This window comes from Seriola lalandi, unplaced genomic scaffold, assembly GCF_002814215.2.
Source record: "Seriola lalandi dorsalis isolate HSWRI2012SDOR001 ecotype SW California unplaced genomic scaffold, Sedor1 jcf7180002054685, whole genome shotgun sequence".
Classification (NCBI taxonomy): domain Eukaryota; kingdom Metazoa; phylum Chordata; class Actinopteri; order Carangiformes; family Carangidae; genus Seriola; species Seriola lalandi.
In genome coordinates, this window is record NW_019525238.1 from 467781 (window position 1) to 605509 (window position 137729).

The following is a 137729-nucleotide window of genomic DNA, read 5'->3' on the forward strand; positions in this document are numbered from 1 at the left end:
AATTAAGCACATACACACCCCCTCTCCTACACACATATATACACACACACATATATATATATATATATATATATATATATATATATATATATATACACACACTCACACACAGCCGCCACAGATATAAAGGTACTGCTTTTAGCTTGCTCTGTGCATGTTCACCACTTAACAGCGGCCGTCTTATTGCTGCCTGCCATGAGCCCTGCAATCAGAGTGGCAGGGGTGGAGAGGAAAAAACAACAATCACAGAGAGGTACACCATAAAGCTCTGGACCGGTCCTCTGCCTTCTTCTTCTATAATTACCTCCATAACCAGCCACACCCAGCGCTGCTTTCATGGTCTTCCCAACTCTAAACCCTCTCAGAGAGCCCAGGGAGCATGGAGAAAGCAGACAGGAGCCCTGAATGAGACAACAATTTACTGCAAATCTCTTTTTCTCAATCGCTATCATGTAAGATCAACAGAAAGCGGCAAGAAAGGCATGAAAAATTAAACATTTAATCGATTAGCTGAATAGTTGGCTTTTTTTTTTTCAATGGATAAACCGATTGATTGTTACAGCTCTGATATACACAATACCAGTATATCTGCAATAAGCATATCTGTGTATCTGATTTATAAGTCTACCTCAACTGAGAATTACATATCAACAGCAACATTTGTAATACAAAAAGTTACCACATTCACAATTTTCTCCTTAAAACATTCATGCTTTCTTATTGTTTTGTCCTCTGACTGTTGGACAAGTCTCATGATAGCTCTGCTGTTGCCATGTGTGACACATTAAACACATTCCAGCATTCGTTAACACTGAAAGGATCCCGAAGGGTTGTATTAGGACTTAGTTTCATTATTGATTAATCTGTCAGTTCTTTCCTCTGTTAATATGCTTTAAAAACTCCATAAAAGATGAACTGATTATCAGTTGTTGATTAATTTCCTCTCAACTGACTCATCAGTTAATGGACTAGACGTTTTTTTTAGCTGCAGAGTGAATCATTTTGTAGACAGGATGTCGCACAGATTTTTAAAAGAGAACACCTCTTGATCAGCTGACGACGAACAAACAAGACAATCTGGTTTCAACTACTGAACATACAAAAATGTATGGATGGTTTATGTTCTGACCCACTTCTCCAGTGCTGTGCTGCTGAGTCAGGGTCAGCAGTGCATGATGGGAGAACTGGTTTGAAGGAAGAGTCACAGACAAAGACACACACACACACACACACACACACACACACACACACACACACACACACACACACACACACAGGCACACACACTGAGCCGAGCAGAGGCGGTATGTTCCGCTCCAGTGCGCTGCATCTGTTCATTGCTAAATATAACCAGAGGAACCGAGGCCTACCGCTCCCTCTGCTCTGTGCTACTAGCTGAGTAGGCCAAAGGATGGAGGAAGAAAAAAGGAGCCACGGAGAAGAAAGAGGAGAAAGAAAGGTTGATGTGATTGTAAAGACTTAAAGAAAAGAGTAAAAGCTTGAAGGAGAGGGTTGGGAGGAGGGTCAGTTTTGAATGATGTGGACACCATCCCACCATCCTGCCTGCACCCAAAAATATTTCAACACAGACTAAACACGGACTGCTATTCCTGTCAAATAGTGGGATACCAAACTCAACACACTCCAGATGGCAGGATCTCTATTCTTATCCACTGGGTTCATTTTTAAGAAAAGGAAAAACACTTCTTTGCGCCATGTTTCTAGAAAATGCACACAAAGCAGCTATTTTAATGTGTCCATTGTATCTTCTTTCCTCCCGTGGGCAACACGTGTAAAAACAGCGAAGCTTCGAGCAGTCTGAATCCTCCCTGTCGCTGATAGAAAGCATCAAGCTGCAGTCGGTATGTGAACATGCCATCAGTTCTAACTGGCTGATTCTGTTAAATGTCATTGCCTGCCTCGCCGTTACACACAAAGGGCCCTTCTGTCATTAAAGTCCCCTCTTTCACAGGAGCCGATGACCACAGGCAATGAGACGGAGATGAGATACACATCCCCAGTCCTTCCCTCCCTCCTTCCCTCCCTCCCTCACTCCCTCCCTCGACTGCTGCCTCAGACTGAAACACATCACACCACAGAGACGAGTGTGTCATCACCAGTCACCTAATATGATGAAACTCACAATAAAACACAAGACAAGAAATTACCACATTAGGCTTGAATTATAGTTTATAGGCATCTGGATGAAGGAGTGGAAAAGGAGAAGCCTTTCCAGTGGGTGTAATAACCACTAATTTGTACCTTGAGGTCTGTAATTGAAGGGGCTTCTTGTGCAGTTGATGTGGCACACAAACAAACCGGCAGAGCTGGTGGAGAGTAGGAGACGGGACATCCAGTGACCTATATATCTGATTTCTCTGCTAATATTAATTAACATACATATGGAACACCCACTTTCACAAAAATAGCTGCTCTAACCAAGGGGCTATCCATCAGATATACAGAGTTGTATGTGGGGAGATATCTGACAGACAGGAGGCCCCACAGGGAGATTCATTATATTAATCTGTCATGTGAATTTCCTCAGTTAGTTGCTATACCAGAATTTTGTGCTGAGAAGAAGAACTATTTCAGAAACGCCAGTCGGGCAAGTTTGTCAGAGGATTTAGCTAATATGCTAAAAATAAATAAATAAAACCTTAAACCAGAAAGTGAGGCAACATTGCAAAGAATTACAGACGGTGGGGGGATAAAAAAAAAAAAAGCAAGAGCGGGGCACACGTCTCAGTCTCTATCAAAACCGTCTGAGAGCAGAGATAACACCCAGCAGACTGACAGCTGGGGATCAACAGCTGAGATAAGATTAAAGAGAGGCCTTAGATCTCAGCCGCCGGCCTTGTTGTTATGATGCTGCAAACCTTCATAGGTGACTATCAGTCCTGCCTCTTCAAACATAATAATCCTCAATGTACATACACATGTTCTGTTTCCTTTTCTTTTCTTTTTTTTAAATTGACAGAATGAGAGACAAAGAAACAGAAAAGAGCAACAGAGAAACCATGAAAGTGACATTGCAAATCATTAAGTGAAAACATTTTTAAAGTTTCAAGTAAAAAGGAGTGTTTTTTAATAAAACCTTTAAATAACACTAAAAGCAGTGAAAACTGATGTCATCTATTTCCTAAATTCCATGCCATGTACGGCCTCCAGCTGTTGGTGATGCAACACGATTGATTCGTCAGGTAAATCTACCAGGTATCCTCATGGGTGACGACATGACAGATGGTGTGGAGAACAGGGGAGTCTGTCCATTTCTGTGAGAGCCGTGCGTAAACAGACACTTGTGCAAATGGACAAACCTCAACCTAAAAAGATAAAAATGGATCTGTAACCAACCAGAGGCACAATGATGAAGATGAAATACAAAACGATCATGACGTTTCCTGCAAAATGTTCACTGTGCCATTAAAAAGACATTTCAAGTGACACAAACCATGTCAAGTGTCTCAGCTCTCCTCGTTGTGCTCAGTGAAGAGACGAAACTAAAGCATCCATTAAACCACTGACATGGCCCGTCTCTGCCTTCAGCGGTCGAACTGCCTCAGATTAAAGGCGAATATGCGTCCGTGTGCGACGTAGGACTGCAGTCACACTTTGTGCTTCCTTTATAAACCGCTCTCAAACCATCAAATATCTGACCTTCAGGCTGTGAGAAATCGCAGATTCTCCTTCACAGCTGGATAGCACCGAACACGGAGATGATTGCGAGACATTTGAGATGGAAGTACAAAAAGGAGATAACCAACAGGTGATGGAGACACAGAAAGAGGGAAAAAGGGGGAAAGAACTGCATGTGAGGCCTTTGAAATAAATGGAGAGATGAAGCGTGGCAGGGAGCTGTGTCATTACGCTGCTGAGCAAAGTGAGTGACGATGAGGATCAGCGATTCTACAAGAAGGAAAGACATTTGAAACTTCTGTGCTTCAACCAAAATGATTTAAACTTTAGTTTCACCATTAGAAGAATTATTAAACGTAGATCTGAAAGGATTAAATTATTTATAGATTGACAGAAAATTTATCAGCAACTAAATCTTAAAAGCAGCTTTTTGAGCGTGAATATGTTAAGCTGTTTGGTTCATAAAAACTCTATTGTGTTTTAAAGTTGAAACAATTACTCGATTAATGGATTAGTTAATTGACAAAAATTAAATCAGTAACTTTTTTGACAATCAATTAAATGTTTCAGTCATTTTTTAAGCAAAAATGCCAGGCATTTTCTGAATTGTGAGAGTAGTTTGTGTTTTGGATCGATGGTCAGATAAAACAAGGAATTTTAAAGATGGCACCATGTGTTCAGCAAAATTATAGACAGTGTTTCACTATTTCTTTACATTTTAACGACCAAACATTTAATTGGGAGTACACTCGTTAGATGAGATGATAATGAGAATAACCATAATAATCATTTATTATAACCCTAGTCTGTTTGCCAATTTAGTTTGGTCCGGTTAGTCTGGTGTGAAAGCTGTCACCTGAACTCTGGTGTGGTCTAATAGATCAGATTGAGTCCACCTGAAAAGTGTGTCAGTCCGCTGAGTTGCAGTCTCAGCTGGCGGTGCTCGTAATCACTTATTTTTCATGAGCTCTTTGTGACAAAGAACATAAATAAACACAAAAGGCAGAGTAAAGAACAAAACGTCACAGTGAATAGTATCTTTTGATTTTTTTGACTTTTGATCAGAAAAAACATGCTATTTGAAGAACGTCTGGTTGGGCCCTGGGAAATCTTGATGGGCATTTTTCACCATCTTCTGATATTGTGAGGACCAAACAAATCATTAAATGATCAAAAAATGAAATGCTAAATAAAATGATTAAAAAAAAGAAAAAGAAAGAAGAAAAGAGAGAAAGAGAGAATGACACAGAAATATCTGGAGTTTTCTGATCAAAGCTGGAAGCTTGTTATCTCCGTACCTCAGTTTCCTCTTCTGCACTGAATATGAAGCACTCAGACAAAATCTTCCATTATGGCTCCTGAGGCACAAGCTGTACCTTTGAAATATGAAGAGACACTGGCAACCATTCCTGCTGACTGTTTGACGAGTATGAAGATGGACAGAAACGTGTTGACAGTTTAAAAATAGATACAATAAAATAAACAGTTGTCTGAATCAGACATGATTACATAATCACGGTTAATATTGATATGTTGAGATCACCAAAATGAGATTAGGCGCTGCTTCCCACTCGTTGCAATTCTGTGTAGTGTTTAATTGTGGTTGCTGTGAGTGCTTTAATGAGGCACTCATTCATTGTGTTTGATGTAACATAATATGTCAAGTCCTTGTCCTCTGAGCTCTCTCATAATGAGGGCCTGTTGTCACCCAGAATCGGCGATCATATATCAGGATACAAGATATCACCCAGAATTAGGATGATTTATAAAGGGATCTGATGGAGCAACATAAACAGTCATCTGGGCCTGTTTAAGGTTTTAAAATGAGGCTGATTTCTCATTTAACACATCCTCTTTTGTTCCTTCTCTGGCCCGCGTGGTATCATCACTCCATTGAAGGCTATTGTCATATGAATGCTAAAACCCGATTAGTAATTCCTTCCTTCCCACGTCCTTCATACTAATGACAAGAAATCCACAAGCGCTGGAGAGACAATAGGACTGGACAATTTCCAGTGCTTACCCAGGCACATTCAAGCCAGTGATGAGTTCAAGGTCTACGAGAAGGAAGGATGTGTATTAATTGTAGCCAAACATAGTGAAGACCTTGTGCCTTTTTAAAAGCATTTCCTGCAAGACAGCCAGTCTGAAAGGTACGATCCACATGGCAGCTTAAATCTGGTAATGGGGTTTTCTTATTTGCACATGACAATACTGACAAGCCTGTAGGGCCGGATAATACATTCATTGTTAGTCAAAGGTGAATGTTTACAGGTTATCTTGGTCTTCTGAATATCTTTTGGTTTTGGACTGTTGAGCAGACAAAACTGGCAGCATCTTTCACTATTTCTGACGTGTTTTAGACCAAATGATGAATCAACTAATCAAGAAAATTATACTAAAAATGTTTCATGAGATGCAACGCTACAATATTCATTTGGCAAAATGTATTATTTATCCAATTTATTTGTGACCAAACTATCCTGTCTCTCTCTCGCTGCTACTCTAATAAAAGCATAGAAAAGCCCCAAAAAGATTTATAAGCAGTGTGCAAACAATTAATCCGTGGTTTATTAGACACTCTTATGTAGTTGCAAATATAGATTAGAACATTTGTTTATTCATGTATTTGTCAACTACAGTAACTCTTCTTGTGAAGCATTCATACTGTATGTGTATGAATAACAGACGATATAATATTACAGTTTTAATAATATATATACATATATATATACATAATATATATTTATGTTGTAATTTACCACTTAAGTAACCACTAACTTTTGATTATTTAACATTAAGAAGAGGAAGATTAAACCGCATGGCTAAATGCCACAAGCGGTAAGTGAGAAAATATCTTATTTCATTTTATTTAGGTGAACCAACCATTTAAAAGCTGTTCAGTCTATAACATTGGAAATCACCAGGATTCAGTTACAAACAGATGCAGTCTTTGGAAACTTTCTTTAAAATTTAAAACTTTGTTTGCAAAGTCAAGGATGCTCCAAGCCTCTGACATTCAATATTTGAGAGTTGGCTGCCAAGAAGCATCGCAGCCATGAAGTATGGCTTCACAAATCAAAAGGCAAACAGTTACCAAACATAGTTTCCTTGAACACGCCGATGTGGAGTGTTTTCAGAGCAGTCCCTGGCTGCAAATGCATCAGAGGGTGATGACAACTTCAGGGAGGACTAAATGCTCTGAGCCAGTGTTGCATCTCTGCTGGGAATCAATCTTTCCAAAACATTTGGAGGTCATGTAAAATACACACTTTGTTGTTCATAGACTAAAAATGCCAAATCACCAATAACATTTGCTTTAGCTTTTCTCAGTGTATTAAACTGTCATCCAGTCTCCTGTTGTTTCATCCTAACAAATGACAAATGTTCATATTACAGCCAAACCACAGTCCTGCCCTTTATCTCACCCTGCCTGACCTGCTCAGCACAAAGTATTTCTCCTCTCTCTGCACTCCCCCACTACCACCACCACCACCACCACACCTCAACACTCGCACAGCCAGACGCTGCCAACTTCTGATCAACAGCTGCATCCCAAGGTCACTCCCTCCCTGGGACAGACAGAAGCTTGCAAACAGTCCCAGACGGTAACAGAACAAATCTCAGCTGCGTTTGAGTTGGAGGATACCATGTATATGTGTTTCAGCGTTGAGGACCAGCAGAAACGGATACTTACCTTTTATCATCTTGTTGAGGAGCGTTTTAAAAATACGCCTCTGTCTCTGCTCCTCATTTTAAAAAACTTATCTGAAGACATTGCAGTTAGATTATGGCATTTGCAGTGACGGTTTACTGATTAAACAGGCTCAGCTACCATATATAACCTCACGCTGAAGCTCTATATTGAGAACAAAGACAAACATCAAAGAATAAAACATTGTTTTCCTTTCGGAGAGCTCAATGAGATTTGAGTCAGCTTCAGGTCAAGTTTACAAAAGGCAGCATAGCACAAGATAAGATGGAGAGAGAGTTACACAAGTTAAGTGTTCAAAGTAAATTTAGCTGACACCAATGGCTCAAGAAAAATGTTTCCATCATTATCTCACTTTGTCAAAGAGTCTAAATTTACTCAGTGATTCAGAGCCACAGCTGGAAGAAAAACAGCTTGTGATTTGATAGGCGGAGGCATGTGTCAGATTGTGGTAGATTTGTATGTAAAAGCCAGAGGACCGAAGGAAAATGCTGGTTTTTGAGAAGGCTCATGTAATGTGTTTACTCGCTGGTCACGACCACAGAGCCAGACATGACTTTTGTAGAGCAGGACGGCAGAGACATTAAACAAATAGGAAGAGTTTCTATATGTCTGTAAGAGGATAGGATCTGTGCAGGTTTTTAATTAGAGGAGAAATTGTGTCAATTAATATGTCAACATTAGCAATTTTGATAATCAATTAGTCTCTTAAACCTGCCATAACTGATTTGGTTGGCCACTTGGGGGCAGCAGAAAAAAGTTGTGAATAAGTTGTGAATCTCCTGTAAAAACTGACGCTGTGCGTCATCTGAACAAGGACTTTATTACAGCCTGTGTTTACGTTTTATTGTTAGGCGACCTCTAGCAGCTGTAGTAATTATGACTGGAGCAAAGGAGGAATATCAGGACGTAGTAGAAAGAGCGACAAAGTTCACATTATCTGGAGTAGCTTGGGTCAGTGACAAAACACAGGACTTTGACACGAGTGTTCACCAACTTTAACTGTAGTGGTATTTTTTGTAACCATGACAACCAAGTTCTGCTACATGAGATGTAGTAGGGGCAGGAGCGGCTCCTATATGGACACACACAACTTTAAAAATTGGTGGATTTGCTGGTGTGAATACAACAATGACATACGATCACCTTTTACGATGACACGGTGAACTTGTGTGTATCAAGTCATTTAATAAGAAAAACTGCCAAACATCAAATGGATCCTCCACCAGTTTTACATATGAAGTTGAGTTTACTTGTCATGATGAGTTCCCCTCAGTTTTTAATGCTATTGAGTTGCATTATGGGAAATGGAGGATCCATGGAGCAAAATAGAGTATAAAAGTCAGGATGTCTTGGCCCCTGCTGCTTTGATTTTGACCAGTCTTTTTTAAAATTTGTCTGACAATATTATGGAAGTGCAATGTTAAATCACAGCAATCCAGCTTCTCACATGTGAGGATAAATCATAAAATACTTAAAGAAAGTATTATCTTCTTTAAAAGATAAAGATGTTTTCAGGTTGGTGTAGGATTATTAGATTATCTGGTTAGTGTTGGAGTCTAAACAAAAAAAAAAATCAATTAATCAAATCTGAAACAGCGACTGTAATAAAAAATTAAAAAATTTAAAAAAAGAGCTGTTACGGGTTTTAAATCTCACACTGAATTTCTGCTCTGCATGACAGTGTAGCAGTGTAGTTAAACACTAACTCCCTCACAACATAGAACAAATCCAAGACATTTGATTTCCTTACCGGTATACGTCAACATTGTTCTGTTAAGTGAGCAATTTCACTGTACGATGAGGAAAAAACAATTGTGGTGCATAGCATGTATAGAGCAAAAGCCACATCATTTCAGAGAAAAACAACTATAACACAGTGGCAGGTTGGGGATTGATCAGCCCGTAGTGCCAGTCAACAGAGAGATGTCTTATGGGTGTTATGCAGATGAGTTCCAGCTGTGCACACAGCTGTTTACATGCAACACATCAATCACGCAGTGTGAAGCTGCTAAACACGTACACTCTGAAGTGGCGTTGATTTTTCTATATTAAAGCTTTGTCAATTTTTCAAAAATAGTAGCTGCAACCTTTTCTGTCATTATTGTGGTGGTTTGATTTGTGCACCTTCAAGAAGCTGAAGGGCACTACGACTTCCCCTATGACACTAATCACCTTCATTGTTGGAATTTTTTTCTTTGCTACTGTGACTAACTTAAACCACCACAACCGGAACAGTCTTCAAGCTTCTTGACAGTAATGAGAACATCAGATGGAGGAAGCCAGTTCCTGTAAAGCTGCTTTGATTTAGATAAGACGTCCTTCCACCTGCCACAAGTTGCAGATGTATGATTGTGAATGCATGAGATACTGTGGATGCTGCGACACACACACACACACACACACACACACACACAAACACACACACACACACACACACACACACAAACACCAGAGCTCATAAAGGAACCTCAGAGGCTCCTCTCCACCTGTTTGAAGTTGTCAGTCCTCTGGTGTGATTTAACTTTTTCACCTTTTCACTCTGGGAACAAGATCATGGGAAAACTAGTCAGGTTCCTCTAAAGCTCAAAGATCAAAGCCAGCTCTGTTTGCTGACTCTAGTCTCTGTGTATATGGTTGTGATTAGGTGTTACATCTCTGTGAACCGCAACAGCTGAAGGAAGATAATGATATATCAATATGACCAAAAAAAAAAACACAGTCACACATAATGTTTTGTACTCACAAACACTCCAATATGTTATCTGATGAAGGCCCTGTTGCGTAGAGGAGGCTTGAAATCCTGATCAAACTGAACGTCAAATTTTACTCGCCAAGGCGCTGCAGTTTACAGAGAACAAAGTAAATAAACAGACTTTAACACCTGAAATCTCACATTCACATAACATCACTAACGCTAGCGGGTCACTTCCTTGCAACTTCAAAATAAAAACATCTCTGAATGTAAATCATGAAACTACACCAAAGTGCCGGTTAAGACCACAAGCGTGTGGCAGTTTATCAGATAACTTTGATCGAACATATAACAAGTTAAAGAAAGCTTTGGCATCCTCTGTGCTTTCTGCGCTAGAGGACGTTCAACTTTCCCAAGAAACATCCTCTGCAACACAGGAAGTGATCCATTTTAAAAGATTTGTGAGGACACAATGGTGCTATGTTTGGGGAAAACATAAGAAAGTCTACTAGAATAAACAAAGAAACGTCAGTCTGCACTGAATCTTTATATATATATATATATATATATATATATATACAGTATGTTCCTGGCAAAAGCTCCTTCCACATTTTAATGCTGCTGAGTCAACACAGTATGCCTAAATCTGACAAAAAATAAAACTTATGTATGTAAATTGTCCATGTAAATGTAAACACTGTTCTCCACAAAAATACTACAGTGATGGATACATTTTAAAATACTGCAAAAACAGTGTTTTACAATTGAGCTTTTAGAGCATAATGAAAATCAAAGCTACGGAGAGTGGACTTTAGTAGGGCTGTAATTAAGATTAATTTTCATTACTGATTATTTTAGCAATGTATCATTTCATCTGCGTAAAATTTTAAAATTGTGAGAGATGGCCATCACAGTTTTCAAAATCCCAAAGTAACATCTTCAAATTCCTTGTTTTGTCCCAGTAACAGTTTAACTTTTTTCTTGAATATTAACTCAAATTATTACATTTTACAGTATAAATAATTACATTATTGTTAAATGAACACAGTTGGAAGCAGAAATAGTTAAAACATAGTGTACTTTTTGTATTCAAATAAATAATTTTGCTTTTAAATGTCTCCTCGTATCCTTTTATTAAGGAAAAACACATAATTTGATAATTTTTCATTGCAACCCTAAAGTTCTTTATATGCTCCTAAATTTTTCATTTTAGCAAACGTTCCTCCGGAAAAAGTGTGTGTCAACCACTGAGGCTGCATGCCTTCTAAACCAAACACAACTGGACACATCTGGACTTTGTTTACTGGAGCAGATATGATAGCTGATTTCTCTGAGGATATTCCAGGATAGTATTTAATGTGAAAACTTCTCACATAATGAATGAATTGAAGAAATGCTGATTCCTTGCCAATTTGTTGGTTAAAGATGTATTGTATTAAGGATGAAAGTGCCCAGAATCATGTTCATTTTTCAGTCATTTTTCTCTTGTCATCTTCTTCCTCGTTGTTCTGTTGTTTCAGTCTTTGGCAGAAGCCATTTCCAAGTCTGAGCGAGTTAACCTCATACAACTTAGATCACCAACCCTTTAAGTTGCCCCACCCATGTCAGAGGATGGAACGTGGGTAAAACTAAAAAAGCAAAGTACACGTCAAATAAATATGGTTTCTTTCTTTTTTGGTAGTTCTTATCACGCTGATGTTCTATTATTTGTTCAAGTTTGGTTCTAATTAGTTATTTGATGCTATAATAATGGGGTGTGACATCAAGATTGACAAGTGTGATTGACTCAGGCTCATGTATGGGCGGGACCTCGATACGCATCTCCACTACTGCGTAGTCATCAATAGTGCAAGATGGCAGCGCCCGTATCCAGGATATTTCGGCTTCACTTTTGTACAGTGGGGGGGGAGTGGCGATGCGTCCTGCATCTCCATATACACTCACTGATATTAACTAGTAGTTGCGCTGCCAATAGAAATCCTTCACAGCATCACATCCTTCTTACAGTGCTGGTGCAGTTATCGCTGCAGCACCACAAAGGTAAAACTAAGGATAAGGTTACTCATAAACCGCATTTAGTTTTTCTCTACTTATTTGGCTTTTGTGATGCCTTAGAAATGATTACTGGCCGTCGGAAGTTGAGTTGCAGGATAACATGTTTCAGATTAAACAGCAGTGTTAACATTAGTGTCAGGATATCAGATGATAGTGCATAAAGCGTTTTATACACTGGTAAACCGAGCAGGGTCGGGTCAGCCTCTCAAGAGCTTATGAGCAACCTGAATCTCTGGAGATTGACAGACTAGGAGGAGGGGAAGGATAGAGAGATCAGCAGCATGAAAAATCCTTTAAGGATCATCTGCAAACCTTCCACCTTGGCTAAACAACACACCAAGGTTCATATGATAAGAATAATGTCACAAGAGCGGCGGCATTTTATTTTACATGAGTACAGATGATTCCTTTATAGGCTAGAAATATTTTAAATCCTTCTCCAGATTGTGAAAACTATCTTGATGACAGAGGAGCTTTGGGAAAAGTAGAACGTTTCTCACACTATATGTTATTTGCATCTGACAGAAGGTGTAATTACCAAGCCAAGAACCACAACAAAACCAAAGAAGCAGGCTAAAAGTAGAACTATGATGTGTATAAAACAGAGTCTGTAATGGTGCGTAATCCCTTCCAGATGTGTGAATCTAGGAGGAGCACAGCTTAAATGTCAATTTATCTCCACTATATGAGAATCCCTTGCAGTAAGCATGTGTGTGTGCCTCTGTGTGTGTGTGTGTGTGTGTGTGTGTGTGTGTGTGTGTGTGGTTGATTGACTCAGTAGCATGTGTTAGTGTGTAGGTCACTGCACGTGCATGTTAGTGAGGCAGAGAGAGAGAGTGACTGAGCGAGAGAAGCGTACGATAAGCTCTTAAAGCTGTATACCAGTATTTTTTGCTTTCCTGGATCACCTGATTGAAAGCATCATATTCTTGCAGGCAGGGAGGAGACAGTCAAGAGCACAGAGAGGAGAAGAGAAAAAACAACACTGAAGCTTTCATGCTGACGAGCTGTGCTTACAGCAAGGGAACCTCACCTGTGGGAGGTGGAGCAGAAGCACCTTAGCCACAGTACTGCATATGTCGCAAAAGCTTTCAGCCATTCAGTCAACTGTGGGTTTACATTTTGATCAGCTTAAAGAGACATTCTTGCCTTGACTAACCTAATCTAAAATTTCAGCCACACTAGCAGCATGACTTCAGTCAGTCCACCACTTTGGTTCACACTGAAATAACCTGATGATGGATTGCCATGAGTTTTCTCCCAGTGACATCATCATGTCACATTTTGAATGTGTCTAATACTTTAGTTTATGACCTAATAACAGCTCTATCTTTTGTTAGTTCCTGAAATGTTGTTTTTGACCTGAACGTTGTTGTTCATGCCGCAGATTTTGATTAAACTCCCTGTCACAACTCACATACTGGATACATGCATAAACAGATGCAAATACATCGAGGCAGGGAAAATTTACAGTGTACATTTCTCCCTGTTTTTGTTTGTTATTATAATTACTCATTGTAATTGACCTATTTGGGAAAACTGCTCAGACAAGCTCGGAAACCATCTGTCGACATGGAGAGCGGCAAAAGCCTTGTAATGAGTTCACTAACATTTTATTTTTCAAAAGCCTTATTTAAGAAGGAGGGGTACACAAACAGGTGATACACTGAAAATGGACAAAGAGAGGAAAAGAAACTTTGGCTATAATGGCAGCCTAGCACACACCAACAGGGAACGTATGCTCCAAATAAACTTCCACAGATTATTTAAGACACGTTTAAAGCTGATCAATTAACTGTTACATCATTTTGATTTAGTGTTTTTATGGCAGAATTATCATTTAAATACAAGCAGATGCTTATGTAGATTAAATAAGAGATTTCTTTTAAATAAGAACAGTTTTGCATCTCTAGTTGTTTCTTCTTTTGTGTCTCTTGGACTTTTCAAAAGAAATGTAAACAGTCACTTCAAACTTGAAAGAGGCTCTGACACATGGGCTCCCATCCATGCGCCTCATAAGCCCATTCAGTAATCCTTCCATGTATGTATTTCATATTCATACATAATGGAGAATTGGCAATAGGACAATATTTCCATTAGGGTTAGATGATAAGTGATTGTCTTGATACAGTCCAACCCAAATATCACAATATACAATATTTATTTGTCACATGCAAAGGTAATGTACAGTAAGCAAAGTGACATGAGGGTCAGACTTGGCATTTCCATTTAACTTTTATTTCACACTTATAATGGGTTTAGATGATAACTACATCTGGTGACTAGCAACATGTTCAGGCTGCTAACAAGAACAGTGAGTTCAGTTTATCAGTTTATTCCTGGCGTCCATCACTTACACTCTGCAGTGACGTCACCATTTGAGCCGTTTTGAGCTGGAACACAACTGTAGGCAGCCAAAACATTCAGGTGTAAATATTTCTGAAATCATCCAGTTGAGTTTCACTTCAATCTCCACCACAGACAAACATACAGTACTTTAGAAACCAAGAGGGCTCTCCATGTTTGTTACCGATACTGACATGCGGTGGAGGAGTATCTTTTCATGAACCTACTGTACAAACATGGACTTCTTTATCAGCTGGAGCATTCCTTTCAAGCTGAGGTCATTATTGAAATTTAAGCTTCTTCTTTACATATGAGCACCGCTGAGAAATTCACAATCTGAACACACTCTGACGCTACCTGAAACACAGCTGAATTATTCTCTAAATGAAACAACATCTGGGTGTGTATGTATGGACACACAGGGTCAGACGAGACTTCCTGCTTCCCTGTGGGGTAACACCTGTTTTCTGCACTATTAAAATGATGCATGTCTCCATCCAGCTTTCAGTGAAACACACACACACACACACACACATACACACACACACACACACGCACACACACTAAACTTCCAGTTCATATTAACTTAGACAAACACCTGGGAGTTACTTGAAGTCCTCCCAGATCATATTCTTCATTAATTTATAATTTTGTCTTCCTGATTGTTCAGACTCTAAATCTACTGTGTCATTCTCGCTCTCTTGTACTGGGAGAGGGATCCCTCCTTTTTCCTTGTCATACTGCTGTACAGATTATGAAGCCCCTTGAGGCAAATTTGTGATTTTTGATATCTGATATCTGGCTATATAAATAAAATTTGACTTGGCCTTAAAAAGGACTTTACTCAGCTAAAATTCAGTCTATACCTGGCAAAATGTTTGATTTAAATCAGGAACTATGTGATTAAAGTAAATAAACATTTGGTTTGATGCCCAGTCTAAACACACTATTATAAAAATTTGTAAAAATGCATATTGTAAGACACTGCACAAAAAAAAAATACACGGCTACAGCTAAGTAAATGGAAAATACAAGAATGAGTTCCTCTGCCTGTCTGTGTTTCATTCCAGCCTCATTGTTACAACACCTGAGGCAAAGCGTTTGAATTACACAGCCGTTTGTTCAAGCTTAAATGACACAAGCTGCTTGTGTGTGGGGGTACTGCCTCTGCACTGGTATGCTGCCATTGTTAGCAGCGATAGGGAGTCACTTCATAAAGGCACTAAAAGCGTCTAAATAGCTGTATTCACATTTACCCATGTGAATATGGCTATTTGAACATTTTCTTATAACGTCAATCTCTCGGTCAGTGAGACAGTTTGAGCGCAAGAAAGGGTGAAAGAGGGAAAGATAACAACACACGGAACGTCTGAGAGGCCTCAGAGCTGGCTAAAAGACAGTGCACATAAAGCAACAGTGGTTGAGGCTGGAAAAGGAAAAGCAGAGGGTACAGAGAGGAGGAGGAGAGATAGCCTCAGGATTCATGTCACAAGCCTATGACAAACCTTCCAGGGATATACTCATGCAGGCGGATACACTTAATCAAGACTGACAAAGTCCTCATACTTAAGAAAGTGTAAGGGACTTGCATTCTGGGACAAGCACATCACCAAAGAGATGTGTGTCTGCAAAGCCCTCACATCCTCTGGATGAGTGTAAGCCTTCTTAACCACACACAAAAGTCACAGACATAATTTCAGTGACACAAATTAGTGCAATCTTTACATAACAGATTCAGTTTTAAGATGCACAAAAATCAAAGAGCCCGAAATGAAAAGTTTGACTGAAATTGAAATTGACTTTTGCTTAGAAATCGCTACATACATCATCAGGGTTTTTGCACTTACATGGTCAAAACTGTAATTAACAAAAACAAGACATTTTGAATTTTTTTAATTCTTCTGCAGCTTCCTACTGGACATTTGTGTTGTCCACAGAGTGGAATACAAGCTTAACAGCACAATGGGCGGGTCCTAGCAGACATTAGGAGTACAGGGCTACGACATGCTCCACATAAATGATAGAGCACCACAGTAGGTGACACTACATCGGCAACTCTAAAATATCGGTCAGCTGTTTCCATGGGAAATGCACACCCAGATGCTCAAAGCTTGGACTGTTTCCACAAATATTTCCAAAAAGAGGTTTGAAAAATGGAAAAATATCAGTTCAGCGTCAAAGAACAGAAAAATATTTGTCTTAATTTCCCTTTTTCCTTGTGTACAGGATAACAGGAAACAGTTCAGTACCACGTTGATTTGCTTTTTGCCTTGCTGCCTATTCTAAAGCCACAGTGTAGCGTAAGCAATAGTGACCCTTGAAGTTGGTACACTCTCTGTGAGTTTGGTTCAAGAACACTTAAGCAGGACAGATGCTTACTATCCTGAAGGTTTGAATGATTAAACAGATGGTCTTCCATTTCACTATACCACCCTGTCTCCAAGGATTGAGCAAGGGTGACAGGAGAAAGGAGAACTCTGGGCATAAAAGTCTGACTGCTTCATCGGGCCAATTGTCCCGGAGCTCAGACTGACACGTGGCCAAACCCAGCCATGATCAGAGCATCATAAACCTTCAGACCATTTAGGCGCTGGAGGGGTTTGTGAGTCACTTAAAAAGATAAAAAACTCAAGTGGAAAGAAGAATGTCCAAGTTGTAAAACAAAGCAACTAAAACAGCATTATTCTCACCTGTATTGATTTCCTATCATCAGTGTACAGAATATTTCAGCCTCAAAAGCATATACCGTCTACTCGTTACAACTGTCAGTCTAATAACATTATATAACCTTCTGCACAACCTTTGCACCTTCACGGACACACCACTGTTATCAGGTGCTCAATAAATACAGAAAGGACAAGAGAATGACGACAAAACCTTTCAACTCGGGGCTGGGTTCAGCTGCTGTGAAAATATAAGTGCTACACAGGTGGATCAAAGTTTTAATAAGTCTGAAAGTGTGACCTCTGTGTACTTTGACCTCAACATCATGCCATACTATAAATCTAGTCATCATTCACCTGGGCCTCTGTAAACAAAGTCTGATTGTTGTTATATATATATATATATGAAGTAACCACAGCCCATTGGAAAAAGGAAAATATGTTGCACAGTCACTGAGCGTATTTGTCTTTAATGTGTGCTTTGTGAGTATGTATCAGCCAGAGCTTTTCTAACTGTTAATGGGGGTTACTGTGGGAGAGACATTAAGCAAAGACGTTACATGAGGTCAAAAGGAAAGGTGCATGCCATTGTTCTAAAAACAACAGGAAGTCAGTTATTGTAATTTTGCCCCCTTACCGACACGTTTATTCCGCAGTTGAAGTTGCATGTGACTCCACTGTACTGCATGTGACACACATACAGTAACTCCTGGAGGCAAGTAAAGTACTTTAAAAACCCTTCATGCCCCACTCTGAATCAAAATTCATCCGCTACTACGTCTCAGACTCAGTCAAATCTGAACAGAAGGACATGGCAAATGGACTGAACTTTTCTAGTCTTATAAACCACTCAAAACACTTTGCAATACTTGCCACATTCACCCATTCACACATCACATCCATACACACTGATGATGATACACTGATGGAACAGCCATCAAAGGCAATTTGAGGTTCAGTATCTTGCCCATTGACACTTTGACACCAGGTATCGAACCACCGACTTTCTGATTAGTGCCAACAGGAACTGCTAATAGCTAATTCAGCATACTTTTAACGGTGCACTATACACACTAGGTCTATGAGATTAAAAGACAAACACGTACAGTCATAAATCTACCATAGAAACATTTCAATCATGCATTTGTTGTATAAATAAGAAGCTCTCTCACATCGCTTTCATTCTATCCCAATCTGAAGTGTTTACAGAGATTAATAAAAAGTCCTGAGTCAAAACCACAGGAGTGTAATATTCCACCTTCTCCACAGGAATGCTCAGAACCTCAGGTGGCTTTTCTTTCTGCATTCCTCAGTGGGAGAAACACACCTGTGGGCGCTGTAGTACACCACAGCAGAGGCCCGGCTACCTGCACACACTGATAGGGTTTCCACGTGCAGTGCAGAGGTGATGTGGGCTCCTGTAATAAGAGCCCCAGCTCTCTACAGAGAAGAGAGATCCAATCTATCCCGCCAGCCTGTCTTCTGGTCTGGGACAGCTTGGATCGCCGTCCCAGGCCGGCTCTGCATGGGAGCCCAGCAGCACAATGGAGGTCTTGTGAGCTGCTCAGATAGTTGAAGAATATCCTTCTCTTTTAATTAAAAACGAGGACAATCTGCTGACTCAAGCTAGAAACTAATGACAAAGCCATGAAGACGGCTCAGGATATCTTTAATGCATACGGTCAGAGGGTTGCAGCAGGGTTTAAAAGTACAAACTGTTCAGAATAATTACAAAACTGTGGACATTAAAGATGTCCCATGGTGCAAGCCTGGTCTGATTATGTCTAACAAACGGCTGTTCTGCAAACACAAAGCAGCATTAGTGCTGAGCTCTTGTCCCAGGGGTCGAGACTTCAGCTTCAGAGGTCAAGCGTCGATTGTGCAGCCACTAATGGACGAACAGTACACTAGAAAGGCCGTGATGCTACACTGAAACTAAACCGTGTGTTATATAACGCTGTTAATGATTTTCCCCTGAGAAGAGGCAAGCCTTGTCAAATGTTGTGTAAGTGTGTGAGTGAGGGAATGAAACAGACACGTGACGTGAAACATACAAACGTCTGACTAAAAATTCAAATTCAACAGTATACATGCAATATTCACACCGGCATCACAGAACATCCAGATTTGGCCGGCATGGCAAACAACAAAAGCCACGCACAGTACACCGGAGACGGAAAGAGAGGAAAGTTTGAGTCTGCGGCTGTGTCCTGCTCCCTCTGGTTCTCTCTCAGACAGATGCAGACGCAGCAGACCGTGGGCAATGGGTCAAGCTCATCTAACACACAGGGAGCACTTCCAGAAATAACCCCATCTGCCCATGAGTGGCGTCTCGCTCGCTCAAACAATGGCCTCTCCTTCGGTTTACATAAACACTACATTAATTTACAGAGAGAAGTAGGGCTGGAACGATTAGCTGAGTGATCAATTTTCTTTTACAACACCTGTTGTTTTCTCAAGCAAAAAATTGTTTTGTCTTATGTAACAGTAAACTGGGTTAACGGGTAAAAGGGTTTTTGGCTGTTGGTGGCAAAAACAGGACGTCCGAGGACATCCCTTTGGATTCTGACAAATTGAGATTTGGCATTTATTCATCTGTTTTTTTTGACATTTCATAAACCAAACAATTTCTCCATAAAGTGAAAAAATTCTCAACCGATTAACTGACGATGAAAATTAAAGTTACTAAAAAAGAAGCACTGTGAGAATTTATGGGAGACCCTCAGCAGCGAAAATACCAACCCACATAAAGTGACACAGGCCTTCAAACCTTAGGCTGAGAGAGTATGAATCAAAAGTGAGGATGTAATTACGATTATTTCCATTATCAGTTAATCTGCTGATTGTTTTCTCGATTCATTGATAACTCCATAAAATAGACTGAAAATAAAGAGCAATATCCACCCCACTTCCTCAGAGTCCAAGGTGCTTTATTTGTCTTGTTTTGTCTGACCAACAGCGTAAAACCCAAAGATATTCAGTTTACTATGAAATAAAACAGAATTTTATGGGGCATTTTTGCTTGGAGAATTACTTAAACACTTAATTGATTATTTTTCTGACAGCTTGATAACTAATCATTGCAGCTCTAATCAAAAGTTTGGGCTTTTGCTTCATTCACATGTCAGATAAGGAGCATGGCAGTAGACGCTGTGTGCTATAGATGAAGCTCTGGAGCAGCACTCACTGTAGGTGGCCTAATCTGTGACCCTGTAGGTCCGACCCAGAGTGGCTTTAGCCATGTTAGACAAATGAGGGCAGGAGAACTGTCAGGGCAGCTTCATGTCAAAGCCTGTGAAAACTCCAGGCTGCTGTGGGGAGAATCTGAGCAGCAGCAGCAGCAGCAGCAGCATTGCTCCGCTGCCCTACTTCACACAAATCACACAAATTGTTATGTGCTTATAATGCTGTGCCACATGGCAATTATGAAACATCTTCCACTGGGATTTCTAAACTCTTTTGTGTTTGTTTGTTAATATCCCACTTACACTTTCTTTCTTTCTTTCTGCCACACACACACACACACACACACACACACACACACACACACACACACACACACACACACACATGCTGGTGACATTATTTGGGGGCCTGAGTCATGGTTCTCTTACCTTGACGCACAGTTTTCAACCTGACAGGACCTTTGCAGCACTTCATCAAAGTTAAAATATCATAAAGGGGTAATCCAGACACAGACAGCCCCTCAACCTCCAGGAGCAGCTCCCCCTCGCAGAGTTTACCGTCCTGGTAAACCACAGCATCCTCTCTAAGTTGCCCAATGTATGGAAACTCTCCATTCTCCGCTCCGCCGCGCAGCTCCACATTCAGCTCCCCACACGCGTCCCGGACAACCGCGCTCTCGTTCACTTTGGTAATCCAGTGGTTCTTCTTCTGAATGACTTTTGACATGATGACTCAGGTCCAACCAAACCCGTTAGTTCCGCGGAATGGTGTCAAAATCAGCCGATGCCATAGCACTGAGGTAGTCCCCACAGTAAGTCAGTAAACTTCAGGGTGTCTCTCTAAGTTGGAACATTTTCATCCTCCTCCTGAACCAAGGCATGCTGCTCCCTCCGCGTGCAAATATCCCGGTGGATCAAAATGCAGGTTGTTGTTGTTTCTGATGTTGTTTCCGCATCTTCAACAACAACACACGCGCTGACTCCTCGCTGTGGGATCTAATCCGCTCTCTGATTGCCCGCTTTACATTCAAACACCCTTCTCCTCATTAATCTTCTAGTTGTGCTTCATCTTCTGTCGATGGTTCCTCCCCAACTCTGTTTTTTTTTAACTTTCCAGGAGACGAAAAGTGTTACTGTTCACGTAGCCCGTGAGCAGGTTGGGCTGTTCACACACGGCCAGCGGCTCCTTTAAGCAGGTAACGCGACAAGTTCATCCTATTTGCTCCTGCGCTCGGGATGGAGAAATAGTGGGAGGGGGGCGCATGCGTCCAGCTGCTACTCCACGAGGGAGAATCCTACCCTTGCCCACACCTACCGGGTCCTAAGGCTCCTCCCCACCCGCCGGCCTGCACGCGTTTCCAAACGGATTACAGCGGTCTCTGCGTTTAATCCCCCAGGAGCCGCAGCCAGTAGCAATTCTTTATTCATAAATAATAAAAACACACCGCAGGGACCCGGTTTTTTCTTAGAGCTGCAGGTTTATTAAGGTTGTTGGCCCAGACTCCAAACAGCGGGTGACTCCTGAGGAGCGCTTAACTGATTGGTTAATTGTATTCAGTCACACTTTATTTGTGTTTTTACAGGAAATTGAAATTCAGCTTCACATTTAGCGTCTGCATTTGCATTAATTTGTTCAACAGCATATAAACACACATTATACAATCCCTAGCACAGACTAAAGAAAAACTTAACTTCACTGTTTGCAGTGGGACAGAACAGCCGCCGGGTTGGTCTGACCCACGTGCTGAGTTGTTCATTTGACCCAACCATGCTGAGTTAGATATTAACCATATGCTGGGTTATTTCCTGTCTCATTGCCTTGATACTTTATATTTAATAATAACAGTAGCCTATGATATATACCAATTATTAAATGTACGTTTCGCAATTTTCCTGCCAAAACAAGTTATTATGCATGAACACAAATGTAGATAATATACAGTACAACACACTGCATGCTAGAGAAACTCCCAGGTGGGGAGGCACTGCTTAGTGTAAATAGTAGCTTGGACTGAAAATTGTATAATTTTTAATATTAATATATTATTGATGTAATTGACATTAAAACACACAAGCCCAAGCTCCCACACAGCTATGTTGCACACACCTGATTTTACAGGCGTAGTGTTTAGTGAATACATGATATTGATTGGAAGCTCATATTAATAAATACACCATATTACTATGGTGAACATCCGTGGTGCTAATTAGAGGGGCTGTAGATAAAACACCAGACCGATTTAGCCATCAGCAACTTCAGTCATGCCCCTGTGTTTAAGAGCATTAGGCAGTGTTGTCATAAAAATCAGCCCCATATGAAATAGCTGGCAACTGAACTATCTCTGAAGGTAATTTAGGGCCAGAATGTTTGAAAGCAAAACATAAACTGAATGAAAAGCAAAACAAAACTCCTGAGTGGTGGGTCTGAAGACTTATCCCCCTCTATTGTAGATGGATGTGGGAAGCAGAGTTAATACGACCTTCAGTGCTCTCTCACCTTTAACAACTACACAACTTGAGCATAATACATAGTGTTGCATTAACATTTAAATAGTACGCTCTATATGACAAATTATTCCTGGTGTTGATTGGTGCCTATAAGTGTATTTACTGTATAGTCTACATAATGACAAGAATTTTTTGTAACATCTTACAATGGATCGCAGACGCAGAGGGAAGCAGAGGAGACATAACCTACTGTTAACACGGAGCTCACTGGAGTAAAGACGTGATGTTGTGAGTCCAAAAATGGCTAAAATGCTGCAAGTAGGTCTTTCTCGGCTCTAAGGCAAACAGCATAGTTGTATTTACCAACTGATACTGTTTAACAAAAGTCTGAAATACAGTCTATTTTCAAAAATAAACTTCTTTCAATTGTATTTTTTTTTGGATTATGACATATTACTATAAGAAATAACTTAGCTGGTGACCTGTCATCCAACACTAAGTGTAGTTTCCCTCTCGCTGCATACACTGTACGTAAGTATTCTGTCACAGATAGCAGCCCAGTTTGCAACACGTTTTCCCCCCTGCCTCAGGATAAAACTGCTGGAAGTCTTATGACATCTGATAAACTCTGAAAACATGGAAAACAAATGTAACAAAAACAAATGTGTCTGAAGAAATGATATGGGCTTGCAGGAAGCACCTGTCAGGAAAGAATACTTTGAGTTGCTGCAACTTAAGAAAACACACGCAAAAAGACAAAACACAAACAAATTCAGAAAACATCTTGATCAATCTGACAACACACGTGCTGCAAATACTCACAACACAACCAAAAAGCCAAATACGCATCAAATACAGACAGATTATCTTTCTTTTTTTCAGGCTTTTGCCTTTATTTCAGTCATAGTGAAAGAAAGATGTGAAAAAGGGGAGAGAGAGACACAGAGAGAGAGAGAGAGAGAGAAAGAGTCTACACTACCTACAATACCACACCTACTTTGAGTTCATTAAAGTGATTCATGATAGGCGGAAGAGTGTAGCTGGCGGGAATGATTCTACCTGTGGCAGATGTCCCTTGGTCACCTTTCCATTGACAAATTAAAACATGAATTTGAAGTAGTAATTTAATGAACAGCCTTTAAATATAATCACAGACAAAAAGCAATGTGACTGTGGGAACATCAATGATCGATCTGAGCAAATCACATGAGTTGGCTCGACTGAGAGTGGGCAGATTACAGTGTTTGACTTATCCACTTCCCACACAAACAGAGACACACACTACCCTTCCCAGAACAAGTGATGTATGTTTCTCAATGCACTTGTTGTTTAGTCTTTTTTTTTTGACAAGCTCAGGGATAACTTTGTGGTAATTATTGTTTGAGTTAAGCATGAAATTTCCCATTATATATCTGCATTTTATAAATTTGTCGCACTGAAGTAAAAATACAATGCTGTTTTTTTTTTAAGCTGCTGAAAAGTTCACACTTTGTAGGTCAAACTGATTTCCCTTTGATATCCCTAAAAAGAAGCAAAACCAATTAGATCTTAGACGAAGAAAGGAGTCTTTGTCAAAGTTCAACAGCAACATTATCTACAATGATGCAAATAAATGGGGCATCTGCAGTTTGGAAAGAGCGAGGAGGGATCAGGTGAGAAACACATGGCATTGCAGGGGGAAAACAGGCTCTTTGTGTTTCCTGCCTGTTCAGATAAAGTACAGTAACTGGCACTCTACCACAGGCTGCGAGGGCACTGGCCTGGATAGCAGAGCATGAAAGGCAGCTTTCCATCCCATTTCATCTCAGTGTTGAGTGCTGGGAGTGTTCATGTTGACTCAACTGTGTCACCTTTACCCCTCCTACTCATCCTACTCAGTCATGTAGAAAGAATTTGCCAAAGAATATGGCTGCCTCTCTCTATATTAACTTGAGTCATATGGACCTGTGTGTGTGTGTGTGTGTGTGTGTGTGTGTGTGTGTGTGTGTGTGTGTGTGCGTGTCCATGGTGAAGACAACATACATGACACTATCATTTACTCTACTCTGTCACATGTCACATGATATTCTCAGTGGGGGAGAGGTAATGGCTGCCGGCCACTGAACGTGACACACATCTAGGGCGCTGACGTGCCTTGACTGGTGAGGTGGACATTGTTTCTACCATACAGCCCTGAGATCAAATGACCATCTGAAACCAACTCGTAAATCTGTAATGATAAAAGGTAAATGGATGTCAAAGAAAGAAAATGGCTGACAGTATGGCTTCTCTTATAAACAGGGACTTGAAAATGACAGCCCATCACTGAAGTGACTGGTCAAATCCCAAATAGTCCAGGAGTTCCAGTTAAGAGAAAAACCTTATTACTGAACAAACGGCTCAACAGGATGTCCAGCAAAGCAACTTTGTCAGCAGTTTGAATTTGGGTTTGTGTGTGGGAGGGGGGTTACTGAGAATAAGAAACTAAGTAAGAAAAAGAAAATACAAACGATTAAACCTATGATTCTAAGGATTAAATGACAAGCAGGTCCACAGTGCCCACAATAAACATATCCCATTTTAGGAATAGCTGACCGCTGACCACAAAGCAATCAATCATTTATCAAAGCAGACAGCAATTAACAATAAAAAAAAAAAAAACCTGCATATTGATCAAAAATGATTCAGTGCGAATGCTGTTTGTACAAAACAGAAAGGAATGCATGTGAATGCAATGACTATTATTATACAAGCCTATTTCCCGATTGTGCTGTACCAACTGACTACAGATTAAACATGAACTCCAACAGGCAGCAGGCTTGCAAATACGACACGATGGAAAAAATATTCAAGTTGAATGCAATGATATTAAGCACATACTCAGGTGGAAGCTAAAACTACACACATTCAGTTGCTCTTAATTGGGTTTAATTGGAATGACCAGCAGTTTCACACATGAAAAGCAAGCAGAAGGGATGAATATATATCAGTGAAGATTAACAGTGAAGTGTTTGATAACAAGCTGCATAACTGACCATTTACACTCAACTGCTGTTGTTATCCCACTAGTCATGCTAGCTGCGCACACTATTTCCTGTTCCGCCTGCTTTTTGCCACAAAAAGTCCAGTCTGAAAGCACCTTAGGGAGATGGTATAGACAGATACCATAATTGGGGCCCTTATTAACCAGCAATCAACAAGAAAATTGAAGCTCTACTCCACTCTTCAGTCTGGTAACTTTAAACATTAAAAACTTGAACAAGTTTCTTTTACGAGAACAGAAATTTAACTAACACATAGTTTACCTAATCATTTAATTATTAAGACAAATGAGAAAAGCCTGACTTTGAGTGGTACATAAAGGTGAGCCTGTGGCAACAACTGGTGAAATAAAAATTGCAAAGCCTCCAGCATTGTGTAACTCAGACCGTGTTTATTTTTATGAGTGACAGTAATTGGCCGTCCAAACCTCGGGAATGCCCCGAATCAATTCACAGTGATTAAATATTAACCACTAAGTCAAACATGGTATTGATCTGTTGTGGCGGTCAGAGAATAAAAGAGAGACCGTGCTGGGATAACTGAAGGTGTTTTATTGAATCCCAGCCCCCACAAAATATGTGCTTACACACAATGATTTATGAATTGTCTTTCTGAATTTATTCATGCTTTGTTTTAATGTTTTAAAATTGTTTTAATTTACCAGTTTCTTTGCTGCTTTTACAGTGAAGATTTTCTCTCCATGTATATGGACAACTAATGAAATATTTACCCAAATTCAAACTGATTCTGTAAGAAACAATTTATTATTCTTCACTGAACTCCTCTTACAAACAATTAAAACGTGTGACAGTGAAAAGGATGTTCTACCTTTTAAAACCTCAATTGATTAATGAAGTTTGGAACGATGGTAAACTTTTCTCAAAATACAGATCATCAAGTGGAGTATTACAGAGGATATTATACTCTCGGATTTTATACCAATGAAGTTGTTGGCATCTCCACAGTGTGAGTTCTGCTGCAGTGGTTCTATTATCTCATCGTTTGGGAATGCCAAAAAGTGAATGGTTGTCTGTCTCTATGTGTTTGCCCTGCGATGGACTTGCGACCTGTCCGGGGTGTACCCCGCCTCTCGCCCGAAAAGATGCTGGGATAGGCTCCAGCCCCCCTGTGACCCTTCAAGAGGATAAGCGGAAGAAAATGGATGGATGGATGGTTGAATATCATTTATCCAAAACATGGGGCAAAGGCACGAGCTGTGAACACAACATTGTCATATCATCATCTTTTAAGTTGCTTATATACACATCCAGCAAATATGGAGCAAGTTTTTTATTCATTTTGAGTTGGCACATTCACTCTCTTTTAGCTCTGTTTTTGGTCTCTACTGCTGAGGGAACTATCTGGCTGCTAAATGCTCCACTGTGTTCACTTGTCCACTGTCTGCTGCTTGATGTTAAGTACGGAGTGTACAGTGAATTTTCAGTGCTCTTTCACCGAAAAACAGCTGCCTGCTGCAATCATTGCTATGAGCGGTGAGAGTCAAACATTTATGGACCAGACAGCTAAACAATCAGCAGAAAGACACTGCAAAGCTGCATAAAGTCGAGGAGAGCTGTAGATGCAGGTGATACTTTTCCAGAGGTTCATCACTATGAGCAAACCATTTCACATTGCTGTTTGATAAATTTTTATTATTAAATTCAAGACTGTCCTATAAAAACAACCGCATAGGTTGTCTGAGCAAGCAGCTTTTTATGACCCGTAGTTACGTTTTATTGCTAGACCTCTACCACCATTGCTGTTGTGAAGGGAGCAAAGGAGGAGGTCAGGTGACGTAGTGCAACAGTCCATGTTACAGAGATGGGAGAGTTGACTAAATATAGGACTTTAGGACGACAGGAGACATCTGTTTGTTTCCTGTTTCAAACTGATGGTAAGTGCTGTTTCTATTCCACGACCCTAACCAAGTGTTTACTATTGTCACCATGACGATAAAGGTCCTCTAACCTTCAGGAAGTACTTTTTTTTTACTTTTCCTAAATCTTACCAAGTAGTCTTTGTCCCTAAAGGAAACAGAACTGTGACTGTTTGACAACCTTTAGTGTGTTATTTGTTATTATTGTTACCGTGATGATGAAGGTCCAGTACGCTGCTGCTGGTACTCTCCTACTTGTTGTATCCGAAAGGTAGGGACATACAATTTATATGGTGGTTTAGGTTGGGGTACTTGACTTAAGTAAATGTTACTGTTGAGTCCAGTCAGCCTGCGGTGTTTATACCAGGCAGGCTGATGCTTTCAGTTACCTTCTAGTACATGTGAGAGAGATTAGTGCAGCACAGTCGAACAGCTGGTCACTGGAGTTTAGAAAGATCTATATCTGTACCTCATGCAAAAAATGCCCACAAGCCCTGACTTTGCAATGTACACACTGTGCCCCGCATCATGCTTGGCCATGCTGCTGTACATAAGATGATTTACATCAGATCAAGTGTATTGAAAAGCAGTGTTTTAATCTCATGAAAAGTATTTGTTCATTGCGGGACAACCAGCTACAAGCAGTGGAACACAAAGCATATTGACACAAAGATGAATTGAGTGGCTATTTGTAATTCAGAGAAACATCTGAGGGGCACAGTGTTTGTGCGCTGTGGAATCATGAGAAACAGACTCATGTACACCTGTGAAGGATCAGATTGCTGGAGGGTTTGTTAAATAATGCACAAGTTAACAGGCAAATTCTCATATTCCAGATGTCTCACAGGATACAAGGTTCAAATCTTCTCTTTTAGACAAACCTGTAATAGATGCAGCAAGCCGCAGTTATATTTTAATGAGGACGTGTGTATATTGTGTATACACAAACATCATTTGCTCATGTAAAATGTTAATGTAGCAAAATTGTATGATGGAAAAACATGGCTGCTATAAAGCGCTACTTAAGAAGTCTAAAATGGTAATCATGATTGTCCTGTCAAAATGTCTGCCTGTTAAAGAAGACCAAGGAGAGTGTGGGGGTGGGGACGAAAGAGACAGAGATAAAGAGCTGAAGGCAGATGCAGGAACACAGAGTGACTCAAAGACTCAGCCTCAGAACGACAACACAATGACAGAAAATGACATATCACAACAGAGAACTGTTTATAACAATGATTTTGACTGCTCATTAAAAATTAGGGCATTAGTGAGGCTGTAACACATAGAAAGTGAGAGCGGGGACGGGACAGACACATGATGACAAAGCGACAGGAGTTTTCATGCAGAGGATGTTGTACTCTGGCTATTCAACCCCCCCTCCCTTACATAAGACACACGCTTGGCTGCAGGCGTAGAAAACAAGGCCTGTCCCCATGCATTGAGCCTTCCCCTTCACTGGTTCTTAACCATGCAGCACACAACAGGAGCAGACAGTGAGCAATATTGAATTATTCAGGCGCAGAGAACATTGCAGCAATGGAGGGAAAGGGGCTGTGTTGACTTCAGTCTGGAAAGCAAAGCATTGAGAATTCAGAAAGGCAAAGTTGGTTATTCATGCAAATTCCCAATGTTTCCCAGTGTGTTGTTTGTTATGAAAATGTTCATTATGTATGTGTGCACACCAGTGATAAGGTAACTGTATTTATTCAAGTACTATATGAAAGTACATGTTTTAGGTAGTTTAATTAAAGCTGTCATAATCAAATTTTTATATTAACAATTGATCAAAAAACACACAATACAACACAAATAATTATCAACTGACTCCCCTTCAGTTGTCACACCAACCAATTAGTCTTCATCTTTGAAATCTTTACTCTTGTATACTTCAAATAAAGCATAAATCTCACCTTTGTGTCACTTGTCTAGTGCAGCATCCTCTTTGTCTCATTGTGGTACACTAAGCCTTGAGGGTGGTAAATACCCACTGGTACTTTACAGTCAGTGAGACGGGAACACACTTGCTGTGTTGCGTGTGCGTGGCGGCTGCGAAATGTCTTGATTTTCATTTTGGCGCCCATGTTAATGTTTTAGACACAATTTATAATGAAAAGAAATCCAACATTCGAGTATCCTGTAAACTCTACGTAGAGAGATAGAGCTGGCAGTAGCAGTGACGCAGCAGGCACGCACATGCGACACAGGTAGCAACACAAAGTGAGATTTATCCTTTATCATTTTTTAACGGTATTTTTCACTTTTACTAGCATAGAGGGAATAAAGATTAACTGTATGGTTTTGCATATGTATGTCTGGGTGACCGCTCCACCTCAGTTAAAGCTGCTTATCTGAACTTTTCTGTGGAACCTTGTAGCGATGTTTCCCATGCAGTGGATGAGACAGAATCAAAACTATAAATTAATACTTACCTGCCGCAGGTGTAAATAAGTACCAGATAAAGTGATGCATTATCGATTATTCTGCTCAACAGTGTGTAAGTGGACCTGTCATTACATTTACAAGTACACTTTATGTACCTCCCACCTACTTTTACTTCTGGGTACTTTTTCCACCAGTGGTCTTCACACAGACACATTCCCTGCTGCCAGGCTGACACACAAGAGCAGATCTTGCCCCTGATGTATTTTATTAACAGCCACGAGATTCACATCACCAACAGACCTATAAATATATTTCCCCAACAAGATAATATAACTTTTGCCAACCTCTACGCATTATTAGCTCACAGTTTAAACAGGAGACAGTTCAACTCCACCAGTGAAGTCGATGTAACATTTGATCTCAAATTATGAGTTATTGTCTTAAGAAGGACTGGCTGAAGAGACTTTGATGCAATGGTGTGCAGCGACTTTTACAGATAGGCAAGCAGAGCCGAAGAACCAACTACACCAATTTCATTTTTACTTTATTTTATAATGTGTATGTGCAGTTTTTCCACATGCATCTGCACATTTTTATTAACATTCCTCTCAGAACAATAGTGGGTGAGTCAAGGGGAGCTTGATAAACACACTTGTCTATAGCTAGCCATAGTTATTCACCCGTCTAACATCGCAGGATTATCCAGTGGCTAGTAGTCAAGCTAGATCCCAGAGAGAATTGCCTGCTCCCACCACAAGAGGGCAGTAAATTACAAGATAAAAGCAAACAGGCAACAGACTCTTTATGGGACAGAATGCTGTTGTGAGATGTAAGGAGAGATATTGCTTCCAATTCAGATTCGTTCTATGATGTCTATTTTTAGTTTTAACTGGTCAAGCACAGATTGCCTTCCTTTCCTGATGAACAGCTTGCAAGGGCACACCTGGACAACAGAGAACTACCCAGTGTCTAACTCTGCTATTTTTTTCAACACAAATAAAATCCTATTGTGCAATTCTGTTTCTTGAGATTCTTTTTTTTTTTTTTTTTTTAAAAAGCATCTATATATGCTCTGTGTATGTCTGATATGTTACGGTTATTTGCCTTCTTATGGACACATTCAGATCTTCTTTGAAAACCACGGTCAACCAAACCCTCAGTTCTGCAGGATATTAATGTATGCTAATGAGCAGTATGTCCAGTAAACCACACTCCCATATTTTCTATTTTAATCTCCTATCCAGGGGGACATTTCTGCCTTTGAGGCATCCTCAATCTACCTGATGAGGACTGACAGAGGAGTTATCTTGTAAATAGGGCAAGAATGTATAAGATGGAGTTTATATTTAGAAAATACAAAAAGTAAAAAGAATAACTGGAGCAGTTGATCTGTAATATCAAGGTACAACTGACTTGCAACTTTTTAAGGCTACTGAATCTCATGAAGAAATGACACAACAGGCATGAAAAAGGTATTTCATTTGTACTGAGATGCTGCCATAATCTCCCATCACACATCACATACAGTAACCACATAAACTTCACATAACTTGTTGATACAGTAATTAGAGAGTTTGAAACAAAATTAACATGAGAAATATACTGTGTGCAGAAAAATCTAAAGAGAAATAAATTCTAACACTCAGCAAACCTGCTGAAAAGCAAACTGTCTTTGAGCTAAAAGTAGAGTAAACATTGACATGTGTTTTGTAAGAGAAAATGCACTCAAAGAGCAGGACTGATATTGCTTATCTACTGGGATTTTCATGCACAACCATCTCTAGGGGTTATAGTCGGAAAAAGACACACCGGGTGCCACTCCTGTCAGCTAAGAACAGGAAACAGGCTACAATTCACACAGGCTCGTCAGAATTGGACAATAGAAGATTGGTAAAACGTTGCCTGGTCTGATGAGTCTAGATTTCTGCTGCGACATTCGGATGGTAGGGTCTGAATTTGGCGTAAACAACATGAAAGCATGGATCCATCCTGCCTTGTATCAATGGTTCAGGCTGGTGGTGGTGGTGTAATGGTGTGGGGGATATTTTCTTGGCACACTTTTGGCCCCTTAGTACCAATTGAGCATCATTTAAATGCCACCCATCCTCTGATGGCTACTTCCAGCAGGATAATGTACCATGTCACAAAGTTCAAATCATCTCAAACTGGTTTCTTGAACATGACAATGAGTTCACTGTACTCAAATGGCCTCCAGTCACCAGATCTCAATCCAATAGAGCACCTTTGGGATGTGGCGGTATGGGAGATTCACATCGTGGATGTGCAGCTAACAAATCTGCAGCAACTGTGTGATGCTATCATGTCAATGTGGACCAAAGCCTCTGAGGAATTTTTCCAGCACCTTGTTGAATCTATGCCACGAAGAAGTGAAACAGTTCTGAAGGCAAAAGGGGGTCCAACCTGGTACTAGCAAGGATCCCTAATAAAGTGGCCGGTGTGTCTCTTTTAACAAAAATGTTCATTCACAAAAATGTAGGACTTAAATCTGCAGGAAGATGGGAGCTAGCTGTTCCTTTATGCGATGTTAAGCTAACTGGCTACTGGGTGTCATATCACATTTAGGAGAGTGGTATCAATATTCTCATCTAACTTTCAGCAGCTTCATCAGCTTTTCTGAAGTGCTTAACTATAACGTTAGGTTATCAATATGCAGTGGTAAGGATCTAAGATTAACAAAGCTGTTTTGTCCTTTTCATTCATCCAGCAGTTTTATTGTTTGTGGTGTGTAATGATCACTACAGCCTCACAGAACTGCTATCGCTGCTGCACCTTTTAGAGCAGTGCATGATTGTTAGGTTGAGGCTTTGGGGAATACTGGCAACATAATTCAAGACAGATTGCTGCGAAATGCAGTGCAAAGCACCAAAGTTCTTATTACTAAAATAAAGAAAAAACAAGGACTTACAGACGACAGACATCACAACAATAGAACTGATACAATGAGAGATTTCCATTGTTTGCCTTCATAGATGAATCAGCCCATTATTGTGAACAACACACAGAGGATGTTTGGTGGGTGTGAGGATATGGGCGCTTGTTGTCCAGGAAGCCACAAAGCTAGGCAATTAGAGGAGGGATGCCCTTTTTTTTAATGAGGATATCCTTTTGAGCACAATCCTGTCATGTGATCGAGGTAACCACAACAACTTTGAGAGAGCTGACTCTTTAGATTTAATGGAGTTGACAGATTGCCTTTGCTGTTCACTGACACACATTATGGACATTATTAGATTAGTGATTAGTGCATAAAATTAATTTATTTCAAATGAGGGAAAGGATGAAAAAAACAACGAATCCTGCGATTAAATTTTAGAATGCAGACTGATAAACTCCTTGTAACTTTAAGGAAATAATTTGACATTGTGGGAGATACTTATTCACTTTCTGGTGAGACATTGAGTTTCAAGATCAATTTCTGTTAAATAGGTAACATCCAGAAGCCAGTTACAGCAGTGTAGCTTAGCACTGTTACAGTGGGGTATGTGCCTGACTATTTCCTGGCTGGGATCAGCTGTTTCTGTTTCTGCTCCTGGCCAAGAAATAGTCTGGGACGTGATCCACTCATAAATTGCCAAATTGACCTTTTATACTTTGGTTGTTGTACAGATTAAACAAATAAAATGCAACATGTTGATTAATGAGCCATAGAAGTTTCTGGAAGAATTTCATATTTTTACACAGAGCCACAGATCTGTTTCTATCTGTTTTAAGTCTAAGTCTTTGTGCTTAGCTAAGCTAACTGTCTTCTGTCTTCTGAATATGAATAAGGCAACAGGTGCTCCAATGTAAACAGCCATATAGATTTTTTGTGAGCTATAGCATTTCCTGAACCAGCATCCCAACAGACAGGAAAATCAGGGAGAGAGAGTGAGGGGATGACATGCAGCAAATGGCTGTGGGTTAGTTTCAAACCCATGGCCACTGAAGTTAGGACTAAGTCCATGTAGTGACTCTACCAGGCGAGCCACCAAGGCACCCAACAAGATCAAGATTTGGTTTAAAATAAATACATCATTAAGATTAGAGGATATACTCTAACAAAGTTAGCTGTCTGTCTGGATTGGGAAACAAACAGTGGTCTTCAGTATTTTGTCTCCCCGACCTATTTACCCAGACATGGAGCATCATTGTCTTTCATTTGGTGGTGTGTTTCTGTGCAGTGGGCAACTGAGCCAAATATTCTCCCTTCTTTTAGCTATGGTTTGGTCTCCACCAACTCCTGAAGGGACTATCTGGCGCTTTAGCTACTGAATTTGCTGAACTGGAAGTGCACAGTGGGATTATCAGAGTTTTTATCTCTGAAAGCAGCAGCCAACAGTGAGGTACAAGAAGCTATGAAGCTGGAGACCTGCAGAGTTGGGTGGCAATTGATGGTTGGTTCATCAATAGTTAGTGTATAGTTTATCCATTGTTAATATAAAAATATTTACCAGTGCAGCTTTAAACACATAGCTCTCTGATGTGAGTGCTCTCATATCAGAGATGTGACATGTTATATAGATATCAAAGAAACAAAATTACTTCAACTTATTACACGGAGCATTCAAGACATACAGTTCCAAAACTGGCCTACAGAGGGCTTCAACAATGCAAAATATATAAAATAAAAAACAGCAGGCTCTGAGATCGAGGCCCATGTTTGTCAAACTTAAGAACAAGAATGATAAAGAATGCTCTAAAGTACCAACTGAGGTATCAAGTGACGTATTCCTACCTACAGCAAAGTTTGAAAGTAACTTTGAAAAGTGATCTCATGATTGGTCAGTTGTATGCTTGGAGACAGAATAGGCAGTCAGAATAGCCATTTCATTTTATTTGAGTGAAATCTCTGGGAATAATTAACATGTAAACTTAACAACAATCTAAGTTGTTTATAATGCATAAATGATGATGGATATAATTGTTTGTTTGTACCCCTGATGAATGCCAAAAAAAGAAACTAAAGTTTTATAGCATCCTATCAAATCTTGAAAAGCAAATAATAGATTAAAACTACCCTATTTAATTATGCAACTTCATTTTATGTGTTATTGAAATGTTAATGTTGCTAAAATTGCATATAGTTGACAGGATGAATCAATTTAAACAAAGCAACAAGCTTTTAATTGCTGGATCTTTCTATAAGCCATATGTTCTGACTGCCCGCAGCCTGACTGGCCTTGTTTTTGATATTAGTGAGACTTTGAAGTACAAAACAGTTGGCTTCACAAAGCATCCTACTCTGGCTTTGCTCTCTCATTTATTGAATCATTTTGGCTCCACTGCTGCCACTGCTGGGTGTCTTTTTATATCAGCTGGCTGCAGTTTGTATCTTCATCTTTTGATGCTGTGCACGGAGCCGTAAAGGCGAACACACACACACACACACACACACACACACACACACACACACACACACACACACACACACAGGCTATTTACAGTGGGGGAAATAAGTATTCAACACGTCTTTTTATTTTTATTAAACCCAGTTCCAATGCAACACATGGTATTAAGTCCAGATTCTCATAGACAAAGAAATCTTAACATTACAATCGATAAAAAAAGTTATGTTTAATAAAGGAAAAAAAGTAGATTGATTTCACTGAGTTCTCCTATTGTGCAAATTCAGCTGGGTTAGTGCAAGTTGATTGGTTAGAAAAAGGCTTATATTTTCCTCCTTCCAGGGGAAGAGGAATGGAACGGCCCAGTCAGTCACCAGACTTAAACCCAACAGAACATTTGTGTAAAGAACTGGAAATAAAGATTCACAAGAATCTTTAAGATTTAAAGACAGTAAACTTTTTGAGTTTACTCACATTTATACATAAATACAAAAATAGTTTTGACAGTGTGTGCTAACTTGTTGAATAATTATTTCCCCCCATGTAACACACACATTAAGAAAAGTTTAGTTTTTTTTTCTTCAGTTAAAACAAAATATAATTTGCACATATATAATCTGTTTACAGTAATGTGTTATTACCTCAGCTGTATTTGCAGAGTGCCTTGTGTGTAACTGCACTGGCGAATGGTATAAATGAATAAGAAATGAAGTAGCTTGTCAACAAGATGTATGAAGGAAACAAGTACCAATCAGAGCTACTTAAAAATAATAAGGCAATCCACATGTTCATTACTGTGTGACTGCGAGGCTGCTGCTATTAAATATTCATGGGTCCAGGTGATGGATTGGCACACTTTGTTGTGTTGCAACACTGAGGAGCAAAACAAGCGCAGTTGCCATGGTTTCTCGTGTGCTCTCCAGATGTTTTCTGTCTTTGTAGACCACCTGTTTCCTGAGAGAGCTCGAGCTGGGAATCGAAGTGCATCTTCACAGGACACAAACCAGATACTTTCACATGTTATCTCTCACAGATAAGCCACAGATAACACATATACACTCACCATGTTGTGTAATGTGACTAAGAGTAAACATGAGGCTGAGTCACCAGGAACAGATCAGAGGTTAGTTAGTTTTACCTTATTTTATGCACACAAGTGCAGTGTTTTTTTTTTTTTTTAATTTATTTTGCCTTTATTTGTCTTTATTCAGGATATATAGGCTACAGGCTTTATTTACTATCCATTTATTAAATAATTTAATTTGACCTAATTTGATGTAATTTAATTCAATTTCAGTTCATTCATATTCATTCAATTTTTATCTTTTATAATTTGGTATTGTTACTAACACTGGTTAAATTCCAATTTGCTGCTTCAGATTCAGGGTGCTGATTCCATTAAAATGCAAAGCAGGCAATACATATACTCACCAAACACTTTATTAGGAACACAATACTAAAATAGGGTAGTTCCTCCCTTTGCTCTCAAAACAGCCTCAGTTTTTCATGACATGGATTCAACAAGATGTTGGAAACATCCCTTTGAGATTCTGCTCCATGTTGACATGGTAACATCACATCATTTCTACAGATCTGTGTGCTGCACATTCATGCTGTGAATCTCCTGTTCTACCATTTCACAAAGGTCTTCTACCGGATTCAGATCTGGTGACTGAGGAGGCCACTGAAGTTCACTGAACCCGTTGTCAGTTGTCAGTTTGAGACGACTTTTGCTTTGTGACGATGAAGATGGTAAAATGTGGCCGTAAACCAACACACATGGTCAGCAACAAATAGTCACGTAGGCTCGAAACCATGATTGATTGGTATTAAGGGGCCCATCTTGTTCAAAGAGAACATTCCCCACACCATGACACCATGAAGGCCTCAGCAGGAATCGGGGCTCATCAGACAAGGCTAGATTTCAACTCAACAGTGTTGGTGACCCTGTGCTCACTGCAGCCTCAGATTTCTGTTCTTGGCAGACAGAAGGGAACTTGATGTGGTTTTCTGATTTGGTAGGTTCAATGTGTTATGAGATGCTGCTCACCACGGTTTTAAAAAGTGGTCATCTGAGTTACCGTAGCCTTTCTGTCAGCCCCAACCAGTCTGAGCATTCTCCTCTCTCATCAACAATGTGTTTCCGTCTGCAGAACTGCCACTCACTGGATGTTTTTTGTTTTGTTTTTGGCACCATTCTGAGTAAAAACTCTAGAGACTATTGTGTGTGAAATTCTTGAATTGGCACCAACAATGATGCCTTGGTTATATTTTCAGACTTTCCAAAGCCTCTAAGACCATTCATGCCTATGGAATACATTAATCTTTAAAACAGTCCATAAATATATGGAGGTAGACAATTTTCTAAAATGCCTGTTCTGTAGTTTTTAGCAAACATCTCTCAAACAGGAGTAAATAGCATATTGACTCAAAACAAACTGCTACACTCATCCTCATCCTTACTGAGGGATAATGTCACCCACTGCATCATCATGGCTCACAGGACGACATTGATGAATGTCCGTAGTGCAGAGGAATAAACTATGTTAGGCTTTGGTTATACAAACAATACTTGTTCACAGAAAGAAAAATATAGTATATCACCAGACTTATCCACCAGACTATGAATGTAGATACAGAAAATTACAATTTTAAAAGATTACTTTCTTGCTTTTATGAGAACCTGTTTACAGCTGTCTAAGACAGAGGGTGAAGGAATGGACAGCACAGGAGAAACAGTGTGTTTTATGAATACTTAATCATGCAAATACTCGACAATAGACAACCAAAATGTAAATATATGATCCTGAAAATGTGTTTATGTCTCTTTCAAAATCTGCCAGGCTGAATTGCTGCATGGACAAGGAAAACTAAACAGGATTTATTCTTCTGCCACATGGTTTTCTGACCCTATAGCTATATCTGATAGCATTTAAGTCTGCATAGAAATATACAGAAGATACACACACACACACACACACACACACACACACACACACACACACACACACACACACAGTAACTCCCTTCAACTCCCTCAGTTGTAATCTATTTTGTTCCCTGGTCTGTCCAGATGCATTTTTAAATCCAATGCTGCTCCCTGCTGGCCAGGAGTTATACAGCATGTTTATGCCCCCAATAAGGTCTACAAAGACACAACCATGAGAAAAAATAAAACACTTATTTATTATGATAAATCAATCTAAGAAAAAATAAATAAAGAATCTCAAAAACTCACAGTGCTCTTGGGGATGAATATCATGCTGTTTCACATAAAATATGCTTTTACTACCTCTTTTGGACTCAAATTCTACATTTTTTACCTCCTGTTGCGAAGACTGTCCCACATATTTTCGTACATATTGTCTCCAGATGGAATCGCAGTCTCTTCCTTTCTAATTTGGTGTTCATTGTCTTCAGATTTAAAAATACTACTAAGCATAAAATTAGTGAAACCAAATTACTCCTCTCTGCTTTTTGGGCACTTAATAGTATGAAGCAATTACTTAAAAGAGGTAATTAAGCACGGAGTGAGCCACAAACATCCAAACATTTTTCATTTAGTACCAGCTGTTCGGGATTTTGATCTTTTGAGGCTTTGGGAGTCAGAATTGTTTGTTTGAGTGATAACTTCCCTCAAGTCTCATTTCCTGCAAACACCCACTGCTCTGCTTCATATCTTTCCTATCATGATAGATAGCTCACAACCCTACAAGATCCTCTTACGTGAATTCTGCCTCTGATGTGCGTCAGTCAGTGGAACCTCATTTGAGGTTAAGTCTGTTGAATCTTTTTCAACAGCCTCATCTGTCATGGACACGTTTCTTTTGCTTCACTTTCTTTTGTAAACCAGAGAGTTTTATAATTGCCAAAGGCTTCTGAGGATTTCTGTACAGTCGATGACTGAGTACTAAGTTGATGTGTGGGCCTCCAAGGGAATATGAATTACACTAAAAAAACATTCAAACAAAGTTCAAATAAGTCGTCTTGCAGGAGACAGCTTTACATTTCCCATGCCCACTAGTTGAGTGGACTTGCTGGAGAGGTGGGAGGCCAGGCAGGAGTGACGCATGGGTCTCTCTAGGCAGTGTGGGAAAGAGACTTGTGGGTATCCATTTAGCCAGGCAGGTCAGGAGTCAGATGTCTGTGAGATTGTCCCCAAAATGTCCTGTCAAGACCAGCCTGGAAGGGATAATTGAAGGACAGATAAGACAGGTATAGTGGCCTCTTATTATATAAAATGTGCAATCTTAAAGCTGCGCTGATCAATCTTTTTATACTGACAATGGATTAAATGACTATGTCATGTGAAAGGCGTCGCTTGTACTGATCAACCCTCATATAATTATCATCCAAAAGCTTTTTAGCAACTTTCTAGTAGCTCATTGTTTTTGTTTTCCAGTCCGCAACTTTACTGTTTCATTTCCCTGGCACTGCTATTACTGCTTTAAACTTGTAATAATCCTTTTTTTGGCCTCTTGGGGGCAGCAAAAACATGCTGTTAACACAATATTGACATAATATCACCTTTTTAAGTTGATATGGTTAAATTATTAGCAAAAATTTACTCGTTTAGTAAATACAGAAAACATTACATTCAGTGAAAACATTATCATTCATATGGAGTTGCTGGTTTTTAGAGGTTTTTCTGCTGACAACAGCTGCGTGCTGCGACCGACAACGACGCTATGAGAGCGATGAGAGTCAACCACAGTAGTAAAGTCGCAGGCCAATAAGTAAAGCCCTGTAAAAGCTGTGGGAGCTGCAGATTCAAGTGATAATTCTCTGTAGGTTCATCACTATGAGCAACCCCTTTTATTTCATTTTTAAAAAATCGATTAGAAATGTTAGGGTTCCTGTTCCTGTTTCTATATTCACAAGTTGTACACGAGAAAACAATAGCTACTGCTTCTAGACCATAAATTACTAGTCAATCTTGCTGCAATACAGCGTTGTCTCTATAAGCCGTGTGAATCCACGCTATCTTTTTCTGGAAGCTCTACCTACCGGGAGTATCTTAGTGGCTGACCTCTGATCTCTGCGAAGGCTGTCCGAGCTTGTGCCTGATGGGAGCCCCCACATATCTCCTAGCTCAACTGGGTGGTCGGTACAGTACCAACACACGACCCTATCCTGACAGGCCAGATACTGCGGGAATCCTCCCTGTGTTAAAACCCAGTTAGAACTAGCACACAATGATTAGGTATTAAGCCTTGTCGAGTCTGAGCATCGCAGCGAGAGGTACAGTGCGAAAACACAGGATACTGCCAATCTCCTGCAACACGTAATACACTCAATATGGGCCCGGTCTCCTGCCAGTGATCTCTATCTAAGACCTTGAACTGAGCTTACAGATGTGCTGTCCTTCCGTCTTTCCGTGTTTACGTGAAAATCAATACTAAAGTGGTGCAAAGGCTACAGACTTTGCTTTTACTTTTGCTTTGCATGAGGAGAGAAATCTCCAGTAGAGGGTAAACAGAGAGTTATAAAACCTGTCTTGCTGTACAGATAAGAAAATTGATGGCTGTGGGGGAAAAGACACAAGACAAGCCAAATGTTATCAACTTTAGCAAAAACGACTATCAACATTTTGACCTGATCGTCAATTCAAACATTTTCACCAAATCAGCCATTTTGTAAAACTAGCTAGGTCCACAGCAGCGGAGATTTAAAATGACGTCTAATTTGCCCCGACAGCTCGGAGCATCAGTCAGTCCCTCCAAAGCTCTCACAGGCCTGCAGACAAGGTGTCCAGCCTACAAACGTCAGCAATCTCAGGAGCTCTGCACCCCTGCTTTCTGTCTTCAGTGTTTTTTAAGGGGTCAGAGTTCAGACCTCTCACTGGGACCTGTTTATCACAGGAGGGGTTGTGTGACCAAGGCAGAGGGGTAAGATGTGGTGGGTGGGTGGGTTGGGGGGAGGGAAGCAGAGGTTGTTTTCAAGTGGTCACCTCCAGGAAAGGTCCCAGCCGCAGTCAGTGGCCCATGGGTGAGAGCATGGTGAAGAGGACATGGTATAAAAAGAGCTGAGGGACCAGACAGCGCAGAGGGAGAGAGGGAGAGAGAGAGAGAGAGAGAGAGTGGCAGCTTTCACCAATTCAGATTCAATAAACGTGGAATATTCACAAGACTTTGCATATACAGCCTTCGTTTTTTATTTTTTTAGCCCGCCTTCAGAGAAGTCACCATGGCACTACTGATGAATTGTTTGATGTGTGTGGTTGCTCTATCATTGACGGTGACCATGAGCCATGCTTTGAGAAGGTAAGAAAGATCATTCCTTAATTTACCTGATTTCCATAGAGATGGGAAAATGCCAGTAAGGAACTTATTGTTTAATTAGAGAAAATGTGCCACAGCAAAGCAGTGACAGCAAACAACAAAACAAATAAGGACAGGAAAACAAATGTGTTTTATTGATTCATTATAAAAGTTAATGTTTTCAGCATGGGCTTAACATGTGTTTTTGATTATTTTTCTGGCTAGGCGCTGAGAGCTAAGCTGTCTGTACTTTATTAAAGCTCACTGTTTTACTGAGATGATGACCAGGCACATCTATCCAACATAAAGCATGGAGAATGTACTTCAGAAACCTCACAGATGCCTTCAAGTTATCGCGAGCACTGTTCCTCTGTGCATTCATGTTTCTGTCAGCTGAGGATTTGTTTCCCTGCTCGTATGTCTCCAGAGTCACCCTGAAGAAGATGCCATCTATCAGAGAGACACTGCAGGAGATGGGTGTTTCTGCAGAGCAGGTGTTGACTGAGCTGGCCCAGAAGAGGACAGCCGACAACAACAACAACAACGGGACTGTTCCTACACCTCTAACCAACTACTTGGATGTGAGATACTTTTTGGTATTTTTACACTGTACCATGTATTTAACAGCACGATTTAAAAAAAAAAAAGCTTGTAGTGAACCTCTTTGAGTGGTAGAGAGGATTCTGAGTCATGCAGATGATAAGAATCAAAAGCAACTGGATTTGGTTTTACTCTTGAAGACAAAAACAGACTTTGGCCTTGAAGGTTAAAGCGGCCACTCATCCAAGAGGCCTCATCAGTTCTGTTGGATGACTGTCATGACATCTTAAAGAGTAAAACAGCAGATCCATTTCCCTTTGAATTCGAATTAGCACTTCAGCTCTTCCTTGTGTATGAGTCATGCTCTCACTCTCACTGTCACATTTCATATTCTCAAATTACATTTATTCCTTATTGTAAAGACGACAATGGACAACAGATTTTAAAGAAACATTCAAACAACATCAAACGTACATGAGAATTCACTAGTTTAGCAAAGTCTGAAATTGTATCACAAATTTACATTGTTCCTGTTTATTCCCAATAGACTCAGTACTTTGGGGAAATCAGTATTGGCTCTCCGGCCCAGATGTTCAATGTGGTGTTTGACACAGGCTCAGCCAACCTGTGGGTGCCCTCGCAAAGCTGCTCACCTTTCTCAACCGCCTGTTGTAAGTGTCCATGTGCACACGTACAAGCAGGAAAATAACATTTACCTAACATGGCAATAATTGATATAGATAATATTCAATAGTAATGTAGCAAATTACACTGCGAAAGGGGTCACTCGTAATGAGCCACAACAGGCACAATACAGCTCTAAAAACTCACTATAAACTACCTGCTCAGCACCAAATGGCAGACAGTCACAGTCCATGAATTGTGACTAGCTGGTGAAGGTAAAGGAGAAAATAGGAGCTAAAGAAGCTGGTATTTTCCTCAGGGGTTGGTGGAGACCGAAAACTGAGCTTAAAGAGAATGAAAATGGGACTTATTTTCATCAAGTAGGCTGACACACAACTGCAAGAGAATAATAATATTGAAACTGCTAGATGTATAAATAGGAAACAGTTTCCTGACAAGTTCACAATATCAATTTGAAAGATGATGATTCAGCCACATTGTGTTCTCAGTTTGTTTCTGCTGCGCCTGTGTGGCTACAAAATCAGTTATTGCAGGTTTAAATGAATGAAGTAAATGTTATTTTCAAATAAATGAAATGTTGGAGGAAACATTCTTAAATAAAGCTTCCCAGATGCACACTTGTTTTATGACTCAAATCAATTTTGAACTTTTAGTTACTCATAACAGGTATGATGCTTCTCAATCCTGGACTTATGTTGAGAATGGAACGGGATTTTCCATCCAGTATGCCTCTGGAAATGTCAGGGGATTCCTGAGCGAAGATGTGGTCATGGTGAGTTCAAAGTCATCGACTTGAAAATTGAAGGAGTTTCTTTCTTTCGCATAAATGCCTGAACTTCTTCTTATATGTTAAACTTTGGACCTTCTGCTTGTTTTATTCCTGCAGGTGGGTGGTATTCCTGTGGTGCAGGTGTTCGCTGAGGCCACCTCTCTGTCGGCCATGCCCTTCATCTTCGCCAAGTTTGATGGAGTCCTGGGGATGGGTTACCCCAACGTGGCCATCGATGGCATCACTCCCGTGTTTGACCGCATCATGTCTCAGCATGTCCTCAAGGAAGAGGTGTTCTCTGTCTACTACAGCAGGTGGGTTGAACTGAGTCACCTCACCTCTTCTAGTTTCTGTGTAATTTTGTATGAAGTCACCTCTGAAGAAGAGAAAACGTCATTTAGATTTATAAAAGGTGCTCAGTTAGAAAATCTAAACTAATTTGGCTTGGAGTGACACAAATATGAGATTTTTTTTAAATGTAGTCATTGTGGAGACTTTAATTTGATAATTGGGGGGGGGGTTGTCTAAAATCATCTTGTCTGAACATGTGTCAAGTTTATTTTTTGAAATTACTGGTAAAACTGAAGAAAGAAAAAGAGCATTAGTGAGCAAAAACAAAACATCAAGAACATCCTAACAGCTAAATCTGGATCTGGATCTTGCGAGAAGAGGGTGTTTTGAGAAAGAAGCGAATATTTAAGTCTATTTTCTCATCAATTTATTGTGCTCATTTATGTCCAGAAGAAACCAGTTGAAAAAAGATGATGTTTGTCTTTTCTCTGGGGAAGCCTCATAAGATTGACAGTTCGTAGGAACTTCAGCAAAAGGATGTTCATGAACACCACAGCAGTGACATTGAGAATATGCAGAGCAGAAATGGCTTAAAGGGTGATTTACTTATTGCTTCCAGGGACCCAAAACACTCCCCAGGTGGAGAGCTGGTGCTCGGCGGCACAGACCCAAACTACTACACTGGAAACTTTAACTATATGGACACCAGGGAGGTGGGAAAATGGGAAGTTATCATGAAAGGGTAAGACATTTGCTTCATATCATATACATATGTCTGTGTGTGTGTGTGTGTGTGTGTGTTTGTTTGTGTGTGTGTGTGTGTGTGCGCACACTCATTCAGAAATGCGTTACATTTTCCACCTCTTCTTTCATTCTTTCAGAGTTTCTGTGGGAATGGAGATGATGTTTTGTGCAGAGGGCTGTACAGCTGTGATCGACACGGGCTCCTCCTACATCACAGGCCCAGCCTCCTCTGTGTCTGGGCTGATGAAAACCCTCGGAGCACAGCTGGATGAAAGTGGAGTAAGTTTTTACACACGCAACATGTTTTGCCACACAAAAACACTTGTCTGTAAAAATCCAGTACGCGTCATCACTCATTAATTTGTGTTGCCCATCAGTACAAAGTCAACTGTGACACTGTAAAGACGCTGCCCAGTGTCACTTTCCACCTGGGTGGCCAGGAGTACTCACTCAGCCAGGAGGATTACATCTTATGGGTAAGGATGACAAATACTGTATAATTTTAATATATAAAATGCTGGTGAAATGTAACCAAGCACATACACTCCAGTACTGTCCTTAAGCACAATTCTTACACTAAGTATTTCCATGTTATGTTACTGCTACATTTCAGATGGAAAAAGTACATTTTACTGCACTACATTCATTTAACATTTACATTTACTAGTTACTTTGATTTTTACCCAAAAAATATATGACCAACTAATAAAATATGAGCTGTTATTATGAATTACATGCCTTGCACCCGCAAACAGGTGTTTTCAGTTATGTGGTGAGACCTAACCTGTGGAAACCTAGTCAGGTTTCAGCTCTGGCGAAATCCCAGCACGTAGCTCTGTGCTACATGCTGGGAGTTCAGCTCACTATGTACTAGTACAAATGAGAAGTCACAACTTGTCCCACAACAAAGCTAGAAGAGCCCCTGAAGTCCTGAAAAACAACTATTTTTGATCTTTTTTACATTTACAAGAAACTAATAAAAAATCTTTCAGGACCTCGTGGGCTCCAATTTAACTCTCTGAAAGGAGGCACTTGTAGTTTTAATACTTTAAGTACAGTTTGCTGTTCTTCTGATGAAGCTGGATTTTGAATGCATGACTTTACTTGTAACAGTGTAATTTTAGTTTTTAATTTTAGTTTTTTGCTATTTTTTTTAATGTAAAGAATTCAAGCACTTCTTCCACCACTGTAAATATGTTACTGTTGCAGTGTCTTATCATAATAAAACTAGACTACTCTTTGTGTCTGCAGCAATCACAGATTGAAGGGGACGTCTGCACCGTCACCTTCAGGGGCTTGGATGTGCCGCCCCCTACAGGTCCCATCTGGATTCTGGGGGCCAACTTCATCGCCCGCTACTACACAGAGTTTGACCGTCGTAATAATCGCATAGGCTTTGCTACTGCAGTCTGACAGGAACCGAGCCTGTTTTTCTTCTCCACTATTTCTTGCTGCTATCTCCCAACGTTTTCTTGATGCTTCCTTGTCCAGTTCTCCTTTCCTTTGTATTTTATGAAAACTCATGATCCAAATAAGTCTGTCTTATAAAAAATGCTAGAGAGTGCACATAAAAGAACTCATCCTCACATTTCTTGCAAATCTATGCTTTCCTACTATATATGAATATTTTCTACCAGTTGCACTGAACGCCTTCTGAACATGTTTTTTATTTATAAGCATTTACCAGCAAATGCGTGTGTGTGTGTGTGAGTCTACTGATTATTATCATACAGCAACAGTGGAAATCCATATCTGTACCGCATTGACGTAACAAGAATAAACTTGTTTACTGGAGTTTCAGTTCGATTCGCTTCTGACTGCTCCTCCATTGTTTCAGCCCAAGTCTGTCGAATGCATTTTGTGACCATGTGAAAGTGAGAACCAGATTGCTGTAGCAGAATCAAACAGCCACACCAGAGCAGTCACAGAAACACTTGTCATTGATTATGAATGACTATGTATAAACATTTCTATTTTTAGGTAGAAAAAGGTAAAACAATACACATTTGTCTGCGTCACATGTGGCGGTCATGTGATTAGGGACATTGCTTGTCTCCCACCAGTGTTTCCTCTGCACTTTGTGGCTTTACAATTATTAACCAACAGTTACAGCAGGAGTGGCTGATATAATGCCACAATTATATTTTCATCCTTTTTCAAGTTTTTGTGCAGCTTGTGATCCCTGACAAATCAAAACAATTATTTCTCTGTAGCAAAAAGACTTATTTTTGGTGTAAAAAAAAAAAAAAATTCTGTCACTAGAAAATCATAGTTTAGGACTGGAATCCAGAGTCTGAACTACGACACTCACAAGGAGTAAACATGCTTCTTTGGGGTGATTTTAAGACTGACTCGACAAAGATGGTTATTTCTGCTTACTTAGCAGGCAGACGAGACACGGAGATAACAAAACAATAAAAACACACATATTCATCAGATGCTTTTGTCAGATCTTTTTGTCTCTTTTTATCTGAATTGCTCAGGAAAGTCCTCTAATGTTACGATGAAATGACAGTGGGGATGTCATGCTTCCTCACTCTCACATCCATGAATTGTCTGCTTTGGATTTTATCTGCTGATAGTCTCAGTGAGGTGAGGGTGGATATGTCTGCACTGGCAATTTCTCAACAGTCTCTTCAAACCATTGCAAAAACATGTCTCTCAGTATGAGTCAACAGAACTATTCGGCCTGGAAACCTGCCCAAACAACCACCCAGTCACACAAAGACGTTTCATAACATATAATATATTTTATTATTTTTCTGACAAATATGTGTTCAATAAACTTATAGCTAAAAGCTCGAAACACAGAATCCATGCCTTGACCCTTGAATAACTGCCCACTATTGCTTCACACAACCCCAAACTATACCATATAACTGATCTAGTGTTACATATTGTTTTAGTTACTTTTGAACTGGTGAACCTTTAAAACAACAAATGGTCTTATACTATTAGTATTATGTATATAATCATCGTCATTTCAAGCCAGGGAACACTGTGTAAGACAATTTTTTCATGTTAAACTTTATTAAAAAGATCATAATCTATAAAGGACAATGCAATGTCTTTCTCCTCATCTGTAGTTATACAAGACTACAGTTCCAAGATCAACCTGTCATACAGTGCAAATGCTATGTTAAAAGAAATGTTCGTTTATCTTGCAGTTGTACATTTATGGGAATTATATTTATTTGCTTTCTTGCTGAGGGCTAGATGAGAGCATCAAGAAGGCTTTCTCATATTTGTCCGTTCAGTATGAAGCTGGAACTAACAGATGATTAGCTCGCCTGACTGTGTCCCAGAGTGACAAAATCAGCCTGGCACCAACTCTAAAGCTCCCTCATTAAGACATGATGTCTTGTTTGTTTAATATGTACAAAAGCCAACGTGTAAAAAGGCTGTGTTAATTTGAAATGTTGTCAATTGTCTAACTTTAATCAGAGGGATCTCCAGGGGAAATTCCAGAAATGTCAGCAGTTTGTCAAGTTATTGTGGATATAATCCAAGTTATTATCCACAATAACTTGAACCCCCCTCCCACCCCCGGAGTTTTATTCTGGACATTTTGTGCTACAGAACAGAAAACATGATGTTTGAAAAGACAGAAAAACACAGAAATACAGAAAAGTAGTAGTGATAAAATTAAAAAAAGAAGTTTATGTGAAACAGATGGGCACTGACCGTTAAATACAAATTTTCCTGTGGCAGAAGGGACATGGCACAGAGTACTGCATAATATAGTGCTGAACTTTACACTTTCTAGCTGTCACCTTCCTGCCTCTCCTGCACAAGCTTAGTATATGAAGGCTAAAGTGCATTTATATAAATGTCTTTGTGTACATATTACATCTTATGTAATAACTGAATCTTTTAACGTGCAAACAAATAAAAATACATATATATTAGATTTCAAGACTGTTATTGTTGATGCTGTAATATGAGTAGCAATGTAATGTTGTTGCCTATTGAGATGGAGCTAATTTGAATTACTCTTAATGCTGTTGGGTTGTCTAACCTCCAACAACGCATCATATTTTATTTGTTTATCACATGTGTGTATGTAAGAGGTTAATCTCCAACGTAACTAATAACAAAAATTTCCCTCTGTAGTAACCTCAAGATTGTGTTAGTACTCTGCTTGAGCGCATGCACCCAGTTATTTCATATTCTAAACTAGAAAAACAACACTACATTCCACAGTATGACACCAATAAACTATTCAGATACATGAGTGATGTTGTTAAGAGGAATGTGTTCACAATACAAAGTGTAACAAGTCACTTCCTGTGTTAATAGATCCCAGGCCAAATGTTTTTATGTTCTCTGTTTGAGTCCGTTGATCTGTTATGAGAACGAATCCCCATCAAAAATAGCCCATAAAGGCGTTTATGTGAATGTGTGTGTGTGTGAGTTTGTATTTCTCTCTCTCTCTCTTTCTCTCTCTCTCTTTCCTTGGTTTGGTCAGGTCTTCCCAATAGTAGTACACACCCACTTTTTCTCAATAAATCCAGTTAGAAAAATCACAGGAAAAAAAAAAATTAAAATAAAATATAAAGTTCAGGATTGCTCAAGCAGCATGCCTCCGTCAGCCTCTGCAGACACCCACAGTGATGTGCAGATCTTCTGCTGAAGTGTTGAGTGCGTCTTATTTTTCTTGCTCCGTTTGACTCAAGTGTGTCCACTCAGTCGTAGCATTTACGGAGGAAAGCAAGGGTGTATGGCCCTGGACCAAATTTTTGTTCTGAGGGTTCGTATGCGGAACACTGTTTTAAATGCAAGCTGCTTTCAAGGGATAGAGTTTCGAGAACAAGAACAGATGTTACCAGCACCCTCTTAAAGCTCCCACAAGGTCCTTTTGTCTATTTTGTCTTTTCTTTTTTCTATTCTTTTTTAATAATTCTTCATGAAGACTCTTGCCAGATGTGTTGACCAGATTATACATTAATTCAGCCACTCTACAACCCCAAAACCAATTTGTTAAAACACATCTGCAGAGACCAGGACGTTGTATCTTGTCAAACAGAAGTGAGATGGGAGGTCTTTAAAAAGGGCTGTCTGTCAGCAGAGACAGTTAGTCTCAGTTTGAACTCACTCTGTGCAGGAGGAGCACATCAGGCAATGCTTTGAAGACCAGCGCCACATGACGAAGTGTCAAATTTACTTAACAGCAAATTCCTTTCTGTGGAGTGGAACTGAATTTATGAAAAGGATCTCTTTGCTTCAATGTGTGTGACAGAGGAGTCTGGTGTTTTCCACTGCCAAACACTTACCAGATGACCATCCTTGTGTCAACCCTGATTCAGAGCAAAGCTAAGGTAGGTGAGAACTTTTCTACAATCACGGCAGTAAAAAGTCCAACAGCTCACTGAGTACAAGGGCGATAAAAGAACAGAACATGTGTCAGTGAGAGTATGAAGCTTGATGCTTGATTGTGCAGTTTGCTGACCTACATACATATCATGGACAGCATGGAGAAAACAAATCATGTGATAGGTGACATTTGCATCATGTGCTCCTGCATTTGCCACATACCAGTCACATCAATAGTTTTATTAGATTACATTAATCAGATTATGTGTCATCATCAGTCATCAAATGGGTTTCCAATAAGACTTGGCGGCTGGTGTGATAGTCTCTCACTTCAAACGTAGCATCTTGTTTTACTTTAAGAATCACTTAAATAAAATTAAATTAAATCCTCTTTGTTTCAAATGCTACTTTTTCAAGATTATTATTTTTTTAAATTGCTTTAATAGTTGATTAAAACCATAATGGCAAAAGATTTTTCCTTTTCCCTTCCTTCAGTTCCCGACAATCGATTGGCGTGCACATATTGAGCAACTTAGACTCATGGTGAATCATGACATTTAATCTACAGGACCTGCTTATGTTTATGTTAATATAATTCAAAAACCCAAACAAGAGTTAAACTGTACAGCTCAGCATTATATGAGGAACAGACAGCAAAATGTGAAAAGAATACTTCTGGTCTCTGGAGGCTTTCAAAGAATTGTCCTTTGTGCCTTAATACATCTCAGAAGTCGACCAGGCAACAAATAAATCATCTTTTATTGTTTCAGTTCAGTGTTTTGCTGGCATCTGTCTGAACTGTTTATTGCAAAAGCTGCATTTAACTCACAGGTCAAGTCCAGAGGATGATTATCACAGAATACCTTCCAGTGCACACACATTGCCCACAGCGTTGGGAACATATGCTTGTCACCATGTTTTAAACCCGAGTAGAAGAATTAGGTCCATCTGGAGCCCATTTTACTCTTACAGATGCCAAAAGGTGCTTGGTAGTAGACATCATTGGCTACAGGCGGAGTACATGCATGTTGCGCTCTCTGACCATGCTTTCATGGTAGATGGCACTATTTGACCATAGCTGGAACTTATCTAACGCCAGGGTGGGTTCCTCTGAGGTCACACAAGTGGGAAAGAAAGTATTGTTGTTACTACAACTGAACAGCTTTTACCCATGAACTACTAGATTGTGGATGGAAAGGCAAGAATTGCTCAGATGCCTGCTGTTACACTGGTATGGCACAAATTAAGAGGGAATTGCATTTGAGTTTCTTTTGAACTTGGTTTTCCTTTTAAAATAATTTACAAGATCATCTTTCCTCTCTTACATCAGAAAGATGATCACACTGCTATGTGGAGTGCATTCATATGGAAATATTTGATGTCAGTATTACCACACTGACTCTTAATGTCGCCCTCGTTGGATTTGTGGTTGAGAGTATTTGCTCCATTTTGCTATTTTAGGTTGCACAACCCATTGAGTATGTCTACTTGGGTAATGTCTGAGTATTTCCAGTGAGCTAGTGCACTTTGCAACTGTGTAAATATCTGTGGATCAGACCCTCCTTGAAGTGTTAAGGGGTGAGAAGATAATGTATGTTTGTGTCAGTTGCAGGTAAAGTGTCTGTGTGTGCTTATGTTCCTGAGCTTCCCTCTGAATATGGCTGAGATCCCTGGTCCATGCAGACACTCCATCACTAGGGAGCACCTGCTTACAGTCAGGCATCTGGTATGTGTTGAAACAATATTAGAAACAGCTGTTGATGCAAAAGTAGAGACATTGATCACACTACACAACATGTGCTGTTTCTGCAGATGGATAACCAGTTGAGAAGCGGGTGCTCGATAACCTACACATTCATAGAACGGAGAAGTTTGGTAAGGTAACATTTGTTTATTGTTACTGTTTGCCTTCAGAGAGCATCGATTCAAACTTTCCATTAACTGTACGTGCTTCTTATGACTATTACCTCATGCTCTGATTTCCCACAGAGCAAATGTTGCTTTGTAAAAGCTGCTTTACCCTGGATCCTGGAGCTCCTCACCACCCACTTCAAATATAGCCGGGGTTCAGTCAATGATGACTATGTTCAATCTCTGAGAGCGCTCATCCTCAACATATATTCTCAGAAATGTGTGCCACAGATTAATGAAGAGGTCGAGGTGAGTGTGTGTTTTTGACTGATGCACTTGCGGCTTATTTCTCAGGATTTACATTTTCTAGGATATAAAACATGAAAAAGAAATATGTGATAAGAGGAAGCATGGATTGCTTTATCTGAATTATTTACTGGGATTCTGATGTGTCTGCTGATGTTTTTGTTTGTTTGTTTGAGTATATTTCATTTTGATTTTAACATGTTCGAAATAATTTGGATCAATCAAAAAAACTGCCCAGCACATGGAGATAAATATTTAAATCATGTTTCTTGGATACGGCAGGACAAGCCAGAGAGTTTTGAAATGCTCTACAGAGGGTCTCCCACAGAGGCGCTGCAGCGGGCTTCAGAGGTGCTGTCTGTTTACTGGGAGCTGGTCACGACCAGCGATACACCAGTAGACTGGAGATGCCAGCACGAATACACAGAAACCTTTGACTCTACCACAGAGCTATCCACAGAGTCACCCACACATTTTACAGGTTGGAACCTCAATTGCCTGGAAATTATTTTAAATTATTTATGCAGATATCAGGAGCTATCCAGATCACAGATTTCTTGTCTTTTTCTACAGACAGTTATGGTAGAAAGTCAGTGAAGGCCTCACAGAGAAGACCGGTCAGAGACCTGTACAAGCTTGGTTTCATCATCGCCTCCATTTGCGGAGGACTGCTGTTCATACTAACTATCTACTGTCTGATCACACAAAAGGTACAGATGCTTCTGCCTTGTTAATTCCTACATCACATGTGACCTAATAAAGTTTAGCCACGCATTCCAGTCATTTTACAATAAAACAGGCTTGGCAGCCTGCCTCTGTTCTCTGCGGCGTTTCCTCTTGCAAAAGTACCAGCCCTCCACATCCTTATTCATTAATGCGAAGTCATAATATTTTTTAAGATGAAATTAGTCAAATTTATTTCACAAATGAATACTGTAACTGCTGTGTTTTTATGTCCTATTAAAAACATAAAACAGACACAAAGGTGTAATAAGAGCTAAATAACCCAATAAAATAAAGGCACTGAAACAGTCCCAGCTGCAGAGTACTCCTGGTAAAAATATAGGCTTTTTAGAAAGCAATAATATGCTAACAGGCGTGCTAACCGCACAGTGCGTGATGAAAAGGGGGAAAAAAGCAGAAACATCAATTTGTTGAATTTCATCGCGGCCTTGGTTTAGTTATATTAGGTCTCTGAACAATCCGTGGCATGCTTTCTAAACATTTTTATCCATTTAAAAAATCAAACATAGTCACATAGTAACCAGCTCTTTCTAAAGAAATCGCACTTATAGGGAAGCTGGGAAAGGTTTTGCTTATGAGAAGAGTCAAAAACTCTGCCAACTGGTAAATAAAGCTGCTCTTTGGCCACGTGTAGTGTTCACTTTGTCAAGATAGATTATCCTTTAATCCTCACGGAGTACTGTGTACTGCTTCTGAACTAGACAAATATTTAGGAGCATTGGGATGTCAGTTGAGCATTGGGGACTAACTGTAATTCTGAGGCCAGCGCTTTGGTCAAGCAATTGCAGGAGGATTGCTGATGCCGAACATGCATTTGATGCATATGTTTTTTTCTGTAACATCAGTATAGTAGCTTCAAGACGTTGCAGGGAGCACCCAGAAACACCCCCACAGCTGGGAGGTGACAGTGCTAAACCACTGAGTTGGAGTAACACACTGTGCGTTGAATGGCAGGGTGGATTTTGATCACATGGGTGGCAGAGAATAGGTTCTCAGTTATCACATTAGACTAGAAGTGAAGTCTCACAAATAAATTGGCAAGAAAATGTTTCTTTTTGAGTGACTATTTTAAGTTAATATGGGATGATTCTTCACACTAAAATGACTATTTAGAGGCTCTTTCTCTCATCCATTCACATTGTTTGGACAGTCAAGCAGCTGTATTGCGATAGAAGTTCTGCAGTTTGCTAAACCCATGCACTAATAGGACTTGGTTAGTAAGAAGCTTGTTTTGTAAAGGTGTTAACATCTCCATTTAAATCATCAGCATTAAGCAAAAGCTAAGCAAGGTAATCAGTAGACAAACAAGGAATATTCACCAGGTAGACGGGCAACACACGACATCAGTGGGTTTTGGATGAAAAGCCAAATCACACCAAATTTTTGCAGCTGATTCCTGTAAATGATAACGGGAGAGAAATGCACTGGGTTCTGTCATAAACTGATCCTGTCTTGTTCAGAGTTGATTGATTGAACTTTGAATACCAAGACCAGACAGCTTTAGAGAGCAGGTGGGACAGACCTCTTGTTCGGGAAGTAGGCCTATTGATTGTTTACATCCTTGTTTGGCCAGTTGCATGCAGTGACATATCAGCAGCATCAGGAGCGATGCTGCATGGCTGGCAGTGAATACCATGGACTGACAGAGATTAACCACATTAAAATGCTCGATGAGGTGGATCATGCTCCACTTGTGGCACGCTATTGATATCCTGCAAGCCATGTTTTCCCCCCGCAGATTTTGTCTATGACCCTGCTAATTCTATTTCCTGACTATCCTATGTTCTGCCACAGTGTGTGGGTAAATGTTGTCCTGCCAAGTGCCCCTAAAAGCCTAAGATCTAAGCAGTAAACCCTCTCTGACTTTAATTAACATCATCTGTGTGCTCAGTGAGAAATGTGTGACTACAGAGGAATGCATGAGATTAAATGCTGTGTGAGGAAATGGACAACGTTGGAAATCACACGTTACTTTGGGCAGATGCATGTCTGTGAATATTCTGTTTAAGAACTGGCATGTTTATGTTGGTTGCCGTATTTGCTCTGTCGCCGTGAAGCATACATTGGCCAATACAGTTAACTACCACGCCATCCCATGTCTGTCAGCTGAATGAACAGTGTAATTACAGTATGCAGCTGGTTTATTACATTTTCTGAGTATATGTGCAAGGAGAAATCCTGTCCAGACAAACAAATTAGTCCATGTAGTTGAATTTAGTGTCCCGTGCAGAGGCAGATGGTCAAACATTTTCTAGACTGTGTCTAAATATATAGGCTGAAACAAGTTGAGTGAGTTCAAAAAATAATTTGTCTGTAAATTGTCTCTGACGCATGCAAGCTCTGTCCATCTGCATAATTTCTGGACAATATTGCAGTGTTAATATCAAAGCTTTACTGGAGGCAAGATCATAACTGAATGAAGGTTCAACCAGGAGCCAGACATACGACTCTTGTTAGTCTCCAGAGCTGCCTCTTTCAGCAGACCTGGAATTCCCATCATTTCTGCACAGTTTGCCTGCAGTGAGTCAAAATCCCTAAGTGCTACACTGAAAAGACTTCAAAGAATATATTTATTTTCACTGAAATCCTCATGGTCTGTGACCCACCTTGGGTCACACCCCACCCACCAAGATCTTGCTTTGGTTTGTCTACAGGGGTGAGACAAAATAACTTCATAAACATCACACTACCATGGACTTTACAAATGTATCTTTTGACTGTTAACTTGAAAGGTGGTCATAAAAAGTTTATTTGGTCAAGGAGAATGGAGGCAGTGGCAGCAGCTTGGATTCACAGCGGTTATAACAGATTCCAATAATGATAATAATGAAAGTTTTAACAGTGGAAAAAAATATTGAATCACTCATAGAGACTTTTCTACTTCTTGCAGAATTACATTCTACTGGCCTGTCCATTTATGTGCTCAGTATGTTCCAACTCTGTCATATCTTTCCTAAATTATGGCAAAATACAGTTATTTTGTCTCAACCTTCGCACACAACCCTGTCAGTCGCCTGCCTCCTGCTCTTTCATGAGTCAGAACTCTAGCAATTTATCAAGTGATTTAGTCACTTCAAAATGTAATAAAATGAGGTGTTTGTTACTTTGTCACTCATGCTGTAGTTACTCACCCTATGTGTGCATTGGTTTCATTTCATAATGTCTTTTTTTTGTCCTTAACAGAGAACTCACAACCCTCACAGATCAAGATCTTACACAAACTCAAGGTAAGAACATACTGAAATATAAAATTAAAAATGATTGGTCTTTCTATTTTACTGAAGTCATCCTAATGGATCTATTTGTCATCTGGATTAAATCAGAGACCTGCAGGAAATAGAGATGGAGCCACAATAATGTGAGTATTCTTCTAACCTATATCAAATGTTATGGTCAGTTAAACAGCTGGATCTGGCAGACATTAAATGTCTTTAACAAACACATGCGTCAGCCTCAATGTAACATATGACGGTTGTGCACACACCTGTATGTGTTTATATTCTTTGTACTTTGAGTGTTTTTCTCTCCCTTCAGGTGGTAAAGAGCACAACGCTGCAGCCGCAGACGGAACACTTGTGAAGCTGTACATTTTATCCATCATGAACAAGTTTTCATATCACTACCTTGTATGTAATGTATCAGGCTCTCCTGTTTAATCGGAAGCTTCGCTTTGACTGAAAGCAAAGATGGACCTTATTTGGAATAATATGCTATGTATATTATGTTTATGCGTTATCTTTTGCAGATATCTTTTCCAGTTCACAAAAAAAGTTTTATTTTTACACTAGTTATGAATGTTGAATAATGTGTCTCCATTTGCTGCCACTTAACCAACTGTTTGTAATGTTGTTTGCCAAACAGTTCCACAAGTTATTTATTAGTTTGACTCTATTCAATTACCGTATTGATAATAAAAGTTAACCATCAATACTAAATCCAAACTGTAATGCTCTCCAGCTGTACAGCTACCAGTGCATTCATATACTAATCAGCCACATTAAATCCAGTAACTATACGCACACACACACACAGTATGTATATACATATATACACACACATGTATATATATGTATATATATATATTGTATATACATTTACATTACATTATATGTATATATGTAATGTAACACACTTTTCGCATTACATTTACGCTTTTATCCAAAGCGATTTACAAGTGAGGGACATAACTAGTGTGTAGTGTGTGTGTGGGTGATGTGAATATGCCTTAACAGGTTTTTATGAACACCTCATGAAATCCCATCTAAAGAACAGGTAAAGGCCTCATTAAGGGATTTAGGCCACTTAATAGCCTAGCCTACAAGCGTACATCCTGTTTGACTAAACACTTTATGAGGAGTCAAAAATGCTTTTATCCTTGCCAAAATAGTCTTTCCCACTGCTTTGGAAAGCAGTTTAGTTTCGTTGATTATCAGCTTACACTGCTGATCAATACACAGCCTTCATGGAGCCAACTTTTAAGTAATTCAATTTTAATGTTTAAAATATGACCAAAGTTATGACCAAAGATTTTTATATCGAGTTTCATTGCAAAACAGTATTAATAGTTTCAACATGAACTCTGGAGAATATTCTGTTATTGGTCAAACACACTGAGTTGTTCTTACTTGCAGAGAGGTGGAGAAACAATTTCGATAGATATACACCAGTCGCTGCTGCAGCTTCATAAGTAATGTCTTCACTGCACAGGGAAGGACAGGAATTGGTGGGTTTAACGGCTACTACAGTTTACACATATGCATACATGACATTTAATCATTACTACATGTAACAGAATAACACTGACTGAGAGAAGGAGGGCAGTGTATGTGTATTCCCTAATGCTGTCATGACTTTCACCAGTGTTTACTCCGTGATGGTCCAGCCTAAGAAGACCACATTAGTAAATCATGTTGAAAGATTCCGACATGTCATCATGTGCATGTGTGCTAGCCTCTGCTTTGTTTTTGAAGAAACGGTGTAGGAAGCAGAAGAGTAAAAACAACACAGCCCTACCCCACAGCCTCTGCAGAACTGTGTGCAGCCTGCAATATAACATGATCTATAACTCACTTAATTTCACAGGCTACCGCTTATCAGTGTGCAAACCACTGTTGCACTGGCAGTAATCCATTCTTCATCCCTAGACACTGCTCAATTACCAAACAAGGAAAGTATTTCTATAATTCAATTTAGTGCCTTTCTGCAGAGGATTAAAGGCAGCTGTTGAAGATGAAAAGGAAAGTTGTCCTCAACAATAAATACGTAGGAGCTGTCCTTTTAGAATTGTTAATAGGGCTGCTGCATTTTTCTCTCTCCCATACTCTCTGTCTCTTTTATTTTCAAATTAGATGAAACAGAACATTTTGTTGATGCTAAAAATATATCCGTTTTTTTCCCCACTCAGATGTAATAATAGGTACAAAGTGATAAACAATTCACTTTATACAAAAATGCATTATTCAAAGTTTTTTCACAAAGTTGATATAAATCAAGTCATGTCAAGTCACAGGTTAAAAAGCTTACTGACTTAATCTCTCTGTCAAGTACATATTTCTATGAGATATACAGTACAATGTGCACTGGCTCAGAAATTACAACCTGCACAATTTTTCAAAAGTGAGTGAGTTACTGAAACAGAGTTCCCCAAAAAAAAAACCCCAAAAAACAACTGAAACATTAGGTAACAGTTAACACAGTAATGACAGTCTGGAAAACAACATATGGTTAGCAAAACAGTTGATCACTTAACTTTAAATGTTACATGTTGATGGAAAATTTATGAGCAGTTTTTAAAGTAAAATTATTCTAAAGATGTCACAACAAGTAGTAAACTGTTTATTAAATATGCACTGGTTGTAGGTTAAAAAGTGGCCTTACCAAATAATAACAACTAGAATGGCGTCCGCCGAGGCCAAATATTGACAAAAATGTCAAAGAACACCCTATTTCGCAATGGTAAGGCACAGTGATAAAAAAAATGTAATGGGTTCTTTCCTTGCCTACGCCCCATCCCTCGACCAAGATTGGTCCAAATCAGTTCAGTATTTTTTGCATAATCCTGATGACGAATAAACAAACATAACCTCCTTGGGGGAGATAATGAAAATCGTCACTGCTCAACCTACTGTTTTATCATCCTGTGCCGCATGGTGGAGGCAAATAGCCAAACTGAATCTCACACTGATGACTGGCAGTTTTATACAGGTTATACATTGCCAGACATGACACAAGCAGAACTTGTTGTCATCAGCTACAACGTATTTATGGAGAATTATTTTCGCCAGAATACTGGAACTGATAATCTAATTAGTTTGTTGAACGGATGTCTGTCATCCCTTTGTCATCCATTTGCCATCATCTGGATACATGATTATACAACTGTGGTATTTCCCGTTGACTAATGCTAGGACTGTTTAAACATTTGGAATAATAATGATAGTAGCTCTTATAACAGTTTAACAAAACATTATCTCAAAAATGTTTTGATAGAGAGGACAGTGACTGACATAAAGTAAATATAGTGTCAGGTGACATGAGGTATGAGTGTTACAGAAGGAGCAACGCCCTGGATTGAATTGAGACACATCAGCAAGAGAGACGAGCAAAGGCTACACATCAATAAAGGCAACACGGCGCAAACAGTAGGCAGCTTCAGCAGGAATGTCTCTGGCACTGATCTCATTGGCATCGAGGCGAAGCATTCTCAGCTTGGAGAAGTTTGTCATGTCGATTGTACTGCAGAAACTTCTCAGGGAAAACTCTGAAAGACACAAGAGGAAAATATAAAGGGAGGCTACATGTTGTCTCACTGTCAGTCTGTCAGTCTGTGAATCAAGCAGCAAACAGATGCATTCACATCACACGTTATCAAACCAAGCCAACTTTAATACAAGAGTTTATAGCTGGACCGTGTGGATGGTCAATGTTTGAGGATTAATTTGAAAACTGTTGTGGAACCGCTGTAAACAACTGACGTCGTCTCGTCATATTTGTATTCTGCTCAGTGTCAGTCTTTATCTGTTTGCTTTTCCCTTAGTCTCTGTGGTCAAATAGACAGTATTTTAATACAGCCAATAAATATTTCCAATAAAGCTGTTGTCATTTACATGTTTTTCTGTTTGTGTTCTCAGACAACAGAACAAATATGAAATAGTGACTGAAACACAGCTCATTAATACAACATGTTAACTAGCAGTCACTTCCAAACCATTTCAAAGCTGCTGCTCTGCCCTGCTATAATCCTGATTTTATAACTCTGACGTCGTCTGGCAAAGTTGCAATACGAATTTGCTAAAGACAACAGCTGTGCTGTGATTTCAGATATATGTACTTGTAAAATGATCACTCAGAGAGAAAGTTAGAAGCAGCAGAATATCTTTCTTATTTTGTCTCTCACACAGCATACAGCCTCTGATTGGGTAACAAGCTGCTGCTCCGCCTCTCTGCCACTCACTGAACAAAGTGGACACAGACACGGGTGTGCATATCAATCGCAGGATAATACTCATAATTTGCTTCACTGGAAAGTAGATAAGGTTTTTCCAAAAAAGTTGCCAGATTTATTGCTAGGTACTTTTTTGCAAAAATGTCACTAAATGGGTCTGAAAAGCTGGTAAATTCAGTCACAAACGCGCTAAGTTAGTAACACTGCTTGTACAAGCAAATTAATTTTGAAAGAGCAATGGCCAATGGGGAAACTACGATGGTGTAACCTTATGACTCACTCAGTCACTCATTCAGCCAGTCATGGACATTTGCGTTTATAGGGCTGGCCCAACAGTTGCAGTCTAGCCAAAAACTGAATACTGCAATATATTCCGCCTGGGACTTTTAAGTATATTCTGTGCTAGAAGGCAAGACTTGGCTCTCACATTTCTATATTACCAATCTATTCTGGAAGCCACAAAATAACATACATCACACATCAACATCACATCAATAAAAATGTCTCCCCTTTTTTAAGTACACTCAGTCAGTGTTTTCTCTGATGTCTTCATGTTCATAAAATATATTTTAAACTTTGTTTTACAGTGTTTGCTTTTTCTTGTGTTGTGTATTAGTTTCCACTGAGGAAAGTATTTATGGAACATTTCTACCCTGTCAGGGTACAGAGCGACATAGTATGGAGTCCTAGGGGTGCCATCAAAAGTAACAAATATATAAAATATATAAATGTAATTATATATAAATTTATAAATAAAAGAATAAATAAATGTGAAAATATGAAGACAGAATATATATTAATTTAATTTTTGCACATTAATTACTCTATTTGTTCTATTTATTTATGTTTTCTTTATTTATTTTATATAATGTAATTTATTTATTTTTTATCCCTTTTTCCTTATTCGTATTATTGTTCCTATTGCTTTTTCCTATTACTTTTGTTATTCCTTGAAGGGCCAAGCTGTCAAGCAATGGCATTGGATGGGCCTTCCTGCCAAGGCTCAGTACTAAAATTCCTGCATGTATGAATCCTGCTTTGGCGAGAGCTTTTTACCGCAGACAACAGAGAATAGATGCGATGCAGACTTGGAAGCTTGAGTTAAACTTCGAATCGGGGAGGGAAGAAAATGATTTGCTTCCTCTGAGCAGCAGGTATTTTCTGGTAATCTGCATGGAGAAGGCTGTTTTAAAGTCACTGAGGGAAACTGCTGACATCTGGGATGCCTTAAGTTAAAATAACCATTGTTCCACTTCTGCCAAACACAATATACAGAAAAAGTAACTTCTATGAAATAAACAAATTATACATTTTAACATATATGAATAAATATAGAGAAATAAATGAAGAAATAAATGTGAAAAAAATTAAAAAGCTTCTAATAATTTTTTTTGTTTGGTTATTTGTATTTTTATTTCCATTAAATTTCCATATTAAATTTACTTATTCTTTTATTCAAACCTCCCCTTTTTTTGTTTTCAATGTATGTATCAAATGTATCAATGTATTATTTTTTATGGCACTCCAATGACACCATACGCACACACACACAAAAATTGAAAATCCTGCTTTAGGTGTCGTCTAACGAAGTTGATCTACAGAATACAGCTAAATGATACTGTTAAAACAAAGCAGCTAGAAACAATATGGATGAACTGGTGCACGTATGAACTTCACTGTAGTTCAAAATTACACAGGCAACTGCAGTGCGATAAATCACTAGTGGGCGGGCAGGTTGGGCTCACTTAAGTTCCACAATCTATATTACAAGAGGAAAATTAGTATAGGTTCTATAAAACCAAACACTACATCTTCAACTGACAAACCATGTTTTGGTAATCAAATCAATCTTCGCCTAAAATTCGCGAAGTCCAGTGGAGGAAGGTAAAAAAAACAACAGTTTCAACTTATAACCAAACTTTCGGCCATTGAAGATCTGTGCGTTATGTGTGTTGTTAATCGTTCAGTGAGCAGCATAGTGTGTCCCACTGAGTGACACACTACTCCTGAGTTAGCATAACTTTAGCTCAGCACTGGAATTTATGGCTGCAGAGTCAGCCTTCAAAATGGCATTAAGGGTACTAAGCCATAATAACTTCAAACAAAAAATTTAATTCAACATTTATACAGTTTAAGACTGGCTTCACAATAAAAAAAAAGTTGTAAAACTAAAAGTAACAGATGTATCCATACCTTTGATTTTATTGGCTTGTAAATAAAGGTTCTCCAGGTTCCTACTGACAACAGGGATCTTCTCCAGTTTATTAAAGGACAGGTCAAGCTCAACCAGTGTGCTGATATTGAAGACACTGGATGGAAGTCCTTTATCTGTCAGTTTGTTATGAGCCAAACGGACAAACTGCAGTTTGGGATACATGCTGAGAAAGCCTACCGGCACACTCTCTATGCTATTAAACTCCAGGTAGAGCTGCTGCAGCTGCTCAGGGAGGTTGTCAGGGATTTTCCTCAGCTTGTTTTTCCTCATATCCAGCATGGTCAGAGACTTCAATCCCTTGAACACACCTCCAACATCCTCAATGACATTTGCTTGGAGCTGAAGGGTAGTGAGGTCGGCCATCCCATCAAACGAGTTTGGGAGGATTTTCGAGATCTTGTTGTGACCAAGTCGCAGGTCTGTGATAGACTTGGGCAAGTTAGAAGGCACACGGGTGAGCTCATTGTGATCCAGGAGCAGCCGGTCCAGGTTCTTCAGCTTGCTGAAGACGTTCTTGCCGATCTTGTCTGAGTTGAGCTGGTTGTGAAACAACACAACCCAAACCAAGTTGGTAGCGTTGTCAAACACCCCATCCTGGATGCCTGTGATCTGGTTACGCTGCAGGTAGACATACTTTATATGTGAGGGGACGTAGGGAACATGCTGAAGGTTGCGGCTGTGACAGTACATGGCTGTGGGGAAGGTTGAGGGGCAGTCGCACTCCAGGGGGCAGTCCACTTCCTCGGCCTGCCAGCTGGCGTGCCACCGCCGCCCTCGCAGATGTGACAGCCATTGGAACTGGCTGTAACGCTGGCTGATGCTCAGATCAACTATTCCCATTATGAGGAGGAGCACCACTGTCCGCATGATCACTGATAGAAAACCCAGGGGAAAAAAAAATGTAATTTAGAGATATTATGACGTCACATTTAGGATATTTCATGATTACCCAATCCCAAGACAGTAATCGTATGAATAATATGAAATATTTTGCAACCAACACTACAGTACACCAGGACATGCAGAGATGTATTCTCTTTGCTCCACTTTTTTAAAAGTAAAGTAGGTACAGTATACCTACCAGTTGGTTGATCAGAGACGAAGCCTCCTTCCTTGCTCACGTTGCTTGTGTCTTTCTCAGACTGAGCAGAATATGTTGTTGGTATAGAGTAAATATCCCCCCTCTCCTCACAGCTGGAGCCCCAGCCACCCAGTCTCATTGGAGCACATACATTTTTCCATTTGCATGTTGAACCTACACTACACCATATCACCTCCAGCCATGTCAGTATCAATCCCATCTGTGAACTGGTACAGACATCTGCTTTTTAACAGCCTTGTTTTCTCTTACTGTGTCATTCCTTATCATTAGCACGGCCACTCTATGTCTGGTTTGCTGTTTATTGTTGTGCTGTGGAGGCTATGGAGCAGTTGGGGGGTTATGGTATAGAGAAATTAATGATCCAGACTAGACGCTATAATTAGTAGAGTGTTATTTCTTACATAAAACAATGCAGCTTAGTTATAGTTTAAAATATAACCTTTAATTCGCAGCATGCTTTCATCTATTATATACATATGTATGTTTCAACATGTAAAAAGTCTGACAAACCCTGTTATTTGTTCACCATCATTCTCCTTAAACCTTTTTTTTTTTCTTTTCTTTCTCTTGTTCCTGCCTGCTCCAGGTACTCACTATACTTTTGTCAATTACAGTGTTCAAGCTGGGGAGAAAGTTAACATATATTTGTGCTGGCGCCTGCAGCCAGAGAAGAGCCATTAACATCCTGCAGATTGTCTTCAGAAAGGGCTTCACCATTCATGTCCTTTCACCAGAACAGGAATTGGAGGCAGAGTTTCAGGAATTACGTTTGTTTTCCCCAGCCTGCTTCCCCTCTTTTAGAAAACGCAAAACAACATGCTGATTTGAAAATAGAAGTCGTACAGTGAGTAATAGAGCTTAATCATGAAACAATTACATCCCCTTTGAGGGGAGAGGGAACCTGAGGAAACACAGATGGAACTTCTTTGCAAAAGGACTTGGCAGGTTTTTAGTCATAGCACATAAAAGTAAGGCCAAATATGTAACAGTAAATATACATTTTTTTCCCAAGTGATGTTATTCTATATTTAAAGAAATAATGCCTATCATTGTGCATTGTGTTATAACTGTGCTGTCAACATTAATTATAAATGGAAATCCTTCGAGACCAATTTATCCAAAGGATTGGTAATTAGTGGGGGAAATTAAAGTTTCAATAAAAACAATTTTGATATTGGATTTATCATCGCGTTATGATCAAATAATGTCCAAATCCCCTGTTAATCCGTTTAGTCAGGCAAGACAGCGTTGTTTTCTGTGTGTGTGTCTCTAAAAGAAAATCTGAATTAAAACAGGATGCAAAAGCTGAAAATATTATCTCGTAATTAGAACATCATGTTTATATCATTCAAATCAGATGTGGGCGTCATTTATTCAAGGATCCAAGTACAGCTTGAAGATCCTATATAGTTCCAGTTATACCATAGCACACAATAAACGTTCAGCCTGGAGCTGTTCCACTGTCGTGAGCTGTACCATAAGGTAAAGCTAAACTATTCTCTTGTCTTGAGTATCTTTAACAAGAAACTAGAGATGGGAGAGACTGTAATGAAAACAATATGTTAATTTGAAACAGATTTGTGTATTTTCTGCATGAGAATTCTTAAAAAACAGATGAGAGAGTGGTGCTTTTTGAGTATGTGCATGTATCCAATCTAAAGACTATACTTGTTGACTATACTATGTTTGATTTATTTAATCCATTTACAAACTTAAACCACACATTTAAGCATGCTAGTTTTTTAGACTGAGGGCATTTTTGGCCACATTACGGTTCTGCTGTAGATATTCCTTAACAGTTGGATGGATTGCCAGGACCACCAATAGGTCAACACTTGTCACTTCAGTTTATGAAAGTTTACAAAATACCTCTAAATAAATCGGTTATTAGCTCTTGAATGCTATGGCACTTAGCTGAGCACGCTAACATTTTCTTAAAGACGTTTCGCCTTGAGCAAATGTTTCCCGCATTTAAAAGGTTGCAGACGGCCAGGTCTCACTTTGAGCTTCCCACCAGCACTTTAACACTTTTCAGATGATTTTCTTCTCTAATTGTGTAACTTAGTTGAGGATAAACTACTTGGCCCTCCACATGTAGTTGTAGTCTTCAGTTGAAAAATGTCATGGACTTTATGAGAAACATTATTCTTACATAGCCACGACTACATCACTACACAATGTGCAGTCAGCTGTTTTCCTGAAACCTCACCTCAGTCTATATGCTCAAAAACATATGCACTAGTAAAAGGGGAAAGGAGACCCTTGTGAACAGAAGGCAGTGGAGCTAATGGCAATAATGTCCTTTATTTATTAAAAAAATCTGAGTGGCTGGTCATTTGTTTGACTTTAGATGCTAATGATGAATGGCTAACTGATCAAACAACACGCGAAACCACAGAGAATATCAAGACATTTAATCCAGAGTAAAAGACAGACAGGACAACAGTGCTGTGCAACATTTTCCACTGCACTTTTCGTCACTAGTCCCTTGATCTAAAGGTTTACAGCCATCCGCTTTTCTTTCCATGGCGCTCACATAACAGCCTTCATGCACTACTTTTATATTACTGCTCTGGGGAAAATGAATGCTACACAAGCATGAAGAAGCCAATTAAGTCAACTGTCTCATAGGCATAGCAAACGTGATTATTGGTACACATGGTAAGTAAGTTTTAGATACTGCGCTGCCACAATACACAATGCACAAAAGCAAAGTCCTTTTTTTCTGGCAAGGAGAAACGCTTCTGACATTACTTTAGCTTACAAAACAAAAGTTGTGGTTTCTGGTGATGAGTCATTTCATAGACAAATATAAATGACACTGGCAAACTTTCTCACCCCTGACACCTTCAAGGCAAAAATTCAGTTTAAATGGTTTTCAGCACTAGCAGACTAGAGTTCAAAAGACAGCCTAGAAATAATCTATGAGTTGCCAACAAAGCTTACTCAAATGTCGTATTAAGCATGTATATCGAAATATTAAGAACTGCCGTAATAAGCAGCACATATATACTAGTCATAGGACGTAGGAATAAGCCTCAGTGTACATACAGCATGCATGCATTGAAAGAGTCCTTAATTCACATTTACAAAATGCCAAGATGCATTTCCTTTTTTCAAATTTTGAGAATAAAATCATGTGAGGTTAACAGATGGAAATAAAAACAGCTACAAAATATCACAAAAGCATTGAAAGCATTTCCTGTTTTCCTAAAGTTCCTCTTGAAAGATTTTTTTCTCAAAATTGTTATGCATGTGTGCTGGTGTGTCTGTGTGAAACAAAATACCTTTTAAAAGTCTTATAAAAGTCTTTATATCGCTAGCCTGGAGGTTGTGTGGCTGAGTTTTTAGTTTTCTTTCTTCTCTTCAAGAGGAGAGGATTAGTTGAGTCTTCAATAGTTTTGATTTTAATTTGATCATAATCCACTCTCATCGTTTGCAGGGCATTTGTCATTTCCTCCTAATGACAACAACAACAACAACAACAACAACAACAACAACAACAACAGCAACAACAAAAACATCACTTTTATCAAAAGACCAAAGCTGGACTACACTCAATGTGCACATCCAGTTTTAAGTAAATATTATATATCTATATATGGATTTCTTTATTTTGTGACAGATTCAGGCATGAAATATCCAAATCGAAAACAAACTGTTGCATAATATCAAATTCAACCCCATTTTACTCAACCCACTCACAATTTTTCAACAGATAAAAACAAATCAAGAGCAGCGTCTTTTTTTTTTCTTTTGGCGATAGCTGTTTTCCTGCATAAAAAACTATAAGAGCTGCAAAACTGTTCGTCCAACATCAAAGCTTCTCCTACCTTTTAAAGAAGTTGCAAAAAAGTTACACGCATGAACATCATCAACACTTACTTTAACTTTCTCCCAGACGTCTTGTTCCTCATGCAGCACATGGCTGGTGTGAAGAGGCGTTTGTGGCACCTCCACAGACCGCTGCGGTGTTAAAAGAATATGGTGTTTACCAAATCTCACGAACATTGTTCTAAACCAGCAGTTGCTCTAATTCAACAGTTTCAAGCCGACAGGGAGTCTTACATTAATCCATGGATGGTTAATGAACTCTGTGACGCTAATCCTCTGGGTCGGCTCAGTTTTCAGTAAGTGGCGGATCAGTTGTTTGGCTGCAACAGGAAATGATGATCATCATCATCATCATCATCATCATCATCATCATCATCATCATCATCATCATCATCGTTCATGGTTCATGCGTCTCCCATTATCATGAGCAACATCCTTGAAAATCATCCAGTGGCTGTAAATACATGGGCTGTTGTTGTTTCCAAATGTAATCAATCTGGTTGACAATTCCTATGAAAACATTTAAATGAATGTTATATAAAAGGAAAATGCATGTGATTGCTCAATCTGCTGCCATCTCTGCTGGTGAGTGATGTGTCAAAAAGGACATTATCATGGTCAAAGCAAGGGACATGAACATATATGAAATAATATAGGTATAAAAGTATTTGTAACAAAAAACATCAATAACTGGCCACTTGGTGGTGCCATTGCAACGATTGTCTACGATGTGAAGAATTCCTTCATATGCCAGTTGTCTGACAAGTTTCATTTCTGTAACCTTCACAATTCAACTAATTTATTATAGATTTCAACAAACTGTTTAAAAATCTCATATGGCCAAGTCATGCTTGACATTTTAAAAGTGGAACCATCTTTCTAGCCATCAGGATCTCAGAGTAGCTATTTGTAGTAAACAATGTTTGTTTTACTGTTAACATAGCGGCCCCTGGTGGCGGATGACATGAAACTCGTCATCCTTCCTTCATGGTCTCGGTCTGTACACTTGAGGGTAAATTGGTTGCAATTGGATGAAGCATTCAAAAGTTACAGCAGGTTGATTGGGTTTGACCACACCCGCAAAGGTTTGTCAGCTAATCAGAGAAAAAATAATATATGATATCTCAAATCTAATGTATGGGCAATGTTCTGGGCCATCCAAACATGATATGTTTCCAGCTTGGTGAAGTTTGGATAAAAGATACGAGAGAAGGAGACAAAATCTGTCTAGCAAAAATTTCATGAGGGCATTTTGATGCCACAGATGAGCATGGCCTGTATCAGTCTCTTCAGCATCATCCCCCGAATCCAAGGACACCAGATTTCTTCCAAGATATCAGCCAAACATTTTTTTTCGATATTTGGAAGCTGATTTCTCACCACATGGTGATGCTATCTCTAGCATTATTGAGAAAGCGAAGTATGGAAAGCTTTTCACCAGGTTTCAATGTTGTAGCTTTTTTGCTTTTTGAGTCATAATCACGCTTTATCGTGTTTTGCTCATTTCCTAAAGACAACCATTCAAAAAGGTTAGGAAAAAGTTAGACAGTGATAGAAACTGAAAAATGACCAAAAATGAATTTCTGACATGCGTCCCTCTCACCTTCCTCAGACACATCGGCCCACTCTGGGTTGGGGAACTCATACTGTCCGTTACGTATCCGTCTTTTCATCCCTGGGGATATCGCGAGACCATGATGTGAGAAAAAAGGAGGATATCCACAAAGTCTGTGTGTAAGACAGAAAGAAATGCCTGATGACAAGCAGCAATTGTTTAGGGAACCTTCAATGTGAAAGACATGAAAATAGTAAAATTACAGAAAACACAAAAACACACCACACTGATTCACTTACAGAATATACATAATGACACCCAGAGACCACATGTCACAGGATCTGTCATACTTCTCTGGACCAAGAACCTCTGGAGCTGCCACAGTGTCAAGAGAAATTATTTAAATTGGACTGGAGAAATTGCTTCTGTTTCACTTTTAAGGTCTTATGTAGTTTATAAGACAGATGACTGCAAAAAAAACCACAAAGAAAAACCAGGTTATTAAAGGTAGCATAAATAGGATTTTCCAAGCGGTTCACAGGATGTAAAGTCTAATAACCAACATTTCTCTAGTCATTTTCCACAGGAAGAAAACTGCCTGCAGATTGTTTTTAAATTTTACGTTCCCTCAGGGAAAGCACTGAACTATACAACTGGGTCAAGTTAAGTTTTAAAAACACGTGGCAAAAACGTGATGATTAAAAATCTGGCTATTAAAAACTTGACACTGTCAAGAAAATGCCAGTCACTTGTATATTGCAATTACATAATTACACAACTACATACATAATTACCTCAACAGTCTCATAATTACACAAAATAGTATGTTCTGTGCAGTCCCCAGACAAGTAGGTAATGCTTTGCACTCAGCAGAAGACAATTTTTAAAGTACAGTGGCAAGAAAAAGTAAGCAAGTTAGTTAGTAAATGGAATTACCTCCATTTATGTATAAATTTATCCTAAAACACAGTCAGATTTTAGTTACAAGAAGAAGTGACAATTACAAACAAACACAATTTATTCTAACTAATAACACACATTGTATTGTTCTTGTCCATATTAAAAACATCATTCACAATCTAGGCTGGAAAAAGTATGCGAGCCCCTCAGCTAATGGCATTAACAAAAACTAACTCAGGTTAGTCAGGATTGATCAAACCTGGAGTCCAATCAATGGAACCAGATTGGAGGTGTGGGTTAGAGCTACTCTGATGTGTAAAAGAAATACTTAAACATTTTGAGTTTGCTATTCACAAGAAACATGCTGATGTGAACTATTCCTCCCAAAACAAGAGGTCTCAGAAGACTTATGATCAAGAATTGTTGGTTTGCATAAAGCTGAAAGGGTTTGGATATTCATCAGTCCACAATCAGATGAACTGTCTATAAATGGAAACGATTTGGTTCTGTGACTATTCTCCCTTGAAGTGGGCCCCCAGCTAAGATGACTCCAAAAGCACGACGCAGAATGATCAGTAACTTGACAAAGAACATCAGAGTAATTGCTAAAGGCTTAAAAGAAACACTGGAGCTGGTTAATATCTCTGTTAATGAGTCGACCACACAAAAAACATGGTGCATGGTTGCATGGAGCATGTTATCCATGGCAGGACACCACAGAGGAAGCCTCTGCTCTTTAAAAAAAGATTGCTGTGCCTCTGAAGATTGCCAAAAAGCAGCGTGACACACTCAAAGTTTGAACTGTTTGGGAAGAAAATGTAGCGCTATGTATGGTGTCAAAGGGGAACTGCATACCAACATGCAAAAATCATCCCAAAAGTGAAGTACATCATGATTTGGGGCTTTGCTGACTTTGGGCCAGGACAGCTTGACATGATCAAGGGGAAATTAATTTATCAAGAGTTTATCAAGGTATCTCACAGGATAATCTCAGGGTGGCTGTCCATCTGTGGAAGCTCAGTAGAAGTTGGCTGAGGCAGCAGGACATTGACCCTGAACAACACAGTAAATCTACCACAGAATGACTTCAAACAAAGAAAATCCACCTGTTGCAGTGGCCCAGACAACATGCAGGCCTTAATCCAGTACAGGAGAGAGCCACTCACATCGTACATCCTAAGAATATGGCTGAGCTGAAGCAGTTCTATAGTGGTCCAAAATTCCTCCTAATCATGAACTCACGAAATTCAATTTGATCCTCATCAAAACAAAAACGCATGTTCACAGCTGTGACTGCCAAACACCACAAAGCTTATGTAGGAGGGAATCGAGGAAAAATGTTACAGTAAATATTGGGGCAGCTGAGACCAGTCTGGGAAACACATTTATTCACTTTATTACTGAGAGCTAGGTGAGTGGAGATCAATGCCATTCTTATATCTTTGCAGTAAATATGAAATTACATCCAGCAGCATCTCTGTATGGCAAACATTAAACTAAAAACGGCAGTGTGGTCTTACCGACATAGTAGGGGGTAAAGCATGGCGTTGCCAATGAGTTTAATGTGGTGATTTCTTTGGCAAACCCAAAATCAGTCAGCTTAAGGAGGGCATCTGGTCTTTTGGAGGTGTACAGCAGATTTTCTGGCTTAAAGAAGAGAGAAAGATTTTGAACAATAGAATTCAGATAACTGTTGATCAACCACAAGAGAAGAAAACAATTACGAACCAAAAACAGAATGATAGTATATGTAAACCTAAAAAAGGTTTATTCGAGTTCATTGTTGAGAAATAAAAAATAAAGATTATATTACTCCATCATTTAATCTTCATTTTGAAAATAGCTTAATTTTCATACTTTTCACTGCCTGTAATGTTACATTCAGTGGTTTTATTCCACATATTCATACTATGTTGACTTCAAGGTTTTCTGTCTCTGTGTGATCTATTGAGCCTGTTTTTCCTTTCATAGCTTGTAATGGCTGGGTTTGTGGCATATTAGAACATCTTATTCCATGTGTCTGGACAAAATATTAATCTTGGTTCCTTTGATCAATCAACAGATATTATTCAAAGTTCAAACTTTTCTGACACTGCCAACAAGTATCATTCAAAAACAGCAGAGCAAGTCAGAGCTAATCCCACCTGAAAAAGGTTTGGGCGGATGTTTGCAAAATGGATTGCAACATACCCAGTAGTATAAAGCAGTTTGATGTGATAGTGATATCATGGAGCCCTACTCTATTGGAAAAAGCCTAGAAGAAGAAGCCAACTGTCACGACACAGCCTACACTAATGGAAAAGTTCATCTTTCAAGTTTGGCTGAGTTGCGAACAGACAAAAAAATCGGTTGAAGTTGAGAAGTGGATGGTCTAACTTGACAGATGATGCCACAGTTTGTTTCCATCACCAGAAGTATTTTTTGGTGACATACGGCTGTTTTCAAAAACAGTGTTGTGCACCTCAACTTCCATCCCAAGAGCAAACTGGGTCACTCACTGAGGATCATTAACACAGACAAAGCAGGGGAGCTCACAGCACGCACAGGAAGGTCAATCAAGCCTGGACAGAAGTGTTGCGCGCCATGTATGATAGAGGACTCATAATTCACTGTTGTAGCAGAAACTGATGAAGATACAGATGATTGAATACACACCAACATCTGCATCTAGCAAAGATTAAATGCAAGCTAGGTCAACACTACGTGCTGCAAAAGTGCTGCATGAATGCAGGATTTCCTCCTCTGAAGTCCAGTGATATTAACCAAAGAAACAAAGCCAGCTATGGGGAACTTAATGTTTTGAATTACAGCAAGCTGTTACATATGAAGACCTCCAATGGAAGGCGCCAATTGCATCAGACTTGGAGGTGCTGCCCCCGTCCCAGCTGCTTCACACTCGATTGCAAAACACCCCAGTGCATGCTGGAGGTCATGGTCTGATGAAGCCAAGAGAACCACATCATCTGCAAATAGTAGAGAGGAAATTCTGAGGCACCAAAACCAGACACAGTCCTTCCCCAGGCTGCACCTTGAAATCCAGTCCATGAAAATCACAAACGAGGAACATGTTTGACTTCCTGTCAAGAACACAGACAACTCTCACTTGGGTTGTACAGGGACTGATAGCTTGTAGCACCAGCCCCGGAAACGCATACTTCCACAGTACCTCCCACAAGATCCCACAAGGGATCCGGTCATAGGCCTTCTCCAAGTCCACAAAGCACATGTAGACTGGATAGGATAACTCACATGACCCCTCGAGTAGCCTTGCCATGGTAGAGGGTTGGTCCACTGTTGCACGGCCAGGGAGGTATCTGCATCACCCCTCCTGAATCCAAGGTTCGACAATCGATTGGAGGCTCCTTTCCAGAACCCTGGCATAGGCTTTCCCTGGGAGGCTGAGCAGCCCAATTGGCACATCCAAAACACGCTGGAGAGATTGTATATCTCATTCGGCATAGAAACACCTTGGGATCCCCCAGGAGGAGCTGGAAAACATTGCTGGAGAGAGGTATGTCTGGAAAACTTTGCTTGACCTGCTGCGACCCGACCTCAGATAAGCGGCACAAAATGAATGGATGTTACGCATGAAATTGCTCAATGTTTTGCAGTCGATGTACCTCACAGAAAAATCGGAATGAGCCTGAAGCCAGGCTCAATGATTTACTGAAAGTGAAAATCTGCATTTCTTTACATCAAAAGCAAGTCCAGATGTTTACTTTAGCACTATCATGCTGGTCAACTGATGTGATAGAACTGTATTAATACTGCACAGAATCAAAATTTGTGAAGACTTACGTGATATTCATTTTATATTTTTCACTCCAGTAATAAATTACTTTTTTTTATTATCATTATTTTTATTAACTGAATTACTGTAAAACATTCAGCAACAACACTATCTACATGAATACAAACGATTCTTCACATTTCTTGGATAGTCAGTACAAATTTCAACCCAATCCAGTGAAAAATCAGCAATTGGTGAGGCTCTGAATACACATACAAAGAATCACCAAAAAAAAAAAAAAAGCTCTGAAGGCCAAACTTCAAAAAGTAATAAGTATTTGGAGTAGAGCTAATGGATTTTGCAAAGTCCCATGAATTCAATAGGAGTTTTCACGAGTTTTTTCAAGGAAATCCCAAGAGATATTTCATTTTCATCCTCAAAAATAGTCCTCAATTTTTGTTTTCCATTGCAGGTTATGTCTAAGATACAAATACAGTGACAGTGAGGTATTACCTTGATGTCTCTGTGAGCAATATTGTTGGAATGCAAGAAAAGTATGGCTTCTCCTATACTTTTCATGATATCTGAGGCTTCTGAATAACAAGGAAGCAGAGGAGAGAGAAATAACATGGACAAGAGTTAATACAGAAAAACACAGATGAAACCATACAGTACATTCAGCAGCACGTTTGTTAATTTGATTTTGCTTTAGAAATGATAATCTCTTCTTCCTACCTCTTTCTGTAAATGCATGATTCCCTCTGTCTTGGATATGACTGAATAATTCACCCCCATCCATACTGAAAATGAAAAAAAAACAAGTATTTTGAGTGTGTACAGGTATAAGGGTACAGTAATTTAATTGTTCACTCTTTGACATGTAATGTCTCCTCTGCTTCACCCAAGTGCAAAGGTGATAACACATGGCAGCAGGAGCACAAGGCTGTGTAAGGGCTACATATAACAATGAGTGTAAAATCACTTCCATGTTAATTTCTGGGGTTGGTATCAGACTTCAAATACAATATTATCATGTATCATCATCTTAGGTCTGCAACTATCATTTATTTCTATAATCAATTGTTCTGATTCGCATTGTTGCTTGTCTGAACCCTCATGAAACCCAAAGATATTTAGTTTAATATAACATAAGATGAAGAAAACAAGATGCTTGAAATAGTGAATGTTTCGATCCGAGCGTAATTTTTGTCATTTTTATGATTATTTTCTTTAACACAATAATCTGCAAATTAGATCTTTAAGTAAAAAGCTATTAAACTAAATCTACTGTAGCTGGCTAGCTTTCCACACTTGCATCCATTTGACTAAAAATTCAGTCCACTGACTTTTATTATTTACAAGGGATTATTCAATCATGACATCATATTGATCATATCATATCCAGCTTCAAGTACATTTTGCCATTCTTTCATATGTGGTGGCTGAAGTCATAAGGTAGACGCCTGCCTTATTATATTCTAGACAAAGCAGCCTCTGCCTGCTTTTTATTACTTTCTGCCCTAAAGTGTTGTGGAAACTACTCACCTCAGTTGGTGCACATTACAAAAAGAAGCTGGCTCCATCATCACACAGAGCAACTAATACAAGCCACAACTCCCACGAGCCATTCAAAAGATGGACAATGTCCAGAGACGGAAATCTACTTTTGTCAACATATGCTATCACACAAACATTATTAGCTAACACACCACTCCATTACAATGAGGAGGCACTTCTTGCCCTGGTAGACATTCTCATAAACATCTATGATGGGCACAATGTGGGAGCAAGGTGACACCCTCCAGTGCAGCTCCACCTCTCGTCTGGCCTCTGGACAATCCTGCAGCATCTGGAACATTGTGGAAAAAAACAGCAACAGCTCAGAAATTAATAATTCAGAAAGCATGACGAGATTTCAGTTTTCTCAAAATTAACTGCCATTTTGAGTAGATAAAAAAAGAACAAGATAATGAGTCAGAATCCGGACTATATGATAATCCCATTCCTCAGATTTTTGTTTTGAAAGCAATTGTGGAACTCAGGCTTTTCACAAGTAACAATAAATTTCACTGCAAGAACCCTTTGCCTCAGTTGCAAATGGGAGTTGCTTCATCAATTAATGGATTAGGTGATTGAGCTTAACTGAAATGAATTATTTTGATAATTGAATACTTGTTTTATTCTTTTTTTTCTTTTCTTTTTTTTTTTTTTAAGGAAAATTGCCAAACATTTGCTGCCTCTAGTTTGTCAAATGTGAAGATCTGATACTTTCCTTGGTGACATATGATAGTAACCTGAATATCTTTAAGCGTTGTGTTGTTTGTCTGACAAAATAAGATATCTGAAAACATCACCTTGGGCTTTAGGAAATTATAAAAGACATCTTTCACTATTTTCTGACATTTTATATATCATATACAATTAATTAAAAAAAGAATCCAAAAATGACTTATACTTTTACTACTACTGTACTATATTATTAATTATAATTGATAATCATTAGTTGCAGCCCTAGTTGCAAATCAGCTCCGTGGCAATTATTGGCACCAGAGTGGTAAAGTCTATAAGTCTATAAGTATAACCTGTTAAACTTGCCTGTTGTGGGTTAGAGGCTGCACATGCCTGGGCAAATAAGAGAGTATTTATCCTATTTGGGGGCTAAACAAATTCCCCTACATTTTATAGGTATACTGTATATTTAACCTTTTTATTCAATAACCTACTTTTTTTTATTTTTTTTTATTTAAGCTCATTCATTTATTTTGAAATATTTGTAATTGCTGGATGACTATGTGGACAATATTGCAATTTTGGGTGCTGAATAATTTGAAAGCTGTTAATACTACTATATGACACAAAAAATAAATAAATGCATGTTGCATTTCAGTTGCATTGCTCTGTGATATTTCCACTACATCAATTTTTAGCAATCTCAAGGATGTCAATTTTACAATCTTCTTTATCAGACTCTTTCAGGGGGACCTCATTGAGATGTACTGTGGTACATTCAGAAAGTTCCAGGACTTTGCTATTTATATTAGTCCGCCTCACACACTACAAATCGTAACAGAATGTTCCCTCACAGGATCATACCACAATGACTATTTTAATAGGGTGCAAAAGAAGATGATGTATGGTTCACTGATGAATCTTGACATGTCGAAACAGAGTGGGAAGGCAAACTTGAATCAAAGAGTCACAAACTATAACTGGATTTTTAACTTTATATTTATGCTGTAGACACCGTAGGCCCACAGTTCACCACACTCATGTCTGTCCACTTTAAGTCAAACTCAGCCTGTAAATCTGGCAAATAAAGTTCGTGTAAAGCTGCACTGGACCTAACTTTCACACTAATTAAGTGTTTTTTTATTTTTCAATAAAAATACCATACACTGGTGCTGAAGTGGGTGGATCTGACAAATACAAACTAGACGGCACACAAACACAGAAAAGTGGCTGGGAGACACTTGTTTTTCAAGGAAAAAAGATTAGCATCTGAAGTCTACACAAATACGTGGCTCTCCATAATAGCCCGAAAGAGAGACAACTCAATAATCACTGTGCTCGTCTTAGACAAACAAAGGTCGGGTAAAAATACTAGTCATTTGCTAGTTTCTTCACCATGTTTACTCGCCTTAAAACACCTTCACAGCCTAATAAAAGCTGAGAGTGTGCTATCTGCCTGTACCCCAGCAATCATAATCTCTCAGTCATCTCAGGCCTCTCGCATGAAGCTACTTTTAGACACAGGCATGTTCCCCTCTCTCTTTCTGGCTGGCAGCATTTGGATAGGAAAATTCAACACTCCTCTTTCAAAACAGACACCTGAACATGTCAGGCCAGAGCAACTGCACAATATATAATTTACAAACTCCAGGACAGAGATTAGACCCTGAAAAGAGCCATTTGTTGTGCATGAAGGCCTAAATGCCAGAAAATCACAGGTGTCTACGAGAAAACAATCTGCAAATCACACTGAGCACCAACAGTGACCCTACCTCTTGAACTCTGGTAGCTCTCATCTCTAACTCTAAATACTGCCTGTCACTCCAGAACCAAAGAGAACAGTTTCTGTTTAGTTGGATAAACATCACACATGCCTCAGGAATGACTAATTGATCCCAGAGGAATGCATCAGGGTTATCTCCTGCTTATAGCTGAAAGTCACTGTCCTGAGGGGTGGAAAAAGGAAGCAGTGTTTCTAAAATCAAAGATAACGGACAAGCATCTGTTAACTTTCAACTTGGCTTGATACTTCTGAGTTCAGCCTTGTCTGAACTTTGTTTGTTTGGTTCTAAGAATGTGACAAAAAGCAGACAAGCTCAATGCACAAAGATTGTTACTGCAAAGTTGTCGTAAACAGTCAGACTTTAACCCTGTTTACTGCACACAAATCACATAAACTGTGTTTCCAAGTCTTCTGGGAAAATCATTCTCTAAACAATGACATGTAGATAAAAGAAATGCTGGGTGCATGTGCATGGAATTAATGCACAATGCTGTTTGTTAACCCAAAAACAAATCTACATGCAGATTGGGCTCAGTTCTGTGTATTCCAAATTACTATATTCGACTTTTTAATGACCTTGAAAATGAAAAAGAGCTTGACTAGAGACCTGAAAATGCTCCTGGTAGTGTTGGGGGCTCCAAGTGCACAATGTTCACTCTCTGAAGACAACAACATGAACCTCTTTCAATTCATATTACATAGACCTGTAGTAATTTTTGGCTGTAAGGGGTGTGGCTCAATAGGTCAAAATCAGACAACATGCACGGAGTGTGTCTCCTGTTATTGTCTGTATAATGTGCAAGATTGTGCAAAGGTTACTGCAGTTGTGAGAGGTGATATATAACAGACTCAAGTTCCTGACAGCCAAATACAAAAACATCTCTCTCTGAATGAACTCAAGCACATGACTTGATCCATATCATGAACCAATATCAAATATCTATCACTGTAATTAGAACAGGGTGGTTACTTCAATGCTACAGTCAACATGTGCTGCTGTCTCTTGGCTAATGCACTTTGCTGTTTAATACACACAACAAAAAATAAATGTTTATTTCTGGCAAAGAAAGCGTCAGGGGTCCTGTCTCAATACAGCCGGGTCCTTCCATACTAACTCACCGGACATGTCATGGGATTTCTTCATGTGAAAACTTGTATTAAATCCATAGGGCCATATAATTCATATATACCTGCATTGAATATTAACTTTCTTTCTTTCCCATAAAAAAAAAAAAGTTTCAAGGAAATTAAAACAATCCTGCTAGGAAAAATATACAGTCAAAATATCTTTAGTTAATAACTTTAATTAATTAGATTACTGCAAAACATTCAGCAACAACTACCTAGGCTACACGGTTACATGTTGAGAGTGATCCTTAGGGCTTCTTCTATGTTCAGTATAAAATTTAACCCAATGCAGTGAAAAGTAAGTGACATGAGGCCTAAAATACACATACAAAGAATCGCAAAATTCATTAAATTTAGGGGCCAAACATCAAAATTCATAATTTATGAGTATTTGGAGTAGAGCTATAGGATTATGCAAGATCCCATGAATTTAATAGACATTTTCACATTATTTTTTCAAGAAAATCCCTGACATGAACTGGGAAAACGTCTGAATTATCAGTCATGAAATGACCCATTTGTCATTCTGATATTAGTTTATATTATTGCACAGTGAGATTAAGATGACAAAGTTTACCTTTAGTGCATACTTTTCTCCATTCTCTTTGTGGAATATTTCCAGCACTCTGCCATTGATCCCCATCCCGAGCACCTGACTCGATACACGGTAATCGTCTGTTATTACATTCCTTCTCATTTGAAGAGCACTGTTAAAAGGCTTCACGAACAATGGTGGGAAAGAGGCAGAGTTCAGATTGGGCTGTTGTTGGATCGGGAAAACCGGCTGGTGCTGATTCGACATCTTAACTAACGGCAACACATGAGTGAGACAACTGGGTTCAACAGGTGCGTTTTCTCGTTCCTCTCACTGCGAGTCCGGACTTGGCGAACTTTCTATTGAGAAGCGGCTCCTGTCCCAGATGCATAACACTTAACGGTTGGCTCCGGTTGTCCTTGTGTGATATTAGCCTACCGCTAACAGGACAGCTCGACAGCTCAAGTCCTCCTGCAAACAGGTGTCCGGCTGGGTTACTCTCCAGAAAGTCCGCTTTCAGCTGTGATTCGTGTCACAATGTCTTGGCCCCGGACTTCACACCGCGTAGTGTGACTTAATATATAATATTACATAAATGACTTAATAGACAAACAAATGCCCAAACTTCCGGCCTGAAATGGTGGACGTTAAAATAGCATCTCTGTGCAACGGTCGGGCAGGGGCGTGCCTGGGGACTGGGGGCATTGCCACTGCCACCCCAAACTCAGGATTTTTGAGACTATAAAGCCAGCAAATGTTTCTGAAAAATAAGGTGCTCCAGTCATGTAGAGGTGGAAATCATGACTCCCTTTGTTGATTTGAATCGCTTTGTTTGGCTCAGTTCAATGATTTGTAGTCATCTTCTTGCCTAAGATATCATGGTCATCATAGTTCAAATGCACTTCAGTACATCTGTATGTGAACCATCAGAATTCAGATCCTGTACTGAAGTAAAAGTACTAATTTCACACTGTAAAAATTACCCATTACTGTAAAGTATTGAAAATGTGCTTAATATGTTGGAAGCAAAACTACTCAGTGCAAGAAACTGCCCCTTTAAGTGTTTTACACAATTATATATTAGATTATTATAATTACTCATAATCCTCTAATGTTGCAAGCTGGAGTCAAGAAATGTTTGGCACTTTTGCATGAATGTGAATGTAATAACTTAAATGATTAACAGAATAGTTTCAAATTCGTTTTCCATCAATCAAATAACGAATTAATTGACTAATAGTTTCAGCTTTACTTACGTGTACTGTTGGCTACTTTAATTTTTAACAAAGCATAATCTTTTATAAGCTTTTCATTTGTTTTGCATGTAAAAATCTTAAAGTTAAGTTACTAGTAACTTAAAACTGTCAAATAAATAGAATGGAGCAATAAGTACATTAGACAGTAGTGGAGTACAAGTATAAAGTGGCATGACAAGAAAAAACTACTAAGTACCTCAAAATTTGTACTGAAGTTGTCTATTTGAGTAAATGTACCTGGTTACGCCTATATTTCAGTACTGACATTTTGAGGATTGGGGGCGATATATTACCCAAAATCTTGTATGAAGTATGAATAAATAGATAAAGTAATGTTGTTCTAATAATAATTCACGTGCTACATTCGTCATGCGGAACTGATGTTACGTCGCGTTGCCGCTGTGCAGTTTCACGTCGGAAATAAATATGTGTCGGACCATCATACCCAACGAGGAACAGCTGATTACTTCAATACCAAAATAAGAAATATGTTAGTCAGAGTCTCCGGTGCAGAGGTGTTGTTTTAAAATATCTGTGATGATGTACTGACAACATTTACATTACCTGAGAAGCGGACACGTTGAGTTCGTCGTAGTAGTAGTTTATTTTCTGAGAAGATGTTTGCCAAACCGTTCCGTGTCAAATCTAACACCGTGATCAAAGGATCAGACAGGTGAGTCAGTGCTGCTGCCTGCTGCCAGCTCTAACCAGAATAGCCACTTTTACCCTCAGCCATTTATTCCTGCGTGATTTTTTTTCTATGCAGGCATTATTGCAAACTACTTTTAACGTCAAAAGGCCACCGAGATAGACCTCACCTGATGCCCCCAGTGTACTGCTCGTAAAACTTCATTTTTGTCCCCGAGGCTCCAGATTCAGACCCAAGCAGTGTGTGTTTGGCTAGCCAGCTGTATTTAACTATCTTGAATTTCCTGTAAATCCCAGCATCTGGACTGAGGTGAAAAAAGTCAGCTCATTAGCTGGCAGGAGTGCTGTTAAGGATTATTTAGGGATTGTTGTTCTTGCTGTAATTAATTACAAGATTTTTTCTTTCAATTAAAGCTGCACAGCCAACAGCCAGAGTTTTCACAGAAATCTCTGACATACTCATATTTTAACATTTGAAAATGTCTATTGGGAAGACTTGGGGCTGCAACCATTGATTATTTTTCATTATTGCTTAATCTGCCAGTTGTTTCAAAAATCATCTTAATGATGTCCCAGAGCATGAGCTTGTACCATTGGAAATAGGCAGCAAATTCTCACAATCGAGAACCCTGGAACCATCAACTATTGGGCATTTCTTATTTAAATAGTAATTAAATAATTGTTTGATTATAAAAATAGTTGCCAATAAATTTTCTTTTGACTGACTTATTGATTAATCAAATAACTATCAGCTCCAGGAGGAATTGCCATTTATTGGGTAAATCATGGCTAATTCCAGTTCACTGAGACAGATTATTTACAGATCATTCAACATTCATAGAAAGAAGGCACAGATATCACTCTTTGGTAAGCATTCCTTGTATTAAAAAAAAATACAATTGAAAGTAAAAAAAACAAAAAAACACACAGCATATTTACTCTGTATTTTTACCCTGTTAGGAAGTCCCATTAAGTTGCTGTTAAGTGTGAGGAAAGTATGGCTTATGGCTATCGTCGTGATTAGGAAGTGTGGAAAACAACAAATTCAGTCAAAGAGGAAACAAAATATTGCATCTGTAAAATATGCAAAATCTGTATCTGTAGCAGAAGGTGTTACAAGTGTGACATTACCCACTGAATGAGAGTTTTGTTTTTGTTGCTGTCTTTAGGAGAAAGCTCAAAGCTGACATATCTGCAGCCTTTCCTTCACTCTCTGCTGATGAGCTGTCGGAGCTTGTCCCCAACAAAGAGGAGATAAATGTAGTCAAGATTTATGCACATAAAGGAGAAGCTGTGACGCTTTACGTTCTTCATAAAAATCCACTGTTCTTTGAACTGGAGAAACGACTTTATCCTACAGGTAATAAGCCAGATATTCAGTTACACTGAGTTGACTGAGTTGCTCCTTTAAGTGACTTATTTTAACTGTCCATTGTTTCATTGTCAGTGTATGTGCTTTGGCGCTACCCTGCTCTCTTGCCAACGTTAAGGACATGGACTCCTGTGCTTCAGAAGTTGATCGGAGGGGCAGGTACGCTCCTTTTTCTGTGCTCAAGACCTGGACAGATGTTTAATACTGTACTTTAAGATTTATATAAACTAACAAACACTGTGTTTCACAAAGATCTCATGCTGCCAGGCGTAGTGGTGCCTTCAAGTGGTCTCCCAGATGTGAAACGGGGCGACTGCTGTGCTGTTACACTCGTGAATAATAGGTAGGTTATAATAAAAGATTTGGAAAGACTAACTAACACATTCCTCACAGATGTAAGTGTGACACCGCTCTCCCGGTTGATTGTAGAGCTCCTGTTGCAGTCGGCACAGCTGCAGTATCCAGTGCAGAGATGCACAGTTCAGGCATGAAGGGAAGAGGAGTGTGTGTTGTCCACACGTACATGGATAATCTCTGGTGAGTAGCTTCCATCTTCCTACATTGTTTAAATGAACCTTTCTGGAATAGTTTGACATATTGGGAAATACGCTTATTTGCTTTGTTAACGAAAAAGTAAATACCCCCCCCCCCCTTTTTTTTTTTCCATCTTCATGCTAAACTAAGATAACCAGCTCGTGGATGTAGCTCTAAATTTACCAGACGGATAGGAGAGTGTATTGTTGTTGTTTATTGATTATCGTGATCGTCTTAGATTGTTTTCAAATACATATCATCAACAGGTTTACATTTAAACTAGATATAGTAAACAATGTAATTACATTACCATTGCCTCCAACAGTAAAATTACATCAAACCTATACAAAAGATTAAAATAGTAGACAGACAGCATGTAAAGCAAAACAGCAATAACATTCTCAGTTCTCTTTTCTTATATTGTTGAGATATAAAACAAACGGTTCCAGTGAGATATGGTTTCATACATGACAGAGTTTTCTTTTATTAGTCTTTGGTTTGAGAATTGTAAAAGTGACCCCTGCTCAACCTTCCTTGTTTGATAACTGTGTCCTTTTGAAATGTTTCTGTTCCTGAACAACAGACTACATCTAAACCTGTCTTCAGCCCCCAACAGTTAAACCTCACTCATAAGCATATTTCCGGCCGTTGTCATAACAACCAAGGTTGTAAAGATATGATGGACCAAGCCATGGGTGGAGGGAGTGAACAGTCATAGCTCTGAGATAGCCATCCCTTGAAGAAAGTATTGCTTTAATGTGTAGGATTCACACATGTATCGGTGCTGAGGTCCCGTGAAGAATATCCTTATTTGGGCATGTAAGTTTTGTATCGGCTTTAATACGCCCTTAATGTATTGCTCATCTCTGTTCTCCTCGACTGAGCTTCAACAAATGTTTCTGCTTCCATCACAAGTTAACCAGCAAGACTTCTATCACATTAAGCAGAATAATCCACCACATTTATCATTATTTTAATATTCAATCATTCTCTAAATAGAAATTGTGTCAAATGTAGTATGGAGTATATCAAATCATAGAAGCCAAAATCAAGATTGCATTTACAGGGTTCACTGTGCAGCACTACAGGTGAGTTAACTTTGCACGTGTGGTTTGTTATATCCTTTTTTAAGGGCTTTTGGAGACAAGTCAGTTCCTCCTTCTTTACCGGATATAGAGAACGATGGACAACGGGTGAATGGAGACGAATTTGAGACTGATGAGGAGGAGGAGGAGGAGGAAGAAAAGGAGGAGGTTGAGACGTGTGTGGAGGAGGAACGGAGTGCTGGTGAAATGGTCACAGATCAAGTCTGTTCTGGTATTGAGGAGCTGACCCTGGCTGAACAGAAGGAAGAGGAAGGTGAAAAGGGCAATGAAGAAGAGGAGGAGAATCAAGATGACCAGAAAACACCACAAGGTACCAGATTTAGTCATATCTCCGATCGTTTATTAAAATTTCATTTAAAAGGGAATTATTTCAAGTTGTAGATTTGACTTTGAAGTACTTACCATCAATCTGCTTTTAATAAAACTGAGTTAAAACTTCATAAGTTCTGTTATCCCTGATTCAAATCCAATTTTCACACATTCACCAATAAATGGTCACAGGGTGATTTTTGTGACAATATGGTTATGTTTTGTTGTTTCAACTGGAAAATAAGTGATAAATGATGTTACAAAATGGGAGCTTGTTGTGAGGGAAAAGGATATGACCCAGGTCTTACCCTGATTTCACAGAGATAATGGATGCCCTGCTGGTGCAGTGTTTCCTGCATGCGCTTAAGAGCAAGGTGAAGAAGTCAGAGCTCCCTCTGCTGACCAGTACATTTCTCCGCAACCACATGTTCGCCTGCTGGTAAAACACAGCTTATCATTTAATAAATGCACAGGAAGAATTAAATTTAATACTGAAAATATTTTTGCATTTTTTTTCAGCCCAAATGGAAAGCAACTTGATATCAAGAAATCCAGCTATAAAAAGGTATACCCAATGTCCATAATTTGACATTTTACACAGATAAATATACTACTTTATAACTCCTCCAGTAAATGTATCCACTGTTTTTTTTTTGTTTTTTTCCCCCCAACAGCTGTCAAAGTTTCTTCAGGCCATGCAGCAGCAGCACAACCTTGTGCGAGTAAAAGAACTGACCAAGGGGGTGGAGAGCATTGTCGAGGTGGACTGGAAAAACCCAGAGTGAGCCAAGCCCTGCTTCAACTTAAAGAAATTCTTGGTTGAGATTCACACTCACAACCCGCCCACATTCAGCCTGACTAGCCCTGTGTTTTTCCTTTTTGTATGACTTTAACACTTTATAGACTTCGTTACTTCAACGTTCTTGAGGAGACAGGCGGTGAAGCGGCTCCGGTGCAGGATGGAGGGGAAGGAGAAACTCCATACCATCCTCCTGAGATCACAACTTTATACTCTGTCTCTGCTCGCCTGGAGCCTCTCTTTCTGGAGGCAAACAAGAGGTGGGGTGTGCGCGTGCGTGCGTGTGTGCTTTTACTTCCCTTCTGACAGCAAGGGGACGTAGCAGAGAGCGTTGAAGCTTGTGTTTCAGTAAGCATCCACAAGTTTCAGGTTTACTTGAATGAGACACTAAATCCTTACCAGCTCCAGGAGGGCTGAGCTGTAGCTGACATCGACCTCTGACCTTCCTGTGAGGCAGTAAGACGATTTTTCCAAGACACACGTCGTACACTTTATCTTAAACTTTGCCCAAAATCAGTCCTTGGTTCACTCATTTACTACTCCATAAAGAATAGTCACTCAACTGTTTTGCTCCATAGTTAGCAAACTGAGATTTCTGACACTGTTGAATCATTAGTTTGTGTTTATTATTGTTACTGACAGTTGTAGGCTGCAATTTATCACATCTCTAAGAGCTACTGAACTGAAGCAGCTACATTGAATTAAGCCATCACTAATTTTATTTACACTTGTTCTATTGTGGAAATGTTTGAGGCCACAATACAGTGTGTGAAGTGAGAAAATAGAATTGCAAAAGGTAATTTTTTTCAGTTCATGGTTTGTTTTCCAATGTGAATGTCTACACATCATTGAAAATCTGTGGGTAGATCATGAATCCAAAATTGAAGCGATCTGCAGGAAGTGGGTAAAAAGTCAATAATCATGAAGAGAAAGATATGTGATATCTGCCAAAAAGGATGAGGGTTACTAAGTAATTTATACTTATTTAAATGTATAAATTAATTTAATTAACTAATGAATTAGTTAATGATGTATGTGCAGAGTTTGAGTGTACATTCATCTGTCAGAGGGGGAAAGTTTCTCTGTGATCCCTTCAAATCTGAGTCTAAAGGTAGAGTAAGCGATTGTAATCTAATACACTTTTTATACATAATATCATATGTATCATGGTACTTTTCTGTACAACGTGCAAAAAGTTTTAAAGCCACAAAGACCTAAAAACACGTTTGCTAGCACAATGGATTTATTTGGTTGCATAAACTTTACCTTCCTTGTTCCTACAGTCCTCTCTTCTTTCACTGTAGTTTTGTAAAAGACTAACTAACTCTCTAGTTTTTACTCTGCTTTGTCTGTGGTCCTGTGTTTGTGTGCATGTCATTTGTTTGATGACATTATATATTATAAAGTTTGTTTTGCTTCAAGTATGAGAAAGAATCTTCACTTCCACGCCCTATAAGATGTTCTGGATTCCACCACAGTGTCTGTGCTTTGGCAATGTGTGTCCATCAATTTGGGAAGTGGAGTTTCTGAAGGATCACTGAAGGGAGGGGTGTTTTTGTTTTGTTGTTGAGTTCAAATATCAACAGTCTTTGTGTGTGTGTGTGTGTGTGTGTGTGTATATATGTATATGTATATGAGCATGACATTTTGACATCAATTAGTTTGCAGCCAATTAAATAAATTAAAATTTAACAAGTGTGATGTGGAAATTTGAAGCCTCTGGTGTATATATAGTTTATACTGAGGAAGGAGTTTTCAGTGAAGTTAGACATCTTTCATTCAGTGGTTAAACTGTTGAAACAAAAAAATGCTTGCATATTCAGGGATTAATGATTTTTCAATGAGAGAGGAGTAGATTACACACACACACGCATTAGACACAAACTATTATTCCAAGCAGAGTGTTTTTATAACTTAAAACAGGAGCACTGAATGGGATCTTTAAATGGTTGTTTTCATGTTTTGGGCTAATGTGTTTTCTTGTCGAGTTTTGTGTATTTCAAAAGTCCATGCATTGATGGGCAGAGTAAACTTGCTGAGGCTATAAATGCTGGGGTTGAATATTTATATAACTCAAGTGTTTATATTCTATTAAAGCTTAAGTTATGCATAATTGAGGGTGTGGCCCTTTGAGTGACAGACGGGGGAGCATATACTTACCACAACCCAGCATTCACTGAAGCCTCAGTTCCACACACCCCACCACTTTGCCTGTTTTATGATTACCCGGGACCCAGGCGGAGTAATTCACTGGCAAGGTGGCAACAGCAGAGTAGCCCACTCTGAGCTTCAAAACCGCTCTTCAGAAACCTGTGGGTGACATCACAGTCTATGGTATACATCAATAAATAATTAGGACATACAAACTTAAAAATAAACACTAAATACATCAAATAAATACAAATTCAAATAATAGTGCCAATTCTATGTCTTTATTTCTGAGATGGTATTAAATTCAGTGGCATTACAGAAATATTGAATAACTCCTTAAACTGAAGATACCTTGATAAATTTCTCATATTTATACATTTATTCTTGTACTAATGTGTGCTTTGGTTCCCTACAGGAAAGGAGCAATTTTGCAGCCTGTTGAAGTGAGAAATATAGTCACAGAGTATGTGAAGAAGAATGAATTGGTGGATGGAAATAATAAAAAGTAAGTGGGTGCTCAAGTCCTGTTAGGGGAAATTGGTGTGTTGATAAGTGCATTGTTTGAAAACAACAGATCAGAGCGTATTGTCAGAGCTCATGGTTTTGTTGTATTTCATGTTTCACGTGTCTGTGAGGGTGTTTTAGGAAGGATTTCATGGATTTGCATTTCACAATCAAATTCTGTGTCTGTCAGCTGACATAAGAGAAAAAAGAAACCCTATTCTTGACACAATCAAGCTCAGTTTGGGTTTAAATATAACCATTTTGCTGGTTTTTCCATTACTGGATGCAGTGGTAAAAGGGCAGCCTAATAGCCACTGCACAAACATGAGGCTGACCCTTGGCCATGTGATGTTGTTATAATTTGCTAAAATGCTTAAATGTGACTCTGAAACTAAAGAGACATCTCATGTTTCTTTTTAGGTCATAGAAATTTGGGCATCATCATGTGAAACAAATTGATAATGAGTGATAGGAGAAATTAAATAAAATCTGTCACAGACTTGGCATATCTTAAAAAGGCAGTGTGTTTCCTGTTGAGTGCTTTGCATCAACTGTGTACTGTTCCTTTCAGTACAAGTGGCTTCAGTGCTTTTTTTCCCCTTCTGACAGTTACGTGACCATAAACCCGACTCTATGTGACTGCTTGCTGGAGAAATCGGAGTACCAGGAGGTGGAGTCTCTCAAGTGGGATGACCTCTTCAGCAGGTTAAGACTTATTTTTATTATTTTGTTTCTCATTTTGTTTTTTAAGGGACCACTTACAATATTAAACAAAACTGTTGCCGTTACCCATTCCTTTCAGCCCTTGAATACCGTCATCCATCATACCAACCTGAGTCAGCATGCAAATATACTGTATTTACTGATGCAGGGAAATGGAGGCGGTGAGCATCATCATTGCGGGATGGGCAGGGGATAAAATAATCACCCTTAATGCCAGAGTTAATCCAGATCTGTAAGCAACAATATCATCTGCTCTGAAAAGTCTGAGCATCAGTGATATTGTTTGTGATCCTGGTCAGCCTAAAGCAAAGACCTCCCTTGCATTGCTTTTTCCACCCCTGGGAGTTTCAAGAATTACCAGTGTCATATTTCATTTGAATGATTTCTGATGACTTTGAATAGCAAAATAGGAGCTTCTATTTTTAAGCCAGATTTATACATCAGCATCAGAGTGTTACACAAGGTCTGTAGCTCCACTCGAGGTTGCTGCTGAAGCTGACACGCACCTCCTCAAAAGGTGTGAATATGCATTGTGGGCTACGAGATACCACATGGAGACCACAAGGACTGTGATTTTCTTGGCCAGGAGAGATTGTTGATAGCGAAGACAACAGATCAAGGTGAAGAAAGGCTCAGTGTTTGTCTTTTCAGTAAAGCTAGACATTTTTTTATGTAATGATCAAGGAAACTCTTTTGCAGGGCAATCAGTCTCCATCTCTCTATCATCTAACATTTGGTACTGATTAAACTATTAAACGTCATTTTCACAGGACATTGCGAAGAATGCAGGAGTGCTACCAAGTTGTGTTCCCCGGACAAACACCCATGATAAAGAAGGGTCACATAGAGCCCATAGACATCTCTGTGGCTTCTCGAGGCTCCAATAAGAAGGTGACAACTCAAGCTACAATTTCTCTGCTGTATAGCAGTGTGGATTTTTTTTATACTTTATATTTGACAGTTTATGGGCCACTGCCATGCTAAATGATCTATGAATGTCTGGCAGATTTCAGGGCAATCCATCTAATTGTTGCAGAGACATTTCAGTTTAACCACAAATATGAGTGAGTTGTGGTGCCTTAGTCAGGGGGTCACCACAGACATAAGGCTTCATTATCTGGGGACTATTAATGTCTGCACAAAATTTCATGACCCTGAATTCTGGCCCTGTTCAGACCTGGTATTAACATGTGTCTCGGGTGATCCGAGCACAGGTGGACAGCTCTAAGTTCAAGTGTGAACACAATCCAAGAAGCATGGAGGATCCATTTGAGATCCCATCACTCAGACCACATTCAGATGTGGTCCTGGCCACATGTGGCCACATTCTTTTAGCAGTGTGAATGCAATTGTGTCCTTGCACACATTGAAGGACTGCCTACTTAACTGACATCCTCTGCCACAGTGTAATTAGTCCCACCACAGTTTCGTAATGAACCAAAAATATTTTACTATTTCAAATGGCTAAATTTCACTGTAGAGCTGTTTGCAGCAAATTGATTCACTCAGCCCCTGCATGCCCCACTCGTGCGCTCTCGCTCTCTCTCTCTCACTGTGTGAACTCACGTGCTTAGAGCTGTCCGTCTGTGATCAGATCACTCGAGACGCGTGCTAGTGCCAGGTCTGAACAGGGCTTCTGATGACTACATATCAGCTAATACACTGTATAAGCTGGATGCGCAACTTTTGGGATTTCTGTACTGCAGTTTCTTGTTACTTAGTGGCTGACTTATGGGTCATTCCATGCAAATTCACCCAGAATCCAGAACTTTAGGTTTAGGTCAACGCATTGCAACATACCCTGAAGTATATAAATGAGTACAATCATACTTCATTTTGTCATTTGGAGCCCTACTCTATCGGAAAAAAGCCCAGCAGAAGAAGCCAACTGTCATGAGACAGCCTACACAAATGGAAAAGCTCATCTTTCAAGTTTGGATCTTTAAGTGGATGTACTTCCTTGACGGATGATGCCACAGTTTGTTTCCATCACCAAGTAATTTTGGTGAAATACAGCTTTCTTCAAAAACAGTGTTGTGAGCCCTTCAACTTCCATGTCAACAGCAAACGGAGTCGCTCACTCAGGATCATTAAGAGGAAGCAAGTGCACTCACAGGAAGGTCTGTCAAGCCTGGACAGAAGTTGTGCCCGCCGCATATGATAAAGGACTCAAATAGAAACTGATGAAGATACACAGATGACTGAAAGAGTACACACCAACATCTGTAGCAAGCAGAGATGAAACCCAATGCCAGCTATGGGGAACATTAATGTTTTGAATTAAAGTAAGCTGTTACGCATGAAATTGCTCAATGTCTTGCAGTGGATGTGCCCCAGGGTGAAGTGTCAACCAGCCATGTTATTTAGACAGGCTCATTGATTTACTCAAAGAGAAAATCTGTATTTCTTCATGACGAAAGCAAGTCCAGATGCTTACTTTCGAACTATCAAGCTGGTAAAATGTCAAAACTGCAAGAATTCAAAGTTATTGAGCACAAGGTTAAACTTGAAGTTGATGAAGGGGCAGTTTGGGGGACGTGGAACCAAAGTTAGCCAGGCCCCAAGCTAATGACCTTCAAATATGAGTGATACAGTTTTACATGGATGACCAGTATTCCAGGCTTATGCCAGGGGCAAAGGATGTTAAGTGTGGTGGACGAGGGTAAACGAACTAGAATCCTCATGACTCTCAAATAACTGTACCAAAATGTTTGTGCTCCTTAGTCCTCTAAGTACACGAATCATCTGAATGTTGAGTTATTGGTGCGTGCCCTCCCACTGCTCACACACAATATAGCCACTTATAAGGGACTAATGCATAAGCTTGTTTGCTCAACCAATGACAAACTGCATGCTGCGCAGATGTCCCAACTCTCCTTGATCAGATGCTTTGCGGGAGTACTTGGAAAACATCCTACAGGCCCATGAAGTGTCTTTAGATGACACTTTAAAATATAAGCAATGGATTACAACTGACAGAACCAACCTTCAAGGCTTCAGTAGCAGCTTTCAAGATTTCATGGAAATACTGGCTGACAAATTGGATAAACTGACAAGTCATGATTTTATTGTAATGAACCATTCATCATACTTGGCTCAGTTAAAAGAGAACACTCACCAAATTGAAGCTGTGGTTCTTTTGGATTTTTCAGAAAGTTACAGCTTTCTGATCCAAGATGCAGCCCAGGGATTTCATTGGGAAATCTCACAGGCCGCTATCCATCCCTTTGTGACCTAAAGATGACAATGGGGACACCCATCACATCAGCATGTGTGTAATCAGCGATCATTTACAACATTTTACTACATCAGTGTATTTTCCCATTTCCTATAGAAAACTCTTTTGTACCTTTTCAGATGGTGCTGCATCACAATACAAAAATTTTAATCATCACCAGCATCACCAGGAGGACTTTGGCCTCACAGCTGAGTGATACTTGTTTGCCACCAGCCATGGCAAGAAGTCCTGTGATAGCATTGGAGAGCACCATAAAACAAGAAGCAGTAAAAAAAAACAAAAAACAAGGCTCTTTTCACTTGCCACATGTTTACTCCAAGAGAGCTGTGTGATTGGGGAGATGACAACATACGAAATATGAAGTTGTTCTATATTTCAAGTGAAGATGTACCTCAGCACGATGATCAGCCGAAATACAGATATCTCAATGCAAAAACAGTGAGTGGCACCCATAGTCACCAACTTAAATTCCAGCTGCTGAGAAAACTCTTGAATTGAAAACAGCAACTTCATCATCAGCGACTGAGTTGACGATTACTGATGTACGCCACTGTGGTCCGGGAAAATACCTTGCTTCTGTGTGTGACCAGATGTGGTGGCTTGGATCTGTCATGGAAATATCTGATGATGGTCATGGTCATGCATCCACATGGACCAGCAAAATCCTTCCACTGGCCGGCAAGACAGGAAACATGTTGGGTACCTCTTCAGAAAGTGCTGTGCCTGTCCGAGAATGATGAGGAAAACTGGACAATCCTTGAATACTGCTGATGTACGATCAATTTTTCTATGTTACTACAGTTACTGCTGTTCTATGTAACTCAGCCATACAGTGTTAATATTATGCTAACTTGAAATTTTATACAGAAAATTATTAAATGATGTAGTGATATCAGTATTTCCCACAGGTTGAGAATTTACCTGTGGTGGTGGGTGACATGGCATGTGACCGATGCAGAGATCATGCAGTTTAGAAGGGGAGAGTGCCACCCTATTTTCTGTAGCTACAATTTACAGATATCCACTAAACACCTGACATACAATATTTAATATAAAACTAGTGAGGATAATACTTTTTGAAAATGAAAGACTTTGCTCAGTTAAAAATGTATTTTTATTCATTTGATTTCTGTAAAACATGAATACCTGTTGCAAATGATCCTTGTTCAGTACAAATTTCAACTCCAGTGAAATATAAGGAGTCAGTGCAGGCCTGCAGTGCACATATGAGAAATTGCAAAAAATATGGAATTTGTAGTAATAAGTATTTGGAGTTGTAGGAACTGGGTGGTTCTAGGTGAGTTGGTATGGAATGACCCATATACACAATGCAAGTATATCTGCGAGAAGTTAATATCACTTCATCTATCGGCCCGGCTGATTTGTTGCTCTAGCTTTAATTGCTTCCATGTGCTGTCTCTAGGTAACTCTAATAAAGAACCTGGAAGTGTACTGTTTGGATCCTGCAGTCGTGGCCACTACTTTGCAGCGCAGAGTCCAGGCCAGCTCTGTTTTACAGCCCATCCCCGGGGCCAAGGATAAAGTCCTGGTCCAGATCCAAGGCAACCAGATTCACCAAGTTGGCAGTTTGCTGTTAGGTTTGAAACTTAATAATACTTCAAATATCTTTCTCACATTTTCTCTCAATTGCTTTATTTGCAGAAATAAATTCACTTTGTCTAATCTTTTATTTCAATTTCAGATCACTATCAAATTCCTCGCAAGTACATCCAAGGACTAGACAAAGCTCTAAAAGGTGGCAAGAAGAAGTAGTGTCGCTACCTGCTACACCAGCCGCTTAGTCTTTGAAGCTTTAAAGCTGTTTTACTGTATGCAAACACAACATGTAATAAAGTTCATTGACTGAAGTTTTTATTGTTTTATTGATCTGATTTGGTCCCCAGAGATATTTCAGAGTAAAGTTACTGGTGGGTCAGTAAGCAGACATTGCAAGGTAACTGGTTTCTGATGGTGAGAGAGAACATTAGGAGAAAACTGTTTTGTCCACATGAAACCACCAAGCTGATCAAACACTAATTGGATTGTATTAGATAGAAATTTTATTAATCCCAAAGCAAATCCAGTAGCTTGTTCAGTACAGACAATACAAACCAGTGTAAACCAAGCAAGTGAAATATTAACTAACGCAATAAAAGGCAAAATAACAACTAATAACGATCAGATGAAGACTATGTAATAATGACTAATAACAAGTGGACAAATCAGTAAATAATAATAACCACATTAATAATAATAATAATAATCATTACATGAATATGCAGGAGATGAAAAGAGGAGCTTGTGCAAGTGTCTGTCTTCTAAACAGTTTAATGCTGTGCCCGACAAGTTTTATAAAAACATTTTAGAGGATAGTCTTCATCACATAAAGACTATTCATTAAATAAAATGAAAGAAAAGGAAATTTAATCATTTTTAACAGCCAAAATCCATTTCAAATATTTCCATAATTCCATGTACAATGATTAAACGTGTATGATTTTGAAAGAGATATAATTTAACATATAACATATTTTGGGGGGCATTTCGGGCTCTTTTGTTTATACAGCCGACAGTGGGGAGACGCCAGGAAATGAGGGGAAAGAGAGACGAGGAATGACATGCACCAATGGTCCCCAGCTGGAAGCAGACCAGGGATGTTTAGGGTCATGGTCTGTGCTTTAACCCCAAAACCGGTGTCTTTTTTTTTTTTAACTCATATTTCCATGTTCGCACCAGGAAGTTGGGCTGATCCACCTCCCTGGTGGACAGTTTCCCTGTTCTTAAACCGGCCACTTTGAGGTTTGTCGCCGTTGTTAAGTCCAAGGGATAACTGAAAGTCCAGAAATTAACCAGCACATTTCATTATATTTAGTTTTTATTTGAAAACAAAAACAATAAACACCAAGAAATATGGACACGATAAGAAAGTAACAAAACCGTATTTTTCGAACAAGCCAGTATTTTCAAAACTGCAGTGTTTCAGTTTGGTGAATTCACCACACCAAAGGAAATTTTAATTCTCCTGCGGTAAATTCTTTCAGGCTCCTCACAGAATTTGCTCTAAGTCTTCATTTGATTTTTGTTTGTTTTTGCCAGGTTTCTGTTTTGTTTTTCTAAGTGATGGACTCAACTTTAACTAAAGCTGTAATTACACAGCCTCAGTTATGTTGTGGTCAGGTCTCCGTGGTGAGCAATCTAGTGTTCCATCTGCAAATTTGCTTTCTATATCATGTTTGTTTGTTTGTTTGTTTGTTTTTTTGAGGATGTTGCTGTGGTGGTAAGCGATGGAATTTGTGTCAATCTGTTGTTCCCCTAGAGGCAATTAAGATTTACTTATAGTTCCCTAATGGTTGGGTAGGTGGATGGAACTCACTTTTTTTGTCCTTCTCACTTTTAGCCGATACTTTCAGGTCGATTTTTTTACTAAAGTCTCTCTGAACTGTATCTTCTTACTGTTCAGCCAGTGATTCTCATCTGAGTCTGCTTCAGGTGCTTTCAGATGGAACTACTTATTTATCCGAAAATATCAGGTATCTGTAAAGGAAACTATACATGAACTAGAACTAGTTTACAGCATTAACATATTGTTTCTGTTGTTTGTTATAATACAACAAATATGGTAAATAGTTTTCGGTAGTATGGTAGTAATAGTAATTATTACACATCCAGTACTGTGCAAAGGTTTTAGGCATTGAGATGTTTAAATTCTTATGCGTCAGAGAATATCCTCATGGTGTTCTGTGATGTATTTTGTACAGCTAGCATCAAAAAGAACTATCTTCAGAGACAAGAAGGACAAGGAGCCCTCCTACAGATGGTCTGACCCTCACAGAGCTCTGATCCCAGCATCATGGACTCAGTCTGGGATCACACTGAAGAGACAGAAGATACTAAGGCAGCCTATAAATCCACACAATTGTGGCAGGTTCTCCAAGATGCTTGGGACAACCTACTTGCAAAGTGTCACGAAAAGCTGTTCCTTTCCTTGAAGCAGCCATTGAGTGAACTGTGTTTGTAAAGGGCCTTTTTCACAGTAGATATGTCAGTTAATATCATCAATGAATCCTTGATACTTTTTTATTGTATTAATGCCTTCTTGTACCTCTAACAATTTAAAATTTAGTTTTTAGGAGAAATAACTGCCCAGATTTTTAACGATTTTTAAAAAAAAACAACAACTTTATTTTCTGTTTGCTAGTCCATATTACTTCTGGGGAAAGAGGCAGTTTTACCTTTTATGCATATCTCTGTGATATTCAGTAATAACCTACAGAAGAACTGATTAGCACATATTGTGGATTAATGAGGCATAGTTGGGGAGTACTTTGTTGTAAAAGATGATGTATGTGGTTTTTGCACAAAAATCGGGTAACATTTATTTAATTATCCATTATTGCAGACCTGGTTTCATAGTCAAAAAAGATAAGAAAAGACATGCAGTATTGTCAATATTTGGTCCTAAATCAAATATTAACAAATGCTAAAAAAATTTAATATCATTGGTTTACATGCATTAAAAATGGAAAATTCTTATAGCCTTTTAGGTTCAAATATGAAACGTATTTTGTCTTCACATAAAAAAAAGGGAAAATAATTTAAAAATATTCAAGTGAAGTACACATTCATTATGCGACAGGTTTAAGTTGACAGGTTTTACACGTTTTGTAGTAAAATCATATGAAGAAACCGTCTTGTTTGTTTGCTCTGAGTCTAGAAACTAATTGCAGGAAATTAATTTTGAAACATAAAACAGTGCAGATGTGTGTCAGGATTGTTTACATGGAGGCAAATCCTCCCATGTAATACAGGGACAGAATGAGTAAAACATAGTAATAAAGAAAATTAAGCTGTGTTTTATGGACTCACATTTAACTGGTTATGATTGCCATGAGATCATTTCCTCTGTTCCCAGACACCAGGCGAGAGCACCTGTACAAACTTCCTCGAGGTCGGTGTCAGTAATTGTGTTTAGTAACAACACGGGGGTTTTTCTATAGCTTTGCTTTCCAGTAGAAAGACACTTGTCTGACACAGGCTAAGAACTCTTGGCGAAACTTAGATTGAGTGCAGACATACAGGTACATGTTGACAGCCGCGTTGCTCAGGCTCAGCATGGTGCCAGTGTCTGCTGCTATATTTATCTGATGGTAGTAATCATTACGATCAAAAGTGTACATGTGAGTCGTGCGGAGGATGATCTGAGTTATAGCACGGGTGACAGACAGCAGCATGAAACTCATGGACACAGTCACTAGAAGCACCACAGATTTTCTCTTCCTGGAGCGCAGCAGGGGCATGACTTTGTTGACCCTGGAGGTCAAATCCGCAGTGATATGAACCCGATTGCTGAGAGAGATGAGGCGCAGAGTCAGGCCATTAAGTGTGAGGATGACGAGGAAGGGGATTATGTAGGCTTGCAGTGTTTGAAACCAAACCAAGGTGTGAATGAACTGAAACGGGGCCTCTGTCTTGTAAATACACCTGGTCTGGTTGTTCACATAGACTGAGGCGTTAGACCAGTAGTAAGGAATGGCACAAAGATGACTGAAGAGGAAGACTGCTGTAATTGTCCATGCTGCACATCTCGGTGTGCAGATTTTAGTTTTCATTTTCCACGTGTGGATGGCGATAAAGCGTTCAACTGTAAACATGACCACCAGCCACGTTGAGGCGTTGTAAGCCCCGTAGTTAAAAATGTCCCTCAGGCTGCACCACGGATCATAACTCCAAAACGGCTCCTGCTGGTGGTACTTGACAGAAAGCTCAAGAATCACAATGAAGATCAGAACAAGGTTGTCAGCCACAGACATGGCCATCAGATAGAAAGTGCTGGACCTGGAGAGCATGCAGCTCCTCCTCCATATGATCAGAAAGGTGATGGTGTTGGCTGAGGAAAGGATTTGTGTCAGTTGAGGCATCTGATGTCTCACATCCAATATTTTCACAATTAATCCATTAAATGAACATTTCTCAATGACATAAGATAGTTTTTGGTGTGAAATCAACAAGCTCTAACTGTGACGCTGAGTTTTGATGTACTTACAGGGGATGCCCACCACTGCTAAGGCAGGGTAGAAAACTTCTTGTAATGTCACCATCCAGTGTTTCTTCTGAGGGCTCATATCCTCTCACACCACAGACGGTGCCACTGCATGATCATCGAAGCCTCTAAGATCAATATGCACCTACAACATGGTCACTCCCACTTCACTGCAACATACAAACCATGGTAGTGTGTCAACAGCATGGAGGTTGATAATGAGAGGGGATGTGTGACATTGTAACAACAAGAAAAGAAAAGAAATTAGGTTTTTGGTGATGTCTATATAGCTCATTTAAATGAAACGGTAGGAAACTTTAACCTGCAGTAATTGATTTTTTTGTCCACTTGGACTTGAGTTTATTGTTTTTGTTTTGTTTTTTTACATGAGACAGTGCACACTATTCACTTATCAATCATACCATTGTACATGTGCCTTGGTTAGCGCAGCAGAATATGGAATATATCAAAATATTGTTTTTGCCACGTCAGATTATGTGGGAAATGGCAGGTTGCTGTCAGTGTTGCACAAGACACTGGTTTTATAACGTCAGTTTAACGACTGACTGTTGTTAGTGAGAGAAATACAGATGTGGTAACACACAACAAACCAACCAGATCACACATTCAACGTTACTGTGGCAAGTATATAAAACAAAATAAACAAAGATGCTGCTATCTAATAAATTCCCACAGTTTTCTAATCAGCTGACTTGGGTTAACAGCTCATTTGCAGCCATAGTACCAACATAACTAAAATGCGAAAATCTTTTTGTTTGTAATAAAGTTACAATAAACACAAGAGAGAGAAAAAATGTAATGTTACTGTGACACACTTTGTCCTAGCAATATTAACTAACTAACAATACTATCAGACAAAACACTAGGAACAAGTTGATACCATTACCAGGAAGTTAAAAGTTAATACCACCATAAATTTGCTGAGCTTAGAGATAATCAGCAAATGTTAACATGATAACACACTAAATTAGGATGGTGAACATAGTCAATATTTTATTGTACCTGCTAGATATCAGCATTTAAACATTGTTGTTGTTGCACATGTTAGCATTGTGATGTTAGCATTTAGCATTTTGTTTGTTGCCACCATTGCCACAACAGAAAAACATTGATGTCCCCGTTATTTCACATGCAAATCTTTATTTTGAAGTATAACAAAGGTTTCCCGGAGCAATCCACTGAAGTGATTTGTATGATATTTTGAGATCTGATGAGCAGCTGATATCAACAAAAAGATTAGACATTTACTTACTGGAATTTATTTGTTTATTTTTAGCATTTACCCCTTGCAGCATTATGCTTTGACGTGACTCAAAATCTTAGATGACAAATGTAAGAAACACTCAGCTTCTAAACATATAAAGTTGGTTATGAGGGAGCAAACTTCATTGGCTAGTCCCCTCCTTAATGTTATTGGCAGCACAGAGTAAAAAATGGGCCATTTTAACTTAATTTAGGATGAGATGATTAAATAAAAGGTGGTGAATGGCTGCCAGTTCCTGAAATTCAAATCAAACAAGCCAATTCTTGAAATCTAATTCAGGGAAGACCTCCAGGAATAAAACAAGAATAATGAAGTTGCCAGTCATGTACATTCACTTCAATGCTGAGATTGTTTCCTAACTAGAGACCATATTGCGATGGGACCTGCTCGTCAATCTTACGACGCATTACTACATTATTACATGAGTAGGCTACTCAGGACTCATGGGTCAGACTATACCCATCTTTGAACTCTGCCCCTTCCCTATTAGCCCCTACATCTGTCGCCCTTTCTCGGAAAACACCCATTTTTACCCTCAGCCTTCATTTTGATCCCAACTACACATCTGTAAAAATGGTGTGGCTGCAGCTTGCACAGTTTTGAAGTTATTGCAGTGACAAAATCTGTCCACAGACAGACACACAGACATGAAAACACCTGCCAAAGTTTTCAAAACCGCCTCTGTGGTAGTTCCTGCTACAATATGTGTCTCCTGGACCACATTTTACCATGATGACGCACACACACAAGATGAAAACAACACGAGCCCTGCTGTAAGGGCTGATAATACCTCGACACTACCGAGACAATGACCCAAAATACAAAAACACAGTTTCTATCTTTGAGTCAGGACAACAGAAAAGGCTGGGTCCTCACATGATGCTACTGAGCGCTGATGCAAGTTTTTTTCTATTTGGAGGTAACTCATTCGTGGCAAAAAAACCCTGGCCCACCTGTTGCCAAATGAATCTTCCTTTCCATGACATGTCCACTGACAGTTTATAAAATATGGGAAATAACTTCCACCTCTCCTTATTTTTCCAGTAGGTGAACAGTGCACTTCAAGTTCTCCGTTTTCCTTTCCAACCCCCTCACCCTGGTGATTTTGGATGCAATCTGACTGAGTAGTCAATAATTTCTCAGAGAAAAATAGAGCAACACTTATAATTTACATTAAGTGTCAAAGCAGTGTCATACCAGTTACACACGCTCTTTTGAGAAAAAGAAACTCTCTCCCCAAGCTCACCATCGCTCCCTCTCCAGATGTCCCACCTGCTGTGATGCTGCATAGACTCTCTGACTGTTCTCTGTGAATATGTTCAAATGTCTTGTGACTAATAGATTAAATATGCAGGAAATATAAACTGTCTCAAAAGCAAAATTATACTGACATACAACATGTGCAATGTGTTAATGTGTTTTCAAGTCCAATTACTGTGGTGACTAATAGGGTACAAAATTATGAAGTTTTAATTGTCTCCCTGAACAAGCTCACAGAGTCTGATCTCAGGTCAGTACAACCATTTGTATGTCAAGAGCATCTGACTGAAATAACAATAGTTTTATTAGTTTCTGAGGTTATCGTGCCTTTTCCCAAAATGCAACTTCGGTGGTCTTTAGCTTTTTCGTTTCTAAAGCACTAGTTTGATGTTTTTGAAAATACGAGTACGCTTTCTTCCTGTAGATGACAAGGTCAGTACCACTGTTGTGTTTGTCTGTTAAATATGAAGCCAATAAAAACCAACTCAGCAACACTAGCTGACGAGTTGAAAGAATCTCCTGGTGAAATAAAGAAGATTCTTCCAGTTAATTAGCTAGAGTGGCCGAGTTGTGTTTTTCATTTGGTCCTTTGTTACTTGAGCAGTTAGTTGGCTGGTGAAGTGATGACAGCACATTCCTTCTACACGAAATACAATCCTAGAGCCACCACATCTTAACTTAGGGTAGCGTGGTGCAAAGTCCCAAGCACAACAAAGAAATAATTGAGCACTTTATGTTATGAACAACAGGTGAACCCAAACTCAGGACATCGAAGAGAAAGTTTATTACTTGTACTCTGGAAGAAAAGTTTGAGGGGGAATGAGGGTTCTGGTAGTTTTGATGTAGAGGGGAGCAGGGGGCTGACAGGGAAGGGTTTGAGTGGAGAATAGAGACTGGGTGGTGAGTATAGGGCTGGATGACTAACTTGGCATGCTGAGGAGTGAGCTGAGGAGCGGACAGGCAGAGTCTGCCGAAAGGGGAGTGAAGGCAAAGCGGAGAACGGAGCTGGATGTCCAGCTGGCAGGAGAACGACCGGTGAAGCAAGGCTGGCTGGTTGACATGGCTGAGAGGTGGGTGGGCAAGCTGACAGGCATGCAGTGGTGCTCAGCACAAGGAAATAGTTATTAGCATGGAGCAAAAACATGAGGAAATTACTTAGACTGCACAACATTAAGTAGCCTGAACGTGACCTACCAAACCAACTTAAACAACAATCTGGTGACATATGGCTGCAGAAGTGTGGTAGATACTGACTCAGGTAGCTGAGAGAGAGAGAGAGAAGCGCCACATCCACAACACAGACACACAGAGAAAGACAGACAAGGGAGGACAAGAAACACAAGGAAAAGGGAAAACACCAGAAATACTTACATGGCATCAAGGCCCAGACCATGATGCCATGGACAGATCATGATGCAATGGACCCCAGAACACAGACATGTAAAAGGCCCCCACCCCTCCAACATAAAAGCAAGACACCCAGACTGAAAGAGACACAAAACAACCACAAACCACACGCCCATGTCATCTTTTTTTAAACATTTTGTGGTTTTTTTTTGTAGATGTTAACTTCTTTTTGGAAGCATTTGTTTGTGGTGGTATTGTATTATTTGCGACTTGCTGTTGTTTTGTGTTTCTTTGTGGTCATTCTGCTTGTTTTTTGGTTGTTTTGCGTTTCTTTGTGGTCGTTTAGCATCTCTTTGAGGATGTTTTCCATGTCTTTGTAGTTGTTTCGCATCTCTTTTTGGTCATTTTGTGATCCGTCCTTCTTTTTTTGTATGTATTAAACAAACTAGAGCTAACGTGTCAATTAGTGAGGACTGTCTTCTGGGTCTAGATTTATGGACTTAATTTTAGAGTAGCATCAATCTTCTCATCCGACCATCTGTTCTATTCTGTCTGTTTCTATAACATAAAATATGGTTTCAATTGTTTCTATGGGGTCGAGGATTTCGCAGCAGAGGTATGTGTCTGTCTGAACAGAAAAAAAAAGTATGAGAGAACATAGAGAAAGAAAAACACCCTCAGACACGTGTACTGCTTGCTATGTTAGACATGGTGCCCTGTTGCTATGGAAACCAGGTTTCTATTATCTGCTGTCTACAGAGTTAGAGGGCTCATCTGGAGAGGATTCCATGTCTCTGGCTGCATGGAGGGTCATCTAATAATTCACATGTAGGCGACTAGAGTCTTCCCAGGCTGCCCACAGCGATCTGGCTCTACTTAGCTCAGCGTGCAGCAGGGGTCCCTGCTCCACCCTGCAGCCATCCCCTGAGGAGATATGTGAGTTTACTGATGCTGTGCCAGCAACACTGCACAAAAATATGAATGTGATTACTCTGTGGTACAGAGGTTACATAAGGCTATAAGCCAGTCATTAGGAAAGATGTTTATAAACATGAAATCTGTATCTGGCACTCGCCAGCCTGTTAGTGAATGATGTTGGTGTAATTTTGTTGTGGCAGATTATCTCTGTTTCACCTTTCCTGCCTGCAGGCCATTCCGAATTCATGTAGGCTTGAAGACATTATTTTGCTACCTATAAAATCAATCAACTTTGAAGTCATTTAAATTAGTGTCCATTGTTTTTTGCTGATGATATATTTTTATATGCCGAAGGCTCCATCACAGCCCAGGCTCTGACTCATTTTCACCTTTGAAGACTTCCAATTTTCTCTCCTTAACTACTCTTAAATGCAGAAACAACCAAGTACATGGTTTTCTACACCTCCACCACTGACTCTGACCACCCTGCCATTAAAGCTTTTGCTCCTGTTGAGTCGTACAAATACTTATGAATTTGGCTTGAGAGTAGACATGTTCAACATTTGATTAGAAATCAAGAAATAAAAATAGGTTCCTATGGCTTACAAATAGGCTTGTATTGCACAGTGGGTTGGACCTCCCCATAGTCAAAAAGAAAGAGCCATCTCATGTTTTTCATTCATAGTTCCACTGTTGAAGCTCCCTCACATCTCTTCTCTCATTTAAATCTACAGTTTACAACCTTTGATGTCCCTCATGTACTAACTGGTTTCAAGTACTAGGCACCATTTAAATGGAATGAACTGCAAACTGCCCTCAAACTAGAGTCTTACATTTCCCTTGGAGATTTTAAAGCTTTATTGTCTGATGTTTTTATGATTCTTAATTCCTTGTTCCTTTATTTATTTTATTGTGTAATTGTGCGCTCTTTGTTTTTTTGTGTGATTGTTTCTTCTTCTCGGGTCTCTCTTGGAAAATTCACATGCTGATAAAATAAAAATCAAATCAAAAAACAAAAAATTTGCAAATTTGTCGCCATTTGATTCCCATATTTTAAACCCACTTGCTATGCATTTTAAACTATCAAGAAGATTACATATTTTTGAGTAAACAAGCTCATATTTTGAGTTGTCACTCTGACTTTTGCATGTCTAACACTAGGTTATATCTATATGGTTTTTCTTTTCCACTTGCATCAATTTCAGTTTAGATAACAGATTTGCTGATTGCATAACCAGTGTGTGGCAATGCCTCTTTTGTGCTTACGTCAGGATCACTGAGGCCATCATACATCGCTGCCCATCCAATTTCCAGCTGAGAGGATGAGAAGATCTAAGTGATTTAGATATAGTTACAGAAAATATGAATCTGATTCATCTGTTTTTATAGTATCTGTTAATCCACTAGTAATCTTTTGAACTTCCAATGTGGCTCATGAAAATGACAAAAAGGCATATAACCAGCGAACCAGTGTTCTTTTTTATTGACCTACAGAATGTTATTACCCTTTGGTGATGAAATTATATCATCGTAGGATCACAGCCAGGTCTTTGTGGCTTGTCATGAAACAACACAGAGATGAAAAGTTCTCTCAGGACTTGTTCTCACAGTTTCAGTGCTAACTGGGGTATAATAGCTGTGAATCACAACAGTCTGCCCAGATGAGCATCCAAATTTAAATTCCAGTGTGCTGTCATGAGGGCAGAGCAGAGAAAACCTCAAAGCAGAAACTCACAGGAGGCAGATGTCAAACAAGACAAAAAAAAAAAAGAAAGAAAGGATTATATCCTGGAATTGGTTGACAAAACGACAAGAAGACAAGGAACTGACAAGTACAATATAGTGCTATATACCTACACCCAGATGATGAATCAATCTAATAAAAAGGTGCAAATAATCAACAGTGATTATCCAGGGACGTAGCAGACATACAGTCTGTGTCGCCCTCTGTTGGTCAGCAGCCAGCACAGCAGGGAAAAATCTCTAGCACTAGTGCAGCAGGGTTACATTTTATAAGGCCTAAATAGTAATAAAATCCATTCTAGGCAAATGAATCCGTGTGCAGCCTGCATTACCTACAGTTACCCCCCTTAGTTACACCAACTTAGAGTTAAACCAATTTCAAGTCACGACCACTTCAAGTTACATGAAGCCACTGCTCCTCCACATTGAAAGGAGCCAGTTTGTGAAAGGGGCTTAAGCATAGCATAGTTATGCTAACAATACTAGCCATGCTAGCTAGCTGCTAGCCACTGTGCAGGCCTGCTGTATAAGTTTTAAAAACACACATTTAGGCTACTGACTGCTTCACAAGATGCTACAACACTAACAGGAACACCAACTCTGCAGATGAAACGCAATCGATCCATTTTACCGGTCTACACGGCGGCTAGCAAGTCACTCTGAGTCTCATCTACTGGCAATGTGAAAGGAGTCGGATGCCTTTTTAGCAAGTTTACCTGCACATGCTAGCTTTGGTGTAAAAAAGCTAGCATGTCAAAGGAAAGGGGAGGCTCTCAAGCTCACTAGCAAACATGCTCGTTTAATCCTGTAAAAATGTAATGTGTACATAGGTTTATTTCCCAAAATGTCAAAATATTTTCTTTAAACACAAAGCTAACTGAACTTATTGTTATATAAGATGACAAGAAATCTGAAATGTAAACCAGGGACATTTCCAGTTCGGTGGTCAATATACCCTTAAAATATACAATGTTTTTGAAATGATGATATGAAATAAAAACTCGACTCCCTACCTTTGAAGCAGTCGTGAAGTCATATTGTCTATCTATTCCTCAATTTTTTTTTATTCTTTTCACTTGTAAGGGTCCACAGATCAAAAGAATCAAAAGCATTTTTCATAAAAGTTTGTGAATATTGTCATGTAAAGTCCATTGCAGACAGTTGGGCAACTCCTTCTTCACTTTTTCCAACATAAAAACAATTTTTTTAAGTTCCAGCTAGGGCATGGTTAGGAGTATATGTTTGGTTAGGAGTTCACCAGATGTCCCCAGAATATATGGACACCCTATTGTTATAAGACCACAATGATGAATAACCTTCACTTAATTTTAGCATAATTGGTGAGCAAACTTCCTTAACTCTGGCAGGTTTCTGTTGAATTACTCCCAGAGATGAAGGGTGTTCATTCAAAGCATGACAATACTTACACTAACAGTAAAACTAGCAATGCCTGAATGTAATTCAACTAACAATTCAGGTGGTGCCCTCTGAGCTTTAGGGTACATAGAATGAACTCATGAGATGCTGCTGCCAGTCACTGATCCATCAGACAGGCTACAATACGTCATCATGCTGAGAGGATTGCACTGCTAGAAAGGATTACACCATTTGACATTTTCCCTACCAAAAGTGCTTAACCACTTTGATTAGAGACCAAAAAAAAAATAAAATAAATTTATGACGAGGGCAGATCAATTCAGAATATTTTTAGAGGCTGATTATGTTCTTGTGGGATTGATGGGGCTGAATCAGGGATGGATGGAAGATTTTTTGAGGACAGAGATGTAGCACTATCCACACACTGTGGAGACAATATAATGCGCTATTAATGTTCTCTCTCTGTCTTGCCCTGCGGTCACTCTAAAGTACGATTGTGAGCCAAAACACATCAGTTCCTTTAAGGCTCCTTTGCAATATCCCTGAACAGTAATCTATATATCATCATATCTATTATCCACCAGCTACATGATATAACTGTACCCATCTGGCGCTCAACAACATGTGAGTGGAAGCATTGATCTGTTCCAAATGTTGCCTGTTTACTGTTCTCCGTCAGCTGTTCTTTGCTGTCCGATTCCTGCTCAGTGGAACTAATGGTGTGATAGATCTACCGTCCAAGATAAAACTGCATTGGATTTCCTCATCAACCCATAACAGCTGTGTTGCTGAAGAGGAAAATATACCTGTGGAAATGTAGTGGTTTTTCTAGACAGCTGAGATGAAACATTGTGTATTAGAGTCTTTTCAACATGAATATGCTAGCTGTAATTGAAATAGATGTAAAGCTACAAGAAGTCAAATCAGTTTAAACATCTGAGTAAAAAGGAACTGTCAGCCTCAAGCCTAATTTACAGTATAATGAATCATTATTTGTCCAATCCTTATTTAGAATTTTGTCAAATACACAAATATATTTGCCACATCAGTTTCAGTTTCAGACTGTACAAACACATTTCATTCAGTTACATTACATTTGAGTTTACAAAATACTATTCCTTTTGTTGCGCAGCGCCTTTTTTAAGGCCCACTTTATACTTATATGTGAAATCCATACTGTTCAATACAGCGACCACTGGCTTTATTGAATGCCCTGGGGCAAATCTTGTGGAATCCAAATGGCAGAGATTAAACTGGGGTCACTCTGGGGACAAAACCATAAAAAACACAAAGGCTACAGCCATAGCTATACAGAAAACTGAAGATATTTCAAATGACACTTTGAGATTCAGTATTTGCCACTCTCAAGGACAGGGGAGACACTTGTACACGCGTGGTTCTCCCAGAGACTAGAAGCAAAAATCAATTTGGTGGAAGTGCAATTAGTGCATGAAAGTGTCAACATGACATCTTTGGACATTTGTAGTGTAGTATCTTTAGTCATTATTAACGTGATAAGATGCACATGTTGGGTCCATCTCCTTGGCCAGTGATAGTGATAAAGAATTTCAGTGCACCCTTCATAATCACAACATTCACAGTTTTACTCCAGACTGTGCTGTCACACGTCTCCCCCTGTTTTTCCTGTTCATCTAAAAAATGGTGAGGGGGAAAAATGTATTGTGTGTAAACCATCCAAGACCTGAAAGCAAAGTACTTTAGAGCATTTTGCAAGTTGAATTACTTTTTAAATCACTTTGAACTGCATTTGAATTTGCAGTATTTGCATTTGCCTAAAGAGGCTATAATGAGCTCTACACAGCTTCTTAGCATCTTCCAGCTTGTTGTTTTGGTTTTCATGTCTTTCCCCTCTCAAATTTCTCTCCCCTTGAAATACCATTTCTCATACTGTTACTTTCTGTTGTTGATGTTAGAGCTTACGTTGGGTATGTTTGTGCTCAGGATAGGGTCATTGGAAAAACACAAACTAATGTGAAAACAGACTTTAATAAAACACCAGCCCACAGCTTAACTGTTCTGGTTCATTCTTTTTCAGCCATAGTAGGCAGATGTTTTTAGTGAAGAACTGCCAAAAACCCTCTGTACACTTATTTGTCATGCTCATCAGGCAAACAAAATTAGCAGCCAGCAAGTGAATTTGCAGCTGCAGAGCTAAATGTTTTTCTCAGGGATTGATGGGGACCAAAAACAATAAAGACACCTGATAACTTCAACGTGTGTCGATGCTTATTATAAATTTTGCTTATGGGATTTTTTTTTATTCTGAGATGAGACAAACTGTGACCTTGTCCTCATCACAGTTCGGTGTGATAGGCTTGTGGATTAAGGAATGGTGAAGCAGATATATCATGTGTGAAGTCTGTTCTTTCATTTCTTTTTAAGTCAACACAGACTGACCAGAAAGTGTGTTTTCTATTTATCTGTCATCTTCTAATTTCATACCTACTCAGAGCTGCTTATCTACTTACCAACATTCAACCTCCCCTTACACCTAATTTAATTAGATTTGCACACACTCCTGATATGACATTTTATTGATCCCATACATTCTGTCTACATGAAGGTAGATGATATTAATGTGACAGGTTTCAACAATCACATGAAACTATAATGTCACTGTCTTTCTTTCCATTTAAATGATGTGAAAGGAGTTTTTGTCTAACCAAGAAAATCACTCTGAAGTAAAAACTGAAAAAACATAGAACTGATAAGGCTGGTGCAGAAGAAAAGTGGAATTACAGATGATACTTTGATGCTGCAGCTGTTATACTGAAGTTGGAAAAAAAATCCTGATTGTTATATGTGAATGTTTGAAGCAGCTGTTGTCAGTACTTGTGATCTTGATGCTGACTTTATAGCGAAATAGCTATCATTATAGCAGTGCAGGTAAGCTACCTCATACTCAAATAGCTCAACATTTTGGGAAGTATTCTTTTTTCATGAAAATATTTCAAGAGGGTTACTGCTCTCAGACCAAGAAATACCCCAGGACATAAACTGAACTAAATCCACAACTTGTCATTTTTACACTTCAGTTTTTACACAGATTAAACAAACAAGATGTATGACAAAAATTAGTCTAAAGTGTCACAGATGAAAACTAGACTAAAATGTCTCAACTTTGTTGGCAGAAACTAAATCTTGGCAAAAAAGCGAAAAAAGGACAAACTTTTCCTTTAAAGTAAAAGAAACCTTCACATCCTAACATTTTCCACTGGGATAACAGGAAAAAGGAACCAGGTGAAATTGTTCATCCAAATACAGCCAAGTCTAAAATGACAGCCATGCCTGAATCCTCCTCTGACAGCACTTTTTGGGTTGTGTGGATGGGAGGAGGGGTGTTTGGCAGGTGGCGGGGTCATGAGGGGCATATACTGTATATATCTCTCCCCCCTTTGCTGAATGCGTGTGATGACAGACAGATGGTTTGGCAGGCAGGACTAGAGATCATTTCTGCCTTTGGATTTCCTGGCAGGGTCCAGCTTGGAGACAAATTCAGAACAGCTCTATCTCTCATCCTTCCTCCCAACTGCTCCCAGAGCCACATATCAGTCGTAAATCTTAAATCTCCCAGGACAGCACTGCCACTAATGACAAAACTGCCCCTTTAGATATTAAGGGAATTTTGCATGTTGTTCTCTATTAACTTCATGACCTGCAGTCCCATCTGTGGCTGCAGCGTGGCCACTAATGAAGAGAAAGGTTTAAATTGGTCACTTCTGATGATGCTCATGATGGAGATGAAGAGAGAACCATTTTGCTAATAAAAATATGACTATGAATCAGTGGATCATTTGCTTCTGGTCAATTCAAACCATACTGGACTAAATAATGGGTCAAGCTGGTGTTTAACAAAACCTCTAATTAAACCACTAATATAATTAGAGCCAACTGCACTGATCAAACTGGTCTGTTTTTTGTTTCTTGTGCCAACAGCTGGTAAAAAGGTTTTCCAGATGAATAGGTGTGAAGAGGGTTAGATGTCAGCTCGCTGCCAGAGGAGCTGAATCAAGACCGAGGAGAGCAGCAGAGCAGGCCCTGCATGTACTTGATCAGGAAAAAGAAAAAGTGGATTTCAGCCCATCACTTCATGGCCTTAATCTGCAGGATTAGAGCATCAGAGAGTCAACTCCGGTGTGTTTGTCACTGCGCGCCTACGAGTGTGTTTGTGTGCTTGTGCTTTCTTTGTAGGTAGCATACATGTGTGTAGCGCACGTTTGCATGCTTTTGTATACCAACAGAGGTGTGAATGAGTTTGTAAACTCTCGTATCCAGAGCCACATGTGCATCAGCAGGCAGACAGGCGGGGTGGGAGGGAGCGAGGAGGGGATGGAGGGAGGGAGGAAGGGAGGGAGGGAGGTGCTCGAGGGTTAAGAGCTAAAGCCGCTTGGCCCAGATGAAGATGGCTCTCAGGCTCTCTGCCAATCAAAGCCCAGCCAACACCCCACTCTCACTGACCGGGCAGGGAAATGGTGAGTTAGACCACACGACTACTGGATGCACATGCAGACTACAGCATACAGAGCAGGGACTAAATTTAAAGTTTCATTAATTTACACTCATATTAACAGCTCTATTGGCCACTTGCAGGGAGTGACAATAACACTGACATATTATCACTGCTTTAAAGAAGTTGTCCATCATGTGAAGAAATTGTGAATTAATTATTATTTATAGCGTGCATGCTCTTTATCACCAGCAACACACTCTTAACAGGTACACTCAGAAATGAAATAACACAAACTACTGAAAAGCCTTCAATAGAAAAGACAGTAGATAAGGTACCATCTCACTTAAAGCAGTGACAGGCAGTTAAGGGATGATTATCGAGTCTTCAAGTTAAAAGGGGTTCAAGGGGTTCAGAGGCAAGGGTTACAGAGCTGAAAACATTAAATATACGACGACAGTTTTCGGTATGGCTTTATTCTACAGGGCTGCTCTCTCCTGGCAATTTCCAGGAAGAGAAATGTAGTTTGGTAATTCAGGAAAAAAACAGACAATGTTCTGAGGCTTCAGCTATTATTAGGTAGTTTAGTCAGTTGTATTGGGTTTATTGTTGGCTTCCAGATGAATTTCTATGACAGACATTGCTCTATTTAAACCCATTTATAATTTTTTCACTTGCTGAATTGTATGTTTGTTTGTAGACACATTTCACCCGCTGTGTTCCGCTGAATAAAAGTCTCAAGGCTGTGTTATCTTGCCATTGAAAAGTTGAGGGTTACTCCTTTTTCTTCTTGAAAAATAAAGTTTTTTGCACACCTATAAAATAAAGCATTGCCAACAACAACATCAACAACTTTCTCATGTGTCCTGTGGTAATTACAGTGGAGCTATAGAAAAGTGCATGATATTTAAACTAACTGACAGGCCTGCGCACCCAGATGTGACATGAGTGAGCATGAAGGAGTCTGTAGCTGGTTTCAGTCAGTCAGGATAAAGTCTCTCTGAACATCTGCCAAAACTCAGAGATCATCTAACCAGAGATGGGCACACAGGTCACTGTGAAATGATGTTAAGCATACAAATACTAATGGTTTGAAAAAAGCTTTTCTCTCTCTCTCTCTCTCTCCTTTCATCCATTAAATGCCTGTTGTGATTTTGGCCATGCTATCTTTATCACTCGGCAGGTGGTGTGGATTAGTGATGCTCTCTAAACTTCAGTATGGGATGACACACACACCACACAAGAATGTGTAATCCATGAGTGTGCAGCTTTTTAGTCTTTAACAGCCACCTGAATGTCTCTTCCTTCATCTTTTCCATAATTGCCTCATCCTCTAGCCTCTCCTACCTTTACTCCCTTAATCTTCTCCCCGTTTCCCCCTCTCCTCCCCATCAACCACCTCTGTTTCATCCTCTCTTTTTTTTTTTTGCCATCTTCTCCTCTCACAATCTATCTTTTCTATTCATTAAGCCACCTGTCCTTGGCTGTGTGACGCTTCCTTCCTCACAAATTGCAATTTGACCGGAGCTCTGGGTCCTTTCAGTGACCTCTTGTGCAATAATTACAAGTTATTGATATATTCAGAAAGCCAGAGAGGTTAGGTCTTGTTAAAACACGGTGATGTTTAAAATTGACATAAATGTCAGTAGAATTAAAGTGTGGGTCATCTGACACAACCTTTTAATGCAAAGTTGATTTTCCCCTCTTTTTTTCCCTTTAAGCAGAATCTACCAAATTCAGAGATGAAACCTTAAGAGGACACAGCACTACTATGATGGCTTTCCCGCTACTGCCTACAAATTCACTTAGAGCAGAAGCTAAGCGCTTGTATTTCAGTTCTTTTTTTTTAAATTTAGATTAAGATTTGAAATGAAAAGAAAGAGTTATACAAGCACAGCCTGCAGCCCTTCTACAGATAATGGGCCATGACCATGCAGGAAAATATAAAAGAGTGAAGCAGGGTGGGGGGGAATAACAAAAGAGGGATGAATACACAGTAATGAAATGGAATCTCAGCTTCCATCTGAAAAGAACATCAAAGGAGATGCTTAATCTCAGGAGGCAGTACTCCGTCATCTGACGTGCGTCCCCTCTGTCTCTCAATCCCTCTCCATCCATCCCTCTCTCCTGATGAGATGGATGATGATGAACATGCGTGAGGGAGAAGGGAGGGAGGAAGAGAGGGATAATACCTTCTGAATACATGATGAATGTAGTCATCGGGCTTAAACTGACTGGGGGGCGAGTGGCGCACAGAGACCGAGAGCGTGCATGTGAGTGACACCGAGCACCATCATCAACTCTCCCCTGCAGCCGCTCTCAGTCTCTCCATCCTCCTCCTGAAGAGAGACAGGGGGGGATCACGCAACAGACGAGACAAGTAAAAGAGAGGATACTATATCGCTTTTCTTTCTCCACTGCTTTTTTTTTTTTTTTTTTTTTTTTTTTAGAAGCAGAAGTTAAGGACATCTTGTCGTTGGCTGCAGCCCACCCAGAGCTTTTTTTCTCAGCAACAAGCTCAAGAGCTGTGCTCAGTGTGCACAGCCTGAGGAGGAGAGAGGATGCTGAACAACATGACGGACTGCGAGGAGGGAGAGGGGGGGCCCAACAGCCAGGGTGAGTGATGAAACCTGCCGCAAACTGATGAGATAGGAGAGTGTGTCAGTGTGTGAGGCAGTGTGTGGATGTGGGTGCGTCAATTTGCGTCTACATGCGAGTGCCAGCATGGGTGCTAAAGGTGTGAATGCACACGTGTGATTTGGGAAAAGTTAGGGAAACCAGGTTATGTCTTTTTAGTGTGTGTGATGAACTCAGAAAGACAGATGAACAGAGGGAATTCTTGGAGCAGCAAACTCTTTGAGTTTTGGTTTCAGGTTTGGGTATTACCTAAAGGTTGGTTAGACTCAAATATTGATGCTCCACATGCTGTGAGACGGGAAACAGCTAGGGGATGTGCTCCTGGGGTTGCATATTTCGACCTCTTCTCCTCATTTCCCCTGGTTCACTGCTGATTTTTCAAAATGAGCTCTTTTGGTGAAGGGATGGATGAATTTGGCAAGTGTATTGGTCAGCCAGAGGATCATCCTATACCGGTGGATTTATATGTCTGTGTCAAATACTTTCAGCACTCTACAAAAAAAGGTTCAGAGAGGACTGGGCGCAGCCCTGCAGACATCATTCTCAAACTCATTCATGTCTCTCCCATCAAGAACATCTCACCCTGGGGCAATATCTGCCTTTCATAATGGTCCAAGTGTGTGTGTGTGTGTGTGTGTGTGTGTGTGTGTGTGTGTGTGTGTGTGTGTGTGTGTGTGTGCCTTCCAATTGTTTTCATAACTTAATACTGTTTTTTTGTTTTCTCAAATGGGAGGACTTGCTGATTTTCTTTGCCATATATGACAGTTAATTGAATATCTTTAGGATTTCAGTTGTTGGTCGGACAGAACAAGCAGATTGAAGATATCACCATGGGCATTCTTTTCTCTTTTTTAACATTTGTAGGTTAAGAAAGGAATTGATTAATAAAGAAAACAACTAATTAATCTACAGTAAAAATCATTTTTCATTGCAACCCTTGTTATTATAAATGTTTTTTTTTTTTCACATTTAACAGGGTAAACTCTGAAATCCACCGGTGCTGTAAACAGATTAAGTAGATTTAGATTTTCTTTTTGCTAACACATCACAGAAGAGGATCCATTTGGCAATCCACAAATGTGCAGCAAAGTCTAATGTATAATTTAAGGACAAAAACTTTTCTGTCACTGGAGGACTTTTATTCTTTTCCATTGTATCAACTGACTGACTTGGCATTCCCCCCTCAAGGCCTGTTGTTTAAATGGATTAAAGCACAAAATTGGATTACAAGGACAGTTACATTATATTGAGTGGAAATTCAGTCTGCAGCAATCCTCCTCCATTCTTATTGTTATTCATCAACCTGTATATTTCTTCTAACATGTTCACATCTACTCAATAGGAAATATGCACAGGAAATGGCAAGCAATACCCGTGACAATTCATTCTGCATCAATAGATATGGTGATGTAACTATAAAATGGTGGGATGACTGCAACACCGTATTTACCTACATTTGTCGAGGACAGTATTGCACCAGGGCCCAGTAGCTGTCAGGGGCCCATCACACTTAAAGTTTTGAATCATAGTCCTTTATATTTCTATTGCCCTTATTGAAATTTTCTAAAACTGCATGTTTAATAGAAATAATTATCATTTCCACCTACCACTTTAATTTGGTTACTTTCTTCCCAAGAGTTACGAGGTAAAGCTTGCTGGGAAATCCTAATCTGACCAATGAGCTCGCTCCCTGTCATTTGAGATAACCTGCGTGTGTTACGACAGTTTTTTTTTCCTCAACCGTTCATCAAGAAGCTAGTTTTCTTCAGCAAATGGACGACTCACTTAGCAACATAATGTTTAGCAAGTCCAACCAAAAAGCGGCGGTGATGGGAGGAAGGACAGGAGAGAACAGGATGAATTTACTGCTAAACTGACGAAATTAGAAAAGTTTTTACTCACCATGCTTTAAGTTCATTGAATGCTAGCAATGTTTACGTGCGGCCGGAGCCAACGTTAGCTAGATTGGCTACACTCTCAATGGAGAACAGCGGAGGCAGGAATTTGGACTTCAGCAGTGTTGTTACTAACTTACTGAGCGTGAGGCCTTCTAATGGGTGAGTACAGGTTTCTCTGTTATGGAGCTGGATCAGGGATTTAAATATGTAGCAACGTAACTGTTACCTTTCATGTGTTGGAAAATGCGTAGCTACTGTGATCTGTGTGTGTGATAATATGTGGCCGCAGTGTCATTGATGATGAACTCTATCAAAGCAAGTGATTGTGTGATCAGGTGCAGTCATCCACTCATTCATACTGTGTAGACCTATAATGAGCAGCTGCGCTTTTCTTGATGGCTATTTTTTGTATGCTTACTGACACACTGTGTAAGCTACCTTTGTGTTGATTTGTTAGTGTTGGTTGGCTAAAGTTATTTCGTATGTTTGATAGTTCCTGTGGTGGTTTGAGTCTGTCAAAATTAATGTGCCTGGGATACTAGCCTACATCTTGATCCAGACATTGAGATGTCAATGAAAAACTGCACTACAACCCTGATGCACAGTGTGGTTGCATGAGGAAAAAGGTCACAATTTGAGCTGCATCACACCACAGGGGTTAATAACGAGGTGGCATTTGAGTGGCAAGTGCAGGCACATTGGAGTGTGAACACAAGATGCAGAGCACACAGAACAAGAGTATAGATGATTAGCCAAGCTGGCATCACACCTGGATAAAAAACACAATCTTATAATATTTCTGTCTGTTTTAAAATAGAGGGCAAGGGGTGACAGATTTGTGATATCCCAGGAGGCTGCAAACTGTTGTAATCAATAAGTTCAACAGAACAGGAGTATTTGTGAGGTGTAAAAATAGATTTGTCAAAAATCAATCAATCGTGATGCAGGTTCGCTCCTACAACCATTTAAGTTCATGTTGTTTTCTGTGGAAAACAGTGGCTTTTCTTGTAAAATTATTTTCCCCTTTCATTTCCATATCATCTTCAATATCTGCACCTTTAGCTGTGTCATGTAATTCATGGATTACTTTGTGGTATATTTTGATCATCCTGGAGTATCCATTAAGAATTCATTATCATGATGTACAAACTAGTCAAAGTTGAGTTGCATATGGGTGGTAAGTTGCCCAGGCCAATATATCAGCCACTATTAGCTAATGACAGAGACTGTATCGCCATCAGCCAAAAAATGACAAGAAAAGGAAGTACAGAAATTCCAAAGATATGCTTTAAAAACTGTCTCCATAGTTTGTCCACCAGAAAGTAGCACAAGTTTATTTTTCAACTGTAAAGCATCCTAATCAGTATGAAATTTTGGCTCATAAATGTTGAACAAAAAGACTTTTGCAAATATATCCAGTATTAACATTTAGTGATTTGAGAGATGCGTCATTACAAATGTTTCCCAATTTTGTTGATATAAAACTTAACTATAGCTGTCAAATAAATGTCCTTGAGTAAAAAGTACAGCCTCCTGAAATGGAGTATCAGGAATTTTTGGGAGATAATAGTAGATAGTAGTAGATAATAGTTTTTGGATGTCATGTGACTTAAATGCAGAAAAAGTGTTTCCATTTAACTTTTGTAAATTATTGCTTTGTTGAATAGTTTGAAAAACCACCTCATGTAGGCGTATATTTTTTTGACATTTGACAGATTTTCCAAAATTCATGTATTTCTATTACTAATTTTTTGCAATTTCAAATTGGACATTAAGCAGGTTAATGGAAATGTGGCTAGTGACTTTGACACTGGCACGATTGTTGGTGCCAGATGAGCTTGTTGAGATTCTGAAACAGCTAATCTTTTGAGATTTTCACACAAAAATAAATCCAGTAAGTGGCAGTTTTGTGGACAGAAACGCTTTGTTGATGAAAGAGGTCAGAGGAGAGTGGTCAGACTGGTTGGAGCTGATAGAAAGGCTACGTTAACTAGATAAACACTCTTCACAACTGTGGGGAGCAGAAAAGCATCTCAACAGCAGGAGACCACATTGGGTTTCACTCTTGTCAGCCAAGAACATAGACCTGAGGCTTCAGTGGACACAGGCTCACCAAAACTGGACAGTTGTAGACTGGAAAAACGTAGCCTGGTCGGATGAATCTGGATTTCTCCTGAGCCCGCAGATGGTAGGGTCAGAATTTGGCATCAACAACATGAATCCATGGACCCAACCTGCCTTTTGTTTACAGTCCAGACTGGTGGTGGCGTAATGATGAGGGGATTGTTTTCTTGGCACTTTGGGCCTCTTAAAACCAATCAATCAACAATCTTCTAATGGCTACTTCCAGTATTATAATGCACCATGTAACAAGGCAAAAGTCATCTCAAATTGGTTTCATGAACATGACAATGAATTCAGTGTAGCCTATTTCAGGAAGTGGGTAAAACAGAAAAAAACACAAACACACATTACTACATTACTGTAGTGTCACATGGTTTACGATGGAGCTATAGCCACTGAAATACTGTTTTTTATCATCTGGAGCAGCTGGTGCAGGAGATAAACAAAGGTCATGTCAATGTTAAATTCTTGGCGGTGATTCTCTAAATGCAAAATTGACACTGTGTTTGAGTAATGCCGGGGTCAAAGGTGAGGATTCTATTATAAAACTGGAGCTGATAGATGAAAATACATGTGCACAAAAAACATGTTTAAATAAAAGGCAACCAAATTAACCCACAGGAAAAAGAGTTAAGTAATTTGAGACATTAGGTGGTATGCAACATCACAGAAGAGAGTGCTTTTGTCAGGTCTTATACTGATAATAGTACATTTATAAATGATAAAATAATGATTCAGTATCAGTACAATTGAGTGATAGTCATTAAGTAATCCAGTAAGTATGTTAGTATGTTTTATTAAGTGCTTATGTGTTTTAGAGGTTTGTATGCACTACTTTTTACTAGGGTTGTTCACTGCAGGTACTGCTTGTTGTCCGTGTCCTTATTTTGGTCGGTCGATAAGAGCTCTGGGGTCAGATGGTCTGGAATTGCCCTCTCGGGGCTATTTAGACTGAGCTATTAAACCTTAGTTGGAGGTGCACACACACACAGACACACAAACACACACACGTTTTCTCACTTTTGGGGAAACTACATAGACTCGCATTCATGTCCTGGAGAGTTACCCCAACCCTAAACACCAAGATGCAAATTGACCAGAAAGAGATGCAAAATGAACAGTGTTTCATAATCCATCCACGCTGAGATGTTTAAGCTTTCAGTAACTGCTGTTGTTTCCCTGAGTATTTACAATACAATCATTATAATGATGCCACTGCTTCTGTTGCTGTGGTCAATACTAATGATGTGATAATATAGTAATGGGTGACGTTTTTGTCCTTCTGTAACCTACATCAGTGACACAAGCAAAGACAATGAATCTGCATTAGGAGCAGAAGTAGGTTCATTCATTCTCCTATACTAATGTGTTAGCTGGCCCTTCTCTCTCAGGGAAATTGCAGCAGGCGACACTGCATTAACGTATGGGCAATCAGACAAATTGATTCAGATTCAAACACCAGTGGATGAGCTAACGACATCTGGCAAGCAGATTAAATCCATCTCACCAAGCTGTAGTTGTGTCAGAAAGGTCGGGAGGGGAATTCCTATCTGACTAACTTTAAAGGAATAGTTTGACATTTTGGGACACAAGCTTTTTTGCACTATTGCTGAGGGTTAGATGGGGAGACTGATACCACACTTATATCTATTTGTTAAACAAAAAGGTACAGCCAGGATAATGTTAGCTTAGCTTAGCATAAAGACTTGAAATAGTGGGAAACAACTAGCCTAGCTCTGTCTGTAACAAAATTCAACTACCAGCTCTTCTATCACGAAATAGTCCAGCACAAAACCCACTGTGAAACCACAACTCGTTTTTACTGTTTGGTTTTTGTATGGCTTAAACAAATGAAATATAACTAGTTAATTAGTGAGCTTTAGAAATGCTGATGGCTGGGTTTTTTTTTTAAATCTCCAGATGGAGTCGAGCCCTGTTCTCTGATGCTGTAAGTCCTGCATGTATTTGCATGTTGTTGCTTAGCACAAAGACTAGTCGAGTCAATTTATTTATAAGGCAACATATTATGCAACATGTTGGAGTATTTCTTTGAGTAGAATTTATTGATTTGCTCTGTCAGCCATTAATCTTTCACCTCAAACATGGAGAGCGGGAGATACTCTGTGCTGTAAGGCAGTGATTCCCAACCTGAGTGGTCAAAGCCAGCTAAGGGTCACAAGGCAAACCTGAAGGGGTCATGAGATGATTAATTACCTAACAGGAAATGAGGGAAACAGACACACATTTCTGTGTCACTAAATTATACACATTTTTAAGACTTTTCTCTCATGTTTGACTTTATTCCTGTGGGTAATCAACCTCTTCATGCCTATTCAAATAAAGCAAGGTCAGTTGGTCCACCATGGTTTATGGTCCGCAGACCATGAATGTTACTGACATCAGTGATCCCCTGACCTTTCCTCTAATGCCACTGTGGTGTTGACCAAAACATGCCTCCCCCATTGTAAGTGTAGATATACTATATACTGTAAATCTGTGTGTGTGTGTGTGTGTGTGTGTGTGTGTGTAGGTAGTCCAGGTAAAACAGACCAGATAACTGTCCAGTTTGTGTTTCATTCATCTTTTGTGTCTATGGCCGAGTTGTAGTGGACATGAGCAGTCATGTTATTGTGCACCAGGTATTATCTCATTGCAAAGGAGCACTGCATTATGTAAAGCTGCCCTCTTGCCATATAAAGGATTTTAATATTCCTGCTTCCTGGTAATTTCACTGATGTATCCTCAGCTGATGTACAGCTTTAATAAACTGGCTCAGAACAGATAAACCATGTCAGTGATTGTCAGTAATCCTCTGACGTGTGGTCCTGGCTCTTCAATTACTGAACACTGAATGAAGAGTGTGTCACAAACTGACTTTAATCCATATAGAATGAGAAGGTCAGAGTGGTGAAGTTGGATTAAGAAGGTCTTGACATCTTGTGCATATTTATATGGATTGATCCGATTCAGTGTACTTAATTTATGTATGTTATCCATTTATTCCAAATTAAAACCACCTACATCACATGTCCTCAGTACATCGGGTTAACACTTTCAATATAGATGATGCAACATCGCTGCATTGTTGTCATTGCATGCTATAACATTAATATGTGACATCTCAGAGAAAGGCTGGAATTAGGCCTTACATCATAACTTAAGCTTTAGCTTCTCACCTAAACTTTTCCTTTATTTTGGCGCTTTCTTTTAAGTACAAGTAAGTACATTTCATTCATGTCAGTTTTTGTTAAATCACCTCCTGTCATGAAAAAGGAAGCACTACCACAAATGAGTGTTTTCTATTCTGCCAGCCATGTGGTTCAGGTGTTGATATGTTTTGGCAGTTTAATTTGAATAAGTGATATTAAAGAGGTAATGACATTCTTAGGCTGGACATTAGACGGATCAGTTTTAAGTGTAAAAAAATGGGTTGTAATTTGGGGAAGGAAAGGAAGCTTGGCCAGCAGAAATGCAGAATTGTTAAAAAAAAATTAAAACAATTAGCTAAAGGACACTTTAAAGCTCTGTAGAGCTGACAGGAAATTGTATGTGGATTTGTCACTATGAACAATCCCTTCACATTACACATTGTCATTTGATCCACTGTTGATATAGAAAATATTGATTATAGCACCCTTAATCATGAAGCATCTCCATTATCTAGGCAGGCAGTGTGTCCACTCTGACCTCCTCCTGAGACCTTTTGCAGCAGATAACATCATGCTACCTCTGTCTTTGCTGACATAGGTCATTTTTAAGTGTTTGGAGAAAAGTGCAGTGCCGTCACTCTTCTGATGAGGACAGTCTCAAACCAGGGAACAGTACGATATGGAGCTATCATATCTTTCCTGTGCTCACTTGATACACACAATTATATGACTTATTGGGGCTTTGATAGCTTTACCACCACTATGATGACATTGCAGATGTTGACACTTTGAATCTAGAAGCAGGGCTTCTAGACGGCTGAACTGGAGAAAGAGAACAGCGGATAGTGATAGAGCTCTCCTCTAATCTTCCCACAGAGCTACATCATCTTTCCCACCCAGTCTTTTCCAATTGGAGATTCTGAAATACAGTGTGATCTAATCCTTCCTTCCTCATCAACCCCCCCGCCTCCCCTTCCTCCTCCTCCCACAGACACACAGCCCGCACACAGCGGTCCAGTCACATCACCCAGTCTGTGGAGGTAACACAGAATCGTGTCACATCATATCCCATCACAGATTGCCTGTTACCACAGTGTTCAAATATACTTAATGAGTTTGACTTCATTTTGACTGTCAAGTGTTAATGCTGGTAAAATCTGAAATGCTTAATGCTAAAACTTTGTGTCAGCTGATTGCCAGTTGAGTTACATTGGAGTCAGTACTTAGAGGATAAGTCTGATGTTATTCAACTTTTTTCTTGCTGTTGATATATTTCATGAAAAGAGCAGAAGCAAAATTTATCCTGCTAACAAGTATTGTGTCTGTAGCTAAAGGTTGTTCTAGCTTATTTATAGACCTCCATTTTGTCCAAAAGCTATTAAAAACACATCTGCAATGGGTGACATGGACACTGGTTTATTTTAGATCAATCCCACATACACCGTCATGCTGCTGGAAATTCTCATTAGAGCACCAAATGTGCAGCTGAAAACAATCTCCAACATAATATATTTGTTTAATTCTGTTTGACTAACATCTGTTATGAACAACAATGCCCAGCAGTTTCGGGAAATTCTTAACCTTTGTTTAAACATTACAGTATAACTTCCTGACTCACATGTTCAGTGTGAATTAATGAGCTTGGACCTGAGTCCGAAAGACACAGAAAAAGAGAGAAAGACAACAAGGTGAGGGAAAGTGATCCACAACATGGTGAGGTAGTGAAATCCTCATACACCCTGGTAGATGAATCATTTGCTTGATTTTACAACAAAACTGCTGTAAGATTGCTGAAGTGTGAAAAGCATTTGAATTGGTGCTTTTTCCAAAAGAAAAGATAATTAAAATTTGTCCACTGACAAAATGATAACTAAAAGCATCAGTGAAAACAATGCATACCATTGACAGTCACCTCCAGCTTTGAATGTACAGCACTGAGCAAACGTGTTATGCACTAAAGGTAAAGTGGGGATGCATTCATACATCATGCCTTGAATAGTTTTCATTTATCAGTTTCATACAGAGTGGAGTAAACAGAAAAAACATAAATTATTATTTTTGACTCTGGCTGTATGTTTGAGGACATTATATTGCATTATATTGGATCAGATGTCTCTCTGATGGTATTGTGTGATGGATAAGAATCTAAACATCTAAAGCCCCTAAAACATTTGTACAATACTCTATAACAAATACAATCATTATTACTTCTCAGTATAATAATTGACCTTTTGCATCTGACGTCACAATGTCCGTCCCGCCACCGCCTGGTAAGCAAAAGGGACATGTTATGTACTCGATACTAGTGCTAAATAAATACCCTTGTCCACAAATTCTCTGCGGTTGTTTTTGAAATCTACATATTCAACCATGGTTATCTCCTGTTGTGCAGTGGGGTGTACTAACAGGCAAGGCAAGACTAATATAGCCTTCCATCATATGCCAAAAGACATGGAAAGAAGGAAGAAGTGGATCACAGCCATACATCGAAAGAATTGGGAACCATCAAAACACACAAGGCTGTGTAGTGCACATTTTGTACAAGGTAAGTTTCTGTTATTAAGTGTTATTAATTAGAAAGCTTGAAATGTCAGTAATAGATACCTGCAAATCATTTTATTAAGCGTAAAGCACAGCATATTCCATAGCATCGTCTCATTTACAACAGCAGCACTGAATGAGCTAATGCTAACACTAGCAAACGCCAGCAAATCCAGGAGGAAACACATATTTGTACACCATCTGAAGTAATCACGTTATGATGGTTAATCAAACTTCTGCAAAGAAATATCTTTATTACCATCTTCATCCATTTTCACACGTTCTCTTTTGAATAAGTAATCCACCACAACATACTACATATGAAAATAATCAGCTGAACAGATCAAAGCTATCAATTGCTATGTTACTCTTATCTGTGTGACAAAGCATTAAAGCAATCTGGTTTTGAAAGCAATCAATCAGCAAATTTCTCCATCTCCAATATGCAGCTGGTATTATCCCACATTTATTTCTGTCAGGCACTAAGCACATCATTTTTAAAAATGGCTAAGCCAAGGGTCCTACCATCATGTTTGTGATACAGTCAAACAGATATCTTTACTGCCAGCATTTTTCTGGTGAGATGCATGAAAAACAGCAAATTCATAAGATGCAATATAACTCTTTCCTTGATGTGAAACTGCTGTCAGCATTTTCTGGTGAGATGCTTAATATAAAAATGAGAAAAGCATGATCATATCTAATGATGGAAGCTGTGGATAGTCTAGACTCTTCTGAAAAAATGATATGATACCCTTGTGCACATAGGGTTAATCCCACAAAAAATAAAAAATGTCTGTTTTATTTCCAGGTCATAAAAGTGATGATCCATTGTCGCCTGACTGTGTACCAACCATCTTTGCCTTCACCAAATCCCCACAGAAGAGGACAGCAGAAGGGAACATGGAAAAATACCATAAGAGGGTTGCCCTGAAAAAGAGGGAGTGTGTCTGTTGTATGGCCTGAACGAGAACATGTGCAAGTCTCCCTGCCAATGTGTTTTTGCCAAAACTTTAAGAACCTAAAGAGTTAAAAGCAAAGGCACAAACCTACTCACAGTATAAGTCGCATAACACTTGGAAATATCTCAAAGGAATTACACCACAAGGGACAATTTCTTTCATGTCTTAGGGCTGGGGTGGCCGAACAACTGACCCTCACATAACGGCAAACGCAGGCTTCTTAGACAAACTACTACCAGGAGACTTGGTCCTGGCAGACCAAGGTTTTACCATTCAGCATCAAGTTGGTCTCTGTTGCGCAAAAGTGTAAACACCAGCTTTTACATGGGGCAAAAAACAGCTGGGTGCTACTGAACTTGAGGACACAAGAAAACTAGCACCCCTGCGCATTCACGTAGAGTTATTGGACAGGCTCGAATGAAATACAAAATGTTACAAGGACCTGTACCAATCACATTGCTTCACTATGATGAGTCAACAAACAAACCTGTACCACCTGTACCATGTACAATGTAACCAGTATGCTTAGTGCAACTACAATCATTCATGTATTCTCAGGGATTTGTTTTATTACACTTTCAATTTTTTACATTGTAAGTTTGAAATCAGTTTGATAGCTGATGATAAAGTTGATCCAAGAGTGTAAAAGGTGTATCATATATATTAAAATCACTTCAAATATAAATCAGTATTGTTATGTCTATATACACAGCACAAACGTCATACCTAAAATGATAATATATCCCATTAAGCTGGGGCTTTTTGAACTTGTCTTGAATGTACCTGTTCTGATGTGACTAAAGTGGAAATGAAGCAGTCAATCAAGTTAACGTGATTTCCTAAATGGATTTCCATTCTAATCAACAATTACATAACAAATATGACAAATGTAAACATAAGAGAAAATATAAGATCGTTACATCTTTCGTAGCAAGAGTGGCGCCATCTTGCAGTACTATAACCTGTGACGTCACGGGGTTGGTTGGCTTGGCGGTTGAGACAGTGAAATAGTTGAAGATAGTGAAAGGATGGAGACTGAGGAGCCACAGGACAGGAGAAGACAAAGGGGAGGCCACTATTGTATCGCTCCTGGATGTAAAAATTTGTTTTACAGAGTTAAAGCCAAGGACAAAACTGTCCATTTTCATAAACTGCCGCTGAAACGAAGAGCAGTCGTGCTGCGCTGGTTGGCGGCACTGAAGAGAGAGAGCCCACCGATGGGCACTGACTCCAGGGTTTGCAGTGAACATTTTTTGGATGAAGATTACCTAGATGACAAGATCTTTGAGTTGGGCAAACTAGTTGTTCGCCAGACCAACAGACTAAAGCCTGAAGTTGCTCCGTCTGTTTTCAATTTCACCGCCTATAATATGTACTCTACTGACCGGCCTACATACTCTGACAACAGCGGTACAGAGGCATCAGTCCGCCGTAGGGAAAGGGCGCTAAACCGCGCTAGCCAGGCAGGGAAGAGACAGGTAGGGCATTTAGCAACCCACATAAGTCGGCAGGTACTGGTATCTGTTTGAGATGAACATCATCATTGACTGCAATAAAGTTCCACAAAGTCTCTGTGAGAGTCTCTCTAGCTCTCACTGAACACTTCTTTCACTCCAAACAGCAGCAGTCATGAACACCTGATGTCCCCTCACCCTGACACACAGTCCAACGCACGTCACCTAGCCTAAAGGTTTCCATAGCAACTCTGCAGCATGAACTGATGAGAGTTGGGCTGTACAATATAGCAGCCAAAATGACTGTCAGAAATTAAAACCACAACCATTAAAAATACTCGGGCCTTAAAGTATTCACCTAAAACTCACGTCATTCCACACCATACATGGTACATCCCTCAGCAAGAGGTCACAGCTGATACAAACTTCGTTAGAAATATTTCTTACCGTGACTCCGTTTCCAACAGTCGGTAACTTCAGACACTCCAGACTTTATACTCCAAACGTTATAATCCACAGACGTTATCCAAAGCTCCGTTATCTTCCTCACCATTATCTTGTTTCTTCTTGCAATGCATGCAATAAAGTTTTTTTGCTAGCTTTTCCTTCACATGGCCTGACTGCCGGAAAGCCGTCACACGTGTAGTGGCAAATTAAAAAAGATATCGTACCCACCACGAACCAACGTAAACGCACAATAATTAACTTTTGGAGCAATTCTTACTTTTTTCAACCTAAAGTGTCTGACTGTCCATCCAGGAAACCGCTGGAGACCTGACTTGTTTTTTTGTTTGTTTGTTTTTTAACCACACCGGAATTGGCTCGCAACAAAATAAGCATTTTTGATTGGCCGATGTCCGCTCTGCCTGCTCGCTACTGCACTGGTTTTATTCATGACCAACATGACCATAACAACAATACATCAGCAATATGAACCAATAGTAGTGACAGTAGGCAAAATATTATATTTATGCATAAGGAAATGTTTCGCCTTTTACTGAAATTTACGTATTTTAGATACTATGCAAATTGTACTGGAGCCCTCTTTTGGTCCTGGACTGCAATAACGCCACTTCATGACAGATGACTACAAAAACTAGTTCTAGTAACTATGTACCTATGGATGGGTTAGGGTTAGACAGAGATATAGACAACGTTATTAATCCCGTCGTCCTCCATTTCCAGTTTAATTCGGTTCAGAAATGCTTCACTGTCTTCACTGGCCAACGCACCTAACCAACCCCGTTACGTAAGGCAATGACGTCACACCAAAATGGCTGCTCGCTAGTTAGCTAGCAATTAGAAATTACGAAAATAAATTAGTCATATTTGTGGTTTTCACAATTTTTAATATCAGATTTTAGGCAAGGTGGTTTTTCTAATACATTTTCTCACTACCAGTGCCAAAAACATGCATGTTTTATTTCCGCTTTAAGAGTGAGGGTGCTGGTATAAACCTAGTTTCTCCTGTACTTTAGGGTCATTCTGTCATGTCTGTGTGAGCCTTGGTGATTGAGTAGGCCTGTTTTAGGGTTGTGCTGTTTGTCAGTAAATAGCAACATGTGCCAAGAGAGAAAACTAACTGTGTGATCGCTACAATATGATAATCGACAGCACACTGCAATATGACCTGCAATTTCCACATAGCCTAGGCTACAGCTGACTAATGACAACAGGCTTCATTTAACACTTTAACACAACATGTCAAAAACCAAGCTACAAAAATAATTGCTGTTAAAAGTGACCAGAATGTGAGAGCGTGAAAACATCATCTTGAGGGAAACATAACATTAGGCAAGAAGTGTTTGCCTGTCCTGTTTTGCCATGACGAGGTAGTTGTTGCCGTCTATGTACTTGCACCGCAGACATGTCACCCAGCCTGCAACAAAATACTGGTAGACATCAAGGCTTTTGTATGCTTTAAGATCACTGGCTGTGTACGGAGAAATGCTGTTTACCACATAATGATATAAATTGTGTGGTGTGAAATTATAGGAGTTTTAACTACATCTGTAAACATCCAAGGAGGCATCAAGTATGGATGCTGTTTCAGTCTGGTCTTTGGAAGTTTCTGTAGCAAATTTCAGAGGTGGTGTGATTGCATTCAAAGTCAATGGGAAGACGTGATTAGACGCAAATTCACTGTGCTACTTATGATTGTGCGAATAAACAAATCCCTGCAAATGATGCAAGGTGAAAAGTTGCTTCGCTGCAGACCTGAACACACTTTGACTCATACACATTTATTTCATCTGACTGAAATCAACATGATTCTTTCCATTGACGTATGCAGCTCTAATCCTGCTTGCTAGCATCAAAAGTCGATGTCAGAGTGGAAACTTAAAAAAAAAAAAGTAGTCAGTAATGTTTGTGGTTTGTTGCCCTGCGGAGCTTTATCACCGGCTAAAGCTCAGAGGGAGGAACTCTAATCTGTCTGACACAGTAACTTGGGGGCTGGAAGACCCTCTGTTTTCATTGTTGTTTTCTCTTTTTAGATTATCCTCACCAGAAAATCAACATTGGTTGTTTGTTCAAATGGCTTAAAACCTGCAATGTTTTCACTCAGCAACCACTGGCGTGATACTGAATACAAAAGAAGGGGCAACAGACCACAATTAGTCTATTTATTTTAACCATGAAGGCAATCTTTCCATAACTGTAAGTAGTTTTAGTTTCCTACACTTTAAAAAAAAAAAAACAACATTGTCATTTAGGTATAAGGGCTTCTTGCTTTTTCTGTGACTCAAAACACATATTTAGTTCCTCTCTTTGGCATTTGCTTTTTATTTTACTGTCTGAAGGCATGAATGAAACCACAAAATGATTGAGAGCTTGACGATTTTAACATATTATCAGATACATTTTTATAATAGCATAACAGTGTGGTGGAGACAAAGAAAAACTTTATTCGATGCCTCTGTAAAGCACTTTGAATTGCCTTGTGTCTGAATGGCGCTATATAAATAAACTATTCTACTATACTGTAACTATATTTCTCTTTTGCACAGTTCTGCTTTCAGGTCTGTTTCCCTCAGTTATAAATGGTGTGTTACGGATCGTGTCTGTACAAACTCTTGACCATTAATAGTACAAGTATGTTTTCAGAAAATTAACCTCATTGCTAAGATCTTACACAGTGGTTGTACCCAGTATTTAATCTCTGTTGTCATGTGACAATGTCGTATCAACCATCTCTTCTGTTGAGTAGCTAAGGACTGGTTTTGTTGTCAACTTGATCAAACTGTGTTTTCATCCCATCATGTAGCGTTTGAGCCTTCACTTCTGGTTAAAATTTAAAGCAATCATAATTTTTATATTTTATACTGACAACTTATAAAATGACAATGTGAAAATGATGTGAGAGTGTTACTCTTACCTCTCTCATAGCAGCTGTTTTCAGCAAAAAAAGCTAAAAAAAAAAAAAAAAGGCCATTGTAGCCTACACTACCTCCACAGCATTAGATGGCAGACAGACAGCGACTATAGCTGGTGAACATAGTGGAGCATTTAACAGCTAGAGACAAATAATATTTCTCCCTGGAGTTGGTGTTTAAACAGAGCTAAATGAGAGTGAATATTGGATAACACAATTCAAAATGAAAAGCTTGTTTCCTCTGCCCCCAAGTGGCCAAAACAATCAGTTATTGTAGGTTAAAATGAAAAGTTTTATGTTTTCAAAATATTCTTATTAGATTTCTAAGAGTGAAAGGAAAATATTGATTTCACTGTCATATACGCTGCATGCTAAATATGTAGCTACAGCCAGCTATCTTAGCATATCACAAAGACTGGAAACAGTTAGCCTGGCTCTACAACAAAGTCAGACAACCGGCACCTCTAAAGCTCATTAAATAACACGGTAAATCTCGGTGATGTTATAAAGTAGAACACTGTTGCATGTTCTTCAGTGGGTGTGAATCTTCTACAGCTAAAGCTCATTATTGCAGGGTTGGCAGCCAGTGTATCTTTTTTCACTATGTGGGAGAAGAAGCCACAGTGGATCGAACAGATGGAGCCGTCAGATTATACAAGTGTAAAAATGTGCAATATCAACTTAGAAATATAATGTTGCTGTTTTGTAGTTGAGCCAATTCCAAATATCTTTGATTGTGCACAGGCTTTACCGCCCGTATATGTACAACCTGCATGTACAGTATACAGTTTATGTTGTTCTCCGGGTGTTGTGCTGGCAGTTTATCACATTGCATCTCCTTACCTCATCAAAGCCTCTGATGTCTTACAAACATATGAACAAACAGAAGCAGGGTGGTCTCATTAGCTGAAGGGAATGCCAATTTCCACCACTAATCAGGTGCCATATTCTCTTTGGCAAACATGTTTGTATGTGTTGGAGCAGCAGAAGTGTAAATTGATTTCAGAGGAAACAACATTGTTTTGTTTAACATTAAAAAGCTTCACATCTGGAAATGCTGAGGCTGGTTTGGGTTTTCAGCAGCTTTTCACCTCCTTTTCTTTTTCTTATTTTGATTTGAGTGATGAGATCTGATGACAGCTTGATGGCTACTCTCAAGTTTATATATGTACTCATCTTGGATTTGTTGGTGTGTTGGTGATACCATTTAAAGCAGCCATCACACAAACATCCAGGCTATGTGCAAATGTAGCACATGAGGTAGCTGAAAAACCACTGAGATTTGCTGCATGTAATGGCTTACAGTTCAGGGGTGCAAAATTTAGCATCACCACAAATCTTGGGGTAAAACTGCAAGTGGAAATGACCCACAGTTGACCTGATTTGCATAAAGTGCGGTAAATAAGATGATGGGTGGTTTTGACGTAGCTACTTTCATGTCTGGCTGCTTTTGAGAAACTAGCTTCCTGTGTCTTACAAACATCCAATACTGAAGGAGCTCCAAATTATTTTTGTACATTGAATGGCTTCTACAGAATACTGTAAGGTGAGAGCCATGTTTAATAATGTAATGCTTTTGGAGAAGCAGGGGACAGGAGAACAAGCGAAGCTGGATTATACATCTGTGTGAGTCAGGACTATGAATGATCCCCATACATCTTTGCTGAGTACTTGCCAGCTGACATATCAGCAGGCTGTAACTCCATTAATCCCTGTAAGTCTGTCATTAGCTGTAATCAATCTGTCAGTGGCATCTTGTCAGATGAAACGATGGTTCATCTTATTTCAACACACAGTTAAAGTTTTTGAGCAGGGCTGTATAGCTGTGAAGCCACTGAGGTGAGCTGCTTTCTTTCTGAGATTTGAGATGTTTTTATAACAAAAGTGGGGGAGTGACATGATACAGTTTCAAAACTATAGGAAAGTGTAAGTGCCTATAGATTTAGTGTCCCATCCATCTTTATGAATGGTTGGTCCGTCCACCACTTTGGTCCAGACTGAAATATCATAACAACCACTGGGATGTGGCTGAAATATTATATTGCATGTAGTTCAGAGCACTGCTGTGGTATGTATTTCAATACTTTTACTAAAACAAAATCTAATGAAATAAAGGAGAATGTTGTTGCGAACCAGAATTTAATTCCTGGCTGTGTGAGGAAGACTTTGAAACAGCATTTAGACCTTCATGTTGAGAAATAAAGCATAAACTGTAGAAAACAGGAGACAGGTGACAAAACAATTGAACTCAAACAAGCAAGTACAGAAAATATTAGTACTCTGCAAAGGTTTTTTGCACTTTAGATGTGTAGATTCTTATCCATTAGTCCCAAATTCATTCTGAAGCATGACAACAACTTCTGCATCAAGAATAACAAGGAGTCCTGCAACAGATGGTCTGGCGCCACAGAGACCTGATCTCAACATTATGGAGTCAGTCTGGGAACACATGAAGAGACAGAGGATACTGAGACATCCTAAATCCACAGGAACTGTAGCCGGTTCTCAGAGATACTTGGAACAACCTGCCTGCCATGAACTTTGAAAAAGTTCAGGAGGACTGGTGCTGTTTTAAAGGCAAAGGGTGGTCACACCAAACATCAATTTGACTTCTGTTTACTGCACTTTGTATGAAGTGAATAGATTAATAAAAACAATTTATGGCATCACTTTTGAAAGCATGCTCACTTTACTTTTAGTTGTATTCCTGGCTTCAGCCCTGTTGATGGGAGTGTGCCATTGAGGTCTGATTTACAATGATCACCTGTTGTCCTATTTTTATTACATCATACTATAAAGTAAACAATACTAAGAGTCAAGAGCCACATCAACCACTCTGTAACTGAGATACAGATGTTTACCAGGAATAGTGTTTTCTGTGTGTGTGTGTGTGTGTGTGTGTGTGTGCGCGTGTGTGTGTGTGCACCTGAGGCTGATGGTTTTCTTTTCATTAGTTTTGCAGGTGTTTGGAAATAAACCAAAGTATTGGTAACAATACAACCTGATGATGACACTCCATGAGTCATGAGTTCTACAAAGGTTTCTCTGTAAACATGAATGTCTCTACAGAAATTTCACACAAGTCCATCCAGTAGTTGTTGAGATATTTTAGTCCGGACAGACCCACAGACAGAGAGACCAACATTGTCATCCCTAAAGCCATGTGGCTCAAAAGAGAGTCCAGAGCAAGCAATTTTACTATATCGAATTCATTACCACTCAAATACACACACACATTACAAACAGTGGATATTTGTGGCTATAGTGTTCCAAGTGATAACATAATTCATTGTATAATATTGCTCCTGCTGCAGAAAATGCAAATTCCTTCCTTAACTCAGTATTCTGCTCTCATTCCTGTTTTGATGGAAAATTTAACATTTGAATTCAATCCACTTTTTGGCAGAAAGCATCATATTTCAGTGTCACCCCTGCTGAGTAGGGTCTGCCTGACAGACAGAAGCACAAGCAAGGCAACAGGCTGTGTGTGTGTGTGTGTGACACAGTGAAATCGAGTGTCAGTGAAGAGATAGATTTAAATTAAACAAATGACTTCATGGAATTAGCTTTAATTCCTCAGTTACAGCAGGCGAGGTGAAAATGAATGAGGTATGAGTGTGAGGTTTCTGTGCAGCTGATTGATGCAGTACTCTCACATGCAGAAGTTAATTTCTGCCTCTCTCTGTGGCCTCCAGCAGCTGCTGGATAATCCCCTTGAGCCTGCGTCCTATTAAGCTTTTAAAAGCCGGTATAAACTGTCCATTTTGTAATAGCCATGTCACATCAAGGGTACAAATCTGCACCACCCACCGCCTTTCATCTGCATGCTGTGGTCAAGTCGCAGCCACCGGTCTGCCTGCTGCACAAGCATCAACATAAACATGTTCAGATCTTCATCTTTCTGAGCTGATCGCTTCTTATCAATAAGTCATGACTGTCTGTCCTGAGGCTAAAACAGGGATGTAGCCAGAAAGATTATCCGTTTGTGGCAAACAAATGATTTAAAGCGGCTGAGCCTCTGAGTTTGTCACAAACTTATCTGTCTTGTTTTCAGGGACAAGTGTGTTATTGAAAGAAAGGAGGCGCATTTGGGACATTTCTTCTTTAATTTAGCAATTTGCTCTTGTGTGTATGTGTTTTTGGACAGACACAGAAATCTCCCTCAAACATTATAATGAACCGTTTGAATAAATTTCCCCTAAAAATCTGAAACCTCCCACTCCAGAGAAGTCATAGTTCAATACAGAGGCAGAGTCAGGCTCTGGTTATTGAACTCTATAAGCCTTATTCACACAGTTGGGGGATTTTAACAGTTTGTAATGACAGCTTATTTATTTTTTTCAATTCTTTACTTTAATAATTTTTATGCCCCTTCCCCCGCAAGCAATGTCTACACTAAATCATAAGAGTGAGGCTACTCAGCATGACTCTGAGGTGGAGACTTATTCCTCCTCTCTGCGTAATTAACCTTTAGTTCTCCTTCTTCGCCTCTCTCTCCACAACAGAGTTCACATGATAAAATACAAAGGTCTTGAATTTTTTCTTGTAATATGTTCTTGCACTGTTTTCTCATAAATATGAATGAGTTGGGATTTTTGTGAATACTAGATCTTACCAATGTCCCCAGAGGCCCCTATTGTAGAATTGTATTAAATTGTAAGAGCTCAATATCACGTTTGTTTTTGTATTTGAAGAACTCATTGAACTGAATTTGTATGCAAGGTGTTTCTCTATATTAATTCTGCCGTACGAAAGTCTGAGGATAGAAACATTGTGTTCATAAAATAAGTTCAGATGATGGACAGTGTTTGGGTTCTCTGGTTTACTGTTCCAGTCTAGAGTTTTTGATCATACAAGGTGTGCAAGAACTTTTTTGCAATAGCAAAATATGGAGGTCTTCTATTTCCATCCATTTTACAGCGACTCACCTTTGCCTCTCAGAGGAGTGGACAGCCAGGACGTCAAATAAGTTTTATATTTACATCATATCTAGCAACCAGGGTTGTCCTTGTTTTACTTGTTTTATTATACCTCCCTTTGTTGTTGTTTTTTAACCTGAAGCTTTGATTATATATTAACATTCAAATAAATAGCACAGTAAAATGGCTGACCTTACCTGATCTGAACTATGAACTTGGACTGTGATATGTTCAAAGCATGTCGTTAAGCTTTCACAAGTTTATTATGGCTACTGGTTAACATGATTGTGCTAGCGTGTAGCGTGCGTGCGTGCGTGCGTGCGTGCGTGTGTGCGTGAGTGCTTTAGCTCAAAGAATAAAAAAATGCTCATCCTGGAGCAGTAATTTGCTGTGAACATGATGAATATGGGTCAGATGAGGTGGTTCAACCTGGTCCAACCCTGTTTCCTATAAATCGTTTATAGGCCTTTACAACTAACCTGAAACAGACAACTTTAACCAAAGTGCTTTCGTTGCCCAAACATAACCTCAGACAGGACAGTGGATGTCAACCCTGGGCTCTGGTGTGACACTGCGCTTGGTACACCCGTCATCCACCCCAACTTCCTCCATGTGAATCCACTGCTGTTAATAAATGCAACTCTTCATAAATGAAAAAAAAAAACTTGCCTCTGAATTTGCTGTTCCCAGTTTAGTTCTATAGAAATGTAATTTCTAGGAGACACAGCTGCCTGATGTGACCCACACATTAAAGACACTAAAGTCCATAGTAGTACACTGTGATATTGCTTCACATGTTTACATCATCCCCACAGTGAGCTGTCAGCTCACTCACTCAGTCTGACCCCTGCTTGGTGCTTCTAGATTATATTTTACACCCAACTTTTAGTTTTCAAAGAAAGGTTTGGCGGTTTTAGCTCTGTGGCCACCTCATAACACCTTTTGGGTAATCACAGGCATCTGAAGCTTTTACAACTGACACAGATAAATCTCTTAGTTCTCTTGAGTTGCAGGACTCTATCTATGTAGGCCAATTACACTCCCAACTAATGATTCTTCTGTGTTGTGTAACCAAATGGAAATTATTTTCTCTCCTTTGGTTTCATCACACCTGTGATACCATAATTTCACACCATTTGAATAGATGTAAAGTCGTCCGAAGTGCCACAGACAGACAGGAATATTGCTTTATGGGTCTTGAAGCTGCGTACATCTTTTAGCCATTTATGAGCTCAAGCTAAATTCTTAGGCAGAGCAGGACCAAGAATAAAATTTTGTTTTTCTTTCTGCATTACAGCCTCAAGTAGTTCTACCAGAGTAGCTGACTCATTTCTCTCTCTTAAAAACAAAAACAATTTTTTTTATGATGACCTCTACATCTACTGTGAAAAATTGAAATGTTAAAAAAAAAAAAAAGAAAATAATTATAGGAAATTTGAATTATATGTATTGTATTGTTATTTCAAAAGAAAATTAAAACTGATGTGACCTTCCACTGACCGCTGAGATTTGCCTTGCTGTAAAGAGTAAACATGACTGATACTGATACTGCAGTGCCATTAAGAGCTTCGTAAACCAAGAGTAAACTCTTAAATTTATGCAAAGATCCTCAGGAACTCAAATCACTGAATGATTCGGTGCTGGTAACAGGGCTGCAAAAAGTCAGGGCAGCATCAATGATAAATTCAGTTTTGCTTACACAAATCAACACATCGATTGATGGACATTTAATCAATGGCATATTAATTTGTGTCAGCCGCTGTGAGGCAGCGAGGTTCTAACATGAGGCTTCACACAGCAGAGTCCTGGCAGGGAGAGAGCAGATCATTCCCCTGTGCGCAGGAGGATTTGTGAAGAGAGGGGTAAAGAGCAGCTTTAATTGGATTAAAGTGACTCTAGACTGTGTTGTTTTATTTGTGCAGGGATTACCACCGTGCAGCAAGGTAGCTAAAACCAGCTGCTTCTTTCTTGAGTTCTTTTCAGGGCATCTGTTATGACATTGCATGAATTACTAGTTTATCACTTATTCACACTGTTGATGTGGCCGAGGAATGTGAATTTACCATGTTAAGTATAACCATATGTTCTGTGCCACTAGGCCCCTTTTCCTGGAATTGTAATACTATCAGTTTACATGCGTGTGAGAGCAGCTCATCTTCCAGTCAGTGGGTTGTATAGGTGTGTCAATCTGAATTCCTGTTGCTAAACATTAAGAAATGATGAGTTAGTGAATGTTAAATCACAGGTACTTCCTATATTAGCTCTTATCCAGTTGCATAAAAAAGAAGATTTCAGACCAGTGTTTTTGATGAAAGCAGAACAGTATCTGTTCTTGTAGAGATATGAAGCTGTTTTTATTCATTGATTAGTAGTCAAATGCAAATCTCATGTTGCAACGTGCCCCTAATAAGTGTTACCCATGCCTTTCTAAATGCAGCACAACTTGTTTGATCTTTGTAGAATAAAGGAACAACACAATGGCAGGCAAAATTAAACTGGTGGCTTTTGTAATCTCATCTGTCACTATGATGCATCAGGAGATCATTTTAAGGGAGACCTCTGGTTGGCTACATTTCAGGGGCACTCAGTGTGACTGCTGTGAAGGATGAGGAGGACAGAGGATGTGGTTTCCAGTCTGAGGAAAAAACAAGTGAGTTGGATGGTTGATTATTGTTGACATCTGGGGAATAAAATACACGGATCTGCTAGTTCTGGAAATACAGTCCAGCTGTTGTATTTTTGTGAACGTTCTGCTGTGTAATGGAGGATAATTATTATACAACACTCACTACACACATACAACACTCATACGACTACTTCTTTCATAGGCAGTATCACAGGGCCGGCGGCAAAGATCCATCACTGCTTATTCACTGAAGCTGACACGGAGATTTGTTGCGTGAGAAACATGAAAATGTTTTACAGCAGTTCACTGAGAGTCAAGAGGCAGAATACATACCAGACTGTGACTGTGACTGTGACCAGGTTGTGTTGTTGAAGACGAGTCGTTTTCAGTTATACGATTGTAAAAAGGAGAAATACGAACTTTTTCTGTATCAAATATGTAACTTGCACAGAGAGAAGTCCTCATACACACACACACATACACACACACACACACAAAAGCATTTAGAAAAACATGGTTAAATCGCAATTTTTTAAAAGCTGATTTCACTCTAAGCCTAGAGCTGAAATGAGCTTTAAATGCAGATTTAAAAATTGTGATGGATTACAGAATACTCAGGTGGTTGGCTTCATCATAATCTAAACTACATGTAAGAGTAGAGAAAAAAAGACCTGCTGTGAGTCTCAATAGTATCAAATGTAGTTTGACTGGCCTCATCACAACAGGTAAGAAAGTGGTCTTCATTGTATCTGACATACACAGCAGCTGTGAAAAAGCTTCTCCTGCAACTGAACTACTGCACAAACTACAGTAAAGTGTTTACTTGGCTTAAAAAAGGGATCTAATGTTGGTCTTAAAGTAATTTGCATAGTGTAATTCATATAATTTTCAGGTAGTGATAGAACCCTGATAAAAAGTCTTATCCTTCATGCAAACTCTAAAGGACATAAAATTGAAATGCTTTCTAATCCAATTTTACAGGCAATGCATCTTTAGGAGAGCAGTCCGTCGTTCAAAGGATTATGTGCTGTGTGAGAGCAGTTTGGCTGCCATTTGACTCTCCTCTTTGCTTTAAAGATTAGTGTGTAATACTGTGGCAGCTTGGGGAATCAGAAGAGGCGACTTGATTGTGTTGCTTTTAACAACCAGGAGCTACTGTGCTGTAGGACGTCGCCTCATGTGGCTCTTTTCATGACTAACACTGGCTTTTGGATTCTTCAGGTTTTGCACTCAGTGATTTAGAAGTAAAGTAAAGAAGAGGGAAGGATGTCCCATGGTTAAAGGTCAGAGGGGTTAGGAAACAGTGTCTAAATACTTTACTTTTTTGGATCACTTTCACCATTCACATCGTTTTCAGAAGCAGGAGGGAGATGTTGTCAGTGAAGATGCTCTAAAAACCACTGTATACCTCCCGCTCAGCGGCAAACAGCAAACAGGCACAACTAGCTGGTGAACACAGTAGAGCATTTAGCATTTTTTATTTCCCTAAGGAGTCGGTAGAGACCAAACACAGGGCTAAAAAAGAGCGAATACTGGATTTACATTCACCAGGTTGCCTGTGTACTAAAATGTCAGTTGTATCGTCTTTACAAGTTAGGTACAAGATGTAAGTGTTGTGTTTACAAGTTGTTGTACTGCCCCCCAGTGGCTTAAATATATATATATATATATATATATATATTT

General features: G+C 39.3%; 7 protein-coding genes across 19 annotated transcripts in view; 3 read left to right on the forward strand and 4 right to left on the reverse strand.

Annotated features, from left to right (window-relative positions):
• LOC111667150 (membrane-associated guanylate kinase, WW and PDZ domain-containing protein 1-like) overlaps positions 1–21536 on the reverse strand; it is a 103158-nt gene extending 81622 nt beyond the window's left edge. For 5 of the 10 annotated variants that reach the window (XM_087178376.1, XM_023422748.2, XM_023422749.2 and 2 more), the window contains exon 1: positions 20725–21533. In XM_087178376.1, coding sequence (XP_087034502.1) covers positions 20725–21022 — 298 coding nt within the window. In that variant the 5' untranslated portion in view covers positions 21023–21533. Of the gene's footprint in view, positions 1–20724 lie in introns of all 10 variants that reach the window. The other 5 variants (XM_023422754.2, XM_023422753.2, XM_023422751.2 and 2 more) reach the window with 2 other exon arrangements.
• A 19899-nt stretch (positions 21537–41435) lies between these two features.
• Positions 41436–46420, forward strand: ren (renin). The gene is made up of 9 exons (XM_023422756.2): positions 41436–41630; positions 42055–42208; positions 42715–42838; positions 43466–43584; positions 43699–43895; positions 44492–44614; positions 44754–44895; positions 44994–45092; positions 45868–46420. Exons 1-9 carry the CDS (start codon positions 41554–41556, stop codon positions 46027–46029), a joined length of 1197 nt encoding a protein of 398 aa, XP_023278524.1. The 5' UTR covers positions 41436–41553; the 3' UTR covers positions 46030–46420.
• A 2892-nt stretch (positions 46421–49312) lies between these two features.
• Positions 49313–56765, forward strand: csf1b (colony stimulating factor 1b (macrophage)). Of its 2 annotated transcripts, none has more exons than XM_023422759.2 (9): positions 49313–49934; positions 51542–51655; positions 51742–51804; positions 51919–52089; positions 52369–52567; positions 52660–52796; positions 56014–56057; positions 56154–56188; positions 56365–56765. In XM_023422759.2, exons 1-8 carry the CDS (start codon positions 49893–49895, stop codon positions 56185–56187), a joined length of 804 nt encoding a protein of 267 aa, XP_023278527.1. In that variant the 5' UTR covers positions 49313–49892; the 3' UTR covers position 56188; positions 56365–56765. The 2 variants fall into 2 exon arrangements, with proteins under 2 accessions (XP_023278527.1, XP_023278526.1); XM_023422758.2 differs by having other exon boundaries at positions 49314–49934; positions 51536–51655.
• A 538-nt stretch (positions 56766–57303) lies between these two features.
• Positions 57304–65877, reverse strand: fmodb (fibromodulin b). The gene is made up of 3 exons (XM_023422806.2): positions 63571–65877; positions 62468–63361; positions 57304–59590 (listed from the first exon to the last, which is right to left on the reverse strand). The coding sequence occupies exons 1-3, from the start codon at positions 63788–63790 to the stop codon at positions 59439–59441; spliced, it is 1266 nt and encodes a 421-aa protein (XP_023278574.1). The 5' UTR covers positions 63791–65877; the 3' UTR covers positions 57304–59438.
• Positions 65878–65990: 113 nt separating this feature from the next.
• On the reverse strand, positions 65991–79552 carry LOC111667188 (MAP kinase-activated protein kinase 2-like). 2 transcript variants are annotated; one of them, XM_023422812.2, is made up of 10 exons: positions 79328–79552; positions 75320–75459; positions 74346–74410; positions 74124–74203; positions 71401–71527; positions 69280–69355; positions 69029–69153; positions 67660–67745; positions 67477–67557; positions 65991–67051 (listed from the first exon to the last, which is right to left on the reverse strand). In XM_023422812.2, exons 1-10 carry the CDS (start codon positions 79550–79552, stop codon positions 66911–66913), a joined length of 1146 nt encoding a protein of 381 aa, XP_023278580.1. In that variant the 3' UTR covers positions 65991–66910. The 2 variants fall into 2 exon arrangements, with proteins under 2 accessions (XP_023278580.1, XP_023278581.1); XM_023422813.2 differs by lacking the exons at positions 65991–67051; positions 67477–67557; positions 67660–67745 and adding an exon at positions 67761–67935.
• Positions 79462–93793, forward strand: eif2d (eukaryotic translation initiation factor 2D). Of its 2 annotated transcripts, none has more exons than XM_087178361.1 (15): positions 79462–79596; positions 82359–82549; positions 82637–82720; positions 82814–82904; positions 82991–83098; positions 84228–84511; positions 84832–84949; positions 85030–85075; positions 85185–85291; positions 85414–85569; positions 87876–87965; positions 88574–88669; positions 89458–89578; positions 93349–93523; positions 93628–93793. In XM_087178361.1, exons 1-15 carry the CDS (start codon positions 79571–79573, stop codon positions 93696–93698), a joined length of 1764 nt encoding a protein of 587 aa, XP_087034487.1. In that variant the 5' UTR covers positions 79462–79570; the 3' UTR covers positions 93699–93793. The 2 variants fall into 2 exon arrangements, with proteins under 2 accessions (XP_087034487.1, XP_023278572.1); XM_023422804.2 differs by lacking the exon at positions 79462–79596 and adding an exon at positions 80959–81214.
• Positions 93794–96916: 3123 nt separating this feature from the next.
• LOC111667177 (putative G protein-coupled receptor 139) lies at positions 96917–98047 on the reverse strand. Its single transcript, XM_023422800.1, has 2 exons — positions 97969–98047; positions 96917–97812 (listed from the first exon to the last, which is right to left on the reverse strand). The coding sequence occupies exons 1-2, from the start codon at positions 98045–98047 to the stop codon at positions 96917–96919; spliced, it is 975 nt and encodes a 324-aa protein (XP_023278568.1).
• Positions 98048–137729: the final 39682 nt, after the last annotated feature.

Coding starts and splice junctions, on each gene's coding strand:
- ren (XM_023422756.2), top strand. CDS start 41,554: ATGGCACTACTGATGAATTGTTTGATGTGTGTGGTTGCTCTATCATTG. Junction 41,631..42,054: donor ATGAGCCATGCTTTGAGAAG/GTAAGAAAGATC, acceptor GTATGTCTCCAG/AGTCACCCTGAAGAAGATGC. Junction 44,896..44,993: donor CACAGCTGGATGAAAGTGGA/GTAAGTTTTTAC, acceptor GTTGCCCATCAG/TACAAAGTCAACTGTGACAC.
- csf1b (XM_023422758.2), top strand. CDS start 49,893: ATGACCATCCTTGTGTCAACCCTGATTCAGAGCAAAGCTAAG. Junction 49,935..51,535: donor TGATTCAGAGCAAAGCTAAG/GTAGGTGAGAAC, acceptor TGTTTGTGTCAG/TTGCAGGTAAAGTGTCTGTG. Junction 56,058..56,153: donor AGATCTTACACAAACTCAAG/GTAAGAACATAC, acceptor GGATTAAATCAG/AGACCTGCAGGAAATAGAGA.
- fmodb (XM_023422806.2), bottom strand. CDS start 63,790: ATGGGATTGATACTGACATGGCTGGAGGTGATATGGTGTAGTGTAGGT. Junction 63,362..63,570: donor CGTCTCTGATCAACCAACTG/GTAGGTATACTG, acceptor GTTTTCTATCAG/TGATCATGCGGACAGTGGTG. Junction 59,591..62,467: donor ACAAGCCAATAAAATCAAAG/GTATGGATACAT, acceptor TGTGTCTTTCAG/AGTTTTCCCTGAGAAGTTTC.
- LOC111667188 (XM_023422812.2), bottom strand. CDS start 79,552: ATGTCGAATCAGCACCAGCCGGTTTTCCCGATCCAACAACAGCCCAAT. Junction 71,528..74,123: donor TTGCTCACAGAGACATCAAG/GTAATACCTCAC, acceptor CTCTTCTTTAAG/CCAGAAAATCTGCTGTACAC. Junction 67,558..67,659: donor TTAACCATCCATGGATTAAT/GTAAGACTCCCT, acceptor TTAACACCGCAG/CGGTCTGTGGAGGTGCCACA.
- eif2d (XM_023422804.2), top strand. CDS start 81,159: ATGTTTGCCAAACCGTTCCGTGTCAAATCTAACACCGTGATCAAAGGA. Junction 84,512..84,831: donor TGACCAGAAAACACCACAAG/GTACCAGATTTA, acceptor CTGATTTCACAG/AGATAATGGATGCCCTGCTG. Junction 84,950..85,029: donor AACCACATGTTCGCCTGCTG/GTAAAACACAGC, acceptor ATTTTTTTTCAG/CCCAAATGGAAAGCAACTTG.
- LOC111667177 (XM_023422800.1), bottom strand. CDS start 98,047: ATGAGCCCTCAGAAGAAACACTGGATGGTGACATTACAAGAAGTTTTC. Junction 97,813..97,968: donor AGCAGTGGTGGGCATCCCCT/GTAAGTACATCA, acceptor TCCTTTCCTCAG/CCAACACCATCACCTTTCTG.